This window comes from Chelmon rostratus, chromosome 21 (genome assembly GCF_017976325.1).
Source record: "Chelmon rostratus isolate fCheRos1 chromosome 21, fCheRos1.pri, whole genome shotgun sequence".
Lineage (NCBI taxonomy): Eukaryota > Metazoa > Chordata > Actinopteri > Chaetodontiformes > Chaetodontidae > Chelmon > Chelmon rostratus.
This window is the reverse complement of record NC_055678.1, coordinates 2,769,408-2,891,287: the sequence shown is the minus strand read 5'-3', so window position 1 is coordinate 2,891,287 and position 121,880 is coordinate 2,769,408. Positions and strand designations below refer to the sequence as shown.

Here is a 121,880-nt window from a genome sequence, read left to right as displayed (position 1 = left end):
AAATGACAGTTAATGACACACCTGTTAACTGAAAAGCGGCTTTTTCGCTGTCGGTTTCTTCCGAACAACTTGCGATTGTGTCAAAACCGTAGCTGCTATCAAAAAAACGATTACACTGTGAGATGCGGACAAGTCTGGGCCAGATGTACGTGTGTTTTATGTCCAGATATTCTTTAGAAAAATGACAAAATGGTCGACTTAAAAAGACTCTGCGACTCAGAGAACAGGAGTTTGTATTGTATGCAGTGAGATTTGGGTTTGGCGAACCTCCTGAACTAAATCCTCTGGTGAGAGAACCGTACCTCGTATCAGAGTGTACTATAGATCATCGGACTCCCGAGAACTTCCTGAGTCCGAATATCATCTCGTTTTATTCCTGAGACAACAACTTTTCGTTTTATGGCGATGTAAAGACAGGAGGCATTTATGCTTTTCTCACAAAACAGCTCTGAATTTTTACATTGGAGTCAATGGGAGAGCTAGAGGGAGGTGGCTACACAAAAAGCCTCACTATTTAAATTCAGTAAGTCTCTCGGCTTTTTCGAGGACATCACATGAAAGAGGACAAGTTTGTCTACAAAAGATCCCAAAATTATGTGTCTCCTATTCACCGTTTGTATTTTACGGCAATTTTAGAAACACATTTCAGGCGATTTTTCACCGGCTGTCTCACTCTAACTTATGACATCACCCACTGTAGAGGGAGAGATTCTGAGCATTTTTGTGAGAAACTTGATGGTCTTCAGATGGTCATAGCTCGAAAACCGTAAGAGATATCAAAAAATGTGCCGGTATTAATTTTGAGCTGACAAATTTATCTACGTTTTAAACTTTGAATGAAGTCTCTAGGACAAAGTATGGCCGAGCTGCGGACAATTGAAAAAGGCTGAAATTTGAGGAAATTTCCCCATTCATTTCTTATGGGAAAGTCTTCGCAGTTGTTCGCGTCTTACGTCGGCCTTCGATGGTCATAGTTCGAAAACCGTAAGAGATATCAAAATGTGCCGAGGGTCATTTGGAGCCGACAAAATTATCTACGTTTTAAAGTTCAAATGAAGTCTCTCGGTGAATGTATGCCTGAGCTACAGACGTTTGAAAAACTCCAATTTCCATCTTTTTTTTTTCGCCCGTCCCATTCATTCTTATGGGAAATTTATCGCAGTTTTTCGCGTCTTACGACGCGAAAAACTGCGATAAATTTGAGAAAAGTAATAGCACACCGATCCTGATCAAACCGCACGTTTTGATATATAATTTGCAAGGGTTTTCTCAAAGCTGCGGGGCGAGTTCAGGGACAAAAATTTGGAGGATGATGAAAAATAATAATAATAAGAAGAAACACGCGGGATAGTAATAAGTGACTCGGGGCTACGCCCCGAGTCACTGGCTCCTGCAGCAGAGCTGCAGGAGCCAGTGCCTCGGAGCGTGCCCCGTGTCCCTAATAACTAGAAAATTCCCCCTGGGAAATTTTGAAAGGGACACGGGGTGTGTTCGAGCCGACAAAATTATCTACGTTTTAAAGTTTGAATGAAGTCTCTAGGACAAAGTATGGCCGAGCAGCGGACAATTGAAAAAGGCTGAAATTTGAGGAAATTTCCCCATTCATTTCTTATGGGAAATTTATCGCAGTTGTTCGCGTCTTACGTCGGCCTTCGATGGTCATAGCTCGAAAACCGTAAGAGATATCAAAATGTGCCGAGGGTCATTTGGAGCCGACAAAATTATCTACGTTTTAAAGTTTGAATGAAGTCTCTAGGAGAAACTATGGCGAAGCAGCGGACAATTGAAAAAGGCTGCAATGTGAGAAAACTGCAGATATCAGAGGTAGTCAGTCCCTGATTAATGAACTGGTCCCAGCTGTGTTTCTGTGGATTTCTCCTTGTCTGTCTCTGTTGATCACCTCAGCTGTCTGTGTCTGCTTCTCTCCTCTGCTTCATGTCTCTGTTAACATGAATTAATGAACTGAATCAATAAACATGAATGGAGCTAATGCTAACGGAGCTAACAGAGCTAACACTAACGGAGCTAACAGCGCGAATACAGCTAACAGCTCTAACGCTAACAGAGCTAACTGTGCTAACAGAGCTAATAGAGCTAACGGCGTTAACAAGGGGGCGGGGGGATGGGGTTTTCATTATGCATTTGTCTGTGTGTGTGTGTTTATGTATCTGTCATTGTGTGTGACTGCGTATGTGTGTGTCTTCGTCTGTTTGTGTGTGTGTGTCTGCTTGAACTACACAAGCAGCCCAACCAGCTCCTACATGGAGATGTGTCTGGTATATGTGTGTCTGAATGTGTGTGTGTGTTTGTTTGTGTGCGTGTGTAACTTCTGCCCCACCTGCTGATAATTACCTCTCTACCTCTCCCACTTTTTACCTGTTCCTGTTCAGTTTTGACGTGCTTGTTTTTAATCACTTTTTAGCTGTTGGTTAGCCCTGCTTGTGTGTGCGTTTGTGTGACTACTGTCTCAACCTTTTTGGCAAAGCGCTTGGTGAAGCTGAGTTTAACTGTTTGTTGGACGGAGATTGTTTTCAAACAATGCCCTTGTTTTGACTGAGCTCGTTAAGATAATCATTCTCAGGCTTGTTGTCCTGCAGATGTGTGTGCGTGGGTTATTGACCGGTGTGTGTGTAAATGACAGTTACACCTGTTAACTGAAAAGCGGCTTTTTCGCTGTCGGTTTCTTCCGAACAACTTGCGATTGTGTCAAAACCGTAGCTGCTATCAAAAAACCGATTACACTGTGAGATGCGGACAAGTCTGGGCCAGATGTACGTGTGTTTTATGTCCAGATATTCTTTAGAAAAATGACAAAATGGTCGACTTAAAAAGACTCTGCGACTCAGAGAACAGGAGTTTGTATTGTATGCAGTGAGATTTGGGTTCGGCGAACCTCCTGAACTAAATCCTCTGGTGAGAGAACCGTACCTCGTATCAGAGTGTACTATAGATCATCGGACTCCCGAGAACTTCCTGAGTCCGGCCATCTCCTCGTTTTATTCCTGACACAACAACTTTTCGTTTTATGGCGATCTAAAGACAGGAGGCATTTCTGCTTTGCTCACAAAACAGCTCTGAATTTTAACATGGGACTTAATGGGAGAACAGGAGGGCGCTGGCTGCACAAAACGTCTCACTATTTAAATTCAGTAAGTCTCTCGGCTTTTTCGAGGACATCACACGAAAGAGGACAAGTTTGTCTACAAAATGAGCCCAAAATTATGCGTGTAGAGTGTAATTTGTGGCCGTAGCGACGAGAAAAAGAGAAGATTTTCAGATCGTTTTTAGACTCTGTGCCACTCTAGCACGCACTCTAGCACGAACATTCCGCGCAATACACACCCATTATAATCTCAAAATTTCCCGCCAAACGATCACTGTCATTGAACAGTGACTGATCAAAAACTATAGGACCAATCAAAATGTGGATGAACACACCAATAGACCAGACTTGGGTCTACATTTTAAAGTTGAAATGAAGTCTCTCGGTGAATGTATGCCTGAGCTACAGATGTTTGAAAAACTCCAATTTCAATGTTGTTTTTTTCGCCCGTCCCATTCATTTCTTATGGGAAATTTATCGCAGTTTTTCGCGTCTTACGACGCGAAAAACTGCGATAAATTTGAGAAAAGTAATAGCACACCGATCCCGAACAATACGCACGTTTTGATATATAATTTGCGAGGGTTTTCTCAAAGCTGTGGGACGAGTTTGAGGACGAAAACTTGGAGGAAGATGAAAAATAATAATAAGAAGAAGAAGAAGAAACGCGCGGGATAGTAATAAGTGACTCGGGGCTACGCCCCGAGTCACTGGCTCCTGCAGCTATTTCATAGCTGTAGGAGCCAGTGACTCGGGACGTTGCCCCGTGTCCCTAATAAGAAGAAGAAGAAACGCGCGGGATAGTAATAAGTGACTCGGGGCTACGCCCCGAGTCACTGGCTCCTGCAGCTATGAAATAGCTGTAGGAGCCAGTGACTCGGGACGTTGCCCCGTGTCCCTAATTACAGCATAATCTGAAATTAATGTAAAACATAGATACGTGAATGTTGTTAAGGTTAGCATGATGCGGTGTGGTAACAGGGGGTGCATGACATACATTCTGCTCACCACTACTTTAAATTTCAATAGCCAACAATATAAATATGTACTTAGTTACCTTCCACTCCTGACAAGTAGACAGACTTGTACTTGACAGCATTGAAGGCGGTCCACTGCCTTTGGAGCTCATTAAAATGGGAAGAAATAAACATGAACTAGTTCATTTTAATAATCTGTGAACTGAACTTTGGGTTAGGGTTAGGGTTAGGGCATCAGCATGGATTAGTGAGTAAAGGTAAGCGTGTGTCTCTCTCTGTCTAGGCGGATTTCCATCCCTCCTCTCCTTCCATCCTCCCTTCTCTCCTTGCTTTCTCCTTCTGTCCTCCTCTGAAACAGAAAGTCATAATGAACTAGCACTTATGACAGGAGCAAAGGAGGAAGTCAGGTGACCAAAAGCAGGAAAAGCCACATATGCAGGAAGATGAGATGGATGGATGGTTAAACAAACAGAGGCCGCTGTTCATGCCCGTCTGAAACCAAAAGTTAGTGTTGACTTACTTTAACTTGGAACATTTTTGACCCAAACCCACAATCTTTTCCTAAACCTAACCAAGTAGTTTTGTTAGAATACTGGACTGATGTTCATCAGGTGACACAAACATGACTTCACCATCTGAAACACGATGAGGAGATACGACAATGACCAGCTCCTGTAATTGACCATTTGGTATGATGCCTTTTACCAGATCAGACTGCTCCTGTCCAAACAGGACTTTAGTCTTGTTTCAATCGACTATAAGTCATATACAGTGTTTGATGACAGACAGCAGCACCTCTACTTCATAGCCACCATAATGTCTTACAGTTGTTTTTTTCTCTGTATAGTTTTATTTTATTTTGTTTTTCATATAGTCCTTTGTATAAAATGTATATATATATGTATGTACGTACATACGTATATGTATACGTGTATATATATATATATAAAGCCTTATCTTATCCCATCATAGAGGCAGAGACATGCATTTATTTTTAATTGTTTGTTTATTTGTTTATTTCTGATTGTTCATTCTTTTGATTTTCATTGAGGCCTAATTAATTATTGCTTTTTTTGTTGGGGGAAACCTGAGCACATGTGCTCTGTGGGTTTACTCCACAGGAGGACTGTCTGTGTGCTGTCCTGAAAGGGAAAATGATTGGGGTAATTAATTATTGTTTTTTTTTTTTGTTGGGGGAAACCTGAGCACCAGGAGTAAACCCACAAAGCAGTTATGCGACATCTTCCAAGAAGCCTTCTTCTTCTCCTCTTTCTTGTCTGTTCTGGTGTTCTCCTCCGTTGTCTGTCCAGTCTTGAAGAACCTGAAGAAACCCACAAAAGTCTTGCAGAGCATTTTTCTCATCCTCCATCTGTTTGAGTCTCATCTCCCAGCCTTGTTCTTTTTCAGCCAGCTCTTCTGTGAACTTCTTTTGGAGATTGTTGTATTTGATCTGCCAAGCTTTCTCACTCTCACTCTGGCGTTGCATGGTGACTCCCAGATGGACTTTCTTTTGTTGGTGCTTTGCTTCCAACACCGGAATGGTGGAGGGACAGCGGCGCTGCTGTTGTCTGACCTGAGAAGAACAACCAGCAACCTCCTCCACCCTGCTCTTGGAGTTATGCGACATTTTCCAAGAAGCCTTCTTCTTCTCCTTCTTTTCCTCCTTCTTCTCCTCTTTCTTGTCTCCTTCACTTGTGGTGTTCTCCTCCGTTGCCTGTTCAGCCTTGAAGAACCTCAAGCAACCCTTATTCTTCTCCTTCTTCATAGAGGGACAGCGGCGCTGCTGTTGTCTGACCTGAGACGAACAACCAGCAACCTCCTCCACCCTGCTCTTGGAGTTATGCGACATCTTCCAAGAAGCCTTCTTCTTCTCCTTCTTTTCCTCCCTCTTCTCCTCCTTTTCCTCCCTCTTTCCGCCTTTTCCTTCTTCTTCTCCTCTTTCTTGTCTGTTCTGGTGTTCTCCTCCGTTGTCTGTCCAGTCTTGAAGAGCCTGAAGAAACCCACAAAAGTCTTGCAGAGCATTTTTCTCATCCTCCATCTGTTTGAGTCTCATCTCCCAGCCTTGTTCTTTTCCAGCCAGCTCTTCTGTGAACTTCTTTTGCAGATTGTTGCATTTGATCTGCCAAGCTTTCTCACTCTCACTCTGGCGTTGCATGGTGACTCCCAGATGGACTTTCTTTTGTTGGTGCTTCGCTTCCAACACTGGAATGGTGGAGGGACAGTGGCGCTGCTGTTGTCTGACCTGAGAAGAACAACCAGCAACCTCCTCCACCCTGCTCTTGGAGTTATGTGACATCTTCCAAGAAGCCTTCTTCTCCTCTTCCTTCTTCTTCTCCTCTTTCTTGTCTCCTTCACTTGTGGTGTTCTCCTCCGTTGCCTGTCCAGTCTTGAAGAACCTCAAGCAACCCTTATTCTTCTCCTTCTTCATGGAGGGACAGCAGCGCTGCTGTTGTCTGACCTGAGACGAACAACCAGCAACCTCCTCCACCCTGCTCTTGGAGTTATGCAACATCTTCCAAGAAGTCTTCTTCTTCTCCTCCTTTTCCCCTCTCTTTCCGCCTTTTCCTTCTTCTCCTCTTTCTTGTCTTTTCTGGTGTTCTCCTCTTTTGTCTGTCCAGTCTTGAAGAACCTGAAGAAACCCGCAAAAGTCTTGCAGAGCATTTTTGTCATCCTCTATCTGGTTGAGTCTCATCTCCCAGCCTTGTTCTTTTTCAGCCAGCTTTTCTGTGAACCAAGAAGCCTTCTTCTTCCCCTTTTCCTTCTTCTTCTCAGTGTTCTCCTCCGTTGTCTGTCTAGTCTCGAAGGAGTTGAGGAACCTGAAGCAACCCTTCTTCTTCTCCTTCTTCAGGCAAAGGTCTTGCAGAGCATTCTTCTCATCCTCCATCTGGTTGAGTCTCATCTCCCAGCATTGTTCTTTTTGCTTCGCTTCCATCTCTTTCTCTGTCAGTTGGTTCTTTTCCTCTTCCAGCTCCTTGACTCTCGTCTCCCAGCTCTGTTCTTTCTTGGCCAGCTCCTCTCTGAACTCCTCCTGCAGATCGTTATATTTGGTCTGCCAAGCTTTGTCGTTCTGGAGAAGTTCAGCTCTGTTGCTGGACAGGTTGTCTGTGGCCTCTGCGAGCTTGAGAGAGAGAGAGTCTTTCTCCTTCTTGAGAGCCAGGATTTCCTTATCTTTCTGGTAGAGCTTCTTCTCTACTTGGTTTACTGTCATCTTCAGTTCATCCTGCAGCATGACACTCCTGTGGTTCTCCAGCTTCATCCTGCAGATCTCACTGCTTTGCTTTTTGACCTTCTGTGCCAGCTTTGTCGTTGACTTGAGACTGTTCTTGAGGGAGGAGATCAGAGACTCACACTGTTTGATGGTCTCATAGGTCCACTTGTGGTCATCTTTCCAATCCCTCTCCCTCGTCTCCCAGCTCTGTTCTTTCTTGGCCAGCTCCTCCTGCAGATCGTTATATTTGGTCTGCCAAGCTTTGTCGTTTTGGAGAAGTTCAGCTCTGTTGCTGGACAGGTTGTCTGTGGCCTCTTTGAGCTTGAGATAGAGAGAGTTTTTCTCCTTCTTGAGAGCCAGGATTTTCTTTTCTCTCTGGAAGAGCTTCTTCTCCACTCGGTTTACGGTCATTTTCCGTTTATACTGCAGCATGACACTCCTGTGGTTCCTACTTGTCTGTTGTACACTAGTTGTCTGTTGTGTCTGTTGTCCGATGTGGAACCACAAGCGTGTCGTACTTGTCGGTTGTACACTAGTTGTCTGTTGTGGAGTGCCGTTGTCTGTTGTGGGCGACATTTCTTTTAAGGACATCGTATTTGTCTGTTGTACACTAGCTGTCTGTTGTGGAGTGCCGTTATCTGTTGTGGGCGACATTTCTTTTAAGGACATCGTACTTGTCTGTTGTACACTAGCTGTCTGTTGTGGAGTGCCGTTATCTGTTGTGGGCGACATCTCTTTTAAGGACATCGGACTTGTCTGTTGTACACTAGCTGTCTGTTGTGGAGTGCCTTTATCTGTTGTGGGCGACATTTCTTTTAAGGACATCGTATTTGTCTGTTGTACACTAGCTGTCTGTTGTGGAGTGCCGTTATCTGTTGTGGGCGACATTTCTTTTAAGGACATCGTATTTGTCTGTTGTACACTAGCTGTCTGTCGTGGGGTGCCGTTGTCTGTTGTGGACATCATTTGTCTTGTCTTATGTAGTTGATCCTCTGTAACTGCGATACGATACAATTTTCTTCTGTTGGTCTCTAAAATTAATTGACTGGCTGTGCGGCCACTCGACAGGTACATTCATAGAATCCTACATCAAAGCAGACTGGATCTAAGCCACACCTTATTGGCTTTGATCTTTAAGCCACACCTTGTTGGCTTTGATCTTTAAGCCACACCCTTGTTGGCTTTGATCTTTGGCTTTGATCTTTAAGCCACACCCTTCTTGGCTTTGATCTTTAAGCCACACCTTGTTGGGTTTGATCTTCAAGACAAACGTTTTTAAATTTTTGTTTTTTTTTAAATACATTTCTGAAGACCAAAAGACAAAAACACTGACAGTGAGAGAACAACAGAAGGAAGACAAAAACAACAGTAAGAACATTGAATACACACAGGCCAGTTAACTGAATTTTGCAGCAAAGGTTGTCTTCATCTCCGTTTGCAGTTCAGCACCGGACAGCGCCGAGTCAGCGACTCTCTGCCTCCCTGAGGCACCAACAGCTCTGTGAACGAAAAAATATGGTTTCAGTGTACTGATTAATCCAATAAGCCCGTATCAACATACACATGATAAAGCTGTGATAAATCTGTGCCTAAAACTGCCACTGGTTAAAACGAGGCTATGTGACAGAGTCGAGACACATCTCCGCCATCTATTCCATGCAGTTTTGTGAACTTTCCACCGCTTCACCGTTTTGAGGGTGGACCGACAGCCCTGCACAACTGAGCCACACAGTTCCTCTGCACGTACCAAAAAGCACCGGAGCAACAGTATAATAATCTAGTTATGATTACTGATGAATTTGGGGTGATGTGTTCCTGTAATAATCATCTTACCTTGCGCATTTGTCCGCGCTGAACACGGAGCGCTCGTTAAGAGGAGACAGAGCTCCCGTCTTCACATGTGGCCAATGTCCGCTCTGATCAATACGATGGACGCACTGCTGCTCTTGAACAGAACAAACAGAGACTGGTGCAGATCTGCCACCCTGTGCTTTATTGAAACCACACACCGCATGCTGCGTTACACCTGCCGGCTTTCACCTTCTCCAAGCGGACCGCGCAGCGGAGCTTTCGGGGAACATCAGTGTTGAACAAATCATGCAGCCCTCACTCAGAGACAATGTTCAAAAAGTGTTTATTATCGTTTATTCTGGTCGGTGTTTACATCACACGCAGGCCTGCTTTAGTTCACTTTAAAAAGTGAAGTGATGAATCTGTCTGCAACACTAGTCCAGAAATTACAGGCAACAGATATCTGGAAATTTAACAACAGTCCATTACATTACATTATAAATGACGGATTGTGTAAACAAGTTAGAACCCGATGTCAAGGAGCTCATGTGCTTGATATGTCATGAACATATGGGAATGGTTCAGATTTAAACTTAAACATGTCTTTCAACTGACGCATGGAAATAAATATCACAAGCACATGAACACAAACAAAAACAATTCATTGAGAAAATGAGTATGATATGTGATAAAGTGGAATTGTAGTCAGTGCAAAAAGCTGGGAATTATACCCTTAGAAGTCAATGAGATGATATTTGGAGAGAAAAAGCTAATGGAGTATTTAGTTATCATTGTGGATATTCCACCTTTCTTACAAGTCTGTTCACGTGGATATAGACTCAAAAATGACATTAATTTAGCAAGAAAATGATAATATGAACCAGTCGTTCTTTAGGCTAACAAGGCCTAAATTACTTAATTTTTATATTTGAAAGTGTGACATTTTTTAAGTAGTTTGTTTAGTTTCAGAAGTAGGAGAGTTACATCAACCATAAAGCAACACTTGTTGGAGTTGGAGATACATGGTTTTCAGTGGACATGGCGGGTACGATAAACTGTAATCTGAAAAGTAACTGGAACCAAAGCTGTCAGGCAAATGTAGTGGAGTAGAAGGTACAATATTTGCCTCTGAGATGTTATAGTGTAGAAGTATGAAGTTGCATAAAATGGAAAAACTCAAGCAAATTACAAGCACTTGAAAGTTGTACTTAAGTTTAATTCTTGAGTAAATGTTAGGGATGCACGACAACTGTTTTTTAAAACCTATACCGATAACTGATATCTTTCAGCTCCTAACGGCCGATACTGATAACCGATAACACACACATATACCTGAGATCATGACATCAATACTAAGAACAAAACCAAAAACAGTTTTGACTCTTTAAATGGATATTTATTTTTCCAATGAAAAACTATTCGCAAGCCTCTTAAACATTTTCTTAAAGCAATCAAACAAACCTATTTGATATCTCACTTCAATTTAAATAGGCCTGCACAGTGACAGGCGGTTGCTAGGCAACGTACGTGTTTACTTTCAGAGCCGCTGCGCAGTGAGAGCGGTGACAGAAGCGAGTAGGCTCATTTTAAATCAATAAAATGTGTTTTAATCACTATTTTGTGTCACATTATTGAATGCTTTAGCAGTAAGCCGTGTCCTAAGCGGGATAATGTATAGTGAGCAGTTTCCTATGGAGAAATAAACCCCGACGAAGGAAGATACATTATCCCTTACTTAGACTTGTCTGTGTAAACAAACTGAAAAAGGGCAGTCCATAGTAAGTCAAGCGCCATCATGTCCATTATTAAATCTTAATAACCTGAGCCCGTGGGTCATATTTGGCTAAAACTTTTCGAAAGCCTCGCCGATGTGTGTGCGGGTGGCCTCTTTGCGGCTGCCTTGCTAACGTTAGCGTCTTTAGCAGGCCGCTTTCCAAACTCCGTCAACGCGGTGGTTATGTTTCAGGTGGCTGATCAGGTTTGAAGTATTAAAGCTCGTGCTATTTCTCCCTTCTCGTGGAACTCGCTTGGAACATTTGTTACGAATAACCAGCGAATTGTCTTCTTATGAAACTCTGAAGAAGTCCGAACTCTGTTTTCATAAGCACGCTGTGCCGCATGCTGCATTCAAGGTGTAACGTACATTTCCCCGTTCCCTCGTTCGCGAGTCGTTCTTTCGGGCTATTTAAGTTCATGTTTCTATTTTTATGTGTAGCATGTGGAAAAATACTGCGAATATTAATTCAAGTCAGCAACTAACAAAATTATGACCGAGTTAACGAGTTGTTTTCTGGCATGAGGGGGTAGTCTTGATTTTTCCCAGTGAAGTTTTTCTGATTATGCCAACGTCAGATGAACGCAGCATTCACTGCAGGGCATTCGGGTCTCACAGTGGGAGCGAGGCACTGCCGTGCAGACAAATGTATACACTGCTCAATAAAATAAAGAGAACACTAAAATAACACATTCTAGATCTGCATGAATGAAATATTCTTCTTAAATACTTTGTTCTTCATAGCTCACATTGATGTGCCATCCTGGATGAGCTGCACTACCTGAGCCACTTGGGTGGGTTGTAGACTCCGTCTCATGCTACCACTAGATTAGTAATTTTTAAAGAATCTGAATATCAGCATGTTCCAGCTTCTCTGTGAGAATTTGATGCTTTTGTGTGACCTTAAACATCTTTGGCCTTTGGATTGTTGGTCAGACAAAATAAGAGACATAAAGACATCACCTCAAGCAATGTTCACTATTTTCTGACATCATTTGGACAGAATTCATGAATTAATCAAGAAAATAATTTGGAGATTAAATGATAATAAAAACAATCAATAGTTGCAGCCCTATCTGGACTTATCTCGTAACTGTAATTGAATAAAAAGTATCTGGTTATAAAGATTTCATGAGAGATGTACGACTTCAGTGAAACCATTCTGTAGTACTGTTTCTGTCCACTGCAGAGTGGTGTCATGTTTTTAACTTTAGACTAGCCCACAGTGCCTCGACATCAGGCTGACACCTAGTGGTCAAAACATCACACTGCAGCAGAAGAGCTCTGCCACAGCTTTATACCTCAATCTCTAAATGGTCGAGGTCAAGTGGACTAAATAAGAGCCCCCTTTACAAAATCCCTGAGAAATTCTCTTTATATATTATAATCAAAAAGGGTAAAACTAATGTGTGGTGATTAATTGCTTCCCACACTAACAGGGGTTGTTGTCTTTTCTTGGTTAACTCACTCAATCCACCTCTTTCTGCAGCCGAAGGCAAAAAGCAGAACAAAATATAGCTGTTATTTAATCAAAAATAGCAAATAAATATGTATCTTATTATCTTCAGTGTCTGTTATTAAAGTGTTTCTGATCTGTACCAAATCACCTTCAAATTTAGGCCTCACGAGTGCAGGTCACAGCACAGACGTACGTGTCTGAGAGACATCTCAGCCGGCCGTCCTCTTTCTGCGAAACACACATTTACAGTATGAAAAGTGTGTCGACACATACAGACGTGAGACTCAAACCTTAGAGCCTCCAGAGTCACAACTCCCAGTAGACAGCTGATTTTAATCTACACGGATCCAAAAAGAGGCCACTTGCAGCAGTCTTATCACAGCATAATCTGAAAATAATATAAAACATAGATACGTGAATGACGTTAAGGTTAGCATGATGCTGTGTGGTAACAGGGGGTGCATGACATACATTCTGCTCACCACTACTAGTAAACTAAATTTCAAGAGCCAACAGTAAAAATACAAATCTTCAGACAGAAGACAAATTAGGAAACGCTTTGAGGAAATATTTTAAATCTATCTGCTCGTATCTCATGTGCTATTAATACTGCTGGCAAGCAGTGAGCGGAAAGATTAGTCTTAGTGAGTTATGAAATGCATCAATTTAATGGTACAAACAAGAGAAAAGTATAAATCAAAACAAACACTAATAATGACAATATAATGAACTATGACACAAAGACAAATTCAGCAAATCTCACTCATAACAATAATAATAATGATAGTAACAGCTTGTATGCTATTTTGTAATGCATAAAATTACTTAATTATTACATTGCAATGATACACAGCTTATCAAAAAAGATCTATCAACACAATGTACTTAGTTTCATGGGGCACAACATGTGGACAAAAGTCTAGTTTTGTTTCTTGGTCAGGGTTCAAGTTTGGTTGAAACAAACTCGGGTTAGGGTTCATTTAAAATTCAAATATAGTAACAGAAACAGAAAATAGCCAAAGGACACCGTGTTGAACATCTTTTGTTTATAACCTGACAGCGTAGACACTAGACTCAAACCCCAGAAAAACAAAGCATTATCCAAAAATATACACAGTACATACAGTACATTTGTACATACGAAGCTGTACATGAGTTCAAAGCAGACGACAGAAAGTCAAAACAAAACAAAAAAAAACAGCTATTCTCAGAGCAGATGAAAATCAGTTTATTCATACTCTATCCAAATGTAAAAGTCTCATGAACATGAAGCACTAAGACAACAGTGTGAAAGCACTGTTTACAGGATTTAAGTTCCCTGAAATACAAATGTGGAACTGTTCTTCATGGTTGTGGTTAGGTTACGAAAATCTGGGGCTCTGACCATCTGATTTGTGTCACCTGATCTCTGAAAAACAACTCTGGTCACACTTTATTTATTCAGGCCAAACACTTTCTTTGTGACTTTTTGGTCATAATGCAACATGACAAGTGATGATGACTTCAGCTGGAATCAAACCTCAAGACTCTCTGAGTAACAAATGAAGTGTGTCAACGGCAGCAAGCTCTCCGAACTCATGACAGCTCTGATGATTTTACTGCATCAACCAAAACAATAAAAAATATAAACATACATTTTGATTACAAGACATCACATGAGAACAACACTGCAAAGCCTACAAGCAGTAACCAACAGTTCCAAACAAGTCTGGACTCAAACAAACAGTGTCCCTGAGTCCAGGTATTAATCTCTTTATCCAATCACGAACCACTGAGCCTTTCAATCATGATACTCTCACCTGTTACCAATCAACCTGTTTACCTGTGGAATGATCCAAACAGGTGTTTCTGGAGCGTTCCACATCTTTCCCAGCCTTTAGTTGCTCCTGACCCAACTTGTTTGAAACGTGTTGCTGCATCAGATTCAGAATAAGCAGATATTTACAAAAACCAATGACGCTGATGAGGTCAGACTTTAAATATATTGTCTTTGTGCTGTTTTCAGTTGAGTAGATGTCAAAAGCAAGCATTAGCACGTTATCACATTGTTTTATTTAAGTTATATACAGCATCCCAACTTTTTTGGAATCAGGGTTGTAAAACCAAAATCTGACTTTCTGACACTTATTTTACCATAAAGAAGAAGACACAATAGAATTGACTAATGTCTTTACAGGCAGCCAAAGAAAGACAGCTCTACTTAAAGCTAGCAGATGAGGCAGCCATGCCCAAATTTATTCACTTCCTATGTTAACTATATGTAATTTAAAAATATTTCGACAGCCTGCTATAAATGTTGGTAATTTAGTTTGCTATCCGACATAAATAAGGCAGCAGCTATCCAATCATTAAATGGTGATGAGCTGATCTTGGTAACTTTTAGCTTAGCTTAGTAAAGCAGAAAAAACTGCCATCTCATCCTCTGACTCTGGAAGCATTAATATGATTTGCGGTGGTTAAGCTACCACATTTCTAAAATTCCTTCTTAATGTACCTATTTATCAAAATAACTTCACTAAATGAAGGCCATACATCACATCTGTTACCTGTTGAACAGGCTGCCATAAATCCTTTATGTCCTAACTGTCCCTTTCTGTAGGTTCTGCTCTCGACCTCTGAAGAGCAGTATACCTCCACAGTGAGTCCGAAAAATGTTCAAATGTCTCAATAATCCCACTTTAAGAAGGTAATATAAATGTAAGAGCTATAAAGAAAGTTATAAATGAGTGTGTGGTCATTTAGCCTTCACAATAAATATAATGTTTGAGGCCCTGGCTTAACAAACAAATAATATAAAAAACAAAACAGACATTTTACAGATAATCAATAGGGAAAAGTCTAGAAGCCTTTCTATACATACATATACTATTAACAAGTAAGTAGGCAGGCCTATATTAGTACTGTGTCGACAGTACCATGTGTACCAATAATACAGTGGAAGTACTGTCTGGGATTTTCAAATGAAAACCAGCCCGAGTTTATGCATATCTTTGCAACTCCCTGATATTTTTCAGCTCACTGAATGGAAATGAAACAACGCAAAGCGATCAGTCTGCTCCATAAAATCTTAACGGGTTTGCTGAAACTGACTTTTGGTGGAAGGAACTGCGTCGCTGCTGAAGTAACTGCGTTCGGGGGATGTGGGAGAGCAAGCTGAGAGCACCGTGACAGCGGGTGAAGAGGGGGAGATGGAGCTCACGGTCTTTGGCACCAGCTGGACCCCACAGGCGCAGCTGCAGTCGTGGATGAGCCTCAACACGTCATTGCGGAAGCGCACGCCTACCAGGGCGTACAGGATAGGGTTGAGGCAACAGCGGGTGTACGCCAAAGTGCAGGTGATGTACTCCAGCAGGAGACCGCAGAACTCTCCCGCCATTTTACGCGACAGCACTACGGTGTACGGCAGCTGGAACACCACAAAAACCAGCACCAGAGCCACCATCAGCTTCAAGGTACGCTGCCGATGCCACTGCTTCCCCCGCCGACGTGCTTGCCCTTCCCACAGCACTCGGGCAATCAAAGAGTAGCATGTCACCATAACGAAGAAGGACAGGCAGAAGACAGCAATGATGGCGCCGTTGGTGGCCATTTTGACTCCTCCACTCTTTAGCATGCCGCAGTATGCATCACCGTCAGACACTGACACCCCAGAGAAGAGGATTTCAGGCAAACTGAGGAGCACTGCGACAAGCCACACGCCTACAGCAGCTACTGTCCCCACTATAAATATCCAACTGCGGAGCATGAACATCTTCTGGGCCTGTGCAACCACCAGGTAGCGGTCGACGCTGATGCAGGCCAGCAGCAGAAGCCCACTATATGTGTTGATAGCGTAGCATGCTCGCATGGCCTTGCAGAGGGGAATGGGGAGGATCCAACCCAAGTGAGTGTCGACAGCCTGTAATGGGAGCGTGAGGAGCAGGAGGAGGTCAGCCAGCGCCAGGTGGAACAGGAAGATGTCGGTCATGGAGCGAAGCCGGAGGCTGCCGTAAAGAGCAAAGGTGGCCATCACCAGGCAGTTTCCCACCACGCCCAGCAGGAAGATGAGGCAGAAAACACAAGTCTGGAACATTTTGATGGTGAGCTCCTGCTCGCCAGCCTCACACCAGCCAGAGTACAGGTACAGGTAATCACTGGTGTCTGTGGTGTTACTGATATTCCAAAGCGAGTAGTTTGAAAAGTCAATGCCATCAAGGTAGTCGAGGTCGCGGATATCGCTGTCATGGATGATATCCATCACTGGCGGGGAAAAATAAAAGCTAGTCAGTCATTTATCTGAGAAGGACCTTAAAAGTGTCCCATGACTAAAATCTGAACCCATCTCTGCAGCTTCAGGGTCAGCGTCATCAATGTTGCTGTTTATTATTTTTAAAAAGTGAAGAAAAGTAGTGACAGTAATGGAAATTAGTGATTGGTCACTTAAGTTTAGTGTTTATTAGCACATGTAAGCATGCACACACTCAACTGAGACACCTGCTGAATATCAGCACGTGAGCACTGTCAATGTGAGCGCGTTAACATACTGATGTTAGCAGGACAGCCTCAGGAGCCGCTAGCACGGCTCATTAACATACAGTATATATGCATTATTACATCTATGTACTGTATGTGTTCAAAGATTACATCAACAGAAATGTAGGGATGGGTGTGTGGCAACGCATCAGCATAACAAGAGTGTAACAAAATCTACGAGAGATTTTACTTTTGCCAAAACAAACGAGGTGAGATGAAGTCTGTGAGTTTTGACACCTTTAATCACAGCGGTCTGAACAGGATGAAAGGACGAGCGTCTTCGTACAAAATGAGGATGTGCGACGACGTTAAAAAAGAACCGACAGGTGGAATTTGCTTATTAGTTTTTTGCAGCTGACAAAATGTTTCAATCAGAATTCCAACTAATTGTTCTCTTGTAGTTCGAGCGGCATCTGAACCGTCTCTTTTCAGCTACGAGCGACAGATGTCGGATTAGTCTTTCCACAAAGCATTTAAAATTAATTCATTTACAAATAACAGCTAAGACTGCACAACAAAACCCTCTGTAGCATGTCTGTAATTATTATTATGAGTCATTCTGGACCTTCCACAACTTGCATGAGAACTGATTATTGTTCCAGAACATGCAGACACCAGCCTGGGTTGACTTTGAGCGGAACACCGTACTTCAAGTCACGATATCAGGAAATACCAACTCCTCCACGCAGGTTGAAAGTGAGAGACCTGCAGCTTTGTTCCTCAGTTTGAGTAAGCAGCTGTGATATTTTAGTCATTTTGCACCAGGTTGCGTGCCACTGGCATCAGGTCGTTGGCACTGGGGAAATTGTGGGTAGCGTGACGGTCCACAGATCAGTCAGTGTCGCGTGCTAACAGCCTTCATAGACAGTTTCCACAATCACCATTTATCATTCCATCCTTCACTGTCTGACTGTTACTGCTCAGGCTGCTGCTAATATTAAATTGTGCTCTTTTCTTTCATATCTTTTTTTTAAATAACTTCTTTATTTGATGGTGGAGACAGACATTAAGGAGCTTCCCTTAAAGGTAAGAGGAACAACCGTAGCGAGAAAAATATCTGGTTGACAGTTTTGTGAGCACAGCAGCATCTGACAGGTTGAGATACGACATTTCTATATTTTCTTTAAGTAAATGATTACTTTAAAAGCTAGCTCTCAAAGGTGTGAACCTTAATTTTTGGAAGCATGTCAGGTGTGAGACTGAATGTGATTTAGTGCGATAGTCATTCTCTACTGGATAACGAATGGAGCAGCGATTAACTTTGCAGTTAAACGTAGCCTCGGACAAAACAGATGTTTTCCACGTCATATAAAATTCAAGTTGTGCTTATGCAACTTTACGCACGTTTTCCAAAAGGCTGAAAGGAGGTAAAAAATAATACATTTAACACAAAAAAATATTTGATAGAGGATATCTTCAGCTGAGGGAAAAAGGAAATGAGAGGGTGTTTGTTTTCTGACGAGCTGCAACCCAAACTGCCAAACAGTTCTGATTCATATTCTGATTACAAATTAGCATAGTGACAAGTTTCTTCATGCACTGCAGGAGTTACAACAGGGCGAAAACTTCTAGGCTCACAGTCCACAACACCCGTCTGTAGTCTTGATGTAATGTACTTCATGATACCGTCTTAAAAAAAAAAAACCACTCTCCTTGCAACACTCTCTTTATCAGCCGCTCACATGTTGCATCTGATACCACTAATCAGTAAAACCTCTTCAGCAAACTGCAGTTTCTAAGCTTATATGACGACGGTTCAGCACATGGTGCTGGGTGTTCATTCCACTGTTGACACTTTCACACTCGTCTCCACTCGAGCTGTCAAATCAAGTCTATTATTGACGCTGGTATTAATCATGCTTAAGTTACTCTGTATGACAATATGATTACTGAAGGAACACACCTCTAATGATTTTATAATTTCTTCTTTCATTTAAATGTTATGACACACAAGCTAATGATTACTGGACAACTAAGTACTGCCAGTTTTTCAAGCTTTTAATCAGAGGTTTGAATTGTCTCTATTCATTCTTTTTTTTAACAAATCTATATTTACAAATGTGTGACAACATGACAGGTACAAGTAACTGTAATGTTTTGCGTACACATACTGTATACAATGGCGCTCGCTGTCCACCCTCCCCATGGTTGAATCCCTTTTAAACCCACCAGCCACTCACTCCGTGCGGTCCCCAATGGACGGTTTGACCGTATAAAATTAAGTAACATGTATAGTGTTCCTCTGGTGACTCATGAACCTCATTATTTCTGCTGTTTCATGCGACCACATCAGGGGATAAAGATCGTGAAGCCACTGCCATGTTTGGGCTAAACGTTTGGTGGCTGTCGGACAATTTGTCTTTGTCCAAAGACATTTCTTAAAGCTTTAGGTCAAAGTCTCTCTTCCAAACTGAGCACAGACGGGTTGTGTTGTTTCTTATGCTGGCTGCCTAAAGTCACGCTACATTTAACGGCTGCAGATATTCAATGTGATCAGCTCTTTATTATTTATTTCAATGACATCTGGTCTCTCTGAACAAACGATTACTTTAGAATTGACATCTAAAACATTTGCATCAGTACCGTAAATATGGTTTGTAGTCCTGCAGCTTTCTCCTATAATGCATCATTTATTTAAAACAGTCTACTGCAAATTACATCATGATATATTTTTCGATCGGGTTGAAAGTGAGAACCACACATGCTGTCGTGCAGTCTGAGTGGGCAGCAGTTACACATTTCAGTCATTTTTCAGCACTGTGTGAGACACAGCTGTCGTCAGGTTGTTGGCATGTGGAAACTCGCGAGCAGCGTTAAGATCACCAGCGTCACATGGCAGCACGGTTTCTCCTTTTCTCTTCACTGAGCCAAACAATAACACACACACACATATATATATATAATTTTGTTTTCCTTTACTTTTTTCTTGCCTGCTAAGTGCCAGAAATATTTGCATTTTATGTTCTCGTAGTATTTAAACTGCAAATCCCAGGTTGTAAAATTCATGTACCATTGTAACACTGGAATTAAACTGATCTGACATTTTAACAAACAAACAGACAGTGCAGAGATTGTGCAGCGGAAAGGATTCTCATATTAATACATCACATGAATATGAGTCACATGTGACCACAACCACAATGCAAGATGATATAGTCTCTTGGATTCATCTGTGCTACAACCCTGACACCAAAAAAGCTGGGACACAGTGTAAAACAACCAAGTTAGTTGCTCCTGTCCCAACTTGTTTGTAACGTGTTGCTGCATCAAATTCAGAATAAGCAGATATTTACAAAAAAATAAATGAAGCTGATGAGGTCGAACATTAAGTACACTGTCTTTGTACTGTTTTCAGTTGAGGACAAAAAGGATCAGCGGGTTATCACATTCTGTTTTATTGATGTTTTACACAGCGTCCAAACCTTTTTGAAATCAGGACTGACGAAGAACTAATTTCCTTTTTTAATATCACTGAGCGATAATATAACTGAATTCATGCAAATACATATGACTTTGAAATTGTTACATATAAGCTAAGTCATGTTAATAAATGTATTTAAGTACCTTACATAAATACATATGTATTTATGTACTACATCACACTCTTTATCTGCCAATTTAGAAACACTATCAGTCTTTTTAAAGTCTTATTTTCTATTAAAAAACTGCCCAGATTTTCTTCAGTGATCTTACCTGTGTTGTTTGAAGTGTTAAGCATGTCCCAAGTCCTGCCCCTTGAGTCTGTGGTAGAGATTTGAGAAGCTGGCACGCTTTAAACAAGCCTGTGGGCTAAACCAAAACCATCTCTAGCCAATGAAACCAGCTCTGTGTTTTGCTGACCTTGCCATAGCCCTGAATTTGTTGTTTTTATCACCAGGGTTCACTGAAGGATGTGAGCGTGAAACTTTGCTGAAGCCTTTGTAGTGCTGTCACATGTCTGACACTGACACTGTGGGTTGCTTGTGATCTGTCTTTTCTATTAAATTTGATCCAAAGAAGTTGGGACTGAATCCTGATCTGCAAACATTTGCTACCAGTCAACAGATGTTTATCGACCATCATAACGCATGCATCTGTCACTGTAACTGCACAAACTTTTTTGTAATCATCTCTTTTAAGTACATTAGCTTTTAAATGCATCTCATTTTTGATGTACTGTACATTTTACAATATTTTCCCTGTGACAAATCCAAAATATGTCTTAGTAGGAGGACACAAAACACAGTGAAATGCACAGAATATGCTCACAACATCAAGCTGTGGATTCAACAGGCGGACAAATGTATAAAAACACATCTGGGTATGACTGCTGACTGCCACCAAAACCGGTTCACGACCTCCCCTTGACTTCTTCTGAGGTTATATGATCGTTTGTGGATTCAATCAAGCCACATACGGGCCTGACTGATCAAGTCAAACTGTGGAGCATAACACCTCACGGAGGGGGAGTTTATAGATTAATCAACTCATTGTTTGGTCTATAAAATGTCAGAAAAAGTGTGAACAATGCTCATCACAGCTTTCAGGAGTGCGCTGTGGCGTCTTCAAACCATCAACAACCTGATGACACTCAGTTTATATAAAACAGCGAAACTAAAAATCCTCAAACTGAAGCAGGAACTCTTTTTGCTCAATTAAGCAATGATTAAGCAATTTTAAAAATCTACCTTGTGCAATATTACAATATACAATATTACATTTTAACTTCATTCTTTAAGTACTCAACCTATGCACATATATTTTTATTCTGCTGTGACACACACACGTCGTTGTTATTCCTACGACTACGTCTGCTGCCTGTAACACCCGAATTTCCCCGGGTGGGGATTAACAAAGTTTTATCTCATGTTAAAATAGTTGCTGAGTCATTTTTTGTCAGTCAGCCCTAAATCACACATATAAAACATCACAACAAGATGAGTCAGTAACCACAACCACAGAGAGATACTAATTAAAACATTCACAAGAATAATGAAGATGTCAGCGGTGGAACTTTAAGATCCCTCAGTTTATGTAGCAGTTTCTTTGTTTTCAATTACAGCGCATGATACCGGAAACCAGCCGTTCTCAGTTCAGACTTGATATGAGGAACTTTTAAAGCTAATCTATCATGATATCTGTTGTCATGGTTGCTCACTTTGAACTAAAAGAAACATCTCTAGCATGGCTTTGTAACTGAAAATGCAAGTATGCTGATGCCTCTTAGATGTCAGTGACCTATGACCTTTTCATATAACTGACAGCACTGATGGTACAGTGTCTTAAATAATCGAGTGAAACTGCGATAAACGCACCCAGTGGTTTAAGAGTAGTGGCTGCAGTATGAGCATCTCTAATCCAGTAAAAACAGCACAGTGGATTGAAAGATGGTTTTCAATGTTTTTTTTAAAAAAGCAGAAACAAGCTCTGTTCCAGTATAAGAATCCAATTTGAATTTGTAGTTTTCAAGTGAGATTTTCAAAGTGATAATTCACTGCTATAAACCGAATTTCTGCATACTTTCAATGCTGTCCGCTATCATTGTGATTTGTGTATTTTAAAGGCCCGTCTCCGGACAGGCACTGCAAACCATCTGAAGTTCTAAATGCTGTGCTGTATGGCATTGGTTCATACTGTATGCACGTCTCTACAAAAAAAAAAAAAAAAAATTAATGATAAAATACTACAAGATTGAGTCATCTGCAAAAAAAAATACATCCATACATTGCAATGCTGATTTGGAAAAGAAATATTTACATATAATGTAAATAGCCTAATACAGACCCTTGTGGGACACCTTTATCAACCAACTGAATAAAAATAATGTCGAAAAACATTTTTAAGAATCACATTAAAAAAGTCTGTTGTTAACAAATGATAAAGAAAATTTGAAATAATCGAAAAAAAACCTCATTTTTGCAAAAATGTTTCCTGATGACTGCCATTCTTTTAATTATGTCATCTTTTGACGCACTGTTCTTTTGCAATGGTCTAATAGTTTGGCAACTGGGGAATTGGCACCCCCTGTTGGCTATGTCAATAAACCAACTCCTAATAATAACAGTGGTGGATGTAAACAAGCATTTGCATTTTCTTTTGTCAATTTTCTCGTAACTCTGTTAAAATTAGCATTACATTTGGATGTAACCCCACTAATAGCGCTTGTTACTTGCACAATGGAAACTTGTGTAGAAGGTGAAAAGAATCACACAGTTCATGTTCTTGAAAATTGAATAGCTATAAATTTACCCAACAACATTAATGGCTGATTTAAATTACGGTGTTTTGGGAGATATTTTTTTTTCTCTTTACGGTTTGTGCATGTGTGTGTGTGGGTGGTGAAAGCGTGGGTTTGACGTTGCCCAAGTGCCTGATTAACCCTGCTGCACTAATTCATTCTGCAGACATCTAGTTTGATCACTGCAGAGATGTGAACAGTGATGAGCATAAAACCACAATGTTTGCTTCAGATGTTGGCACAAGCACATGAGAAAAACACCCGATGGTCGATGTGCGTCGGTTCTGTTGATGGGAACTGTTTGGCAGGTTGGCAGCTGGGCTGAGATGTTGACAATCCTTCATCCACTATGTGGTTTTGCTAACCTGTGATTTCTACCCTCCTTGCTTGTTTGTGAATGTGGTTCACGTTCACTGATGTGAAACTGTTGACCTACAACTCAACCTGTGAACACAACATTCAGGTTGAACAGTGACTGGCTCCGTCGTATGATGGCTACTGTTTTCTTAATTAGTTATCCTCCTGCTCACGGCGAGCTTTACATCTTACTTAGATATATTTTTGAAAATCCAACAATTACTCAAAGCTCAGATTTTGCAATTATTAATCACAACAATTAATTGTTGCCCTAAGTTTCAGACAACAACTTTAGGACTTCCAGTGACTTCTTATGGCAATAAAATATAATGAATTACACTTTTGCATTCAATGTTTTTTCACAATTCAACAAATAACTTATTCATGCTTTATAGATGATTATTAAGCATTAATGAGAGCAACTTGATAATACGCCATCAAGTGTCAGTAATTAAAGTGTTCTTGTATTATGCAGTTGTAAATGTTATTAAGCTGTTAAAAGTTGTCCTAGTTGTTGTCATTTATAAAGCATTAAAAATATACTCTCACTTAAGTTTAAGTTTATTTACTTTATTGATCCCAAGACTGGGAAATTATTCTCTGCTTTTAACCTATCACTGGGGAAACACACACACACACGCAACGTGCATCATGCAGTGAAACACACACAGGAGCAGTGGGCTGCAATCAAGTGCCCGGGGAGCATATTGGGGGGGGTTAAGTGCCTTGCTCAAGGGCACATCAGCCGGCTAATGGAGGGGGAGGGAATACTCCATCACACCCACATTTTCTGCCGGACCGGTGGGGGAATCGAACCAGCGATCTTCCGACCACAAGCCACTCTCCAACCTCTAGGCCACAAAGGCCATTAGTTGCAACTAATAAACACATTATAAAAAGGGGCTTTTAATTTAGAGGGATTTAAAAATAATAATAATTTAATACATGACTTCCTTAATAAGGAACATCTGGACAATCTAAATGCAGTTCAATCCAATACTAACATAAAGTCTACGTTTATGGTGCCTGTAAGTTGTAAATAAAATGAACTAAATGAATTGCATATATAATCTGTCACAGGTAGACTGTGGCTTTGACAGACTGGTTGCTCACGGTAGCATCGGGGCTGTGCTGGGCCTGACCTCTGCGCTCTTTGCATTGTGCTGACATTTCTTCTTGAAGTACTTTGATGGTGCGAAAATTTCTTGCTGTAGAAAGTGCACAGAATGGCGCTTTGCATGCTTTTTTGTAATCCTAGCATATATCCTCGCATGTTATTTTGACCCTAGTTATAAAGTGATGAGAAAGCACCAATGACATCAATTCACAAAGACCCATTACGTTAAAAAAATTCGGTCCAGGCCAAAGTGTCCGGATCTGCCTAAATGAACGTTATATGTTACATGTGTGGAAAAAGACATTGAAAACTGACAGCTTTATAGGCATCACCTTGATTTAATTTTATTATTGTGTATTCAGTTTTTCTGTGTTATTTTCTCATTTGACTTTTTGTGCATTTCTCATTTTTTAGCTGCATTTTGCTTTTCATATTACAACTTACATTGATACAACAACTTACTGTGTATGTTTATCTGTAACAAGTTGAGATAGAATATATTACCAGATCACATTATGTAGAATAACAGCACTAAAAACATCTCATGGTGATTATTGTTTGGATTATTATAATTGTATGTATTATGATGACTGTTAGTAGTAGTAAGTGGACAGTCCACATATGACTTTTGTTTTTGGTTATTATGGCTTTTGGTTATTTTGTCGCAACTGCATCCATATTCAAAAGAAAACTGAAAACATTTCTATTTTCTCAGGTTTATTAGCTTGTGTGTGTGTGTGTGTGTGTGTGTGTGTGTAGGTGTGTCAGACGGATACATGGTCTAAAGAGTGTGTTTTTCATGTCTCTTTTTTTAGTATACTGTCTTTCTAATTCTTTTGTTGTTGGTTGCACTTCCTTGTATTTTATTTATTGTATATTCTCTTGTTATTTGCTGCTTTGTGGATTAATAAATTAAACTATACACCCAGTGGCCCCTTCCTTAATAAGGAACATCTGGACAATCTAAATGCAGTTCAATCCAATACTAACATAAAGTCTACGTTTATGGTGCCTGTAAGTTGTAAGACGGCATCATATTCAGAGGTGTTTTGAATATTCTGCCCTGTTTGTTTATGTAAATGGCAGGGACTGCTGACAGTTAAATATGCACGTTAAGTCCTTGGTGTTTAAACACAAACAGTAAATGTGAGGCTCATTCAACAGAAATTTAAAAAAACAATGGAGGTTATTGGAACTGAATATAAAAGTGGACCTTTTCCCGAGCACTGGCAGACTGACGTTTAGAGCTATAAAGGTTACAGATACATTGCTTTAAAATTATTGTTTATTTCTTTTAGACGCAGTTATTCTTCATGACACAGCAAGCATTAAATACGGTAACTAAATGACAGACAGGTAAGGCAGCAAGACTAGCTGTGCAGTGAGTTTAAGCTTCTTACTGTCCGTCTGTGTCATTCTGAAACAGAAAATGCTGAAGGTGTGAGGGGTTGGGGGGCAGCAGGTTTGGGCAGAGATGGTGTGGAAATAAAAAGAGCTTCAGATCAAGTGGAGCAGGCAATATTATATTATATTTATATATTAATATTTACAACAAAATTAAAAATCCTAATGTCCAGCTGCTCATTTTAACCACAGGAGGGCGATTGAGACATGTTTTGCTGATCATTTCAGGACCAGGACAGCACAACCATCATTGCTGTGGGCTGGAGACACTCACTAATAAATATGAATTTACAACTCAAAAAGAGTTGCTGACAGTGGTCTTGGTTTGGAGAAGCACTCTAAGGAAGTATGTTTGTGATAAGATCAGTATTTTGTAATAGTATTTAAACCACACTTTAAGAAATATGAACCCTTCTTTCATTCAATGAAAGAAGCCAAAGTGTTAAATGTTGGTAGAAACACAAGTAACTGTACAAGAACTAAATAAAATGGTATAAACTTGGACATTTATCTAACTTTAGATCAATAAAGAAACAACATTATGAATTTTGACCAGACATTTAAAGGCAACTTTCTGTATTTGACAGTTCACTTCAGTGCTACAGACACATTCACAGCGTCATACTCGGTCCTGGTAACACGCAGTACTCTGTAGTGGTTTATTGGTATGTGGACATGTTACAGGTAGTGTGATGTGTTTTTGTTTCCTCACTCATGTGGTGTGAGTCATTCTGTCTGTGGAAATGTTTTTTTAAAGGTGTTAACTAATAATAAAATCTGAACGTAACAGAAACCTGTGATTACTGGATTCAGTCACATGTCTAACACATTTGAGGATGCATGTTAAAAGATAAGATGAGATAAGATAAAACTTTATTTATCCCCAGTTGGGGAAATGTGGGCATTACAGCAGGATGTAATAGCAGTGGGAAGAAAAATAGCAGCAGAGGTAAAGAACATTAAAAAATAAATCAATAAATAAAAAGTAGACTATATATATATATATGTACATATTACACAAGCACAATGAAATTTGACTATATAAAAGAAAAAATATGTAGAAAATAAAAAAGATGTATTGCCCCAACAGCTGTGGACAAAAAAACAACAATGTATGCTGCCTTCATATTAAAAATAATAATAAATAGTGTTACTACTATTACACAGAATAATGAAATATACAAAACAGTAAATGATATGTAATATTGCACAAAATGTATGGATATGAGCGTCAAACAACATCAACACAGTCTTATGTTAGGTGATGCTGGAGTTGAATAATCTGACAGCTGTTGCTATGAAGGACCTGCGGTAGCGTTCCTTCTTACACACTGGATGCAGCAGTCTGTTACTAAAGGAGCTGCTGAGGGCCCCCACTGTGCCATGCAGGGGGTGGGAGGGGTTGTCCATGATCGATGTCAGCTTGGTTAACATCCTTCTCTCACTTAAAGCCTCAGTGGTGTCCAGAGGACAGTCCAGGACAGAGCCAGCTCTCCTGACCAGTCTGTTCAGTCTCTTTCTGTCCCTCTCAGAGCTTCCGCAGCCCCAGCAGACCACTGCGCAAAAGACTGCAGATGCAACCACAGAGTCATAAAAAGTCCTCAGTAATGTCCTACATACTCCAAAGGACCTCAGTCTTGTCAGAAGATGGAGACGACTTTGACCCTTTCTATAGAGGGCATCAGTGTTTGTGGACCAGTCCAGTTTATTGTTGAGGTGTACACCCAGTCATTTGTACTCCTCCACGATCTCAATGTCAAATCCCTGGATGTACACCAGTGTAGTCTGTGGTGCTTTCCTGCCCAAGTCTATCACCATTTCCTTGGTCTTGCTGGCATTGATGTGCAGGTGGTTTAGTTCACGCCAGTCGACAAAGTTAGTGATGACTTCCCTGTATTCCAAATCGTTCCCCTGTGATACACATCATTGGAGAACTTCTGGAAGTGGCCGCTGGTTGTGTTGTGTCTGGAGTCTTCAGAAGCAAACACACTTACATTTTTTTTTTTATCGCATTCACCAACCCATCAGGAGAGCCAACCCACCTGCCCAAAAAACTAAAAAATATATGTGAATCAACACCTGCACCCAATCCGACCTGCAAATCACAAACTTTATGCATTACAGCAGCACAGAAATCAGCACGACTGTCAGGATCACGGAGCGATCTGCCTCCTGCTCTGCAACAGGCTGATCCTGCTACAGCAGATACTGTCAGAGCACTGCTGTTCCTCCCCCCCCCACACACAACGATAGGGAAGTTTAAATTTAATAAACGCACAAATCATTACAAATTTACTCTTCATTGTCGAACAACAGCAAGACAAGAAATCCTTTTTTTATAGTTTTGTCATAGTTTTTATGGTACATGTAGAATAAGCCTTTAATTTTGTTATAGTTTGCTTGCTACTGTTGTTTTTTCGGTAAAGTCACTGACACCGTGAAAGAGGTGGATGTGCCCATATGAGGATATATATGCATGCCAACTGATCACTGAGCAGCGTTGTTTTGAAGCATTTTCACCACTGCTAGAGGCCCACCTGCTATCGGGTGGGCCCCGCTCATGATACGGGCCCCGATACGGCATGGACCCCAGCACGGTTACACCCTCTGCACTGTCTATAGCTACGCCCCTGACTCGTACAAAGATCTGATCTGCTTTTCTGAATTCCAAAAATGTCCCTAAACATCAACATGCAGCAAAGCTGAATGCCAGAACAGTTTCCTGTCTGTACACACGAGCCATTACTAAAAGCTCTCACATCCTGCACACTGAAAACCACAAAGCACAGGAAGTTGTGGCTTTTAACACTTATTCAATGTTGTGTTAGATACACATGCATACAATGCTATGTAGTACTGCATTTAAACTTGCGTTGGCATCATATATTTTTTTATAATGAATATAAATCAGCACAGGCTTTTGCATAAAACACAGGAAACTTGTTGGCTGCTTCAGAGCGTATTTTGTGTCTGCGTCGTTATTGCTGCCATACGCACCTTTGCAAACATGTGAGAGTTTTCTGTGAGCCAACGGAGATATTGTTTATGTGTTTTAGAAGCTCTGACTATCTTCCATGCTGCACCAGCTTCCTGATTCCAGCCCAGACTCCGTCCAGGCTGCCACCCTCCCTGCCGCTAAATGCAGGAGGAAATCCCTTAAGAGCATTTTCACCAACTATCTGAGGAACAGCAGGAAACCGGGCCGTGTTCCCTCTTTGCCTACATTACCATGAACATCAGGGCAGTCCCACTCCAATTAGCAGATATATCACAGTATTATGTGCTATCATGTGTTTAGGTCAGTAGACCCACAGGAGTAAGTGAGGACACACCAGCACTTCCCCTTATGTACTCTTTGCAGAATGTGGTAACTTGCTAATTCTTTTTAACATCTACTCAACTGAAAACAGTACAAAGACAAAATATTTAATGTTTGACGTCACCAGCTTCATTGATTTTTGTATGGAGGTGTGCTGAATTCTTGGTGGAGGCATGTGAGGAGTCAGATATTCTGTTGGAAAATATGATAAAGCTACGTCCATAGCTTTAGAAACGAGGAGGAGTGTCTGGATGTGAGAGCGCCTCCATCAGATCCACCTCCTCGGTGTGTTCCGGCTGCATATGAAGCCTGCCCTGCAGAAGATCCATTTGATAAGTGATAATGTTGTGCTACATTAAACTCATTGACATTCATTAAATTATGAATATTTTCTCATTGAATTGTTGAAAGTTTATCCATCTCACAGGGCCCTACATAAACCCACGGTACACTTCCTGCACAGCAGACAGACACAGTTAGACACTAGCTGGTGAACACAGAGGAGCATTTAGCAGCTAAAGACGCATATTTTTCTCAAGACTTGGTGGAGACCAAAACAGAGCTGAAAGAACAGTGTATATTAGACTTATTCGCCAGGTGGCAAGAGAAACAACTCCAACTGAATGCTAACGTTGCTCCATGTCTTCTGGTGTGTAAACAGGCAGTTGTTAATGTATAGTTGTCATTATGTTTCTCAATGCTGTGTTTACAGCTTGTGCTGCCCTCAAGTGGCCAAAATGATCTATTAATGCATGTTTAAGTGACAGTATTTCAGAGCTGATAAATAGTATCAGTATGTGAACCATTTCTACTGTACATTTGTGATGATGAAGTGGAAGAAATATTACTTCATACTTTCTTCCAATTAATTATCACATCTTATTGATGGTGTGTAGAATTTTATACAGGCTCCAACATTATTTCACTATGTGTCTGAGTTATAATGAGTTCAGTTCTGTGAAAAGACATTTAATAATAACTGAATCCACTGTGAATAATGAAATTTATTGGTGGGGCTGCAGGAGGACCAGCAGTTTTTGATAAGCCCTGAAAGTTTTACTGCAACAGAGTAGTACAAATTGATTTAAAGGCCTAAAAAATAGGGATAGGGGTACAGGTTCCAGTTCTATCAGATTATGTTATTAGGGCCATGAGAATATATTTATCTCTCTTTTCATCCCGTCGTTTTTCTTTTAACAACACCAACACCTTTAGTTCATCCACTGTTGTTGTTCTTCTATCATTCAGTCTGTTTATCAGGCAGATCTCAGCGTCAACAAACATAAACACACACACACACACACACACGCATGCATGCATGCACATACACAACATACACAGTCAGCAGTGCAAAGACAAAGAGGGTGGGGCTTGTTCCTTAGCCCACTCAGCTCTCAGACCTCGAGCTTCATAAAGGCACCTCGGGTCAGCGCCCGGCCTCGTAGGTTACTGCTGGTCCACTCATCGCTCCCCACCATGATCCCGTACCTGCTCGTCTCCGCTCTTCTTTTCGGTATGCACCCCACATCACACACACACATATTCCATTTGACATGCAGGTTTTAGGTTAATGATGTTTTACTCTCTTAGTATTTCCTGTTTTTTGGGCTTGCTGCATATTTCCATGAGTGACCATTGTTTTCGCTGTGTGTGGGATTGATGAAGAAAAAAGGTGGGGGGCATTTTTAGTGGCAGCAAACAAAAGGCTGGTCTGAGAGTCTCTGATATTGTGCTGGACTTGTTCATGTGATGTTAAATGCTTTTACTGAATCTGTCTTCCACAGGTGCTGTGGAGTCACAAACAGCCAACGTGACGGAGGAAGAGTTGAGGAGAATTGAAGGGAACCAAACCTTCAGCGAGTCCACCACTAACAACAGTAAGACTTCTTCATTTCTTCAGTATGAGCTGCAACTAATGACTATTTTTATTTGTCTGTTAATCATTTGGTCTATAAAATGTCAGATAGTTTAACATATTTCCCTGAGCTCCAAGGCAACATGTTCTGTTCAACCAACAATCCAAAATATTCAGTCTTCATCACTGAAAACTACGAAAAGAAGCAAACTCTCACTTTTCAAGTAAGAACAGAAGCTGGAATCAGTGAATTTTAGGCCTTTTTGCATTCAATAATTACTTAAATTGGCAGCTAATTTTCAGTCATTCAGTCAATTCACTAATCGTAAACCATCAGTTTACTATTAAAAGAAAAACAGAAAATCCTCACATTTCAGAAGCACCAAGAACATTTTGCAGCTTGAACAATGACAAAATAACTGATTCATTTTCTGTCGATCAACTAATTAATCAATCGACAAAGCATTTTAGCTCTGTGCGTGCAAATCACTCTGATTGGTATCGATGTTATTAATAAAGATTTTGACATGGCAGCAGTGTCAATAGGGGGATTCATTCACCAATCATGGAAAATATTGCTCAGATAAAATTAATCAATTTTTGCCTGCAGGTACAATGAAAACCGGAAATGTGACATTCAGTTTGCACGAAGATGACAAGAGTCACATTGAGGATGAACTACAAAACAACCAGACATCTACTGTTATCACAGAGGATGATGGTGAGTTGTTCTACTTATTCGGCATGAGGAAAGGAAACTGCCACTGTAGTCAGCACCTTTAAATTTCCTGTGCTGACTATGAAACTATGTGGGAAGAGATCTGCATTCTAGTTTCACTTTCAGGTAAAAGCCAAGATAAAGAAACGTGCTGCTGGATGTGCTGCTGGAATTGGGGGAAAATTCAAAGAAGCTGTACACTGAATAAAGGAGCCTATCACAAGAAATCTATGAAATATCTAATCCATATCACACTGCAAGACAATCTCAGTAATGTCATTTAATGACATCAACTTGGCTGTTTGATATTTGTGTGTTTGTGTGCTTCAGATGTATTTTTTGTCCTTGCTTTGCAGAGAATTTCCAGGATCAAGATATTCTGTTGCCGGCCGGACACTGTCATCAGGGCCTGCTGGTGCAGCACATTAACATCATTTGTGGTGCAGCTTTTGAAACAGAAATGCTCTCTATCAGCACGGAAAAGTGGTGTGTCCTGAAAGATATCATCAGGTGAGGCACACTGAGTATCTAAACAATAATCATCATCATGTTTATCACATTTTTACACTTACTTTCATTACTAATTAACTACTTTTAATTACTTTATTTACTTACACTATATCTCTACTTTTTATCAATCTGGATTCAACACTCTTTAATTTCCTCGTGTTATTCTTTTAGGAAATTTGTAAATACAATTTTCAAAAAGAGCAACAAAAGTTAAGTTTACACGAAGTTTGCAGTTGTAATACTAGTAGTAGTAGTACTGAAAAATGTAAATTACCTTTGACCAATTTCATGTAATTTCGAAGAAAGCTGAAAATTTCTGGGGTTTTTTGCCTCAGTTTCAATATGTTTCATTACTAGATTCAAATTTGCAGTACGGATGTCTTTCCTGATTTAAGTAAAAAAAAAAAAAAAGGGAAATCTACATTTTAAAATGTAAATAAATAAATTTTGCCTTTGATTTCAAATCTGTTCAAGGTCTTGCAGAGTTGCACATAGTTGCTCATAAAAGGGATGTTGAAATCAGACCAAGCGAAATGCTGTGCTGTCACAGGGACCAATTCATTCATGAATCAAATAATGTGTTAAGTTAATCAAGGAAGTTGTTCAATCAATATGATCAGAGCAGCAGGTCAGCATAATTTGTCAGTTCCTTCTATTAACTTTACAAATAACCGCAGTAAAATGTGCTCAGCTTTTCTGATTTAAGGTTCAGAGGTGAATCTGGGTCATTTGCAGCACAGGGACCAGACTAGGACCAGCTGTTCTTTCAGAAAGGTCAGGGTCCTGAATCTGAGCACTCATTGCAGCTGTGAATTGGTCCAGAAAGGTCATCTAGAATAATGTGGCATTTCACCATATAATATTCAGATAGCACACCTGATGACAGAATGACATTTCTGCTACATTTACATGTTAACATGAGTTTTCCTTAATTAGACAGGGCACCCAGATAGAGACTGCTCATTGATGCTGGGAGTAAATAGGGTCTCGGCAGGTTTTTTTGCAACTGAGGGTGCAACGATCAGTCAATTACTCAGTCAACACAAAATTAATGGGCAACTATATTAATAAGCAATTATTTGTTCGAGCCAAGATTTCCTGGGTTCAGCTTTTCAAATGACAGGATTGTTTGCTTTTGTCAAATATGGTATACTGAAATGAATAAATTCTGACACCACCTACGGCTGTGGGAAATTACAACAGGCATGTATCACAAGTTTCTGACATTTGATAGATGAAGTGATAAGTTGATAAATCGCGACAATAATCAACAGATTCATCAATAATGTAAGTGATTGTTTCTGGTGAAAATAACTAATGCACACATTATGGATACGTGAATCACATATCTCTTATATCTTCTTAGTATACAAGAACACGCACAGTACTAGAAAGCTTATTCTGATGCAGGTACAGATCATTATATAATACTGTAAAGACAGAACACTAAAAAACTAGTAAATTGTAAAGGCTCATGTTCACATCAAAGAGCATTAATGCATGTATCACATACATGATTTACAAAGTTTTAAATACATGCCAAGCATACAAAAAACAGCCTGTGAGGCCTACCTGCAGTGGAAGATGTACTCGACTCACAGAACACTCTGTAATACTTAAGTCATACATTTAAAATTTCACTAAAGTCGCAGAATAATATATATATTGTATTGGATTATTATTGACGCATTCATGTGCTTGCTTTCTGCAATTTCCCAGCTTGGGGTAAATGAAGTATGTATGTATGTATGTATGTATGTATGTATGTATGTATGTATGTATGTATATCTATCTATCTATCTATCTAACATTGCAGAAGGAAAATGTGGGGCTATTTTAATATGTATAACTAGTTTGTTTCTTTATTTGTTTGTTAATTTCCCACTGGACATGAATAAAGTCTGATATCAGAATAATAACAGAATAAAATATTATAATTTATAAGCTCGGTCCAGCAGTGATGCCTGCAGTCATGTAGTTTGCTACTCATTACACGGAACAGCTTAGAAATACCAACAAGCAACCAGCAGCTCATCTGTACAGGCTTATTAACAAATCACACAAACCAGCAGGTGACAAATAAAATAATAAATGCAAAACTAATATGGACAGCAGCAGTAACACAGGAGCTTTAGTGTGCAGCCAAACCAGATACTGTCCATAACAAAACAACAACAACACAGCAAGGCGTTACATGACATCACAGCCAAGGCGGGACATTTAACAATCAGGAAATAAGCTAGCGATAACTTAGCCACCAAACACACAGACACACAAAAGTGGTTTTTGACTCACGCTACTTGACGTCGAAGCTCATTGTCCTTTTCTGCCATAAAGGCGAAGTCACAATATCCAATATCCAACGTTAGTGGACAGAAAACGTCCTCTCTTCGCTCCGTCGGCGCTGAGCTAGCTAGCTATCGTTAGCAACACTGTAAAACTAGCTAGCGTAACTCTCCCACTCATATCATTAAACTTAATGCAGCTAACTTTCTAGTCTTTGTCGAGAGGCCAACGTACAGCTGGCTTCAGTCACTGTTCACTTTAGTGTGTGTTCTTCCAGAAGTCTCTCCGTTCTTAGTTTCACATCCGACTGTTTGATGTCACTTTTAATTAACTTCACCTGGTTTTCTTAGGGTTGACCGACATAACTGTAAGGCTGCAATACCATTTCTGACCACACAGACTGACAATTACCTTCCGCTACAACACAGAGGGGCGCTGTTTCAAATTTAATGGAAAGGTAAAATTAAGGTTGAAACGTTTTCTTCTTCTTCTTCTTCTTCTTCTTCTTCTTCTTATTATTATTATTATTATTATTATTATTATTATTATTATTATCAACGGTAATATTATTAATGTTAGTAGTATTATTATTTGCATCAGAAATAATTTACCTTACCATAACAATATGGCCATATAATAGACAAACTTAAAATAACAAACTGTCTAATAGAACCTAAATCAAAAGCCAGACAAAATAAGTTATGTTTACATAAGATGATATGTGTATGTTTTATGACTTTTCTTAAAGTGTCTGACCTCTTTTTAAGGATTTCCAGGAGGAAGCACTGGGCGTGCCACAGGCAGAGTAGAGGAGTAAGGAAGTTAACTCACACATTGTTAGTCTTTTCATGAGATAAGAAAAACATAGAATAACACCACCAGGCAACAGCACAATGTTAATGGTAATGTCAAAACCTGAGTGTGTGTCCAGATCCATAATGATTGCAAGGGGCACCAGGAAATATCCATCATCAAGACTGGGACTCACAAACAGCTGCACCCTGAGTGTGTGCCTCTCCCACTGCAGCTTAAAAGCTCTGTTCATGTTGAAACAGAAAGGAGTTTGACCACAGCAGTCTCAGTATTAGTTACAGGTAGATGTGCCACACCTTTCAAGCACTTCTTGGTCCAACTGAAGAGTTTCATTTCCAAAGTGACGTATCCAGTTTCATGAAAACACTGTGTCTTTGTTGAAATCTGTTGTTTGCGCTGCAAACATCAGCCATAAATCACAGAACGAGTGCGGGGAAATGGAAGTTCAGACCAAGTGCAAATGTGCAGGTGTAGTGCAAAGACGTCACAGTGCTAACTGCAGTTAAACACATAAATACAACAAAGGATAAAAGAGACATTGTGCTTTGAACCACTGTCCTCAAACAGCGGCCTGAGGGCAATAGTTCACACTCAGGTTTATGTTTCTGAAGCAGGCAGTAAAACAGAAGGTTAAAACAGATTTGCTGTAACTTCTGTAACAAAGAATCACAGTAGAAACATGAAGAGTTGGTTTTCCTCAGGAGACATTTTTCAAAGTAGCATCAATATGAGATTCAAAACCCAATTTCTTACAGAGAACAAAACCCAAATACTAGTCAACTAGTTCAGTATCAGGACCGTATGAACCCAGAGGCGTTGCTATGGACAGTGCAGCCAGTGCAACCACACTGGGGGTCATATCAAAAGCCGGTCCCACCCAATAACAAATGACTCCTAGTAAAGCTGTGGTGAAAATGCAGCATATTCTTCCTGTTTAGGATCTTCCAACCTTACCTTTATAACAATTTGTAATTATGACCGGTTGGTATATTTATCCTCAAATAATCACATCCACCTCTGTCATGGTGTCAGTAGCTTTAGTGAAAAAACATCAATAGCAAGCAAAGCATAACAAAATTATAGGCTTATTCTACAAACACCATAAAACTATGAAGGAGCTCTAAAACAATTGACAAACTGAGAATATTTTCTTATTTTCTCTGGTATTCAGGTCATATACAGATACAGCCTCTATTTGATCACATTGTTTTCGTCTGTCTCTTTCTGTAAAACACACTCACAGACGCTCTGATGCAGCTGTGCACAGACGTCCTGACAGTCGTGCTGATATTTGTGCTGCTGTAATGCATAAAGTTGATGATTTGCAGGTCGGATTGGTTGCAGGTGTAGATTCACATGTAATTTTTTTGGTTGGGCAGGTGGGTTGGCTCTCATGATGGGTCTGGTGAAGGTGGTAAAAAAAAAGTGTGTTTGCTTCTTAAGTGAGGAGCTCAAGGGCCCGTCATAACGAACTTACTGTATGAACCTGCGTGCTACATGGTGACTTCCTGCAGTCAGGGGTTCATTTTGTTTTTGACACATTTAGATCGAGGTAAGACTCATCACAGCACGCCACAAAGTCATCCACCCGCCACCGGCCCGTGGTCCTGTTCCTCCCCTTCAAGAAGCCTCACAATAACCCAATCGTGATCACTTCATCATAAAATATGATATAAACTATCTTGTTTTTGTTAAAGAAGTCCCTTAAAACTCAGCTTTTAATATCTGATTTTTTATATATCCTTTGATTCTCTGAGCAGGTTAATTTATTTTTTGTGCTTTTTAAACTACAAAGCGACGGTTTTTGGCCTGCAGTTAATGACTGTCTTGATATTTGATTGATCTAACAGTTATTTTCTTGAGAAATTAATTAATCTTTTGGTACATTTAAAGTAAAAAAAAAAAAAAACAGTAGTAACCACCACAAATTCCCAGAGTTAAGGCAAAGCTTTCAAATTCCTTGGTTTGTCTTAAAAATTGTTCATTTTGCAACATTATAAAACAGAAAAAACAGCAAATCCTCACATATTATAAGCCAGAACAAACAATACCAGATGCAACCAGAGAGCATTTGTCAACTTTAGTTTGATTTAAACTATGAACTGATTATCAAAGCAGCAGAATAATGGATCAATCGTTTCAACCTTTCTCTGCAGCGTTCATCATTAATACTTTGGTTTCTCTATCGATTACAGACCGTACAACGACATGACCTTATGCTTGGAGAAGCTGTCTAAATTCTTCAGCTGCTATTACCCGAACACCAACATTCAGGACTTCTTCCTCCACATCCACTCTCACTACTTCCACAACTGCTCCAGGAAGGAGCCTCTGCTCGTGGATGCACCTCACGGGCTGGTGATCGCCCTCACGCTCGTCCCTGTGAGCCTCATCCCCGTACTGGTTTATCTGGTGGTTTGGAAAAGTAAAGGGCAAGCCTGAGTTAGACCTCCACCACCTCCACGATAACCCTCAACTCACATCACACGTTATATCTGAGAACGAGCTGCAGAAGCTCCGCTGGTCTGTGAAGGCTCCCGTCAGGCTTTTCTTTTCGGAGCTGCTTTGTGGTGTTGAAACAGCCTTTCATGTCGAAGCATTAAGATTTCCCTTCAGTGGATTTAAAGGATGTGAACACCCTCAAACACTAAAAATCACACCTTTAACAAATCACCTCACAGACACACCTGTAAATGTAAGTGTGTGATAATTATTATTTTAAATATGTGTGTGTGTTGATTTCACAAAATGCAGCATGTGACTCTGAGGCAGGATGTTTATCAGTCTGATACTTTAGGAGAGGAGTTTGTGCTGAAAATGTTTTTTCTGTATTAATTATCTTTAAAAATAACCCTTAAAGGGAAACATTTGGGATTTAATACGTAACCTGACACATCTGAATCCTGTGATACTCCAGATGTTGAGATTCTGCAAATCCAGCCGCCTCTCAAGTAAAATTAAATAATCATTATTATTATTATTATGATTTTAGATGTTCTTGTGTTTTTCCCCTATTTTGGTGAAATCTCTTTATGAGCACTTCCAGGTTTTTTTTAATCTAAACAGAACAATCCTCTTTTTTATCTCTTCATGCATTATGATTTCTGTGTGTTTTATTATTATTTGTGAAAATAAACTAAAATGAAAATGAACTAAACTAGACTGCTCAAACACAAACAAGAGGTAAAGCAACGTGAAACAATGTGAAATTTCTCGGAAAGGATGGCTGCGGTTCCTGCACTGTGAGTGTGTGTGATGAAACATTTTTCAGTCCTCTCACCTTCAAATGGCTGTTCGGGCGTTAAGGCTCGGTGTCAGTGTTAAGGTTAGAGGTCGGAGAGCTCATCATGTCAGAGAGAGTCCTCACAAGTCTGTGAATTCATGCTGATCTGCTGTGATAAAAGCTCTGTGATGTTGTTGGTTCGTGATGGGCTGTAAAGGATGCTGCAGATAAGAAGAATCATTAGCACAGAGTCTCACTGACACCATCTCTGCTCCTCCTCTGTATGCACTGCAATGAGTCGTGAACACACACACACACACACACACACACACACACACACCTCCACCACCCGATGCCACACACTCCATCAGCCCTTCAGTTTCCAGTCAACCAAACATGATCTCGTTGTCCTGAATCTAGCTTGGAAGTTAACGCGCTGATGCACAGCTGATCATCAGTAGATTATAAGTACCAGATAAAGACAAAAAATAAGGAGAACCTACACATAAAAAAATAATATGTCGTTGCCCTCTGACACACTGAGAACAGGCAGTCTGCAGCTCTTATACATTTACCTCGATGTGCTCCACAGACAGCCGCAGGCTGTTAAAACAATGATGTGATCTGCATTTCCTTTCTCACACGTATCGGTGGCAACGTGTTTGTTTGAGCAGATCTCTGCAGCTTCTCAGACAGACCATTGTCTCTCTTATCTTGCAGCCTCTGTCGTCACTGGATATCCTGCTGGCGGCAGCATGTTTGGCCTTTTGCCGCTTCACAAAATCAAATAATCTGATAATGAATAATGATGCTGTGGCTTGGTGTTTTTGAGGCAGCTGAAGAAGTTAAGCATCTTTGATGAAGTTATTTGTATGGTTTTTTTCAGTTGTTTACTTGCAGGACGTCATTTAATAAACATCTAAAGGTTTAGGAACTTGTGTCGGTTTATGTTTTGTCTGCACATATATGTTTTTTAATAAATTAAGTATCATCACAGTTCTCCAGATGATTTATTGTTATATTATTATTAAAAATGTGTCTGGTGAGATTCTTCAGGTATGGCTACACCACATGGACAAAAGAATGCGGACACCCAAACCTCTCTTTCACATTAATCTAATGCCACTCTTCTGATTTCAGGTTTTAAATCATTCAGACACGAGAGTGTTAGTGAGGTCCAACATGGGCACCAAGGACGGACTCATGTTGATGTTCCAGCTCCCCAACGACAAACTGGGAAAACCATTTCTCTATGGAGCTGGTGTCGTGCACGTCATGGTGAAACTCACACACATCTGGAGGCGCAAATTGAGGGAAACACTTTTGAAGAAACCGCTTCACCTCCTCAGGTGTCTAACAGGTCTGATCAACCAAAGGATGATTTTTTTTGTCTTGTTTTTGCTGAATCGTTTTCAGAAATCTAGAACAGTAAAATGATTAATCACCTTGCAAGAAAAAAGGCACAGATTAGAGGAAAGTATGAAAAAAACACCATGATTTTTCCTGCCTTCCTGTCCTGTTAATTGTTGTTTAAGTAAAATATCATTGCACGCTGTTGTATTAAACCATGAAAAACAGACCTAAAAAAACAGCCCCAGGTGCCTCCACAGCCTTTAAACCAGTAACAAAAGGACATATCGCCACCTACTGGTTCACATTAAGTCAAAGTAAATGAATGCTTATGATAGAAATAAATGATGTGTTTTTTAGTTATTGAATAGCTGAGCTCTTAAATTTGTAAAGACTTTTAAAAGAACACCACAAATAAATCATTAATTTCATAAGAAAGTCTGTTTGAAAGCCAAACAATGACACACAGTCAGTGACTATTGTTAAGTGAGAGATAAGGTAGCATCAAACAGAAGAGGCCATTATTAGAGTATCTGAAGCTACTGGAGGTAAAGCAGCAGGGGGTCAGAGGCCTATAAATGAGCTGCAGGTTGACAAAGACTGTTAGTGACTCACGTATGAGACAGTCAGGACAGACGTGTCTTACAGACAGCAGGCTGGGAGGGACATTAACTCAGGTAAGTCATGATGTGTGAGGACGTGTCTTCAAACTGACTTCAGCAGCACGTTTATCACGTAGCAATATGAGACTTACTGCATGCAAACTGACTTCTTTTACACTTAAAGTATTAAAACTGGTTATTTTCAACATAATGTACTGAGAGTATCAAAAGCAGAAGTTTTCATTATGCATGAAGGCTCATTTCAGAGTTTTGTATTCGGTGGTGGAGGAGGTATTAAGATCATCTGCTTTAAGAGCTGCAATAAGACCATAAAAATTCTCCAGTACAAGAAAGATCTATTGACTGGTTTAATAATGTTTCTGAAGTAGAGGTACAGTATCAGCAAAATGTACTAGAAATATCAGGAGTAAAATAACTCGACAGAATAACCCTGATCACTTAATTATTACTACAAATACATTAGAATGCATCAGATTTCATAAATTATGTGTGCAAATATACTGTAAGAACTGTATCATGTTTTTCTGTTGCAGTACATATGAGTAAAAAGTACGTGTGGTGGATAGAAAGTGGAAATACTTGTTCTTGTGTAAATGTACTTTGTTACATTCACTCATTAGATGTATTGCATTATATGCAGTAGGCAATATCACATCACATTAACATGTCAGCTGCATTGTAATGCTGTAGCAGTAGAGTATCTGAAGTAGAACACTTCATATTGAAGCATGGAGAAGCATCAAAGTACAAATACTTCCAAATCCAACTTCAGTTAATGTACTTTCTACCACTGTGTCAGTATGAATCAGAGGGTTTCACCTCAAACTGTGTGTGAATCATCTGTCTGAGTTTAATGCTAACGCACACTGCAGCGCAGACGGTGCTGAAGAGATGCTGAGACACTGTTTGATGAAGCAGAGGAGGAAAACCACACAAACACGTTGTCTGAGGAAGAAGCCTTTAAAGACTTTCTGCCTGTGTTTGATGTCTAGACGCACAACACTCAGTCTGTCTGAACATTTGTGGGCTCATGAGAATAAGTAGAGTATTTTGTTTTGTGTCTGTGACCCAAACGTAACTTTAACACAATGCAGCCTCTCTTTTTTTTTCACACTGCAGGTATCTTGTTCAGCAGCAGTCCAGTTCTTCCCTGACATCCGGAGGCTTTTAAAAGGAGGATTTGAAAGGCAGTCTTCCTCCTGTTGCTCTGATACTGGACAGGTAACATGGTCGGACATCAGTGGCTCCCCTGGATTAATAATCCGACCTCTGGCTCGGCCTCAGTGAGCTCAGCCAAGCAGGAACAGGAAATATGTAAGTACCAGAACCACATCTGAACAGCAACTCTTCACTTATCATAAGTTTTATATAAACCTTTTAGAAATGGTTCATAACAGACTAAAACGTCACTGTAAGCAGATGAAAGAGTTTATTTGTTAACGAATGTGACCCCTGTAAGTGGAGGCTGCTGTATAAACAGAAAATTAATGATAATATAGTAAAATACAGTCGCAGTGGTATAAAATTTGATGAAATATCTGCTTTCAGCTACATTATACTGTGTTCAGAACCACTTATTTAATGTTATTTAACTTTCTATCCTAAATGACTCATCTTAAATAGAACATCCTGATGAATGAAGCTCTCAACATCCTAGATAACATTTGGTCTAAATATATATCTTAAAATGCGCAGTATATAGTAATATTTCAGTTTTGAATGTGCTCAGAATAGAAATGAGTGTCTGTATATTGAAATGGAAGAGAATTTGGCACATTGCTGTGCAAGAAAAATTCAACTTCATTTTAGAAAATACTTAGAAAACAGGTTGATTGCTGAGACTTTACTGCATGTTTTCATTAAAGGAAATACTACTTTAAAAGCTCAAGTACAGCCTCTGACTTGATGAAAACTAGATGTTTGTAATTTATCTGAAAAATGTAAATGCATGTATATGTTAAAACTTTTCAGAAAGAGAATAAGCCTGCACATCCACACCATTAACATTATGAATACTATCAGTACTAATGCTGATAATAATGAATCTGCTGTTTATTTTAGCTTCCGGTTGCCTCAGGACCAGAAGAAACACGAGCTGTCGCCACTCCGGTCCAGTCGTCGCTCTCTCAACACTCTGCTCGCTGCTGCTCGCTGCCTGCGTTGCACTTTCTGTCTTGTGTGAGTTCGAGTTATTGATTGATAGATTGATTGAGAGCTAGCCTGGCTCTGTCCAAAACCAATATATGCACTCAACAGCTATTTTAAAACTGCAATAACTGACTTTTTTACCACTTGGGGGCAGCAGAAACAAGTCATGAGCAAAGGATTGACCCTAACCCTAACCCTAACCCTAACCTTTTAAGTTCAACTTGTTAGCAAACAGTTGCTTATTGACACATCCAGCAGTTACAGAGCAACATTAGTGATAATTTTGAGTTGTGTTTGTGTCACCTGATCCAGTATTCGCTCTCTTTTAGCTCTGTTTTTGGTCTCCTCCAGCTCCTGCAGGAAATATCGGCCTTTTTAGCTGCTAAATGCTCGTCTCTGACTGTGTTTGTCTGCTGTTTGCTGCTCAGCGGGTGGTGATCACTGGTTTTTCACAGCTTTTTCTCTGAAACCAGCTGCCTGCTGCAGTCAAAACAACAACATGAGAGCAGTGAGACGGATCGACAGTGAGCTCAAACTGTCAATAAGGCTCCATAAAGCTGAGGGGAGGGGCTGTAGGTTCACTATGAGTCATGTTGTTTTCACATTGTTATTATAAAACATAGTTTATTCTCACTTTATTGAAGCATTCTATCTCATTTGTTTAAGGAGACTGTTCATATGAACTATTTCTTATTGACTCATTGGACTCTCAGCTGGTTATCTGAAGCCTCAAGGCCAAGACAAGACTAGAGAGACATGAAGGTGGTCAATCTTCTCATCTAAGTCTCACCAAGAAAGAACCTGCATGTGTTATCTTTGGAAAACTCTGGGCTAGCTGTTTCCCCTGATTCTAGTCTTTATGCTAAGATAGGCGACCCACATCCTGACTGCAGCACCGGATATAAACAGTTATCTGTGCTTGATTTACAGTCAGAAACGTGCTGCATTGTCCTTTCTTTCAGCAGAAGTAATGATTCTTTGTCTTTAACCTCAGATAACAACGAGTCAGACCGCAGGCCCACCTGGAAAAACCTCCTCTTTAACTACCAGAACATCAGTGAGAGCTGCCTCGCTCTGACCAAAGCAAACAGCGACCTGAGAGGAGAAAATGAAAGGCTGAGGCAGCGGAGCACCTGGCTGGATGCACAGAACAAACTCCTCAACAGGACTTCAGCCCAACTAATGTCTGTGAATCTCGCGTTGAGTTTAGAAAGCACGGAGCTAACGGAGCAAATTGTGAATCTGACTTCTACGAACTTAGAGCTCGCACAAGAACACCAGAGTCTGGTCCAGCACCGATCAGAGCAGGAGGAGGAGAAGCTGAACATGTCTCAAACTATCAAACATCTGGTCAACACCGGCACCCGGCAGGAGGAGGAGGCACGACGGCTCTCTGAGCTGAACGGCCTCCTGAGGGACGAGCTGTTTCAACTGAGGGAGAAGAATGAAGAACTTCTGGAAAACAACCACAAGTTTGATGGAGAAATTAAAAATCTGAGCGAGCAGGTCCGAGCTTTGTTGATCGATGACTGCGACGAGGCGAAGAAACACAACATGCAGCTGCAGGAGAGAGTCACAAAGCTTCAGGAACGAAGCCAGAACCTGAGCAGCACGTTGACGAAAGAGAGGCAGGAAGCGGCAGAGCGAGAGGAAAGCAGGAGAAACGAGATGGACCGAGTGGTGGCCGACATGCGTTCAGTGAAGGAGGCCTTCCACTCCTTAGACCTGTACTGCCCTGTGCTTCATCACCAGACCAAAGGTACATGTGTAGGGTTTGTCACAACCACACATTAGCTTTGAGTCAATTAATTCACAGTATAGAGGTACATTTAAAAGTGGTGAAGTTCAAATCACATAAAAACAGGCTAAACAATGTCCTATGGAGCAGAGAAAGAACATCTATCAGGCGGCAATACACTTGTTAGGTGCATCACGTTGCTTACGTTCGCTGTTGGTTTTGGTGTTTTCATGGAATTTGTGGATATATATAATGTCCCCAGTCGGAACCTTTAAAAATGCAAATCATTCTTTAAAAGAAAAGCTGCACAGAGATACAAAATAAATATGTTTGAACTGTAATGATTAAATCCTGAATTGTAAAAGTCGTGGGTGCACGTCTCAGACCAACAGGTGCAATACACGAACACAGTCTCACCAGATTTAAGGTGAACTCTCAGGACCTGAATAAGGTGTCTTGGGAAAATCTATTATAATATGTAATCAATGTTTTTCCACAGAACGGGTTTGCAAAAAGTGTCAGAACAGCTGGAGACTGTTTGAGAACAAGTGCTACTACTTCTCCACCCGCATGCTCACCTGGAGCTCCAGCAGAGCCTGGTGCCAGACACAAGGGGGCGACCTGCTCATTGTTGACAGCGAGGCAGAGCAGGTAGAGGACAGAACGAAGACAACGCTCCAGAGGGCAGGTTTTCAAAGCTCAGCTCCAGTCGTATGTAATCTGAACCGTCCGTCTATTTCCAGAGCTTCGTTTTTGAGAGCAGTCGGGCCGTGGAGCAGAGCGGCAGTCGGCTGTGGATCGGTATGACCGACGCTGAGGTGGAGGGCGAGTGGCTGTGGGTGGATGGCAGCTCCGTCGCTTCACGTGCACAGTAAGTCAAAGCACAGAGACACTGGCACAAATGCCTCTCATGCTGATCTGATTTGACTCACTGTTTCCAGCATTGATTAATCAATTACGTCTCAACTATCAAATTAATTGCCAAATCAGTTTGAACAAGATGTGAATATTTTATTCACTCCTCTGTGACAGTAAACTGAGGGTCTTTGGGTTGTGGACGAAACGTGACATTTGAGGTCGTCCTGTTGGGTTTGGGGAAACACAGATGGACATTTTATAGTCTAATCAATTACTTAGGAAAAAAATCAGACAAATTGACAATGAAAATAAAAGTTGAATAAATTATTTAAGTTATTAAACAAATGTCATTAAACTGTTAATCAAATGCTTCATTATTCAGTTATTTTCAATGTACTTAACTTGTGTTGAATTTACTGCCCGAAATATTTAAATAAAGAAAACAAATTAGTTGTCATTAGACATTCAAGAACACATTCCCCATTCACAAGTCCACAGCAGGTTTTACATATTTATATGTAAACCTGCACTTTCATGTGTTGCTTGCATGGGTTTTGCTTCAGCACTACACTGAGGAAGTTACCTCGTAGAATGCGGGCTCGTCCGGGATTTGAACCCGGGACCTCTCGCACCCAAAGCGAGAATCATACCCCTAGACCAACGAGCCACCATGCATTCATGCATGCACACAGGCACAGACACACACAGAGTTAACAGTGTATTAAAACACCTGATAAAAGATCCTGAGTTTCACCTCAAATAAAGTGCATGTGGCAGAGCAAAGTGACACCATGAACACCAGAAGGGGCTTTTCAGAGGTCAAATAGTAGAATGGAATCTCATCCTTTAAGTCTTTAATAATATTAAATGATGGAACGTTCCAGATCAGCTACTAATGGGCATTATGGTGACATACTTTTAGCACAAGAGTACTTTGGCTTTACTGTGTATTCAGGCAAAATACAGTATAATGAATCTGCCACATGCAGTCGTGTGTACTGTTCAGATCCTTCACTTATTGGCTTGTTTGACTGACACTATGAACTAAGACTGGGGATTATTGAACTGTGCCTGTGAATATTCTCATTCATCCAGGTCATTGTAAGCTTTAGGGCATTCAATCGTTCGCAACTGGACCTCGTCAGTTTGTCTTAGAAGACGTTTCGCCTCTCATCCGAGCAGGCTTCATCAGTTCGTACGCAACCAGACTAGATAGGACAGCTCTAGTCCAATGCAATGATGTTAGGTTCAAGTATTTATCCCCTGAGTGAGACCAACCCACAAAAACAAGAATGGTATCACTCTATTGTGAGGCAAACGATCCCCCCATTAAGGCGGGGTGGGGTGCAACCCTTTGGTGTCAACGACAGTCGTTAGCCTCGTTAGTGTCCCATTGTTGTCATTGGGAGGCTCCTTGAGCCATGTGTGAATGGCTTTGTTGTTTGTTTTCAGAGGCTAAATCTTTGAATCTCTTAGGGAGAGATGAAAGGACAGCATTGTATGTGGGAGATAGGTGGTGTCTAAGACCTCCCCCTCTGTTCAGAGATGGTTTTTCAACCTTGACATAGATAGCTTCTCTTACCCCTCTTTCAAACCATCTGTCTTCTCTGTCCAGAATATGCACATTTTTATCCTCAAAGGAGTGTGCTTTCTCCTCGAGATGCAGGTAAACAGCTGAGTCCAGCCCTGAAGAGTTAGCCCTTCTGTGTTGTGCCATGTGTCTGCTCAGTGGCTGTTTGGTTTCCCCAATATACAAGTCTGAACTGCTCCTCCAGGTACTGGCTGAGCAGAGCAGGAACGGGGACTGAGCCTGATGACTGGAAGCTGGACGACCCCCTCGGAGAAGACTGTGGACACATAGACACCAGTGAGAACGCTCTCAAGTCCTGGATGGATGGCTCCTGTACAATACCTTACAGGTGGATTTGTGAAAAGAATGTTTAGATCATCCAAGAACATTTTGTCTCATTTTATATCATAAATGTAGCGGTAACACACTAATTTGAAGTCTGAACTTTCTGTATGTCGGGAATCACATATGTATACACCTGCTGCTACAGTATGTATTACAATATTAGGCATAATATGGTGATGGATGGACATGTTTTCTTTCAAAATAAAACAGCATTTAGCCTTGGGAATCCACCTTTTCATTGCTCTATTGCAGAGAATAAAGACAGAATCCGGCAGGATGTTTGTCTTTTCTTACGTTTTTATTAATTTCGGTATAGATTTGATCAGAACAGATTTAACAATCTGCATTTTCTTTTTTCAAGCCATGATTCACAGTGTAAAGTTGTAGCATTCATTTATGAAATGTTGTCCTTATAAAAACCTAAAACAAGGCAGATAAGAGTGGTTTTCTACAGCATGTTGAATTCAACTTTAACTGAAATTTAGTAGATCTGATGTGTGTGTTTTGGGGGGGCTGCATGAAAATTTCTTGGACATCCATCCAACAATCATTGAGTAATTTCAGCCTGAACCAAAGTGGTGGACTGAACTGTTGAACAACACTGACTGAACTGTTTGCGTGGCCATGAATGGACACTACTGTCAGCTCCCTCCTTAAAGATGACTTCTTCATTCTAAAGAGCACGAATCAGATGTGAGGAGTCAGGAACTACTCCTGCTTTGGCTTTCTTCTCCTGCAGAGTCTACAGCAAAGGAATCGTATTGATCCCACCACAATGGCCATCAGCATCAACAGGACTGCTATCAAAAAGCATATAACATCTATAGAATAGTAGGCATACCAGGGCATCTTATAAGACTCAGTGCGTAAATGTGAAGCTCCTTTGTGCCTCATAACAAACTCAATCCAGTAAAGGGCCGTTTCCAGAGGATGCATTGGTTTATCCCGATGGAGAGCAGAGAGACGCTGCATATTGTTTCTGTAGGACGGATCCTGAAGAACTTCTTGTATTGCTTCAAGAAAGTTCTGGCGGGTGATTCTGGTTGCATCCAGCGCCTTAGCAGCTCCTCGCACCTCCAATCTCAAAATGTTCTCAAACTGGTCAAACAGAAGGGGTATGCCTATTATCGGCACACTGTGGTAGATGGCCTCATAGATCCCGTTTGTACCCCCATGAGCCACAAAGGCTTTAATCTTTGGGTGACCGAGGAGGTCATTCTGGGGCATCCACTTTAGCAGCAGCGTGTTGTTGCCCAGATTGTTGGGGCGCTCACCGGCATGCCTCCATATGACCTTTTGAGGTATTTGGGCAAAGGCAGCAGCAATTTCAGAAGTGATTTCTGTAGGTAGGCCTTTGACCAGTGAACCAAGAGACATCAGGATGAATCCATGCTCTCCCGAACTTTGGACAAACTCCTCCAGCTCTGATGATAAAGGCTCAGAGGGCTTACTCTGAAAACCTCCAATGTAGACGACATTTGGCATGGTGGGTCTGGGGAACTCAAAGACGAAGTCGACTCTCATGAGCCAGATGTCAGCTCCTTGTAGAAGGTGATAGAATTTCACATCTGGACCAAAGTACCTGTCTACCAGTCTATCATAGTGAGGGCATACTACAAACTTGTCAATGCATGTGTTGAGGACATAGTATAAGGTGTTCTTGACCCTTTGCTGAAAGGTCATCTTATCTGACATGGCATTTCCTGAAGTTGGAACATAGGATGTTGGAGATGGAGCTATCACAAAATGCCCTTCTCCACTGGTGATCCATCTCACGTTAAATACTGTTGGCAGCTTAAGTTCATGAGCCACCACAACTCCCACAGGCAATCCTGGATCCACAAGAACCATGTCAAACTGAGTGTCACGAATACTCCGCATTAGAGTCTTGTTCTCAAATATTTCTACCCCCAACAGGCTGGCCTGGTGGTGAATGTTTGACAGCGAAGTGAGCATTTCCCAGTAGAAGTTCACAAAGCCCATGAGAGACCCCCCATCTTTCTTAATCGCCAGCATCTTGACAAGGAAGGTCACAAAGAAGTCCTGCTCCTCGATGCTGATGGCCCCTGGTAAGGTGATGGTCATGGAGCGGTAATGTGGTGCGTTTTCTTTGATGTACCAGCTGGTGGCTGTGCGAACCACGGTGACCTCATGGCCCCGGGCATGGAGGCTCTTGATCATCAGGTCCATGTTGAGCCAGTGGCTGCCATCCACAGGGAACACCAGAATCTTCCCGCCATGGACGCTGGGACAGGTCAGGAGGGACACACTCACCACCAGAAGCAGAAGGGAAACTACTGGGACGGTCCCCATTGATTATCTCTGGGGACAAAAACAAACATACAAGTTTAAGTCTTAGTCACCACCGGGGCACTGAGGTTGTGTTTACTGTATTTGTTGAAGAATTTGTGGGTTTTATATCCTGTTCACACTGTTCTTTGATGGCATATTTGACATGGTTTAAGCATGACCAAAACAAGAACAGATGTTTTCACTGAATGAAAACTAAACAATGTGAACTTCATATTTAGTGCAGTGGCATGACCTGTTGCATTAATGCGTATCATCTTGCATTCAGTAACTGTAATCTAGATTTAGAAATCGAAATTAATTTAGATGGAAAATCAGTAGTTGCATGCTTTTATGATATAGTTAACCCCTTAACGCCGATTGTCGCGAATTCGCATCATACCGTTTTAATCCACATCGCAGCTGAATCGCGCATGCATTCCTCTAACGCCGGTTCGTGCATATTCAACACACACCTAGGAACCTTTGCAAGCACTGGTTTCTCGTCGGACCGGTCAAAGTGAAAACTACATCCGTTATGTTGTTGTTACAATGTAATGGTTGAAAGCCAATTTTGTGGCTGTTTTGATGAAATAAATGAATTTTGAAGACACAAAAAAGATGTTTTTACTGCATTTAAGCATTGAAAAAAGTGGACATATACTGTTTGTTTGAACCCTGTTCTAGTTGGTGAACTACCTAAATTTATATCTATTGTATGTGCTACAGAAAAATTAACAAACTCCTCTTAATTTAGGATCAATTTGAAAGCAAAAACACAAATAATTATTTTTTTAATATAATTCTAAATTAATTCAGGCATCAAGGGGTTAAAAATGAGCTCCAGCTCATCTAACTACAGAAATAAAATGTTGCCTAGAAATTAATGTATGAGTCACATAATAATCTAATAATATCAGATAATAATATAAAAAGGGAGCATCTCAACATTATAATAGTGTAACAGCCACAGGGGACATTTTTCTGCATACTTTTACTTTTGATACTTTGGGTACATTTTCCTGATAATACTTACATATTTCTACTTAAGTGATATTTTCAAGGCTGGACTTGTGATGGAGTATATTTACAGTGTGGTAGTAGTTTTTTTATTTAAGTAAATCGTCTTTATACTTCCTCCACTGTTGTAATGACCGACTGTAAAACATGTATTTTTGTAGTTTCCAGCATTTCTGTGAATTATGTTATCTGCAGATTCTAAAGGTGTGGCAGAGACTTCCAGATGAAACCAGAGGAACTACATGGACACAAGGAGTCCCTTTACTAAAAACTGAGTCGTTAAAATGTTGCACAGATCAAACAGGTCAAAGTCCAATGCATTAACTAACTAATGCCTGGTCTTACTATGGTCTCTAATCCTCTCATCTGCATTCAGCAGGGACTTGCTAACAGGCTAAAAACTCATAACAAAGTTTCCAACATAAGAAACATGCCCTCAAGTGTCCATTTTCTTCTCTGCACGTCTATTGTTTACAATGTTAGAGGAGGAATCTAACAGCACACACTCTGCACAAGTTACTGTCAGCAAAACAGAGTCTGCTCTGCTCTGTAATGCTGTGAAGTCATAAATCTGACTTAGTTCCCGTGTTGTAGAAAAACAGGAAGTGTTCAAACCTACCTTAAATCTCTGAAACTGTGGAGAAAAGTACTGTGGGCCGCCTCTGGACGAGTGAAGCCCAGCGCCTGCATGGACAGGAATCCAAACCCCAAACCAGATCGCTGTGTTGCATAAGGCTGCAGAAAGGGGAAGCGGTGGAGGAGCGGGGGTTAACAAATGGACTTCGGATTTCTGTGTGTGCTTTGAAAGGGGAGGAGAGGAAAACCGTTTTCCCACAGAGTCCGCCCTCTATGTGTGCTGCACACACACACACACACACACACACTGCACAATGCAGAAACATTCCTAAACAGTTTTTCTGTGCAGAACAGTGAGTGAGCTGCACAACGAGCTCATCCTGCAGCATATGTCCAGGACACAAGCTGTAAACACAACAGTGACACATCAGCTCCTTCTAAATCAGGTTTTGAGCTATGATAACGGGTTCACTGCCATGCTTACATGCTATGTGCTGTGAACTAGCTGAATCAGCTAACTAAAGAACAAAATGCTTTTGTTAATCACAGGGTTTCAGAGCTTCAGCAGGTTTAACCGGTCAGACTCAGATTGCAGAAAAGCTCAGTGTCTGTAAAGTGTTTAAAGAATGGTCATAAGCTTTGACTGTGGGCAAAACAGCAATAGAAATAATCTGTTAAACACTAACTCTACAGCAGAACATGCAATGTTATTGTGCGACAATGCATCCTTCGTGTGAGCAGGTTGGTCTCCGTCATTCAAGTGACTTCTTGTTGCATTACAAGAAATAGAATGAACGGCAAGTGCGATTCAGAACACACCTCATATGCATTCACCAGTGTTCAGGGTGGACTTTGGTGTATCAATCATTCACATTCTCAGGCCTGCTTTTAGCTCTAATTTGGTCTCCGACACCAACTCCCGAGGGCAATACCTGGCTCTTTAGAAGAAGGAGATGAGAAGGTGTTGTTTTCACATCTAGCCGAGGTGAAACGTGACATGCAGACCATCGTGGACCGGCGACGGTTTCATGGGAGAAGCGGTACAAGTGTAACATGTTTTGGACATAAATCCGGATGTATTTAGCTGTTCGCTTGCATATTTGTCATAGAAGAAGGACTATTGGCCTCGGTGGAGGTCTGCGTCTTTGAGTGACCTTCTAGTTTCATCAAAATTCAAATTTCCGTTTCTAAAAGAAAGTCTGAGTTTCGCTTGATAGTGAAATTTGCTGAAGTGTACCAAAACAGATACACGAAACTTATGTTGAAACAGCTTCTGCTTTCACTCAGAGGTCATGTGTTAATGAAAAGGGAACAGCTGTCAATGAATTCATGCTTCGCTAACGTCCCACTGAAAGTCTGTGTGGAGGCTTTAAACAGCAGCGAGCACCACCAGCCTTCAGTGGTCGTAATGTCGTGTCACTGCGCTCTGTCTGTGGCCGTCCTGGCCTTCGCTGGACGCTGGTGCCTCGGTGCAGCCGATGTTGGCGATTTCGCTCCGTGCGTGCGGGTCTTCTACAAGTCGTGGCCTCCTAAAGGTCTGGCCGGGACCCCGATCTGCCAGCGTTATCACAACCAGTACCGCTTTGCCACGCTGTACAGTCGACCACGCCGCGCTCCGTGGTTCTCAGCCTATTTGTACTCTGCACCAACAGGAAAGAGACCCCACTCAACCTGGAAGTTTGAGCCACAGGTGAGGATATTCAAATATAGAAACATGTATTTAAATAAAATAAGCTGAAAGGTGGAGTATTTAGCTGTCTTATAATATTATTATCGTGTATTTAAGCTGACAGACGTAGGTTTACAGGCTTTGAGTTAAATTGATGACTGTTATTTATGAAAGTTTTACAGCTTGTTTCACTTTGACCTGTGATGACACAATATGTGAATCTTTGCACCTGCTGATGTTCCAGTTTAGCATCTGTTGCATTATGTAATATGTGTTCAGGAAATATAAAGAAAATGAGGAAATGAGCCCCACTAATGGGGAACTGCCTCATTTATGTGTTCATGGTCCGTCAGCTCTTCAAGGGCAAAGAAAACTGTTATTCTTATTTTTGGTTTTGATAGCCATGAAAAGTCATCTGGTACACTAAATGGCCAAAAGTACTCGGACAGCCAAATAATACATTCATATGGAATTATTAAAAATATCCATCTCCATTTGTTCCGATTAATATCTGTAAGGTTGGTGTTCCACTTCATCCAGCAGTTTAATTCTCCTGGAGAAACACTAAATTGCTTTGTCTTATTAGAATTTAATGAATTCATTTATTTTTTCCATAAAAACAGTCGACATTGAGTGTAAAAAGTACCAGAATCAGATTTAAAAAATCCACCATGTGCAATTTGCATGTAAATGTAGAATACAAAGATTAGAATTCATGGTCTTCAGGGGGTGTAAAACTAATGAGCCTATCAGCCTCAGCTGTACTTGATATTCAGTGCTAATTAGCAAATGTTAGCATGCTAATATGCTAAATGAAGATAGTGAACATGGTTAACCCCTTAACGCCGATTGTCGCAATGCACATTTAGAAATTTTGAAAAAAAAGTATTTTTTATTGCATTTAAGCATTAACGCCTGTTGTTGCTAATTTGCATCATACCTAAATTTATATCTATTGTATGTGCTACAGAGAAATTAACTCCTCTTAATTTAGGATCAATTTGAAAGCAAAAACACAAAGAATTCATTTTTTAATATAATTCTAAATAAATTCAGGCGTGAAGGGGTTAACATTACACCTGCTGAACATTAGCATGTTAACATTGTCACTGTGGGCATGTTAGCATGCTGATTTTAGCATTTTTCTCAAAGCACCGCTGTAGAACAAGAGTACAAGTACAGAGCGCTGCTAGCACGGCTGTGGGGTGTCCACATAATTTTGGCCATATAGTGTAAAAGCAGATTCATTAATTCCTCCTCTGAATTATACAGGTCTGTATATGACATGTAGTCATCTTTAAAACTACATCGCGTTTTCCTTCTACCTGCTGATAAACAGCTAGCCTACCCAGAGGCTGATGGCAACATGGTCCCCTTCCAACCGGGCCCTCTGGACCAGAACGTGGTGGACAGCCAGGCGGTGGAGCCAGACTACATTAATTCCACATATTCTCGGGGCCACTTGAACCCCAGCCTTCACCACCAGAGCCACGAGGATCGCGCTGCCACCTTCACCCTCACGAACGTAGTTCCTCAGAAGGTGGGCTCCAACGACGGGCCCTGGGAAGCTCTGGAGCAGACTGTCAACAAAACCCTGCAGGCCTACTGTCTCGGAGAGGCTTACATAGTGACTGGCATCATCCCTTACCTAAAGGACGAGCGCTGGCTCAAGAATCATCGCGTGGCTGTGCCTGAGTACATGTGGTCCGCCTACTGCTGCCCAAACTACAACAGCAGTCTTCCAGACGAGCTGAAGGATGAGTTCCCCACATATGCCGCCATCGGCCGCAACGACCGCAACAGCACCGAGGAGATTGTGCCAGTTAGCGAGACAGCAAAGAAGCAGTTCAGGGGGTATGATGTGAGACAGATGCCTCTGGACACACTGGAGATGTACCTGAGGGACAGGTTCCAGACTGTTGTCAGCGTTTTTTATGAGCAGTGCTCTGGATCAGACTGATCTGCACACATGCAAACACATGCAGACACAAACACACACAGACTACATTCTGACAATCATCAGGTCTTTGAAGTGCTCATGCTCCTTTAATTTGGTTCAGACTAAACATACAGGGTGTGAGAAGACTGATACCACTTTCAGGGTGATTAGCTTAGCTTAGCATAAAGACTGGATATGGGGGGAAACAGTTAGCCTGGCTCTGTCAGAAGGGTAAAAAACTAAAATCTGCCCATCTTCTCAGTCAAAGCCAATTTATGTAATTATTAGAACATAACCTTCCATAAAGCCTTTTTGTGTTTGTCTCGCACTGCATTTTATACAAATTAAAGAAACAAGATAAAATGCATTCATCAGTGAGCTTCAGAGGTGATTTTGGATGGAGCCAGGCTAGCTGTTTCCTCTTTTTTCCAGTCTTTATGCTAAGCTAAGATAACCAGCTGAAGTCATTTATTCTATCAATCCATCTCTACTATATAGTATGCATAATGGCATTCTCCTTGTCAGAGTACATGTAGACTCTAGTGCTCACGCTGCAGGTTTGCAGCCATACATGCACCAAGTACTTTGAACCACTAGGTGGCGACCGTGTGCAATACTTGTAGATGGTGAAAAGCTGTTTCAGTGCTCCTCTGCTCACTCTCAGTGCAGCTGCAGGGACTTTTCCATGAAGTTTCATCTTCTGTGGCATTTCAAAGAAACACCAGACCTCATTATCTTGGAAATCAACTTGTGTTTTATCTTATAATTTACTAAATAATGTCAATGATTTTTCATTTCACGTTTAAAACAGAAACCAAATTTCAATGTATTTTGCATCACCTGCATTTTCATAAGACTTTCTGAAGATGTGTAATAAGTAGAAATTATATTTGTGTTTTAAATCAACAACTAACACAGGCTGATAAATTACTGAGATGACTCATTTGGACAAACTTGCTCCACAAGTTTGACAGTTCTGAAACTTTGCCAAGACTTTTTTTATCTTAATGATCACTACAACATGTGTTTACGCATATCAGACTCTTTATTGCATGAACAGATGGTAACAAAAGCACAGGTATAAGGGCTAAACATATGCTAACACTACACACTGGTGTGTCAAACTTGATTACTGGGACAAAAAATCATCATGAGCCTTAGAAAGCCTGCTGTGTGATTGGAGTGAAGAGCTTGTCCCACAGCTCCACCTTCATAATGGCCCTGCCCATAGGGGACATGGTGCACAGGATGTCCAGCTGCTCGCCTTCATACATGAGGCAGCTGCCGTGAGCCTCCGCCCGCACAAAGCCCCGCTGCTCCTTGTTGTAATACATCTCTTTGTACAGACTCTCGTCGCACTCTTTGCCCTTGTCGTAGATTCCCACGGCCACCCAGTTCTGGTACAGGTTGTAGTCGTACGGCACAGAGAACATTATAGCGATGGACTCCTTCGCGCCTTTGCTGTTCCTCTCAAACACATCGTAGGTCAGGACGCCCACTGCACCCGAGGCTTTGGCGCTGGTCTTGCTGAAGTTGCACACCTCAGTCTTCAGTGGTCGCACGGTGGGCTGGGGTGGGCTGTGGCAGTTGCCGCTGTTCAGGTAAACCCTTTTGAAAATCAAAAAAACAAAGAAAAGTAGTAGAAGAGGGCAACTAGATAATGAATGAGTGCACTTACTGTGAGAAACTGGCAGATTGTCACTCAAGCTGCGGTTGTATTTTAACCTCAAACGAACGTGCACTCTGCTAAACAAGTTTGTCTTTCCAGTCTCGCACTCACTTGGGGTCAATCAGGCAGAAGTTGTTGGTGACGTTGGTGATCTCGATGGTGACATTTCTCCGGCTTTTGAGGTTAGCTGCCACAGCCTCTGCTGATTCACTCATCCTGCTGCTGAAGGCTGCGACAGAGCACGACAGGTAAACTGCAGATCTGTGTTTCTGTGCATTGGAGCAGCTTCATGTATACATACAGCTGTTAAAGCGCCTATACAAAAAACATGGACGTGCTAAATCCTTCTACTGTACACCACAAATCACTCAATATCTGTCGGTAAACCAGCTTACCTGTCCGGATCACAGGTGTGCTGCTCGCTCAGGTAATACCAGCTCTGAAACAGCGGGTTCACTCCTTAGATGTTTCTTGTTGGGCAATGTGTGACACCTAAATCCCGCCCATAACCGTCTCCACCCACAGCTACGCCCTGTTGCTCACAGTCTCAAACTTTTTGTCCCATCAACACCTGAGGTTTGTGTCCCGGGTGGAGCCATCGGTTACAACAGCACCGTGCTGTTTTCTGTCTCTGTAACGCTGTTATTTTGTCAAACCAGGAGCCGGTTGGTTCAGATTTCATGACCACGTCTTGCACCACACTGTCTGTGAATGCACCACACCTTCTGAGTCCGGGTCCAAGAAGTTTTTACTGTCTGACTGTGAGGACAAACAGTCGGTACCTCCCAAAAACTGAGCTCACTCTAACTGATTCCTGTTATATCCGCTGAAGAGATTCAAATCTTTCACTTGTCATTTTGTCACCTGTTGTTTCTGCATGCAAACGTTTGTGATCATGTGTGATGATTCAAATTAAAGGAAAGACGACACAAGAATCATTCAGGATCCTTTCTGTTGTTTTTTATTCATGGAAAGCACCCGTACATGATGTGATGACAGACAATGTGCACACATGTTTTCAGCAACATCTGCTCTTAACATTTATTCCACGTTTCACCTCACAGCGTTGCAAAGAGACTCATGTCATCCTGTCATACACCTCCAGTTTGATAATAGCCCTGCCCTCATCAGACATGCAGGCCCTCACTTCCACCGCCCTTCCCTTGTACACTATCCCTGAGCCGTTGGCCTCGTGGCGGTTAAAGTTGGTTAAATCCTTTCCGTTGTACATGAGGTCGTACAGCTTCTCATCGCAGGCCCTCGTGTGCTCGAAGATGCCCACCGCCAGCCAGTTCTTGTAGAAGTTGTAGTCGAACGGCACAGAGAACATGACGGCCATCAGCTCGTTGCGGTGACGGTCGCGCATGTCCAGCAGCTCGTAGGTCATGACGCCCACAGCTCCTGACGCCGTGTTGTCGTCCTTGGTGAAAGAGCACACCTCGGTCTTGTTGGTGCGCAGGGTCGGCTGTGGGGGGCTGAAGGCGAAGCCACTATTCATGTACACCCTGGAGGGCAGAAGAGGGTGGATGCAGCCATGAGTGATGGAAGAAGAACTAACAAGGTGAGAATATTCCATTCCAAGTAAAAGCCCTGCATTCAAGAAAAAAAATATCTAAAGCTAAGCTAAATGTGCTTAAAAATAAAAACTACTGAGTTCCCTCTGACTGACAATATGAGATTGTTAACACTGCAGCATCAATGTTAGAGCAGCATTTCACGGTTGGAGCTGCTGCAGGTGGAGCTACTTTCGACTACGTCATGTACAGTTAGCTAGTTTAGTCCAGCGGTTCTCAACTTTCATGAAGAACCGGATCATTTTACCTCTTTGGGACTGAAACGGTTATTTCAGCGAGCCCAGGTGAGACGTTCAGGGACCTCAGCATGACACAAGTTTAATCTTCTACAAGCTGATCTCATGATTTCTACATCAAATCTTAATCCAATCTTCATCTCAGTTTGAAGTAGAACAAATGGAATCAACCAAGTGAAGTACAAATACCTCAAAATTGTACTTGAGTGCAGCACTTAGTGAATGCACTTGATTACTTTCCACTACTGGCAGATACATGCACACACTTGAGAAATGGATTCAAGTGCATTGCAGATGTCTTGCTCATTTTCTTTATTGGTTCATACAGAAGAGGAAGGGCTCGCTGTCTGACAGTTGTTCTTACTTTGGGTTGATGAGACAGTAATAAGCGCTGACATTGGTGATCTCTATGACACAGTTGCGGTTGGTGGTGAGGCTGACAGCGTGGGATTCTGCAGTCTCAGGCATGTTGACGGCCGCTGGAGGACAGAGACACAAAAACGAGCTGTGAAAAACTGGAACTGAATGATTATCAACATCAAAACTGATTTTACAGTTTACTCAGAGACTGTTCATCAGGTAGAGGTGCTCACACATTGCTCCAGTGTGTAATTTACTGACATGTCCTGTGAAGAAGCATGCAAACAATCATTCTATGTACAAACTACGACACGAGGATGAAGCACGATGCATCCAGGACACCAAACGTCACCAGACATTTGGTTTCCAAACAGCTCTAGCTTTTGGTGAAAACAGCACAATTATCTCAGAGTAAATGTACTTACTTCACTTTGTCACAAACACACGGTGGCAGAGAGTCCTCTGAAAATAAGCCTGAGTTTGGTTTGGAGACGAGCACGAAGTCACACCCACGGTCACGCCTCACACAGTCTGAGCTTCCAGTAGGTGGGTCTGTGCCCTGATCTCAGGTCTGCTCCAATGTCACTGATGCATTCTAGTTTCAACTGCTCAGTCCAAAGCTGCAGTCAAGTGGCTCAGTGGCTGACAGTTGAAATACCTGAATGTGAGGTAATATTTCAAGAGGAAAAAACAGCAGCCACACCCATCAATACATTGAATGACAGGGTGCAGCCCAAACCTGAACCCGTTTGTCTGACAGTAGACATTGTGCCAGTTGGTAATAACTTAACATCCTCATTTTATTTATCAGATACGCTGCCAGTCTTCCCACTCCAAAAATAGACCATCACTGTCACCAGTGTTGTGTTTGGGTGCATCTGATTATGTGCCCAACGCTGATGACTGAGCGCAACTTGCTGTAACTTTTCATTGTCTTTACATGTTTTCTGCGTGTGGAACCTGTTCCAGCGTGCACCGCATGTAGGCGGTGGGAAACGTTTGTCACTAATCCCTCTAAGGGAACAGTAAAGATTCAGACAGTCACAGACGCACTGATGGATTACTGAACAGGCCAACAGGTACAGGCTTGGGCCTCAAGGAGTCAGTGGGACGCAAAGAAGTGGAAAATGACCACAAAGAGACACAAAACAGCCATAAAGAGGCAAAAAATGAACATAAAGACGAAAAATGACCACAACGAAGCAAAAATGACCACAAAGAGACAAAAATGACCACAAAGAGGCAAGACAAAAAATGAACATAAAGAGACGAAAAATGACCACAACGAAGCAAAAATGACCACAAAGAAGCAAAACAGCCACAAAGAAGCAACAAATGACCACAAAGAGGCAAAAATGACCACAAAGCGACAAAAAATGACCACAAGGAGGTGCAAAACAACCACAAAGAAGCAAAAAATGACCACAAAAAGACACAAAACAGCCACAAAGAGGCAAGACAAAAAAATGAACATAAAGAGACATAAAAATGACCACAAAGAAGCAAAAATGACCACAAAGAAGCAAAAAATGACCACAAAGAGACATAAAACAACCACAAAGAAGCAGAAAAAGGCCACAAAGAGAGGCAAAACAGCCACAAAGAGGCAAAAATGACCACAAAGAGACAGAAAATGACCACAAAGAGATGAAAAATGACCATAAATGACTACAAAGAGATGCAAAACAGCCACAAAGACAAACAAAATGATGACCAATGTCTACAAAGTGACAGAAAAACCACCACCACACCACTAGAGGCACAAAATGCCCTCATAAGAGGCAACCACAAGTCGATAAACCATGTCGTGTCCTGGTGGCCAAAGGGTTTAAGATGCTGACGATACAATCACAACGTCCACACAGAACAGGAATGTTCACTCGCAGGTTTACAGTCGTCCTGTCGTGTCTTTAAATTTTAGCACCCAAATAAGATAAGATGAGATAAGATAAGATAAGATAAGATAAGATAAGACTTTATTAATCCCCAGCCGGGGAATGCAGCACTCAGACATGGAGACGGGAGAAAATAGACACTGGCACTGGGAAGCAGGAGAGCTGGTGCTTAAACGCTCCTGGACTCAGGTGAGTCTTGACTGGAGGTTTGACCAGGTGAGGTCAGGAGATGAGCAGGTGGAGTGAGTAGGCGGGGCGGATCTGCTACCTGCCACCTGCAGAGCACACTCACACAGACAGATAAGACACAGAGAGAGGAAACAAACCAACACACCAGGGCAGGCCACCGATCGCAACACGTCCGACTGGCTGAACAACACAGAGTCAACGCTGCAACATTCATGTGTCGTTTGGTTTGAAGTATGTAGAAATATTACATATTTCTGCACTAAAAAAGGTGCCACAGAGCTCACACACACTGCTCTGAGTATTTGAAATAAGTTTCCTTTGAGTCGCTCAAAGGACTCAGTCTCACTCAGATGTTAACAAGTGCCAGCTCGAGCATATGAACATGCAGCATGTGCAGGATTTCTTCACTGGGATGTCAAATAACATGACATTCAGCCTAAAGAGCTTCACCAAAGTCACAGTTCAGCTCATTACATGAGTTCAGTCCCAGTTTGACACAATGGAAACACCAACATCACCAAGCTTTGCTGTTTGCTTCCTCTCTGTACAACAAAGCATCCCTTTGGCCTCATTGTCACCACATTTCTCACTATTTTCACAATGTCTCCAAACCAAACGATCAATCAATTCATGGAGAAAATAATCAGCAGATTCACCCAGACTGAAAAGAATTATTATTATTATTACTTGGATACAAAATAGTCGTCCTTTAGTATAAAAAAAATGTCTAAAATTGGCTCCACAGTGACAAACTGCAACAATGCAATACTCTGACATGTGTTCATTAGTGATTAGAATAATACAGTATTCTTTAATAATATAACATTGTGAAATGAGTAAAAGGAAATGAGCACTTATATTATGTTCATGATACTTTTGAATCAAGACTTTTACTTGTAGCAGAGTATTTTTAAGACTACAGTATTCATAGTTTTACTGAAGTAAAAAAAAAATCTGAGTACTTTTCCAATCACTGACACTGATCAGAAAGTGCTTCATTGTCTTTTCACCGATAACTGATTTCACCACAAGATGGTGCTGCAGTGCTAAGAATTAACAGCACAGGTAACAGCAAAGGTAACAGCACAGGTGACAGCACAGGTGACAGCACAGGTGACACACAGGTGTTTGAATAAAGAAGTTAAAACAGTAAGTTTGTCGTCTCCATCGCGCTGATTAAATAAGGGAAGAGCAGCAAAACTTTAACAATTGAAAGTACAGTAGTAAGTAAGTATTATCAGCAGAATGCACTCAAAGTACTTACATTAAAAGTCCTCATGTAGCAGTAAAGTGTTTTTCTATCATCTCTGATGTTTGTGGATTAATATTCCTGCTGCATTAATGCTGCATTTTACTGCTGGAGATGTTTCAGGTTGAGCTCATGTGAACTACTTTATATCCTGTTGGCTGGTTTAATCTACAGCGATGCATCATATTCTGTAAGATCATCATATGTTTGTAGCGCGGCTGTCCTGTGAGAACCTCGTATCTCTGAAAAACAGCCTGTTTTCAGCTTTGTGACGATGCATTTTCCAGCTGATCCGAGAGGCTTTTTAAACAGTTTATTTAGCTGAATGAGGACGAGAATTTTCTCAAGACATAAAAACGAAAACTTCATCCTTCAGTTTATCACAAACATTCAACACATCTGGAGATACAAGCTTTTCATTGGACAGGAAGGAATCCAAAGAGTGACTAGTAACTAAAGCTGTCAGACAAATGTAGAGGAGCAAAAAGTACAATATTTACCTCTGAGATGTGGTGGAGCAGAAGTAACAAAATGCAAATGTTCAAGTGAAGTACAAGTACCTCAAATTTGCACTTTAGTATAATACTTGAGCAAATGCAGCCGAATTACTACAACACTACAACAGGAAACATACAGATTCTGAACACAGCACCGGTCACTGATGCACTTTAAGGACGTTCATAATAGACCCAAAAACTGGGCCGAGCTTTAAATCTGTCTCACAGAAATCCTCACAGAGACGAACAAAAGAGTTTCTGTTCAATAAGTTTAAAGAAAGTGTTTCCTGTTTATTAACCAGAGCTTCTTTTTTATTATTCTTCTAATTAAAACAACATTTAATTAAAACAGTCTGTCACTGTTGTTGTTTTTTTTCTTTTACAACATCATAAAAGCAACAGTTGAGGCTATAAAATAGCATCATGGAGGCTTATAGGCAAACAGGAGCCATTACATGCTGTTAGAGAGAGATAATTAAAGGCAATAAAATCCCTGCTTCAAAAAATCTCACTTTGATTTATATTTACAGGTGTGAAAATGCGTCATCAACAATGCGTCAGTTTTGGATTTATTTCAAGTCTTTAATGCGGCCTTTGGTGTAAAACAACTTATGTAAAGTCTACAAAATATAAAAGATGTGCAAAATTATGCAATATTAACATTAAAAAATCACTGCAACCATTCAGTAGTTCGTAACAGACGTAAAGCCAATCAAAGGTTTGAGGGATATTTACGACAAACTACGATATGTGACAGTTTGGGTCTCATTAGCTCAACCTGATGGAAGCTCAGCACTAAACTGGTCGGCTGCTCTTCTAATAAGTGGTCTCAAGAAAGGCAGAACAATTGTTTATTTTCTTAAAAACATCTACATAAAGCTCTGTGAAGAAAATCTACAAAAATAATGCGAAAAATATACAAAAATAAATCCTGTGTCTTAGAATAATACATCAGTACTCATGAGCAGAGAAACAGCCTGATCCAGCAGAGGAAACACTGTGTGCATCACATGAAATTTCAGTGTAGAAAACAAATAAGAGTGTAAATGAAGGTTTTAGCTGTAAATTATAAAATGATTGCTGACCACTTTCAAACATGCAGTCAGGTAGTTTGAATGTATTCATCCTCCCGTTCGAGGCGGCTACTAGTTTCCATTTCTCTATTGTGAAAATAATGTATTGTGTATGCTTGACTTGATGTGACTCAAAAATAAGGTTCACTGGTAACAGGTGACAGTATCATGGTTGTGAATGAAAGGTTCACCACTTTGAGAACACGTGATTGGATAAAGGATGTTACTACATGGACTCAGGAACACTTTGTAGTGATCTTTCCAACAGTGGTGATATTTCTTTACCAAGTCACAAACCACCCATTGGTTCATACTGAACTCCTTAAAAACATCTGAAAAAAGTCTCAATAATTTCCTAAACAGCTGGTTATTGTAGTTTTATCAAACATTGCTTAAACAGGAGGAAATAGAGCATTTGTTGGGGACTATTTTCAGCGGCGGATGGATCCACAGTTGGTGCTGTAGTGAATGTTTGTGGCAGCAGGACGGTGTGTGTGTGACTGAGTCAGAATAAACTACAGTGTGTGTGTTCATGTTAATGAAGGAACATGTCGGCTACAGCAACATTGTGGCTCACTGATGTGTTTTTAGCCACGCTAGCATGTGACTCGAGAGGTCTGTTCACCACTTTGGTCCAGATTGAAATATCTCAACAACCACAGGATGGACTGGAATTTCCTACATGGTCATTGTAGAAATCACTGTAATTATAAGTCACTGTAAAATTATAGCAAAAACGGGCTAAAAATTTCCCATCATCCTTTGTGTTTAGCACTTATGAACAAATAAGCCAGTGTCAAAGGTGAATACCTGCCAAACATTAGCATCTTAGCATTGTCACTGTGAGCATTTTAGCATGCTGACATTAGCATTTAGCTAGCAGAGCCTCACAGAGCTGCTTGCATGACTGTCTAAGTCTTAGGAATTAGATATATCAGGCTTTGGATGCACAAATAATACTTGAATTCGTCACTGGTTTTGGTCATTTTGTGGGATTTGATAAATTAGATAAATAAAAACATATAAAATATTGCCAGCTTTATCCTCTAAGGCCACAGAGAAAAAGAGCAAAGAGCAGCAGGAACAGTTCGTCAGCCTGACAGTCACTTCTGAGGGAACATGGAGCCAGCAGCGATGGACGACAGCCTCGTCTTCTCTTCGATCCATCGGTTGTAGTTGGTCACTCTGGTGTAAACGCCGGGTTGAAACTCCTTCGCACAGCCGTCGCCCCAGCTGATGACCCCGAACAGGAAGAGCGTGCCGCCGACCTCGCACGCCAGCGGCCCTCCCGAGTCTCCCTGTTGGAAGGAAAACAAGCAGCATTGAAGGGGAATCCGAGCTGATCTGCGGAGGCCTGATCGAGTTTGGGCTTGCTGTGAATACCTCGCAGGCATCCTGGCTCCAGTCAAGACGCCCGGCGCAAAACATGTTGTCAGTGATCATGTTTCCATAATAATCCTCGTGTCGACACACATCGTCGGCGAGAAGGTTCACCTGAGCCTCTCGGAGGTACTGAGACTTATACCACAAACCTGCGGAGATTAAAAGCTGTTAAAACCACACAAACACCGTGCAAAGTATTATGGTCTGCAAAATACACGTAATTAGAGGAGGAGCAGACTAATTTATTTAAGTGCTGCACTTAAGTCCTCCAGGAGCTTTCAGTTGTATCTCATGGTCTTCACATGAGGATGTCAGATGTGATCCATGATCTTTCTTCGGCCAGTGGAGCTGAAGAAGACCATGAGATGCAGCTGAAAGCTCCGAGGGGTCATTAAGTGGATCGTTGATGGTGGATTTATTTGGCACATGAGATGAATGAGTGATGATGAGTGAAACATGGCTGCTGCTGGGTTTGAACTTGACCCCTTGTTCATGTTCAGCTGCCACATGTTTAGGTGTCGACATACAGTCGGACAGGACAGCAGCGTTCAGAGGATCCTCCTCACCGTGTTTCTCTTTTCCATATCCAGCGATCTCACAGGTGACGCCAGGCTCGAGTCTCTGCCGAGGAGGCGGCAGGCAGACGGTCTTTACCGAGCTGCTCTCCACTGCGCACTTCCCCCGAGTGGCCTTCAGCCTCACCAGAGCTGCAAGACAATTATCAGGGATCACTGCTTTCATTTCATCACCTCATCCGTGCCGAAGCATCTGGAGACGTGTTCCTACCGATGTCGTTGTTGAAGTTCCCCTCGCTGTTGTCAAACCCCTCATGGACGAAGATCTCCTCCACCCTGAACGTTTGCTCCACAGTGGGGTCGCTCTCATTCAGGGCATTTTTCCCCAGGACGACGGAGAAGCGGCGAGTTTTGGCGTGGGAGCTGCGAAACACAAATTCACGAGACAAGTCCAATCAACTGGCTGTTCCTCAGCACCTGCTGTGGTTACAGTAAGTGACCTCACTCCCTACCCGTCAGGGAAGCAGTGGGCGGCTGTGAGGACCCAGCAGGCTGAGATCAGACTCCCCCCGCAACGGAAAACCATCTCCTTGGATTTGCTGCGCCAGAATATGGCAGCGACCCACGGGTGGGATTCCACGGTGGCAACTGCTCCACCCACGATCTTCATCAGCTTTCCACTGGTGCGCTGGCCGCATGCGGACCCTGCAGCTGGGGGATGAAACGGAGTTCAGATCAGTTGAAAGAAGCATGAAAACGGGATACGATGAGTTCAGTGAGGCGGTGAAGCTACCTGGCTCCAGATCAGTGGGTGCAGGCGAAGGCGGGGCCGGAACTACAAGATTGGAGAGTTTTCAACGCTGATGAGACATGAAGCACTCTGTTTCAGAAAGACTAACGAGAGAATGCACTTACGCGACCCAGAAGCACAACGTGGAACGCCACAGTACTCCCACACCAGCTGCTGGTTTTTCCAAACATAACACCACGGACGCCGTCTGTAGTGAAGGTTTCTGTGGGAAAAACACATTTAATCCATTTTGTCATTACACAACACGGAGTTACACAATCAAAAGTGCTGTAGGCGGTAATTATTATCACATGTGACTTTCGGTTGGCTCCAGCACATTGGATCTGAAATGAAACAATCAGTAAGAGGCTGTAAGAGATGGATTTCAGCTTTAAAGGCCCTGAAAACGTTGTTTCTAAATCAGCCTCCATGACGAAACATCAAACAATTTCCAAAATTGTGTCACATTGCAGGATATGAAGCTTCATTTTCTGAGCTTTTAAAAGTGTTTCTGGCTGTTCAAACATCCACGCTGTCTTTGGTGAGCTGCAGGGCTGAGGGCTGAAATCCCTGCACAGTTTATCTGGTATGGTTGTAAACACCTTCCAGTCAAAGCTGGGAAGCAGCTTTGGTACAAGACGACGTCGGTGCATGAACAAAGTGAGCTCAGCGTCTCCTGACCCCTCCTGGTGTCTCTCTGCCCTTTTGCTGCTGTTTCCACCATCTTCAGAGGTGTTTGTTGCTCTGGTGCTAGCAGACAGCAAAGCTGAATCTGATCACATTCATTTGGAAGACACGTTTGTGCAAAGCAACAGCGGGAACGAACGGCAGAACTCCTGTGATCACCTGAGATCACCTGTCAGAAACAGTATTTACAGGCTGTTTGTGTTGTATTTGGAGGAATGGCAGCTTACCTGCAGTAGTTGTGCCTCCCTGAATTAACATCTGAAGACAAGTACCGCCTCCTGCTGTCCGGGTCCCACTCCTCACATGTTCGTCCACTCTCTGATTTAGACGCCGTGCCTCTGTAGTACAGGCCCACCCCCCTGTAGCAGTGACCACTTTGCACTAAAGGAGGGATGGTTTGATTAAACATGTGGAAATGATAAACGCTGATCGACGTGTGGATGAGCTTCTTACCCGTTTCGCAGTTATTCCCCTCAAAGCCGTCAGCACACAAACAAAACATGTGTTCACCAGAAGTCAGGGCTGGAACCGAGGTGCCCCCGTTCAGACAGAGCCAGCCTGCAACAGAGGACGCACTGGATGCTCAGAGCAGCCTGATGTTAACGTGCAGCACCAGAGAGCGCTGACAAACATAGAGTTTCTCACCTGAACTCTCAAAGGAGGACGAGAACGATGAAGACGAAGACAAAGAGGACGAGGAGGAGGAGAAGAAGGTGGAGGAGGCCGAAGCAGAGGCAGAGGCAGCCAATACGGAAAGTTTATTCTGTCTTCTCTCTGTTAATAAGTCCTGAAAGTACAAAAAGTCTGATTAAGTCTCCTGAACACAAATGCATCATGTCAGTGGAGGTAAGATAGAAACGTCCTTACTGCCTCAGCTGCTGACAGAGCTGCCAGCGCGCAAATCAGAACAGCAAAGCCTGTCGTCTCCATCACGTTGCCTCTCTGCACAGATCGAAATCCACCCGGCGGGAGCGTGCCTGCAGAGAGCTGAATGGGATCCTCCTCAGGGTTCATCCTGTTTTTCCTGCTGCGCGCAGAGAGGAGGGAGCGTCCTGATTGGCTGAGGGGAGCCCCGCGATGGGCTGGCCCACTCCATTTGGTGTGAAGAAATCGCTGTTTGCGGGGGGAGTGGATGAGTAAGAGTCGTTAATCCACATCAGGAATTCCCAGGAAGAACAACAGCAGCTTTGGCATGTTGGAGGCTGGTGTCAGATTGGACATGCAGCTGTTTATATGGTGAACCTGCGAATCAGATTCTGGATTAAAATGAATCTGGATGAATCATGAAATTATAAACGTGTTTTCGACCGTCTGGACATCACAAACCTGCAGCATGTTGGTTTCCACGCCCTGTGACACCTCTGCAACATCAGTTGGGAAACGGATCTTAATGTACCAATAATGACCACATGAAGAAGAAACCCCTCCAGCGCTCCATGAGTGTGTCTCTGACGTGAAGTCACTGGGTCTCTGTAACCTACTGACCTATTTTTTTATAGACAGATACTAAATTTAGACTTTGGACTTTTGGCAAAAAACAAAACAAAAATCATTCAATTTTAAAATAAAATTGAATACATTATTAAGTGATTGAGAGGAAACGCGCAGTGAGACACTTTGACTAATTTTAGACAAAATGATGCAACTGAATTAAAACAAATCTGAATTTGACATTTGATCGTTTCAGCTTTTTATTCTTTGCTTGTTTGTTTCTGGATTAATTTGAATATGTATCGCATGAATCTGTGTGTGTGTCCATGACATGCTCCTGAGCTTGTTCCTTAACTGTGTCAGTGTGTCAGTGCTGATGTAATGGAGTTAATACTTTGATTCCAGAAGTAAAAGTCTCATTCATTTGCCCATAGACAGCATTACTGACTCACTGCTTCATGAAAGCATGAAGCATGTTGACTCAGCTCGAAACTCTCCCACGTAAATCATCCGGACAAAAGATTAACAGCTTAGAAATCATCTGTTTCTTTGATAGAAAGTGGAAAGTTTTATAAGTCTGTACATGTAAGAACTTTAGTGTGGTAGCTAGCTGTGACTCCAGGGGTCAGGGTTTGGGTTTTTAGGTCACCCTAAACCCAGCAGGACCCTAAATGTTAAGGCTGCTGTTATCTTCGGAGCCTTAACATGATGCTAGCTGTTGCTAGCTAGCAAGTTGTTGGCTATTATTGTCGGACAGAGGTGTGTGTCTTGTTGAATGCTAAGGTAGCTAAAGAGGATTGTTTTGTGGTTTCTTAAGTGCGTCTATCATTTTTCAACCCACTTTATATCCAATCATTAAAAAATCCTTAGCCAGCTAGCATGCTGTTTCCTAACAGTATGTTCAGTGGGTGTCTGGTGTTGAGTCATGGGAAATGTTAACTCTGTGTAGCTTGGGCATTAGAATTTAATGGATTTACTGGTTATCAGACCATTATTAAGAGGAGACTACACTAGCTAGCGTTAGCATGACAGCAACTTAAGGGACGCCATACAAAGTGGGCATGGTTTCATCTAAAGTGGGTTGGAAGCGATTAACCTGCCTGGGGCAGCACAAAAGTTAGCTTAATGGCTGTTCGCATGCTAGCTAGCTTAGCGTGCTAGTTAGCTTAACATGGATTGGTTTATATGCTGGCTCAGGTGACATTCTGGATGGCTTAACATGCTAATAGCATGTTAGTTAGCTTGGAGTGGAAAGATGTCGGTGATAGATAGCAACATGCTAGTCATCTTGACATGCTGGTAGCTGGTGATGTTGTAGACAAAAGTGACAAAGACAAAAACACTCTTGTGTTTAAAATACACAGTATAAATAAATATATACATCATAAAATTATATATAAATTAATATAAATATTCCTGCCAGAACAAAGTGTGCAGAGTAAGATGAGCAGCTGTTAAATATTTTAGTGTAAGAAGTTTAAGACAGTATAAGATAGAAAACAAGAGAAAAACCCTGTGTAGCTAATTCTTATTTTTCTTTACAGTGCAGCATTTCAAAGTCATATTTCCATCAATTAGCAGTTTGCAGTATATTTTAATTTTAGACATAAATATACTGACTTTTCATTGAACAAGCTTGGTTTTTTGGTTTGAAAATTGACTAAATTTAATGTATTTTTACTTAAATTTAAATCAACTAAAATAATGATTAAGGACATAAATCTAAAGTATATTGGAAAACACGTATTGGTGTGGTATCGGTTGTGTCAGAGTATATAATTCTCTATGAATATCAGAGCTTATTTATCCTGATTGTACCTGAAGTATCAAGATGGGTCCATCCACACACCAACAAAACTGCTGCTATGTGGTGATACAGGTGATGATGACGAAGATGGTTTTGAATTTTTTCAGTCGTCATACCTACATCTCAATAATCGTCTTACATATACATGAAGGTAGATTTATTCTATGAATAATGTCAAAGAGAACAAATATGTACTTTAGGATCCCGGAAGTCGTCTAGTTTGGATCCTGCTTGGTTTATGCTCCATTTACTTGCCCTCGGAATTCTGAGAGTTCTTGAGCAGACATAGAAACCTAACAATAACAGACCGTGTAAATACGATATTAACATTATTATCAGTCATTCTTGCAGGACCAGTAACATAATTTAAATCCTCATGTTTAAGAATAGTCATTTATTTATTTTTTGGTTTTGTTTTCCCATTTCGAACGTATTTTTTAAATTATTTTTTGACTTTTTTCCTTGCTTAAATTTTTTTAATGTTATTTAATCTAATTGTCTATACTTAGATTTCCCTAATTATATTTCAGTGTCGTGCTGATTTTAATTTAGCTTTTCCCATGTGTGTAAATTTGTTTTGAAAGTTGCATAAGTAAAGTTTACAATTACTTCTTATTACGTCTCGTTGTGCTCATTATTGTGTGTTTCTGTTTTATTTGTTTAACTTGTGTTAAATGATTAACGATATATAGGCTATTCAATTTTTAATTGAATAGTCATAGTCATCAATTTCATCCCTCAGCTGCTGATATCATATGTTCACATGAATCTCGTCTTTGTTTTGCGGTTCCAGCATAAAATACAAATTGGCTGTGTTTTTAAAATAAAAACAACCATGAAGAGAGAATCAGGCTCACGTCGATTTCGATTATAGAAAAGCACCTGCCGCCACTTTACTCTCTTGAAGCTAGAGTTTCCGAGCCACTATGGAACGCAGCAGGAGCGCAGCGCGGCTGTCAGCGGTGGATGAGGGAGATTATCCTCCTTCACGGCCACTCAGCCTTAACACGGATCCGGGCAGACAGCAGGCGGCCTGTGACACAAAATGGGAAACGCCGACACCAAACTTCACTTCAGGAAAGCGGTGATTCAGCTCACAACCAAAACACAGGTCGGTTTCTCTCCATGAAACGTGCGGGGAGCGCGTCGGTTGTGCGTTTGTGGTTTAAATTCAGGCTGTGGAGATAAAGTTGAAGTGCCAGATGGTGGCCTGAACTGAAGCCCAGGTGACACAAAGTGGAGAGAAAAGAGCAGGAAAACACTGCAGCCGCTTTATTTTCAGGATTTTCAGACAAAGCAGAAATCATTATTTAATATTTGTGCTGTTTAAGAGACTGGAAACACACATTTTGGTCTTTGGATAGTTTGACCCATTTGTTGTTTATTCGGTGAAATAATCCTCAAATAGCTTCAACATGTAACATGTGAAAATGTTTTTGTTAGTTTTCTTCCAGGCAGCAGAAATGTGTTCACCTGGCAGGTGCATTTAAGGTGGAACTGGCTAGATCCAGTCGACTTGACTGTGCATGTGCAGCCTGGTTCAGTGTGTATGTGGGTTAGAGCTGCAACAGCTGGCTGATTGTTTGATCAGTCTATTAACAGACAATTAATGGGCAACTGTGCGGGTTTTCAGTGTCTTACATTTAAGTCAGCGTCATTTATGTGCAGATTTTAATATCAGACTGTCAGATTCTTATATTTAGAGCTGAAACGATTAGCCGATTAATTGATCAGTCCATCAACAGTCTATTACAAGTAAAACTGCTTTATTCAAAATCCCACACAGTGAGTGTACAGAAGCATCATCAGAAAAATTAAAGTATCAGAAGTAAAAGAACTTGTTGTGCAGTTAAATGTGTCCTGTGACTGATGCATGATTCTGTCTGACATTGTTAGATGTTACACTGATGCTTCAGAGTGTTCAGTCCAGTGGTTCTCAATGTCTGGGTCAGGCCCCTCCAAAGGGTCAAGAGATAAATCTGTGAGGCTGTGAGATAATAAGTGGGAGAGGAAAGAAGAAAAAAAACAGCTGTCAGATAGAAGTGGTGAAGTAAATGCCGCATCACTGAGGATAAAACCTTGATGTGCTGGTGTGTGTCCTCTCCTCCAGCCTGTGGAGGCCACCGACGATGTCTTCTGGGATCAGTTCTGGGTCGACTCCTCTGTCACCGTCCAGGACGTTTTCGCTCTGGTTCCGGCGGCAGAGATCCGAGCTGTCAGAGAGGAGTCTCCGTCAAACCTGGCAACCCTCTGCTACAAGGTAAGCTGCGTTAATGAGGAGGCGATGCTGGACGGGATGCCATGTGTCTCGTGTTGGATGTCGTTTGATCAGTGGTGGAAAGTAGAAGAACCACAGTGTAAAAGTGCATCCAAAAACTGTTTACATCAAAATATACTGACAGTACCAAAAGTATAAATCATTATGATGAATGGATTACGATTATTGGTGCATTCATGTGTTCATCACTTTAATGCTGCAGCTGGTGAAGGTGGAGCTAATCTGAGTACTTAATGTTCTTCTGGGTCATTTAATCCACATTAATAATAATAATAATTTATCAGTTAATGTATATTTTGTATTAAGAATCTGAATCTGCAAAGTAACTAAAGCTCTCAGATAAATGAAGTGAAGTCAAAAGTACAGTATTCTCTGAAATATAAGGAAGTAAAATCATAAAGTAGCTCAAAACTGTACTTCAGGACAGTACTTGAGTAAATGTACTTAGTTACTTTCCTCCGGTGGCTTTGCTCCATCCTGGATACAGTCTGAGTCAAAGGAATGCTGCTGTTTGTTGTTCCCACACTGAACGTCACACACATCAGCGCTCGTAAAGGTCAAAGGTTATTTGAGTAAACGTGACGCGTCTGAAAATAAAACTGTTCAACAGACGAGACGAGAAGACGAGAGGTCCTTCATCTCCTCCTGCAGGGAACAGATTTCTCGTTGATAAACAGTCGCAGGCCAAGTCGATGCTATAAAAAGTGTCTGAACGCTGTCGAGTGTCGGAGTCGTCGTCACTCTGCTGTGATCAGATCATTCCTGATTTAGGAGAAACTTTTGTTGAAGCAAATGTTTTATTTCTCTCATCAAACTGATTGTTCAGGAGTTTCACTGAAACTCAAGATTCATTCTGGTTCATGATATTTTATAAAAGTATAAAAAAGTATAAAAAGTCAAACAATATGGCAGAATTTAAAGAAACACTTTGCTGTTTGAGGAAAGAAGAAAATGAACTGAGGAGCTCGACGCTCTGGACGTTCAACATGAAGCTAATGATTAGCTTAGCTTAGCATAAAGACTGGAAATGGAGGGAAACACCTAGCCTAGCTCTGTTCAGTGGTAACCATTTCCTGGCTGGACGCAGTGACCTCCTGGAGTCTTGTTGTCAACATGAGGTTGCCAGGCAACAATCATCAAATCAAGTTTCTGTACAGATTAAACAAATGAGATATAAAGTGTTGATAAGTGACTTTTACAGCAAGAAAGTAATTAAGTTTTATATGTTGTCATATATTATTAAATATTAGAGTCAGAATGAACGTGTGATGCATTAAACACAGTAAAGAAAGACAATGGTTAATTTCACTTTTTTAACCCCTTAACATCTAGTTTTTCAGCTTCTTTCCTTGTTTAGTAGCTTTAAGGTTAAAATCATCTTATTCCACACTGACTTATTCAATATGTCAATAATATTCAAACACGAAAAACTCTAAAGGCTGCATCATCCCATCAAATGGAAATATTCTGAATGACTTCTGCATCATGTTTCCAGCCTGTTATGTTTGCTATCTTTACAAACTTTAAGATCTCCGGTCCTGTCTGAGGCTACGACACAGAATCCTGCAAAATAAATCAGTGGATTATTAATGTGTCATTCATGCAGTCTTAAAGTCTTCTTCGTGTGCTCTTCCTCAGGCAGTGGAGAGGCTGGTCCAGGCTGCAGACACCGGCTGCCCCTCAGAGAAGGAGCAGCAGATAGTCCTGAACTGCACCCGCCTGCTCACCCGCATCCTGCCCTACATCTTCGAGGACGCCGACTGGAGAGGCTTCTTCTGGTCCACGGTGCCCGGAGCCGGCAGAGCGGGGGTACGACCCTGACACACACTCTGTTACAGGAAGTGTTCTGGAGCGAGGCCAGGCGATTCTCCGGAAACGCTCCGAGGTCTGACGTAGCTCCTGCACTGTGTGGCGCGTCATCGCCTGTTTGACACTCAGTCTGCCTCCATCAGTTGTCTGCCAGGCAGCTGCTCTCCGCCCGGAGAACATGATGGTGGATGTTACGTTCATTAACGATTTCACACTGAAGCTGGTGAAAGAGTATCGGAGGCTGGTATCCGCTTTAGTCCTGCGTGTGTGCCGTAATAGGAAAGGAATGCATTGAGGAAGCAATTATTCCCTTTTTCTACAAGTTAAATTACAAACCAGCCACTGTGTGTGTGTGTGTGTGTGTGTGTTTGTGTGTGTGTGTGTTCAGTCGTTCAGTCGTTCAATCTGTTAATTATCTAAATTACTGATTTAATGCTTTAATCGGCAGGAAGTCGTTTACTGACAGTAGCTGGCAGAGCTCGTTTCAGTTTAATGTGAAAACAGTCGCTTATTACATAACAGTGATGCCTGGGGCTAAAAGAAAAAAACGGCACGTTGAAGGACCGGTTCTCAAAAATCATTAAAGTAGAGCTGGAAGTCTTTCCTCCAAAAGGTAGAAAATGGAAACTGTCAGAGGATATTTAACAGAAAAACAAGCTAGCTGCTAACATGCTGCGTTTAGCATTTATAATGTTTACCATGTTCACCATGTTAGTTTAGCACATTAGCATGCTAACATTTGTACAGCTGAAGCTGAAGAAGCGGTCATTAGTTTCGCAGGTATTTGGACATGAACCATAAAAGTTTTGGACAAATGAAACACTTTGACCTCATGGTGGCGCCAGAGAAAAAAATGAGGAGTCAGAACTCGTCCTCTGGGGACCATGAATGTCTGAGCAACATTTGATAGGTGTTGAGTTGTTTTAGTGGTGGAGTGGCTGAACAATCCAAACTCAATGTCCACTTACTGTCTTTTTCTACAGCTTTCAGCCCCGTCTCTGCTCCTCTGACTGTGAGAAGCTGTTAAAAGTTTGTTTGTTTTGTTAGCTTGCTTCGTGATTGGTGCTGACGGGTGAAACACAGTGTAGACTGTTGGTTGTGGTTTAACTCCACAGGGTACCTTTACGGTTTATTTGCTGTGAAGCTCTCAAGTCTTTTGCAGATAAAACTAAAACTTGTGATGTGAGTCACCTGACCTGTCACCTGTGTAAAACCTGCAGTATCATGAGCCGTGCTGGAAGCAGCAGACGGAGGAATCCCACCCGCCTGCAGACAGTTCATAGAGTTTCGTCTGTCTGCGGCCTCTCGGCTCTCCAGACATCAGAGGATTTGAGGCCCTTTGAGCCTCCCGGTTATAACCATCGACACCAGTAAGAAGTGATGGTGCCGTCTGATTCAGGATCAGGGCTGTAATGTGAGACTGTAGCCGCTGCTGTTGATGCTGTCGAGGTCACTGTCCGAAAACAACCCCCTCCCCCCTCCTCCAGCTCCTCCACCTCCAGACGGCAGCTGGTTCTCTGGTTACCTGGTCGGCAGGGGACCCACAGTCCAAACACTGCCCATATTGTGTGTCCCCCTCCTCCTGGCCAGTGGTTGAATTAAGGAGGGATTGAATGTCCCTTAATTAAAGTGGGACTGAGGTGAAGTGCAGAGCTGCAGCAGTTGGAACAGGCTGATTTGTTGTTTGTAGTTCTATGAACTCAGTTTGTGGTTCTGTTATTATTTATCATTCAAATAATAGTACTTTTAGATAATACAAGAAACATTTTGGAAAAAACACTCATTGAATTTCTTGCAGAAAGTTAAATGAGAAGATCGATACTATTCTTATGTCTGCATGGTAAATATGTAGCTGAAGCTAGCAGCCAGTTAGCTTAGCTTAGCATTCAGCCTGGAAACTGAGCTAGTCTGACTCTGTCCAAAGGCGACAAAGTCCCCCTACTTTGGGATTTTATGTGCAGGACTGTTTCTTGGCCATGTGCGGTGACTTCCTGGAGTCTCCACTGGTTGATGGCAACCTAACATAAACAACAACACTCCAGGCTAGCCGTTTTCCCCTGTTTTCTGTCTTTATGCTAAGCTAAGCTAGCTGTCTGCTGGTTGCATGGCTGCTGCTTTGAATTTCATTTCTCCCATTATTTTGGGGTCGTTCACATTATTTCGTCCACCCATTGTGCCTAGCTTGGGTGGGCTTTTTCAGCTTTGGGAGATTTCTACTTTTCCTCCAGTGCGAGTGCTTCATGGCTGGAGTTAATTGTTAAATACAACAATGAATAAATGTACTTGAATCAAAACCACAGACACAACGTCTCTGAACTCGTCTCTTTACCCTCCAGCGTTTGGACGAGGATGACAACGATGACGAAGCACGGCCGCTGGCTGAATCGCTGCTGCTGGCCATCGCCGACCTGCTCTTCTGTCCAGATTTCACTGCTCAGAGCCACAAGAAGAGCAGCCCGGTGAGTCCACCAGCCCTCTGCATTACTCTGACACTCATGTGTGGCAGACGTGTGCAGCTGCACACAAACACCAGATGCCTATTTGCCTTTTTTCTGACAAGATTGATACCGAGTTCCTGTGAAAACATTAAATACAGAGCTGGAGTCTGGAAGTTGCTAACCTAGCTTAGCATAAAGACTGTGCTTTGGATTGAACTAATTAAATTAATCCCAACCTGACTCCAGCTCTGCAGCACACAGACATGAGGGCGATATCAATCTTCTCCGCTAACTCTCACATAAAAATACCTGTAGACGTGGATTCATTTCCTGGATAAGATGACCTGGATGACTCAAGTAAGTAAATGAATAGTTTGTCCACACAGGAAGAAGAACAGAGCTTTCTTCAACTTGGTGTTTACTTTGTTTTTGCCTTTTAGCCAGAGGAGTTCTGTGCTGCTCAGATAAAAGAGCGACTCCCTGTTATTTAGCCCTGCGGCGGCACCATGTTAGCGCCGTTATCTCCTCAGGCAGTAGCTCCAGTTAATGAGTTACTCTGCACGAAACAGAGAGAGGCAGGAGTGGCCGTGTTTGTTAACTGGGCTGAGGAGAACAGGGTGGACACTTCTTACTGGTGCTGAGCAAACATCTCTGGTCCTGGAGAGCGTGGGAGGCGACAGCACGCGGCTGCCCTGCAGGCCCTGACCCCTCCACCACCCCATTGGTCACTCGCAGCCACCCGAGGAAATGTTAGCGAGTGTGAAACAGTGCTGCGGAAGGTGGAAAATGTCCAGCGGCCGTCGTTCGTTTCCACCTGTGAATCATGTGCTCACAGAAACACACCGGTGGAGGGTGAAGCGTCATGAACGCTTCGACCTCCCAGTGAGGATTTAACGGTTCAGTTCACCCAAATTACCAAGAAAACACACAGTCTCACCCTCAGTGGTGCAGCAGAGCCATGCACTCTGTGATATTTAGTTAGAATCGTCTCAAACATAATGCAAACACAATCCAATGCAAAAACATTGTTCCCAATACTGTCAAAACTGTCATCAGGGCTGTTTCTGTGGTAGAAGAGGTCAGTGGAGTCCAGGACTTCATGAAAGACTCACCTGATTATTTAAATATACGTATCAGTGACAGATGTAGCAAGAATGGAGCTCCTTTTATCTCCAGGGTGGAGGCTGTTCAGATGTTGAGGTTACATGTACATTTTGTTTTCACTAAGACTGTGTGGGTGCGATTCAGTCACATCTGATGGACGGCGGCCTGACGGCAAACATCCCCGTAACTGTCGTCACATTTTGGTTCAACTCTGATTGGTTGCGAGAATGTGTGGCATCAGCTTTCTCCAACTGAGCCCCGCCCACTTCAAACTGATAAAAACAACGTGGACAAAACCAAAAAGCAGACATCGCTGAGATGAAATAACCAAACCTGGTGATCCCATCACTCATATTTGCTGAGATTTGAACCACATTTAATGATAAAAAATGGCCACTTTAGTTTCATTTCATCAAGTTTTAATCCAGACCAGTGGTTTCCAGCAGGGTGTCTGGACCCATGACAACACCTGATGTGTGTTTTGTAGGAAGCAGCACAGTTGACTTCGGTGTTGCTCGCGGGTTTGAACCCCAGTGAACGTCATGGCACGGTGCCCTTTGCTGAAGAGCAGTAGCACCTTGTCACATCTATTCATAAAGCTGTAGTCATCTGTGCCGAGGTGTCACACTCAGATACTGTCAGTACTCGGCTTAGTGCACTTGTTGGATCACATGATAGAAGAAGGTGTGAACAGAGTCGCCCTGCTCTGTTTAGACCTGCAGCTTCAGCTGAGAGGAATGAATGAATGTGTCTCTGTTCAATGAGCAGCTTAAGCTGTTAATTCAAGTCTTTAGTCTGAGTGTTAAATAGTTTATAAAGGCAGTTTGTAATTGAAGACTGATAATCCGCAGTCTAACCTGTCGGCTATCAGAAAGGATTTTAAAAAGCCTTTATTCCACACTTTTTAATACGCTAAAGCTCTGTCGATCAGTTCTCATAATTACACATCAGTGCAAGAGGAAAAGGAGGGAAAGGAACACAAACAATAGACTCTGATGCATTTGCCAACGCTCATTTGTCTTCTACATGATGCACTCTGTTGCCCTTGTCCTCGTCTCTGCTGCAGGACACAGCCGAGGACATTCGATCCATAGACAGCTGTGAGTACATCTGGGAGGCCGGGGTGGGCTTCGCTCAGTCGCCTCCTCTAAACTACATCCATGACCTCAACAGGTAAACCTGAAGTTTTTAATGAGTGGTGAAGATGCAGAACACATTTTCAATTTTCGAACATCATTAGATGACACTGAATAAAGTTATTTCATTGTTTTCTTATGACTGGGTGCCAGTTATTTGTAGGTGGTTCCAGTTTGATGTAAGAGGACATGAGCACATATGAAGTCTGATAGTTCTGCAAAGTTTGATGGTATTTCACCAATAGGCTGCACGACAGCAACATGGTGAATTTAAATGGCCATAACTGAGTCTGACTCATCCTTGAGCAGTATGAACTCTAATATTCCTGGAGTTTGAACATAATGACATCAGGAATATCACATTATCTATTGCTACTGGCGTATATGTCGGCTGGTTTGTTTGAGGCAGTTTAGAAACACTGACACTGTTTGTCCACCAGAGGGCGCTGACAAGACAACAGTAAAACATCTCATTTGGCTCTGGTGTCCTGGAACAGTTGAAATGATGCAGCATCAGTCGGGCTGAACTCTCTGTGTGCTCGTTTGCTCAGGACGGAGCTGCTGAAGCTGCTCCTCACCTGTTTCTCTGAAGCCATGTACCTTCCTCCTTCCTCTGAAAGAAAAAACACCAATCCCTGGGTCTCCTTCTTCTGCTCCACAGAGAACAGGTAACACACACACACACACACACCACAACAGCCTAGATCCTTATGAACAGAATTGAACTATCACGCTTGGTTGTAATCTTTGCATGCAGCCCAAGCAACACTTGAGCATCACTGATGGTTGTGTCTCATTCTTCCTCATGGGAAATAAAAGCTGAACACAAAACTAAATTAAACTAAATTCTGCCTGTCTTATTTATTGGTTAGGAGCTTTAAGTAACTGGAGTGAAGTTACTTTGAGTAAGTCTTTGTTGTAGTTGCTGCTGATTAATTTCTGTCATTTATTAGTTATGAGGATGTTTTAAGTTGTTTATAAGATAGACAAACCTAAATTATGTGTGTGTGTGTGTATATATAATCGATTGTACAGCTTGACTTCATCTATTCACATCAAATAAATACTTTGAAAGAAGAGCAATACATCCATGAGAGGAGTAATAACTGGCCTGGAACCGAAAAGGTTAACTGTGAATATGAATATTACCTAAGTAGTCAGTACCTTTTTTCAGCCCTGAGTATTGTCTGCAGGTATTCTTTTCAGGCTGTATCGAGCTCCTAAAACCAATATGATAAGGCAGACTGTATGCAACCTGAGAGGCGACACCCAGGGCAAAAAAAGCAAGGTTATGCTGGAGGCCACACTCAAGCATAACCTCTGGAAAACTCTGCCAGCCTCCATGTGTGACCACTCAGTGCAGACACACAGCAGCCACACACACAGCGCTGACTGACCTCCACCTGTCTTTCACTGCTTCACCCAGACACGCCCTGCCTCTGTTCACCTCCCTGCTCAACGTGGTGTGTGCCTACGACCCCGTCGGGTACGGCATCCCGTACAACCACCTGCTGTTCTCCGACTACCGGGAGCAGCTGGTGGAGCAGGCGGTCCAGATCCTTATCGTCACCCTGGAGCACGAGGCCGGGTCGGCCGCCAGCGCCGCCCTCCAGGCCCTGGACGGCTCCGCCTCCGCCTCAGCTGTGGAGGAGCAGGAGGTAATCAATGACAGAATCGATGAGTCTTTGTAATAAAAACACTGATACTGATTCAGAACTTAAAATCACCTCTTGTCTTTTCTTCAGACGTCCGGACCCGATAACCTCTTCGTGAACTATCTGTCCAGGATTCACAGAGAAGAGGTGAAACACAGCCAATCGTTCAGCACTGAACAGGAAGACACTGTGTGGTGTTAAAGTGTGTCTTCTGTTCTTCCATCAGGACTTAAGCTTCATCCTGAAAGGTCTGGCACGGCTGCTGAACAATCCTCTGGTTCAGACTTACCTGCCGCGCTCCACCAAGAAGATCCAGTTCCACCAGGAGCTGCTGATCCTCTTCTGGAAATTCTGTGACTTCAACAAGGTCGGGGCTCGAGCTGTGAACGCTCCTGAACTCAACAACTGTCAAATTTGGCTCTTACTTTTCTTTTTACTACAGCTCCCAACAAAATGTGCCGGCGCATCAGCGCGGCTTCTTGGTTTCATCCACGTCCAGAATATTCTCAAACATTCTCGTCTAACGTTTCAGCCTTTTTAGCCGCTTCCTTCCCTCGACTCTTTAATTGAGCCGTGAGGTTTCACCTGCTGTGGGCTTATGGGAAATGGGGTTTGTTAAAGGCCACTAAAAGCAGAAATGTTAAATTATAATAATATATATATATATATATATATATATATATATATATATATAACTGTTGTGTCTCAGTCCAGCATCACAGAGCTGCTGACATGTCTGTAGACTCTTGAGTCTGTCTGTAATCTCCCACATTCACAGTCGCACAATCGTTTTCATGTTCCATGATATGCAGAGCATTGCATTGTGGGATTGTTAGCAGGAACATTGCATTGATGCTACTTTCTTGTTCCATAGTGGACATTTCTGAGGACTGTGCACAGTCTTCAGTCTGAATTTGGTGACACAGCTTCATTTCAAGATAAAGTGACTGGAAGTCAGACATCACATAGACTTACAGCATGTTTGAAATCTAAAACTCAAACAAACGCTTATTGAGTTCTTTATCTGAGTCGAATGGAGCAGAAGAGTTCAAACTTTAATCTGTGTGTTTTAGAAATTCCTGTTCTTTGTGCTGAAGAGCAGCGATGTGCTGGACATGCTGGTTCCCATCCTCTTCACCCTGAACGATGCCAGAGCGGATCAGTGTGAGTCATCCTCTCTGCCTTGTTTGTGTGGAAAGGATTAAACATAACACCGCTTGTGCATGCACATTAAGATGAGCGTTAACTTGCATGGATCATTATTAAAACCCTCGATGATCCGTCCTTTTGTCTGTGTGCGCCTGCAGCTCGTGTTGGCCTCGTGCACATCGGCGTGTTTATCCTCCTGCTGTTGAGCGGCGAGAGAAACTTCGGCGTCCGTCTGAACAAGCCGTACACTCTCCGTGTCCCGATGGACATTCCTGTTTTCACAGGAACCCACGCCGACCTGCTCATTGTGGTAAAATAAAATCCAGATCCAGATTTACTTCCCTTCACCCTCAGCTGTACAACCAACTGCTAATGTAGCATTCCAGTGGGAACTTAAGCATGTTACATTAACATGCTAAATGCTAATATACGCATGGCAACATACTGGCATGTCAAATGTAACATGCCAAGTATGACTGTTGACTTGCTAATGTTCAGTTGTTAGCATGCTAACAAGCTAAATTAAACATTAGCATGATAACACTAAATGTTACAATGTAAACTGCAACAAATTAGCATCCAGTAGCTGCCTCCAGTTGTTAGCGTGTCATGACCTTCAGCTCCGGAAAAAGTAAAAGCTCCACCCAAGAAAATGAAAGTTTAGTGTATCCATGCTAACGTGCTAGCATGGTAAACATGACATGGTAAACATTAGCATTTTAACATGCTAACTGTATGACTGTAACGTGCTATTATTAAGATATATGTTATGTACTATACGTTAACATTTTAATCTGTGACTGTGAGTGTGTTACACTATAACTTTAGCACAGTATGCTAAATGCTACATGCTAAACATCAACATATTAGCATCCAATAGTTGTTTTTACCATTTTGCCATGAAAAGGGTTGGGAATACTCCAGAAAACCATTTTTTAACACTTTTTTTTCCATTGAAAGTTTCTGTGGATTTTTTCATTTTGTCATCTGAGGCTGTATTATTAAAACATTCTTGACTCAAAGCTGAGCTGAGTCTAAACTCAGGAGAGGCTGACAAAGTTCAGCTAAGACTGATAAATCTGAAGCAATCTCACAACGTAGACCTGAGCTTGACAAGTGGGTCTGTGTTTTCCTAAAATATTTTATATTCTCTCGCCTTCATTCTGATGCTTCCAGTCAGTTTCTTCCTCTGTTGTATTTTCTGTGAATGAAAACATGACAGCAGACACATCACTTTAAATTTTCACTCCACTTTTTCATGTTTAGATCTTCCACAAAATCATCACCAGTGGTCACCAGCGCCTCCATCCGCTGTTTGACTGCCTGCTCACAATCATAGTGAACAGTGAGTATCACACGTGAAATGTCGCCACCTGGTGGCTAAACGGGATAACTGCAGTGTAATTTAATTCTGTGACTCTTTGTGTCATAACCCTCCACAGTTTCCCCGTATCTGAAGAGCCTGTCCATGGTGGCAGCCAACAAGCTGCTCCACCTCCTGGAGGCCTTCTCCACACCCTGGTTCCTCTTCTCCCTCCCCCAGAACCACCACCTGGTCTTCTTCCTGCTGGAGGTCTTCAACAACATCATCCAGTACCAGTTTGATGGTGAGAGCATGGATATGAACTCAAGTCAAGTCAACAGATCCCAGAGTTGGACACCATCATCGCGCTAACTGCTAACTGTCCCTCACAGGTAACTGCAACCTGGTGTACGCCATCATCCGAAAGCGGAACATCTTCCACCAGCTGGCCAACCTGCCGTCCGACACGGCGTCCATTCAGAAGGCCCTGCAGAAGAAGAAGAAGTCTGGGATTTCCAGGACCAACTCTACAGATGCAGAGTCCATGGAGGGCTCCAGACCTGCTGTACCTGCTGAGCCCGGCACACTGAAAGCCAGCTTAGAGGCCACTCCAGGTACGAAGTTAGATCATTATATTCACACAAAGTTTCACCTCTACGTTTCTCATTTTACTGCAAGCTTTTCATTCAGTAAGTCAATTAAGAATTAAGAAAGGAGGTTTTTCCTGGCGACGTCTTTATTGAAAAAGGTCAAAGTGTTGCCTCATTAGATTCTGTGTTAAAACAGCAGCAGCGCAACAAGCTGTAAAACCAGCACTGACATGTTATCACCGCCATGAGGCTGAAATGGTTCAAGTCTTTGCAGAAAGTTGCTTCCTGACATGTCGAGCAGACCTGACGTCATGTTAGTCCAGTATTCACTCCATTCCTTTTAGCTGCATAGAACAAAAACAAAGAGCTAAATGAGACTTAAACACTCGTAGATCTGAGGGGAACCTCGGAGAGATCAAGATGCAACCCTGCAGAGCCACCTTTGTCCCTTCAGTTAAGAAAAGGATTCTTGTGCTTCCTTTAGGTATTGATAAGATAACAGAGAAGTCTCAGGTGGGCGAGGATGGCACCATGATCGCGGTGCCACATTCAGACCCTCCACAGTCCACTGCTGCCAGCGGTCCTGCAGCCGGAGCCAGCGACACAGAGTCCAACTCAGAGAGAGACCACGAGGTACGCCAGAGTCCACATCATGATGCTCTCGCTCTGTGTCTGCCTGCTGTTGATGTGATTTCTCCACCTTGTCGTCAGGTCGATGGCACAGAGTCAGAAGCAGCGAGGAGTCGCTTGTCCAGCGTGTCGTCATCCGCGGCCTGGAGTGCTAATCCGGACTGGGTCAGTACGAGTCTGCCCGTCTTCACCTGGTGCTTTCTCTGATGAACGGCAGCTCATGTGTCCTCTTCCTACCTGTCTGTCCCAGGTGTTGTCATGGAAGACGAAACTTCCTCTGCAGACCATCATGCGGCTGTTACAAGTACTGGTCCCTCAGGTGGAGAAGATCTGCATCGACAAGTAAGAATTATTCACCCTAAACAAACAACTTAAATGATCTTTTCTTTCTTTGTTAAGTGATGCAGGACATCACAGACATCTTTCTCTTGCATTTTATCTGGACGTCTCTGCTTCGCCTGTAAACCAAGTTTTTATTCTGTTTATATTGAAAGAAAACTGTTTGCAGCTGCTGGGAAAATAAAAGAAATCACTTCCCCTTGTGCTCATGTTCCTTTGGATGGCCTCCTCGGTGTTATATCTCATTATAGATTCATCTTCTGATTATTAAGGAAGAGTTTTTGGACATTTCTGTCATATCCGGACAGAAAAACGTAGTTATTGATTGTTTTGTCTAAAAAATGTCACAAACAGTCATAATATGTTATAATTTCCCACCAGCCATGCTGATGCCTTCATGTCTTGGTCTGCTCAAACTGTGAAAAGCACAAAGATGCTCAGTGCACAGTCACGTGTGATGAAGATGATGCTCTCATCAGTCAGGCTAAACGTTGGTGTCGTCCTCAGGGGTTTGACAGACGAGTCAGAAATCCTGAAGTTCCTTCAGCACGGCACACTCGTCGGCCTCCTGCCCGTCCCTCATCCCATCCTCATCAGGAAGTACCAGGCGAACGCCGGCACGGCCATGTGGTTCCGCACCTACATGTGGGGAGTCATCTACTTACGGTGAACAAACCAAACCTGTTCCATCGTGTGTCTGTTTGTATTTCGGATGCCTAATTAAAACCTAAAAATGTCTGATAGATTAACCTGTAAGAACAAACATTACTTCAAACTGGTCCGGCGGGTGCTGAATGAGCTTTTGGAGTTTTAACAATGACTTGTTTTTCCTCTCGGACTCTCGTCTCCATAGCAACGTGGATCCTCCAGTCTGGTACGACACAGACATCAGGCTCTTTGAGATCCAGAGGATTTAGTGCCGCTGCTGCTCTGCAGACACTCACCTTCCTCACACCGGAGCTGTGATCAGAGGAAGACTTCTGGAAACAAGCAGCGAAACTCTTCGCTGTTCCTGAAAACCTTCAGGCTGCACACAAAAATGAAGAAGAAGAAGACGAAGAAATGTGTCAAGGGACTGTGTATCACATGCAGCCTGCAGGAATGCCAAATGGTCATTAAACCTGACAATAGATGAGACATTTACTGAATATTAGTTTATGCACTTTGCCAAAAATATAACAAGTAGTTTAAGTGACAAAGGGAAGTTTCTGCGTGTGGCTTCGTGACGTCTTGTAGAACAGACCCAGTGCTGTGTGTCAGTCTTTTTAACTCCTCGACATGTGTGAACCTCCAGACACGACAGGCCGTCGGCTCACTGCAGGATTCTGCTGTACTGACGGGACCTGAACGAGGTCTGACAGGAGACTGAAAACTGTACTGCAGATCAGCTGCCTCAATTAAAATCTGATCAGATCGGCCTGAGCTCAGAGGACGTTATTTCCTGCAAAGCATTTTCCTCAAACACACTATATGGCCAAAAGTATGCGGACAGGCTTTTCACCAGCTGGTGAATTCCTGCCTCTTGTCATATTAATACAGCTCATCCGTCAGCTCTCATGTCATTTAACAAAAGCTTTAACAGTTTACGGTTTTATTTTACGTGACATTTAATTTTTATTGATTTAAAGAGACACCCTGAAGGTCATGTGATGCACCAGAGTCAGTTCCAAATGCAGAGAGAACTAGTCAGTGAGTATTGTGTCACACAGGGCAGCAGGTTGGGCTCATCAAGACATTTTTAAGCATTTTTATTGCAGCATAATTCCAGCTTTAGTTATTGGTTGAAGTGCTGCTGCCGGCTGAACGTACTGAAGCTTCTCGTCTGCTTGTAGTTTTCCAGCCCGTCGAGTTCTTCCACACCAAACGGAGAAAAGGCTTCTTAATGGAGCTGCTTTGTGCACGGGGGCGTTGTCATGTTGAAACAGGACAGAGACAAACACAAACTGTTGCCACAGAGTTAGAAGAACACCATTGTCAAATATGACTGAATGAAATAGCATTAAGATTACAGACATGTCCATATATTATATAAACCAAATAATTTATAAAGCGTATCATGATGTTTTATCTGCAACCCTGACCCCAAAACAGCTGATGTAAAACATCAATAAAACAGGATATAAATAATGTTTGACCTCATCAGCTTCATTGATTTCTGTAAATATCTGCTTATTCTGAATCTGATGCAGCAACACGCTTCAAACAAGTTGGGACAGGAGCAACAAAAGGCTGGGAAAGATGTGGAACGCTCCAAAAACACCTGTTTGGATCATTCCACAGGTAAACAGGTCGGTTGGTAACAGGTGATTGGGTATGAAAGGGGCATCCTGGAAAGGCTCAGCTGCATGTCACATGACATGACATGTGAGAGTCACATGAGAGTCCAGACCGCTTTGGTTGGGTGTCGGTGTTGCTCGTCATGCAGAGATGAGCAGCTCCATCAAAGCTCCCACTGAGTGCATCCTGTAGAACACACTGAGCGGCTGACCCAGGTTCACCAGAACAAACCAAGCCGAGAAGCCGAAAAACTGCTTCCCGAGGCCGTTTTCAAACTGAGGGTGGACTCCAAACGCAGGGATGACCCAAAGCTGCAGGAACAGAGAACACAGATGTCTCTACATAAATGCAGAAACGACACAGGAACGTGTTTTTCTTTTTAAATCAGCTGACAAACACACGTGACATTACCATGACATTAGAAAGGATGAGGAAGGCACAGATTTCTCTCATCACTCTTTTGGTCCAGGGCTTTTTCCCATGATGCTTAGGAGCAGCAGCTGATGTGTTTTCCTCCAGTAGCGACAGTCCCGTCCTCTTCTCCTCTTGTGTCGGCTCAGCTGCCTTCTTCTTAGGCTGTGGGACAGTTCATCATTTAAACTACACCTTTTAATGCTCTTGCAAGAAAACACTCATGACGTGCAGGTACAGACGCCGTGTTTACCTTGAAAATGCTGCTCCAACGCTTCTCTCTCTTCTTGCCGAGGAGATTCGGGTGCCTGTGGAGACCCTGGATGATGAAGATGTTCTGGAGGATGAGCTCCAGGAGACTGAGGAGGGAGTAGGAGAGGTCGAGGCCCTCCAGAAGCCCTTGAGTCCCCACGGCCAGAGCCGCCACCAGGGAGAAGTAGGACAGGCCGAGCTGGCCCAGAGCTGCCGCCACCAGGAGGATCACGTCCAGGCTACGGGTGGGGTTGTGCTCCCCTTCGCTCACCCTCCTCTCCAGCCTGTGGACCAGCATCCCAGCCACACAGCAGAGCGACATGACAGGCATGACCGCTAAATGGTAACCGTAGAATAAGAGGAAGGCGGTGACGCGACGCTCCTGCTGGCTCACCCACACCTGGTAGAGAACGAAGAAGGCCACTCCTGCTACGAGGACCAGGGCGCCAAACACGGGGCCGTATATGATCCCGCCCTGGGAGACAATTTGAAGGGTCAGCTTCTGAGCACCGTGGTGGTGACCTGGGCTCATCCTGCGGCCCACGTTCTTCCACATCACGTAGATCATGCAGCCTGCCATCAGGTAGAACTCCATGTTGAAGGGATAAAGGATTTCGAAGCCTTTCCGGAAGGTGAGGCAGGCTGCACTTGTGCCGCACTGACAGAGGGTCGAGTTGGTGACTCCTGCAGGCAGCATGAAGGGACACACTTAAGAACATGGACGCGGTGCAACATGAGCATACTTGCCTCACATCAACTACCTGCTAAATCTGAGACGTCCGCTTCAGTGGAGTTTGTGTTGCTGAAATCAAGCTTGTCGTCTTTTTCTAGCTCGATCTCCTCGTGGATGGTGTCCTCGGTCACGGCGTTCAGCCACAGCAGCAGGTCGGCTGAGAGGATCAGCACCAGCCCGGACCTGCGTCAGGTACAGCAGGCTCACATCAGCATATTCAAATATGAAGGTAAAGAAAGAACACACTCACCTGAAGCTAAAAATAACAAACAGAAATATACAGAAAATGTCTGAAAAGTCACCTGGTGATTATCTTGTGTCTGTGAATGCAGTCTTTGGAGTGAGCCCACAGTAAATATGTCTGCAAAAGAACAATAGGCAGTTATTCAACAGGGAAATAACAGCTGTGAGGACACAACAAGACAAATTCTAATATTATTCAGGTGTTTTTATAAAAATCTATAAAGCAATCTCTAGTGCTGAAAATAAAGTGTGAAAGAGACAAACAATAACTGAGCCACAGGTCAGATTTGTGATCAGAAGTGCTGATCTTATATCTCATGAATCCTTTAAACCTTGAACAGAACCGTCTGCCAGCTCTCACAGTTTGAAGATTTATTCCAGAGGTCGGTGCTTTAATCCTGCACGTTTTGCAAGTTTTTTTTTTTTTTTTTAGAGAAATTTGAGGCAGTGAAATAAACAGTTTGTTAGATTTAGATTTAGAAGAAGTTCCATTCACAGATGAAGACCATAAGCTCTGATTCTTCTCGATCATTTTATCTCAACATATTGACATTTTGCACTTTTTGTTCATTAGTATTATTGATTCTTCGTTTTTTGCTCAACACACAATTAGAGACAAGGTTGAAATACTTAAGAAAGGTAAGAAAACTGGTTAAAAAATGTACAAAGTTACAAAATACTATAAAGATGACATAACTATACAAATGCAATGTGTGCAGAAGTGCATGTGCCAAATGCAAAAATTGTAAATGCATTTTTTTCTTTGTGTTGAGGTTATGCAGCTATTAAAATAAGAAATAACACATTCTCCATGAATGTAAATCTGAATTCATAAGATACAAAATGCACCGTTGCTCAACTCTGTTCACTCACTGCAAAGGTGAGATATAACACCTGTTTCTCCTTCCTGACCTTATTTAAAGGTCATTAACTCCACTCATGGCAGCCTGTTATGTCTGATGAGTAAAAATGTTGAGAAGAAGCTTCATCTGGCTCTTTTTTCTACCACTAAATGTGACAGCTGAACTGTTCCCTCCAGCAGGATATAAATACCTCTACCTGCATTGTGAGGAAAGGAGCCTCGATGAACGGGGAGAGCACCTGAGCAGCAGGCTTGCACTCCCTCATGCTGATCAGATAGCCGATCCTGCAGATGTACAGCAGCAGACTGAAAGCAGCGAACAGCATGAGGACCACTGGAGCAGAGCGGGAGAGAGAAGGAACGTTTCATTAGATGATCCACAGCAAATGTTCTCCTATATTCTGTCGGAGCTCAGGAGCTTACAGGTGACAGCGACTCCCCCCGCGTGGTGGTCTTTATGTGGACAGATGTCGGGCTGTTTCCTGGCCCACAGCAGGTACCACAGCATCCAAACCAAACTGAGCCCCATCAGCAGCAGCATGAACACCTGGTGCTCCTGGTGCTTCAGGCCCTCCGGACTGAGAGCCTCCCCGGCCACCAGGGCGGCTCCAAGCAGCACCACGTTCAGCCCCAGCAGCCCAGAGATCAGGCGCCTCCCGCTGGGAACCCAGAGCTGCTCCGGCTCCTGGATCTGATGTTCTGAGCCATTGACCGGTGCGTTGACCGGTTCATCGCTGGGGGGGTTTCCAGTCCCCTGGAAGGAATCCAGCTCTGTGACTCCACGATCTGAATCCATATTCACCTTTTTAGTCCGACTTGTACAAACACTCTTCAGTCGCTTTCACCCTCCGTCTTCTTTTCCATTCAGCTTTCCCTCGTGCATTCACACCTCAGGTGGAGTCCGGCCACTCAACATGTGAAGGCATGCGAAGGTGCCGGCAATCCTCGTGTCCCGCCTTCCAACACTGGTGCAGGTGTGGTCACGATACAGTGCATTAATAACAACACGCCTTTCATAAGAAAAGCAACAGGTATCATGTTTACTTTTCATGTTCACCCATTGTTTCACCTGTTGTGTCACCTGAGCAAAGTTTGCCTCACGGCCGCTGAGCAGAATCTCTGTCAATCTTCAACCTCGTTCCCCTAAAACTCAGTGACCTGGTTTTATTTTGAAAGGGTTTATCAGCTGGGCTCCATGTCGTCACCAGGAACTAATTCATGAGTGTAACCTCACTCTTATCGCTGCAGTGCTTTAAGTAGCGGCTAATGCTTCAGTCGGGACTGATAACCTGCTGCCTGACTTTCATTCTCACATGCAGGATCATGCAGGTGGTTTGCACATTTCAGCCCAATTAAAAGACATTAATCCTGCTTTACATCACAGCTTTGTCCTTTCTCCTCCCTGCTGTATGAAGGCTCATAAAACTTCCAGCAGCTGGAACAGAAGTCTGAAACTGGTCATCATGAATGTAAAGTGTGTGTGTGATTTGGGGTTAATGAGCTAAAACTAGCGAACACACCCTTTTAGCTGAACTGTGCAGTGTGCTGTCGTTAAAGGCTCACGGTGGCTTTGCATGTCTTGGTTCATTTACCACCAACTTCACCTCCTAATGCAAACCAGGCAGCTGCGTTTTACATTTTTGAATGTATGTTTTACGGCATTTGTCCGCATGGTCTGAAAATCTCTAAGACTGGCTGATTCTATATGAATGATCAAATTATTGGTGAAATGTGCTTTAGAGTTAGATCCATCATGGTTTTGGGTTTTAATTCTGTTTTTAAATTTCCTGTTTTACGTTGAAAGAGTTTCTCCTCATGTGTCATGTTTTGTTACTTCTTGTCTTTGTGTGTTTTCTCACCTGTTTTTGGTATTGCTCGTGTTTCATTAGTTAATTAGCCGCAGGTGAATTTCTCCTGTGATTCTTGGATTTCCTGCCTTTGGGTCTCTAAGGACTGCAAAACATACTCAAGTCTGTAGGGTATGTATGATGCGACAGGAAAGAGGCTGTTAGCTTAGCTTAGCACAAACACTGGAAACATGTGGAAACAGCTAGCCTGGCGCTAATGGAAGGTGCAAAATCTGCCTGTCAGCACCTTTAATGCTCACTAGTTAACACTTTATACGCTTTTTGTTTAATTTGCCTGATGTCTGCAGGGCGTCCAGGAAGTCACTGCACCCGGCTGAGAAATAGTCCAGCACATAACCTGCATAAACCCTGAAACGTATCAGTTTTTGTACATTTTGAACACACCAGCTCAAACTACACATGATGCTGCAGGCAGGAGACGGTTAGCTTAGCACAAAGGCTGGAAACAAGGGGAATCAGCTAGCCTGGCTGTTGCTGAGAGTAATAAAACTTTGGTCTGTCTCAGTGCCTCCATGCAGCCTCTGCTGGTCTCAAAGTGACAACCAGAACCATGTGAGTCTCTCTCTCTCACACACACACACACAGATTTTTACACTTTGTTTGTTGTACAGATTAAACTAACAAGATATGATGTGTTAATTTGATGAGAAGTGGTAGAAGGTGGACTTTGAGCCCATCTAAGAGTTTTCCCCTGCTTCCAGTCTTGATGCTAAGATAACAGTATCCTGGCTGCAGCTTCAGGTTTACCAGACAGACAGGTGTGACATTAATCTTCTCATCTAACACTTACTGTTGAACTAGTCCTTTAAACACCCACTTGACCAATGCTGGATTCTAATAGGGGATAAATCAGAATACACACACACACATGAACACTGACAACATATTTCACAGCATTTAAAACCTGTGATTAATCTGGATTATTTAATCTGGGCAGTCTTTCTGTGCAGACATGTTTAGTTTAGGTGAAGCATCTGATGGAGGGGTGATGCACAGTTGCAGCAGCAGACTGTACATCAGTGTGTTTATTCATGCATGGCTGCAGCTCGTCAGGCTGATCTGGAGTCAGGTGGATTGATGATAAATCCATTTCTGATTGATAACCTGATCAAACACGTTTCTTCCGCACGGCTGGTTCCCTGAGTGTCAGCAGTGTTTGACCCGTTATATGAAAGCTGATGAGTTCACACCTGATTGTTCCTCAGAGGTTTATGTGAGAGTTTTATTTTCGGTAGAAACCACAATGAAAATGGGGTCACACACAAGTTTCAGTTTCTGTTAATTCGCGTTTTTTCCGATCGGTTTTCGACTCGTTTTTTTTCAACCAGGTGATAAAACTAATATCTGAATATAAATCCGAGGAGCTGGAGCCTGAAACATCGACCTCAAAACAATTTTCTGAACGGACAGAAGAAAAATGATAATCAGAAATGGATCAACTCACCTGTGGCAGCTCAGTCAATCATCTGAAGATTCACCCCACACCCGGAAGATAGTCTGTGACGTCAAGCTGATCGATTCTTTCCTATCCCACCTTTCAAGCTCGCGCATTGATCCACAGACCGGGACTCTACTGGACTCTGCTGGACTCCACTGTAGTGTATTGTAGTCCTCTATTCTTCACAACACTAAACTCAGTTTATGATTTCTGTTCACAGTCCACATGAACTCTTCTTCTCTGCCCTGTTCTATACTCTCCTGCCTTCTGCTCTGTTCTGCTGCAATTTATATTAAAATTTAAATTATAAGCACAGTAAAAAAGTAAAAAAAAGTAAATCTCTTATGAACAGAAAACTAAAATGTAGAGGTTCTGGAGGTCATCAGAATAAATGCATGCAGACAAACCAGGATCCCATTTCTCGTTCAGATGTGTGGAAGAAAAAGAAGCATCAGTTAATACAGAACCAGTTCTCCTGTCCCACAACATAAAACTCTAAACACCACATCCTGTCTTGTGAGAGGAGGAAGTCCATCGGTTTTGGTTGAAGTGCACATCAAAGATATGCAGCTTTAATTTTAGTATCACAGAAACTGCAGTCATTATGAACTTTTATTATGCGTATTATGATTTATTATGAAGTTTTCAGTAATTCAGGTATTTATTCTACTGTTTCCTGGGACGTTTTCTGTTCTAGTATATTCTGTTCTGCTCAGTTTATTCAGTCTGTACTGTGTGCATCTACCACCTGTTCTGTTCTTTCTTAACTCTATTCTGTTCTACGTTGTGTTGTTCTGAGCAGCACTTCACTCTATTCCATTCCGTTCTGTTCCGTTCCACTTCTATTGTGTTCTATTCTATTCTGTTCGGTTCTGCTGTTTTCTTTCATTTTATTCTATTGTATTATATCACTTGTGTTCTATTGCACTTAATTCTATATTGTGCTCTTTTCTATTCTTCTCTTTTCCCATCTATTCTATTCTATTCTATTCTATTGTAATTCACGGTCCAGATTACGTAGTGTTAAAGGAGGCGGGTCTAATCGCCGCAGCCCCGCCCCTTCCTGACAACCAGCACGCCTCCCGTTTGTCTCCTAGCAACCAGCCTGTCAGCCTGTCCAGGCCGCCCGCCCGTCCGGACACGCTGCGTCCCGGACTAAAAGTTGCCTAAATAAGGGGGCAAACCCTCCAGATCCTCCATGGAACCGAACTCGGGGTGAGTCGAGGGCGCCGCCATGAACGACCGGTACCACCGGGCGGCCCGGGACGGCTACCTGGACGTGCTGAAGGAGGCCACACGGAAGGAGCTGAACGCACCAGACGAGGATGGGATGACACCGACCTTATGGGCCGCTTACCACGGCAACCTGGAGGCGCTCCGGCTCATCGTGGGCAGAGGGTGAGTCCGGAGGCCAGGGACCGGGTTTTCCTGTAGCATCCATGTCATCAGCAAGTTCTTTCCTCCAGTAACACAACTGATCCAGATCTGAACAGTTTTTAATTATTACTCCATTATTCTGATCTGATTTAGTCTGTTTCCTTCAGTGAGAGTTGACTTGAAGTCAGTGGATTCATTCAGAAACTTCACTTATTTTAAGAAGAAGACTTTGAATGTGAAACTTTAACCACGATAAACAGAACAGAAAGTTGTTGAAACGTAGAATTTCAAAGTATTTATTGAAAATTCTGCTCACATGAGCATGAATATACAAACACACACCCTCCCACCCCTTCACTAATCACATGGTGCAGCTGATGGAGGTCTATACATTTAAACAGCCTGATTACAGAGAAAGGTCACAGCAGCAGGATTTCATAAAACACCCTGACACATGCATCTGAAGCAGGATAACTTTATGTTTAATCTCACAGATGTGGCTCAGGCTAATCCGTTACATAGCAGCACAGAGCCGGTGCAGGAGCAGCTTTAATCTGACTCAGTTACAATAGAGGAGCCGTTTTTATACCGATCAATTACAGACAGGACGCAGCGCAGAAACTGATCACGAGCAGCAGATGTGATCTGTGCTCTGAACGTCTAATTCACCCTCATCGCACAGTGTTTGCTGTGTGTTTGTAAGAGAAAGCTGAGATAAGTATAAAAGGCTTCAGGAGTAAGTCTATATTCTGAGATAAGTTGAAGCTAATGTATCAGACGTCTTTGTTCAGGGTTTAGCAGTCAGACAGAGCAGCCTTTCATGCAGTATGATATTTACTGCAGACTAACAGGAGGGCAGAGCGCAGTATGTCATGCTGCTGCTGCTGGCAGCTTTATCGATGCTGGGGGGGGGGGCTGCAGACTCAGGAAAGGTCACAGTGATGGATAGAGCATCTCCTTCACTTGGGCATCCCTGCAGGATGCAGGTGGATATGAAGCAAAGACAGGCAACTGAAGCTGAGCTGCAGGTCAAAGTTCACAGCAAAAGGTAAAGTTGAGAGAGGAACAGAAGCTTTTAGATGCTTTTCTCACAGAAGACGTTGATATTTATCTCACTTTCTTTTTAAATATTGTTGCTCCAGATATTTTCCTACGAAGCATTTATTTACTGAACAAAAGAAGGCAAAGTATCCAAAGTGGTGGTCATGTCACAAACTGTGCAAATAAAATACAGTGGAAAAAAATCTCTTAATCCAGTAAATACCTGATTATTGAATGAATTAACACAGCAACTTTACGTACTTGTAAAGCTGGATCTGTTCCGGAGCCCCAGGCCCCCAGGGGCCCCACAGGCAACAGATTTATTTGATTGAATTTGTACCACAAGAGAATAATGTCAGCTAAAACAGAGCCTTCATTATTATTATTAGTGTTGTGTCTTGTATGAAAGATGGAGTATTAAAGCCCCTAAAAAACTAAAATCTGAAGCATTTCTGCATATCATAAAATCTTTACAATAAATAAACAACAATCAAAGTTAAAAAAAGAAACATCAGAGTGGCTTTATTTAAGAAGATCTGCTAATCTGCCTCGTCACGTCTCTTCAAACACAAAATCTCTGATGTGGGATAACCAAAACTTTTCTAACTGTGGCAGAAAACATTGTGTGACCTGTGATGCTGATTGAGAGGAAGAAGTTCCAGGACCTTTAACAAGTTAATCCTGAAAAATTTATGCTCAATCAAATGACCTCAACAACACTGAGAGTCTGCGGCCAAACTCCTTGCTGTGTGAGCAGCATGCTAACACCAGCATGCTACATGTTCACAGTGACAGTGTTAGCATGCTGATGGTTTGCAGGTAAAGTGTTCTTAGTTCAGTGTGTTAGCATGCTAGCATTTGCTAAGTAGTACACCTAAGGCTGGTGGGCATGCTGTTAATTTTTAAAGTAAACAGAAATATGCAGGAATGAAATGTTTTTGGTCTGATGATGGAAAAGTCGGGGCACCCCCTCCTCTGGGGACCATTAACTCATCCGTCAGCTGTTGATGGATGAGATGTTTCAGTCTGGATCAAAGTCGAGGGCGGATTGACCAACAGACCTGCATTTCCATTTCTACAGCCACGCTGTTAGCATGGCTAATAGCACTGATAGCACTGGTTGGTTTCTGGGTCTCTGAAGCATCGTGCAGTCTACTGTCTGCTCTGGACTGACTGAGGTAAAAAAAAAATTAACAGAGGACTGTGATGCAGTACTGAAGTTTGATACTCAGCCGTACATGCTGCTGGTAAACAGGTGGTAGTTTGAGGTTTGTGTGTCATCGCTGAGTTGCAGCTGCTGGCAAAGCTGCAGATGTTCAAGTTACTATTTGAGAGAGTTCAGTGTGATTCCTCCTCGGTGTTACTACGGTGACACAGTTCCTGTTTCTGCACCTTTGGAATATGATCCGCTCCACTGCCCTCTCAGCTGACACAGAATGATGGAAAAGCAAAATATGATGCTCTGATCATAAAAATAAACCGCATGCTGTTTGCTCTAATGTCACATGTGACAGCTGGAGGCTTTGCCAGGGAGCAGGCAGGACCTGAAATCAGGGTTCGCGCTGGTGTGCCTGCAGTGTGTGTGGTAGCTGTGTCTCCGGGTGTCTGCGAAAAAAGACGCCTGGTGTGTGGGATGAATAATGCAAAGTCACCTCTGTCATGTTTAACCTGCAGTGCTTCAATTATTGATCGGGGCCGGCCATGTGGGCGGAGAGAATACAGGAAGGGGAGGGGCTTCAGTTCAGTACAAACACAGTTCATGTATATGTAGTGCAGAAGAGTTGACATGCTGCACGTGTTTCACTGAACTGTAATCCATTTGGAACCAAAGTCCAGCATGCGTTCTTGTTGTGTGATCTGTTATTGCTTGCACAGCATTATGGGTAGTGTTTTACTGATATTGCAGTAATATCTCCATGTTATATATCTGATACTGAATACTACACTGGAGTCAAGTCATTATTCTCCAGCAGCAGGCGCTCAGCTAATATTAGTGCAAACACTCTCGATGCATTGTATGTTTTTTGGTTACAAGTATTGACTCTCTTCATTACTGATTAATTGATCTATATTTTTTTCAGGTAAATGATTAATCAGAAACCATAAATGTGGGCCGTAAAAGGTGTATAAAGATATTTGGTTTGAAATAAAACTGAGAAAAGCAGAGAATCAAAGCCGGAACCAGATGTGTTCCAGAGGTGTAGCAGCCAAAAAATACCAAACCAGAGCATGAAGTGAAAATACTCTGTGCACTGCACCTCGTTTTTACTACGATGGATACAAACCATGTCTTTTTGTAAACTCAAGAAATGACTTGCTATACTTCATCAAAGCATCTCTGACTCGACATCGAAGAGTAATTTTCACTGCACAGGAGACGAACTGATGTAATTGCAGGTCATGTGACTCATCTTACTTCCAGGTTAAGTCAGACGTGTTCTAACTACAGTGGTCAAAGAAGAATAAATATAGTTATATGAACATGTTGTCACTGCTGGAGAAGTTTTCTGCCACTTTATAGAAAATTAATATGATCTCAGATTCAGGCTTGATAGTGAGGGAACGAGGCGGCCAACTGTCCTTTTATATTTCAGTCTTATACATGTATCAGTGCAGTGCAGCCATGGCAACACCATCCTGGTTTGCAGCTGTCATAACACAACAACAACTCAAAATACACATATTGTGGCCACTGTGACAGCTGAAACAAGCTGAAAAACCCAACATTGCCGTCATCTTATAAAGATGTGATCCACATGTCAGCTAGCAGCGTTAGCGTTCCTTGGAGGTGTTTTTGGTTCCAGCTGATGAACGTTTTGATCTCCTCCAACTCTTGAGGAAAATATCTGCTTCTATTGTAAGAATAATGATTGCAGATTCACACAAGTTTCAAGTCACTGCAAATTGATTTTCAAAACATGTGTCTTAGGTCAGTTCTCCTGTCAGTACCCTTGAGAAAGGCACTGACTTAGAACTTAGTTGGTCCCCGGTCTAACCCTAACCCTCTGTCTTCCAGAGGTGACCCAGACAAATGTGACATCTGGGGCAACACACCTCTTCACCTGGCAGCTGCCAACGGCCACCACAACTGCCTGTCCTTCCTGGTGGCTTTCGGTGCCAACGTGTGGTGTCTGGACAATGACTACCACACACCGCTGGACATGGCCGCCACCAAGGGACACATGGACTGTGTTCGCTACCTGGACTCCATCGCTGCCAAGCAGATCGCCCTGAACCCAAAGCTGGTCAGCAAACTCAAGGACCGGGCGTTCCGTGCCGCAGAGCGCCGGATGAAAGAGTGCGCAAAGCTCCAGAGGAAGCACCGCGAGCGTATGGAGAGGAAGTTCATGAAGGAGTCTGCGGCTTTAGACAACTTAGACGCGATTAGCTTTTCTAGCTACACCAGCAGCAGCACACTGAGCCGCAAGTTCAACACTGTCACCTCCAACATGCCATACTCGCAGGTGATTGCTCTTTGACTTTGTGTTAAAGTGGAATTTATCATTCAGTGATCAAAATGGATGTTAGAAATCTGTCTTAATTTTCAATGTCTATACTTTCCTGGCAGGCCACTCTGCATTCCACAGCCAAGGGCAAGGCCAAGATTCAGAAGAAGTTGGAGAAGAAGAAGCAGGTTGATGGAACGTTCAAGATCTACGAGGACGGGAGGAAAAGTGTGCGCTCGCTGTCTGGCCTGCAGCTTGGCAATGACGTCATGTTCCTCAAACAAGGCACCTATGCCAACCCGAAGGAGCGGTCACGCCTCAACATCCGCGACATGTTCGCCCGAGACAACGAGGACGACGCCGACACCGTCTCCCGTGCCATGAGCGACCCGGGCCTCCATGAGGCTGCGTATTCGGAGATCAGCGCCGACTCTGGACGCGATTCCCTGTTCACCCGACCCGGACTTGGCACCATGGTGTTCAGGAGGAACTACATGAGTGGAGGCATGTTTGGTATTGGGGCACGGGATGAAGGAAGTGTAGCAGGGAGTGAACCTGTGGGTCGGGCGCCTAATGTTCGCCTACGAGGTCATCTGCCTCGGCGCTCGCCCAGCTTTGATGAGGACAGTATTGGCAGTGCCTTGAGCCTGCAAGAAAGAAACCTTCAGGAGTTACCCTGGGAGGAAACTGATGTTGTGTTGGATCAGGACTTGGAGCTAGAGAACAGTCCTCTAGAGACCTTCCTGGCCTCTCAGAACCTCAGTGAGTTCATGCAGATCTTCAGGAGGGAGAAGATCGACCTGCAGGCTTTGCTGCTTTGTTCAGATAAGGACCTCACCAGCATTCACATCCCTTTGGGCCCCAGGAAGAAACTTCTGGATGCCTGCAAGAGACGCCTGGACACCCTAGATGAACCAGAGGCCATTGAAGACACTGAGCTGTGAAGGTCAGGATGGAGTAATCCACGTTTTGTTTTAAAAAGGAAGCACCACTGTTCTTTCCTACCTGATAAACCTTTGTTGTCGCACAGAAGCGACTATTTTTGCATGCATCATTTGTGTCAGTGACAGAGGTGACTGAGTTGTGAGAACATGAATAGTTGTGGATAGCCTTTGTCAATGTTGATATTGAATAGAGTAATAATATGTTTGTTATTAATTATTACTCTTTGTGTCATGATTTTTAATTCATGACTCTAAGGGTCAAGCAGGAACATGCAGGCCGCAGGAATGAGCATGTGCAGTGAGCCTCACAACACAAAGGCAAACCCAGAAGCAAGAAAACTTTTTGACAAGTGCACTCATTTTTCATTCAGCCGAATGGGCATCTATGTGTGTGTGAGCACACAGCAAATTCTTTTACATCCGAGGCTCCACAATACCAGACAGCTTTTTTATTGGCTAAATAGTACCATCTAGTGGTAGCATGTGATACATGAGATGAGATTATGGAGCTTTGGAGGCCTTTAAGTTATTAATATTGTTATTATTATAGTATTATTATAAGCAGTAGTAGTATTCTAGTATTCTATTAGTCTTGTTACTTAATGTTGAATATTACTTAACAGATATATTCCTAAATGTAGTAGCATAATATGCATAGTTTACATATGTACATTTGCATATTGTTTATGGTTGATTTATATTGTAGTATAGTGTACATATTTTTTACAGATTTTTACACAGTCTCTAAGATGTTCCTTATTTCCTATTTCTATTTTATTTACTTTTTCTTCAATGGGAGCAACTGCAGCTGACCCAAATGCACCTTGAGGATCAGTGAAGTTTTCTGATTCTGATTCTTTCAGCTATTTTATTAGTATGAAGCTTATGTTAATATCTCATTCTACATGTTATCAATCATACAGTTTTTTTTCCTTTTATTTACAGGATTATAACACAGTGAGGATGTTATGCTGCCGGCTCCATGTACAGTTATTGCTCCAGAGTACAGTCAGTGAAGGCAACATGGACTGAAAAGAAGTAGTGAACATCTTATGAGAAAACTTTGCCACATATACAAACACTTGCACACACATTTACTGTGTTTGTATGCTCTGCCACTGTAACACCTGCTGTCTTTGCATACTGTATTAATTCATGTATCAATGAATAATTCATGTATTCTTTGAGTATATTGTTTATTATGACTTCACTGTACAGTTTTCTTACTTTAAACATGTTATTTTGCTCCATGGCACATAAACAACTTTGACTTACCATTTGTGGGGTTATTTATGGGTGAAAATAGCCCCAGACTGACTGTTGCTCTGCAAACACTGTTGTGGTGGTACTGTGGGGTTATGGGAGTGTGATAGATAACACTGTTATCTCAGGTTGCTGCGGGGTGTATGGGGTGTATTTGGTTTCACTTAAGATCTGTCCATCAGTGAACTTGAGAGTGTGACTGTGCATGGATGTTTTTGTATCTGAAGACGTACCTGCAACCATAATGACCTTTTATAAAAATAAAGTGAAAAATCTTATGGTTTTGTGAGTGAATATGTTTTGGAACCCAGCCAGTGTAAATGTGCTTCATCTCTGCAGCCTTCGTGTGTCATTCTCTGCACTAAAAGACTGACGCTGATGGACGATAGTGCTTGAATAAATAAAAACAACAAGCTCAAGGCTGTGGGAGGATGTGAGCAGATCTTACGTCCCCTGCTCTGCAGTATACCTGCTGTCCTGTGGAGTACAAAATGCACACGCTCTATCTTTTAAAGTGGACACTGCAGTTGTGGCCTCAAGCCCAGAACACCGGCATGTCTCCAGAAGAAAAGCAGCACGGACATCAGATATGTGTTATATATACTCTCACCTGCGCTAACGCATAAACACAGCACAGCTATCAGAGCACATTCCTGCACAGCAGCATCCTCTCCTTCATTGTGAACCTTTCCCCCAGTGAAGAAACAACTGAACAGCCAATGCTAATCCCTCAGCCCTCCTCCTCCCTCTCCTTTCCCAGGACATTTGCCAAGGTTACAGAGACGGGAGGGGAGGGGAGGCGAGCTGACACAAAGAAACACGAGGGGGTGAGCCACATGCAGAATGTATGAGACACCAGAGAGGAGAGAGAAGTCGACTCTGGGCCGAGCAGCTGCAGTTTTGTGTGGCGGCCTTTGTGAGGAGTTTTGGATCCGTCACGTCACAGGTCAGCCTTACATCTACGGCCCGTGAGACAATAAATTCCACTGCTGCTGGATTGCATCAGGAGTCAGCTGACGGGGGGGGGGGGGGGGGGGGGGGAGGAAACAGTGCAAGAGATGAGGAGGAGGTAGGAGAGGAGGGTTCAGGAGGCTCTTGAAGCAGCAGGAAGGGGGCTGGGCCTCTCTGACAATGCTTCTCACCAATAAGGACTTTCGCAACGCTAACTTTGACCTGTGGACTTCATGCTCAGCGTGGAGGCAGCGTTCAGCGGCGGCCGCTTGCAGCAGGACACAAAGCGAGGGGTGACTTTGCTCTGAGCCGCTCGTCAGCACAGGAGCTGACATGCAGTGCGGGGATGACAGGGGAGGAGGTGGGAGGATGGGGGAGATGTTAGTCAAGAGGAGAGGAGACTCAGAATGCAGTGAAGAGATGAAGGGAGAGCAGAAGAAGAATGGAGTGACAGGTGGTGAAGACGTGGAGAAGGAGTCCCTGATGATGGAGCTGACGAGGCTGGTGCAGAAGACGGTGAAAGAGAGCAGCTGGTGGGAGAGGAGAGGGATCGACTGCAGCATCCTGGCAGCAGCTTTCCTCTGTCTGCCACCTGGTAAGAAACTTCACGCAGCTGCTGGATCGAGGCCTGGTTTTATAAAGTCTCTACACGCTGTCAGCACAGAGGGGATGATAAGTTATCTCTGAAGCCAGAAACGTCTTTTACAGAACGTGGTTCACTTTAGAGTTATTTTAAGGCATCACTGAACATCAGCATCAGGAACCACAGATAAAAAAAAACGTTTGGCAAAATCTGACACATTTAGATTTTAGTTTAATTAATAATTAGAATTCAAGACTTTCTGTAGTGATGGCACGTCTGGGATGTCCGACTTTGAGCAGCATTTTTTTGTTTTATCACCTTTGAGTTGTAGCTACGATGCTGCAGTAGGAAAATGTAAAATTTCTATTAGAAGATAATTGTATGTAAGACTTTAACTAATGATTGTTTTCTCTATTTAATCTGTCAATTATTACTTTTTTCAAATAAAATGATTATTAAGATTATAAACTGTCAGAAAAAAAGGTGAAAATTAGCCAATAAGAATCTTGAGTGACGACTTAAATTGAAATTTTTTATCTGTCACAAATAAAGATGCAAATAACAAACATTCTTATTCTAATTTAATCTACTGATTCGATTTATTGTGGAATCTATAAAATGCCTACAAATGATGAAAAATTCCATCGCAGAAGGTAATGCCTTCAAATTTCTTGTTTTGACGAATCAAACAGGCCAAAACTCCAAATATTCATATACTGAATTTGCAGTTTTGCCATTTTTGCTTTAACTATTAATCAGTTGTCAACTTTATTAAACTGATTAATCATTTTATGTTTAATACATAATAAAATAAATCAACGTTAGCCTTATTGTCTCATTAATTAATTTATTTCATGTGGAAGGTGACCTCGTTCCATCGAGCATGTTTGCCTGTTTCTGAAATCCAAACACAGCTCTGTCAGTTCAGGGCTGTTGCCATAACTGGTTTACACATTCACAGTATCCCATGGTCCCCCCCTCTATCTGGGTCACTGGTGGTCGGCCACTGACCTCAATTAGGACGAGTGTCTATCGTCACTCATGACACTGGATCATTGGAAGTGACAGCTTTCAGCAGCACCACAGGCCACCTGGTTCAAACTCCACTCGTAATCTAGATTAATAATAGATTACTGCTGCATTCGCTCTCTTATAACTGTTTTTTTGTGAGTTTTCCTGAATCCATGAGTTTGTGCTGTAGTGCACGGGGGAAGACATACTCGCTTGAACTTGAATTCAGTCACACGGCGCGGCCGAGGAGGCATCTGTCATTGTGTATCACAGAGCTTGTGACTTATCACCTCGAAATAGGCTGCTTTGAAATCGGAGGTGCAGTATATTAGCACAGTTTTATTGGGTTAGGAAGGAAACGTGTCACCTAAACCCGGCCGTTCGAGCCAGCCGGCGAAGCCTCACTGGCTGCTTGTGTTACAGGGTTATTACAGTTAAGAAGCCCAGTCTGTTACCGCCACAATGCTGCATTTCATTAATTATTCAACGTGATCACAGTGAGGTCAGTTTATCAAACTGAGTGAGCACAGGAAGTCATTGTAAATGCTCTAATGGCTGCGAACATTGCACTGAGTGATCAGCGCTGAATACCAGACAAAGCAAACAAGAAAATCAGAATTGAAATGTGTATTTTACGTAAACCTCCACAGGAACGTTGCAGTGAGGTAATCATGAAAGGAACGCGACACAAAGCTGCACAGTCACCTCCAGCTAAGGATAAAGTTTCATTCTTCTTCTTCTTTCACCTGATCTTCCTGCCTGTCATGGCTGAAAGTGTCAGCGCTGCAGCAGTGGAGCGACTGGATGGACGCTCACAGTGAACAGATGCTACGCTGCGTGTTTCCAGCCAGTCGGTCTGTTGATTCCTCACTTTGGCCCAGAATCAAATACCTCGACAGCTATGGATTACTGTTCAAACTTCCATTTATGATCCCAGACAATGATCTCAGTGATCCCAGTGACTCTGTGGTCGGACTCTTCATGCAGCAAAAGTCACAACTCATTCATGTTCATTCACGTTAAATGTTAGCAAGACATTAACTTGTGAATGACCTAACACACATAACATTGTACTTAAACCTGCATTCATTGATTGTGTGAACGGTACACAGTCACTGATATAAAGTAGTGAACTTGTTAGCAAACAGTTGCTTATTTATGCACGGAGCAACATTAGCATTCACTTCTAGCCACATTAATGTTCAGCCAATAGTCACTCTCCTTTTAGCTCTGTTTTTGGTCTCCACCAACTCTTGGGAAAACTTTCTGGCTCTTTAGCTGCTGAATGCTCCGCTGTGTTCATCAGATAGTCGCTAATTGTGTCTGCCTGACTGTTCAAAGTGTTTAAACTGTGGGTTAAAAATCACTACGAGCATCAGCTTTCACATTACACAGTCATTTTTTTCGTTCTCATTGTCAAAATATTGATTATAGCATTAGCTTTATTTTGAAAGTTAGCTTAATTTAGCACATGTTAGCATTACACACCAAATGCTAATGCCTCCTAGCGTGATGTATCATGGTCTTGGATGGATTTGAACAAACATGACGGCTGACACACTGAAACATGACTTTTACTCAGATTAATTACAGGTAATTAAAGTCACGAGGAGAGTCTCAGACGTCCTCACATGTCTCCTGTGCTAAGGATAATGGAAACTTCTATCATTTATTTTTTATTTATTATTTTGCCCCACTAGTATTAATGATATAAGAATAAATAAGTTCTCTTTCCATTTTCCATACATCCAGCACCTTAGTTTCCTGGTGTGTAATGATCACTGCAGCCTCATGGGGCGCTAGCGTAGACTTTTAGCGTTGCTGAGCTGTGAGAGGTCAGCAGAGGCAGCCAGCACACATTTAGAAATAAAAGAAATGTGAGCTGTAATGTCTCAACCTAAAAGCTGCGTGGTGGCTCTCTGTCAGTGATAACTGTGGTCTCGTGTGTTCTGTTACAGAGGTCGAAAGATCAGTATCTGGTCTGAGTTCAGATTTCAGTCCAGCTGTGCTCTGTCTTGCAGCCTTCCTGCTGCTGGGCTCCTCTCAGGTCCTCTGCTTTGCGGCGGGCGTGCTGCTGATGGGCGTGGCTCACGCTGTCATCACCGTCAAGGGGACGCACCTGGCGAGCCACGGGGCACTGAGCGAGTCGCAGGCCTGGGCCAAGTTCTGGGCCGTCTTCTTCATCGAGGTGGGGTGTTCAGAAGCAAACTGACGTCTGTCGTTAAACACCTGAGGCAGCAGTGAGTTTAAAAGTAAAAACTGCTGACGTGCCCTTGAGCAAGGCAAACTAAGGCATAGTTTGTTATTTCGGGTAGAATATTTATTTTCTTCCTTGAGTTAGATGAGTTGACACATACCACTCTCACATCTTTGGGGTAAATATAAAGCTTGAGCAAGCAGCCAGTTAGCCTAGCTTAGCATAAAGGCTGGGAACAGGGGGGAGACAGCTTTCCTGGCTCTGTGTGTAACAAAAATTCTCATACCAGCACCTTTAAAGCTCAATAATTAACACGTTAAATCCCGTGCTTAATCTGTACAAACACTGAAGTCATTGTGGTGTTATGGGGGCTTGTGTGCTGGACTACTTCCTGGCCCTGCTGGTCGCCTGATAACTGCACAGGGGTGATAAGACTCCAGGAAGTCACTGCCCCCATCCCACAGTCTGGGTTGAGAAATATGAGTCTCTATTTTCTATATTTGTTGTGTAAATTAAAGAGACATAACGTGTTAACTGGTGAGCTCTGGAGGTGCTTTGGGCAGAGCTGCTAACTGTTTCCCCTTGTTTCCAGTCTTTATGCTAAGCTAACCTGTGTCCCAGCTGTTTGAGTGAAGCTGCTCTGTAATCAGTTGTAAACAGCTGTCCAGCTGTTGCAGCGCAGCTGTGAATGTGAAGCAGAGTGAGGCCTCATGCTCAGCCAGCCGACCCTCCAGTAATATTTACCACAGTGAACGTTCGCCCTTCATGGATGAGTCTAAAGCCGTGAAGCTGTGTTTAATAACCTTGCTGCTAGAACAGTCTCATGAACTTCTGAACCTGTGAATGTGGATCCGGATGTTTAATGAGCGTTCAGTTACTCTTTAAGTAAACAAAATGTCATCGGGATCTTTGCTGTTCTTTGCCCTCAGCTAATTTTTAGCTGCTTATCAAAGCAAGCGAGAAAAGAACATATAATAATAAATATTATAATAAAATATTAAAAATAGGTAAACTAACTACTACGACTTTGCTTAATGGCTTTAATGTGTTTGCATCGTGGTTTTGTTGATTGGATGTTCTCATGTGTCCTTCCGCTCAGATCTGCGGCTCGTTCTCAGCACAAGCCGGCATTCACGGCCACATCAAGATGCATCACGCTCACACCAACGTCATCGGACTGGGCGACTCCAGCGTGTGGAAGGTCCCCTTCCTGCCTCGCACCGTCTACCTGTTCGTAGCTCCCCTGGCCGTGCCCATCATCACTCCACTCGTTGCACTCGGTGAGAGGCGCCACAGGGCCGAAGCTGAGCGGAGGGTTTATGGGTTCACTCAAATATTTCAACATTAAATGTGACTATCAGCATAAAGCCGAGATAGATTTCTAACCTTCTGATCCTGTTCAAGGCCCCGTGTTACCTCGCCTCTCTCACTTAGCCGTGAGTTTATTCTCACACATGTGATGGTTTCTGATTCTGTGCTTTTGCAGCTCATCTCAAAGGACACTCGTTGGCCCATGTCGTTAGGACCATGCTGATGGTAGCACTGGGCCTGTATTCTCAGTACTGGCTGCTGATCCACGTCTCCGGCTTCCTGTCACCTCTGAGCGCTTTGCTCTGCATGCTTGTTTGCAGAGCAATGTTCTCGGTGCCGTATATCCATGTCAACATTTTCCAGGTGAGAAATACCTGCAGCAGGCCTGCTGCACTGTACGTGTTCACTACATGTTCCTGAGTCTACAGCCACGCTAGCAGCTCCGTGAGCCGTGCTAAGTCATAGTGGTGCTTTGCGCTACATGCATGCTAACATGCTGATGTTTCACAGGTTTAATGTTTAAAATGTTAAATGTTTTAGTTTTGTGTGTCAGTATGCTAACATTTGCTAATTAGCACTAAACACAAAGTACATGGGAGTCTCTTTAATTGGGCGTAAATCGAAGTAAGTTCATGTCTTGTAATAAGAACTCCCTAAAAACCTGGTATTTAAGCTGGATCAATGTGGTTTTGCAGGACGTGGTTTTGCAGGAAGCAGCAGTACACGCTTCAGCATGCATGTTAGCGTGTGCGTGCACGTAGTTTTCCTTTAATTTGTATATTTAGTCTCACACCTTTGTACGTGGAAATTGATGGTCTAGTAGTAGAAGCCTGTTTCGGTGGATACGGGAGAAGTATGAAGAAGAACCAGGTCTGTGTAGGGAGCAGGTCCTGATGGATGACTGGGTGAAACTCAGGAGTTCCACCCAGGAGAACCCGAAACCTAAACCTAAAAGCTGCTGTTTGTGTTCTGTGTGTAACCAAAAGTCAATGATGACTTTTTATTTTTACACTTAGTTGATTTATTGTTTTCTGGATTGGATGTGTGTGTGTGTGTGTGTGTGTGTGTGTGTGTATGTACATACTGCAGCCATGCATACATGTTCGCCGCTCACAGACTCGGTAAAGACTCTTGTGTCATCTCACGCCATCTGATTATGAGAGCACCTCTCGTTAGGCGACCTGAGAAACTCGTGCTGAATGCAGCTTTGTGCTGGATCAGACCTTTCAGGACTCTAACGGGATAAAAAGGAGCAGCTCATGCGTGATTTTCCCGGAGAGTCTGAGTCCTGCAGGTCATTGTGCATTGTTCTGATCAAAGTGTGTGTAGCTGGATTAGAAAACACAGGTTCTTGATGTGGAGTCGAGGGTCTAACAGGGAAAATGTTTGTTCTCTCTGGGGGGTCAGTCTGAAAACCAGTTCTGGCTTGTCCCCTGGTGCCGTTTTTGGCTAATGTCCTGTCTTTTTCCCCTGAACTCAACATCCCACGTTCTTCCAGCTGAGGATGACCTTTGGTTTGGGTGACTCCGGTGTCTCATTTGAAAATATTGAGTACTAAAACTCTTCCCATTTCCTTTATGTATGAGAAAACACTTGATGTACACATTGACACTGTTAAAGCGTACTTTATATACTTTTTATACTTTATACTCCTCATTTTGCATTTGTGCAAGCAGTGTTGGCAGTTTTTTGTTGCTTTGGCCCATCGATGCCAAACAAATGTTGAAATTCAAGTGAGTGAAAAGCAGTTTGGTGAACTGGTTCCTGACCCTGTGGTCCAGGTTCACTGTGGGTCAGCTCGTTGGTCAGGGTGTTAAGCTGGAAGTATTCAGTATCGCAGCTGCTGTTTGTGTGGTTCACAACACAGAGCAGCTTCACAGAAACTAAACCAACACTGCGAGAACTCACAGCTCGTTAAACAAAGTTTAACTGAAGACCTCCAGAGTTTTCTGTCCTGGTCTGTGGTCTTCAGAGGGAGGAGCAGGGTGTCACTGCTGGTCCAAATTACAACAAAGCACTTTAATATAATGTTTCTCAGCAACTGTATTACCACAGATAGATGATGTAGATATTGATATAGATAGATGATATACTCAGTGGTGGAATGTAACTAAGTACATTTACTGTGTGTAATCTGCAGCACATCGGCCTCCACATGTTCTCTCCGACCCAGCGACCTAAGAGGATCTACCAGATGACCCACGGAGTCCTGAACCTGCCGCGTAACTTCCTGCTGGACTGGATGTTTGGACACTCGCTCATTAACTGCCACGTGGAGCACCATCTCTTCCCCTTCCTGTCTGATAACATGTGTTTAAAGGTAAAAGTAATCACGGGTCAGACTGTCACGTGGGGTTTTATCTTATGTGCCAAAGGGTTTTCGTTCAGTTTTCTTCTGGTTTAGAAAATAACTAAAGCCATAATATTTTCATAATATTTATTTTATCCATTTTTACTGGCTGATACTGAAATCCATAACGAGTCGGAAGTCAATAGTTCTCCACTTATGCTTCCCGGTGCTCAGGAAAACATGGACGCCTGCATGCACTGATGTTTGTAGCTCAAGTTTCTGCAGTTTTTAAACACGCTAGCAAAGACCTCTATCAGGCACAAATCTACTGGAACCGGAAACGGCGACAAACACATCACAGCATGAAGTAAACGCTGATGAACGGGTGCTTCCTGCTCAGAGTGAACGCTGTTGAGACTCAGGTCAGTGAACTCGGGCTTCACGGGTCTTACCTGAGTGTCCGACCTGGACCACCTGCTCGTCGCAAAGCTTTTGATGTGATAAAACTTCACTTTGATGAGCAGAATAAAACTCATTCATACTTGAGTACATCGGGTCATTCAGAGAAGACGCTGGTCCAGCATGTAAACATCGTTCTCTCAGCTTGATGTCCTCCATCACACAGAATCATCAAGTCTCTTCATTATCAGGGAGTCGGGAACATCAGCAAGGTCGACATCTTATCGTTACCTGCAGACGCCAGAGTCTGCTTGCGGCGTGCCGAGCGTGAAGGACAGCGAGGCCAAATCATGTCAGTGTGTCATGACGCACAAATCAAACGCTCCTTCATATGCATAATAAAAGTTTGGACCAGATAAATCTAAACATACTATATTTAGAATTGACAAAACAAACGCACCTCAAGGTCCATTTAGTAGTTTTATTTTGGAGCTTTTACGCCCCCCTAAAGGGAGTTTTGGTGCCTTTTATGCAGTTTGTCCTCCGTTACCCTCGTCATCGCCCCCTGCTGGTTGTGCACCCTCATCCACAGCCAAGGGCAAACCGTCTCACTGTCACATTATCCCTGCTGGATCAGCGGGTTTATTAGAGGCTTTGGCTTCGTGAGATTACTTCATAAACACAGAGTTAACAGAAGTTAATGCATTGTGTAAACTGAGGTTTTATTGCCAAACATGTCGGAACAAAACTACTGGCAAGAAATGCAAGTTTCTCTTTGTTTTGATGATGAAGTATGCAAAGATAAGGCTGAATCCTAACTACAGATATCATGAAACGTTGATTACTTATATTAAGACAATTATCTTTATATATTACAAGCTTTCTGAAATGTTTTCTGACGGCACATTTAAAGCAAACAGTGTGAACCTCTCTGACATTTCAGCTCCATGCGATTGATTTGTGTGGGAGAATATAAACGCACACAGAGTTGCATCATGGGAAACGTAGGATTAAGTGTTTTTGGCTCATAGTAAGAACGTAGTTAGGTGTGTGTGCAGGCTGTCCTCATTCCCCAGTCGTCAAACACTGACGTTTCATCACGGCCCTCCGCGTCTCACACAGATGCTGAAGGTTTAGCTAAAGGTTTAGCATCTGTGTGAGACGCTGAGGGCCGTGATTAAACGTCAGAGTTTGACGACCGTGTGTGTGTGTGAGATGGCTTTGTAGCCATGATGTCTATTCACTGTCGATGCTGTTCAGAGGTTTCTTGGTTTGTTAGACTGAGTTGTTATTTTGTGTTGTTCACACCTGTGAAAGAGGCCCCGTCTCTCTGCAGGTGAAGCCTGTCGTGTCCAAGTACCTGGCTGAAAAGCAGCTTCCATACCAGGAGGACAGCTACCTCTCCCGCCTTCACCTTTTCTTCCACAAATACCAGGAGCTGATGGTGTTCGCCCCGCCCATCACAGAGCTGGTGGGAGTGCAGTGATGAAGAAAAGCTATTCAGACTCATGACTGCTGCAGCTGAAAAGCCTCGGCGTGTTTCTGCTGACATGTCACAACCTCCACAGTCCAGGTTTGAATAATCTCTATCTGAACCGACAGGTTTCTAATCAATAGCACACTGACACATGATGGTAGGAGCTGAATTAACAAGAAATCTTCATGACTGATATTTATAATCATTAACTGAATCAGTATCTGACATGTCTAGAGGTAGTTTCATAAATAGCACAAAGAAAAGTGCTCAACTAAAAGCTAACTTAGCTTTAGTGGTTGCTGTATTAAAATGCACTGTAGGAGATTAACCACAGGTTCTGAACTGACCTGGGGTCTGTCTCATGAAGCACTGAATTCAACTTAGTGTGGCCCTCTGTCAGTTCCTGCTGGTCTTGGATAACTGATCTCACACAGGCGGTTACAAGCCGCCTCGTATTTAATGTGATATAACTGATCAATTCAGTGACTGCAGTATTAAAAAATAACAGTTCATTAAGGTAAAAGCTACATGAACTAAGCACAACAGTAGGATATAAAAACAGCAATAGAAATATAAACTGATGCAGTAACCAAATTAAATGACTGTTAATTTGCTGTATCTCATAGGCTTTAATACACTTTCTCATATGTATAATTTATTGTCATTTATCAGAATACAATTTTACAGAGCTAGTATAAAATCAATCAAATCTTTCATGATCACTGTGACTAAGAACATGATATTTAACCTTTTAAAGGAGTGTTTCAGATGTTTTTCCAGATTTGTTTCTCCCTGCTTCTGGTTCTGTATGCTAAGCTAGGCTATTCACCTCCTGGCTCCAGCTCTGTACTGTATTTAATGGACAGACAGACAGACAGACACAGAGTGGGGTTGATCTTCTTTAAAAAAAGCAATAAATGTATTTCCCAAAATGTCAGACTCTTCCTGTAGCAGTGTGTGTTGTGGATGCAGAGAAGCGTCCTGCAGACAGTGGAAAAGATGTTTTATTGAGAAACTGAACTGAGAAACACTCAACAAATTGTCCTCTGCTGCTGGTTGACACCACTGATGCTGCTTCGTGAGACAGACTCTGTTTCCATAGCGACAGATGTTGGTGCGAAATGTTTGATTTTCGGTGTCGTCGAAGGCACATCCTGCACTGTAGCTACGACACAAACAATAAGGACAAAGATGTTTCTCAGTGTGTTTTATTTTGTCTGATAATAAATTTTAACATGAATTTTCAAGAACTGAAGTTGCATTGTCGCCTTTTTTTGGACTAATTGTCTTATATTTCAGTATCCAAACATCTGTGCTTATGACATACAACAGTTAAAGCACTGATGATATATATTTTTGCCACTTGGGGGCAGCAGAACAAACTTGTTTACATTCACATTGATTCATTTGGCAGATAGTTGACAGACAAAAGCGATGAAATGAGATATTTACACATTGAGCAGACACATTTATTTGTATTGTGTTTGAGGACATGTGACGAATAGAAGTGCAACATTCAGAGGAAGTGCAGAGTCAGGTGATTATTCTCTGAGGGTTCATCATTATGAATGGCTCCTGTCACCTTCCACATTCAATCTGTTGTTGATATAAAGATATAGATCAGTGCAGCTTTAATTTCAGAGGGCTCATGAGTTCTTTTTATGTGCTTCAGGCCTGTTGAGGTTGTCGATTCAGCACTATTCAACCAAGTCCTATTGGTCTCTGCAGAATAAAATATATAGATGATGAGAAGCTAACCACGCAGTTCTGGTGCCTGAACCAGGTGTGTCACAGTGGGCGTGTAGTTACTGAGTCTGCAGCCACACCTGCTCGTAAAATCACAGAGAAAATGAGAAAACAGCAACAGGACAAATCCATGTCTCTGATTGGCCGAACACACATTTGATTAATCACATGACCACACGAGAGCCGCTCTGAATGTTCCTCTTAACTTCAGGCACACAGTGCGTCTTGTTGTTCGGCAGATAACTCATGCTGGGCTCTGGTCACATGGTGGCAGCATCTGACCTGATCTGAATCTGATTCACTCAGTGTATTTACGTTTTCGCTGGATTTTCCATTTGCACTTTGGAACAATGTGCACACGACAAAGGCCTGCAGCAGAGATTTCCTCAGTTTTATCAAGATAGTTCAATCGTGCTGGAACAGATAGAGAGACAGAGCAGCCGATGAGTCCATCAGTGCGCTGAGAAAAGCCATCTGTAAATAATCAGACTGCAAGTTTTAGCTCACGTTCAAACACAAAGCATGAGGGAGGCTGCAACTCTACACCTCTGTGTTCCTCCAGTGTGGACTCCACCCTGTGGTTTCTCTTTCCCTCAGAGAAGGGGAGGGCAGTGATTGTGCACGGGGGTGTATCACTGTTTGCCAACCCGCCTGCTTACAAGTGAGCGCAGAGGGGGCGGATTTCATTTAGACTGAAACTCTGGGCCTGGACTGACATCCTCTAGGTGTGGCTTTCCAGGCTCGTCAGTGTGATCCAGGAACTACCGGCTCACAAAAAGTGGCTGAGCCAGTTATTTTCAGAGAGAGGAGGAGAAGCCAGCAGACAGAGAGGACAGGCTGAAGACATGGCAGACACAGCGGCTGAAGAGGCAGCTCCCGTCTCCAAACAGCAGCAGTCCGGCGTCTCCTCAGGTGAGCAGGACAAAAGTCCCGAGGGTCTGCAGAGCCCCGACAAGCCCGAGCCTGCTGATGCTCCCAAACACAACGGGACAGAAGCTGATGCTCCTGTCATCGAGAACAAGGAGGAGCAAAGTCAGGACTCCAAGACGGCAGAGGAGGTCAAAATCCAGGAGGATCTGAAGGAGTCTGAGGACCCCAAGAAGCCTGAGGAGGAGAAGAAAGAGGCAGAACAGACAGACAAAGAGGTGAAAAATGGAGAAAAAGAGGAGGTCAAACAAGAGGAGGTGAAGGAGGAACCTTTGGGCCCTGATGATGTGGTGTGTGACTCGTGTATCGAGAGCCCCTGCAGGGCCCTCAAGTCCTGCCTCACCTGCCTGGTGTCTTACTGCGAGGCTCACCTCCGGCCTCACCTGGAGAACCCGAAGTTTCAGAACCACCGGCTGGTGGAGCCGCTCAGGGACATCGAGAGGCGGACCTGCGAGAGCCACAAGTGGCCCCTGGAGCTCTTCTGCAGCGCTGACGCCTGCTGCGTCTGTCAGGACTGTGTGACGGAGGACCACAAGGGCCACAACACCATCCCTGTGGTGGAGGCTCGCAGACAAATAGAGGCAAGTCATACGTTTCTCATCTACTGTGTCAGTTTCCTTTCAGGGGAGCTCCTCAAATCTGCAAATTCATATATCTAAAATTTGAAAGCTAAACCTTTAGTCTAATGTTCAACTCAAACTGACTTGATGCAGTTTTGTTGTTGGACTCACTGGTTTCTAACCTGTTTGGTCTAAATGAGGCAGAATCTATCTGGAGCTCCTCGTCACAGGTTACAGCTAAACTCAGCGTGCTCTTTGAAGGAGACCTAGAGGCCTCAAAGTCTCCAGTATTTCACAAGAAAAAGACATGAAGTCAGAAAAATAAAGTTATTTCTGGGTCCTGAAGTTGGGAACCACACGTCTGAATGATTTATTAAGTAACAGTCACTGGTTCTGGATTGTGAGGACTCGCTGATTTTCTGTTTTATATCAATATGAGTTTAATATCTTTGAGTTGTTTTTTTTTGCTTTTGGTCGGTTGGACAAAACTGGTAATTTAAAAACACATTTCATGGCATTTTTAAACCTAATTATTGATTATTTGATAATTATAATAATCCTTAGTTTGTTGCAGCAGTATTTGAAAATAAGCCTAGAACTTCTTCACGTCACAGCCTCCTGTGTTATCTGACAGCTGTGTGTTTTCATTTCTCTTTTATTTTTCGACCTGTGACAAAGTCCACGACCGTGACGAGACACTGAGGACTGAAATATTCTGACAGAGAAACAAGTCTTTCAAGACCAGAGTTAAATGAATTTCCATTGAAGAGGATGTGTGTATTTATATCTAGTCAAGTCTAACTGAGCAGCACTGATGGATGTAACCTTCAGCATCAGTAACGAGGGGATGAACTGTATCCTCCAAATCCATCGCAGTTGTTCTCACATGTCCCACAATGCAGCTCTTTAAATCGCTTTAAATCCAATCAGGACAGTCATTAGGACTTAATATCCACTGTAAAGCTCATCATATCACGCTCTGCTCTGTGCGATTCGTGAGATTGTTTGGCAGCCTGGAAACCCAACGCTCGGTTCAGTTTAGATCCTCTGACGCAGCGAGAGCTCAGGCTTCAGCTGAAGTGTCATTTGTCTCACTTTTTGACAGTTCTTGACCCTCAGGTTCAAGCATCCTGGTCCAGATTCCTGCAGAGATCTGTAGCTTTTAGCCTCCACCTGTTATTTGCGGAGTGTGTTGTTACAAAACCTCAAAGTGCTTCATTAGAGCAAACACTGTTGGGAGGCTCACAGTGTCAACAGAGCTGTTTGAAAATGTAGGTGGAAACACCACAAAGGCTACTCGTGACCGCAGCTGCATTCACTGACCTGCAGAACTTTAAATCTCTAAATGTGTTTGAATAGTAAACAAGACGGGAAATGATAATACTGACGTTTAAATGAGAATATTTTCTGCCGAAGAGGAAACTGTGGTGTATTCCCACAGGACAGACACCAACAGTAAGAAAAACATGGAAAACAATGGAGTGAAATGACCTGAAATTCCTGTTCAGAGCTCAGGTTCTGCATTGGCACAAGATAATTCCTCCCTTTAGAGAATCTCTTTTTAATCTTTAGAGCCTCTCACGTATTAGCATTAAAGGAGGTAAACATGTGTTCCTCTGAAAGATAAAAACCTGACAACGTTTCCTTTAACAGCACTCAGCTCTGTTCTGAAGTACATACAGTATTTTGTATTTAAATATAAAATAATAGAATATGATAGAATATAATAAGTTTTTACTTGTGGTTCATGTTGTATAAATTTAACGAGGATGTGTTATTTCAGGCTAAAAATCCTTTTTATCGTGCAGCAGACAGAATATTTTTAATGCTGATGGTTAGAAGAGTCTTTGAGGATTCAGGAACACCTTCAGAACAGAAGACCTGGGTTTTTCTGACATTGTTGGATATTTAACTTTTATTATTTCTGTTGCAGCTGGATGTCACAAATTCACTCTCGACACAAGCGCTGAGTAGCTGTATCTTGTATCCTGTGCAGATATTTGTCACAGTGCCAAACAGTGGATTTGGTATACCTGTTTAACACTGTAGAATTTCTGGCTTGTCAGCACAAGCTCTGCTTCTGCTTTGTCACGATAAATCATCCAGCTTGAACCAATGGACGAGTTAAACTGTCAGAGCAGAGCAAATATAGATGTGATTATATAAAGATGAAGATTATGCTCACCACCTAACCTGCTAATCTGGGTTTGTACAGCCAGGTCAGGTACTGTTGAGTATTTAATAGTGGTTTTCCGCTGAATTAATTGAAGTTATCATTCATGTGTTATTTTTTCTATTGTAGCAATAATAGCCCTTATTTGTGCACTTTTCAATATTACAATGTGCTTCACAAAACACAAGCAAACATTTCCAAACATTAATCTAACAAAGATGATTTACACGACACATACATGTACAAGGTAGAAGTGAAATGACACATAAAGAGTTAAGAATAAAGACATGCAAGATTTTAAAGATTAATTTAAGTAAATATTTAAAGGAAGTCGAGTTTCAACAGGAAGAGTTTGGAGGCTCAGGAATACTTTTACGTTTTATTATGAGATCTAACCCACATGTACCTGAGCTTGAGTGCAGGTGAATATGACCTCACAAATATACATTATATACATTTTCTAACCTGAGACATACAGTATTGCAGACTGTAAAGTGAAGACTTTAGTGAAGTAGTTATTGATTTTTGGTTGAAAACAGCTACAGATCATCTGCATATAAATTTAGTCCAGTCACCACTGCAACTGCATTTTGTTGTCTTACAGGTCCGTGTGGGCTACACATTTAAATGTCATGGCACAATAAAAACATAGCTGGCATAGAATAATATCTCTGTAATAAGAGAGATCCCGCCCTCACCAGAAAAACAGTCGTACAGGTCTGATTTGCATGTAAATTATTTCGACCCATATTTACTTTTATTTTTAAGTGGCGACCTCTAGTGGCCAAAGTAACAATGACAGGAGCAAAGGATCAAGTCAGGTGATGAAGTAGAAAGAGCAAAGAAGTTTGCATTTCTTTGTTCCACAAGCAAACACAGGACTTTTCACCCAGGAGGCCGACGTTGGTGTCCAGTGTGAAACTGAAAATGTGAGCGTTGGCCCATTTTAACTTACGTAACGTACTTAAGTTCCGTCATGTGCCAAACAGCAACCTCCTAATTTTAACCAAAGTTCTTCTCCTAACGCTAACCAAGCAGCTTTTGTGCGTAAACGAAAGCAAACTGCGACTGTTTAACCACATGACAATGAAGGTCCAATGACAGCTTGTCACTGGTACCAACCGACGGTCGGTCATATGTCCTTTTAGTAGTAATCGACAATCACCTTATTCAGTGGCGTGTTGTCATCTTTTACCCTTCACCAAATGAAATTCCTCAGTACATTTTAGCTGTAGGGTATTTCTATAATAACTTCACAAATATTGGTTGTTTTTCAGCATAGACTTGATGCCCCGTCACACTGTCTCAAGCAGAGACAGTGTTTCCCTCAGGGCCTCAAATTTAATGGAAAAGAATTTTACTTGAACAGCAGCTTCAGCTCCGGAGTCGCCCGGACCTGCCCGAGGAATTCACGCTTGAGTCTGCAGACAAGCCGATGCTTTGAAATCCACAAACATCAGAGTCACACACATCCTGTGTGACCCCCGACAGAGTCGAGGAAACTAGGAAGCAACGCAGCTTTCCTGAAGAAACAGCCTCAGTGTTTAACAAATAATTTGCTCTCCATCTGTTAGGATCTGGCATATTTTCAGCATGACAGCATGGTTGTGGTTTCCGTGAGGAGACTTGCTGAACTCTGTTCTCTTATGTTCACAGAGGGAACTCAGGGAGAAGCAGACTGAGATGGTGAAGACCGTGACAGCGGCAGAGAACGCAATCAACAAACTTCAGCTCAACACGGTCTCGATTGAGGTAAATACACCACATGACTAACCTGAAATGACCTCACTGTGTGCATGTCACATGGATGTCACAATGAACTATCAGTTGGAGGCGACTATTTTTGGTTTGAGAAACTACCACACTTTAAGCCCTGAGGTGAGGGAGCCACCCAAACCCAACAGGTTTATCTGGGCTATGGGAGGAAACCCATGTTTTTATTTGGTTGAGTGTGGTGGTGAGGCAATGAAGCATTCCCTCACCGAGCTTCCAGTTATGTAAGACCACCATGTGACCGGGTGCATTCCCAACCTGTCGCCTGTTAGAGCCTTTGCGATCCATCACTTCCTGTCTCAGAATGTAAAGGATGCTCGGTTCAAACAATACGATCAGAAACTGAAAACCCTTTTCCACAGCATTCTGTGACGGAGGTGCGAGACGTGATCGAGAGCCAGTTCGAGGAGCTGCAGGCAGTGATGGAGAGGGCGAAGCGGGAGGTGATGGAGATCCTGGAGGGCGAGGAGAAGCAGGCGCTGAGGCAGGCTGAGGGCATCCGGGTTCACCTGGAGCAGAGGTGCACTGAGCTGAAGAAGACACAGGCCCAGATGGAGAAGCTGTCAAAAAACAAAAATGATGTGGATTACTTACAGGTAACAGCACCAGGGTCAAGGTGGTTTCTCAAGGACGAAGTTAAAGGCTGCAGAAGCCCTCATGTTGTAATTCCTGCATGACTCTGTGTTTGTTCTGTAGGAGTATTCAGAGTGGAAGAAAGAAGCCACTGATATTTCTCTGCCCGGGGTCTACATCGGCCTGATGGACCGCCTGAATTCCTTCAGCCGTGTGATCGTTGACTCCACGCAGGAGCTGTGTGCCATGCTTGTGTCCTCATACATAGAGAAAGTTAAAGAGACGTGCAAAAATGGTAAGAAAAAATAGCACGAATGATGCTGCCGGGGAAAATCTCGCTGTAGCACCAAGGTGCAGATGTACAGATAGTCGTCTGTCTGGGCGTGTTCACGCATGTAAAGAATTTTCAGCCTGTGTGTCATAGCCTCAGAGCTCAGGTACGCAGCGGTGGCTTCATGTGCCTGAAAACCACCTGTGTGCTTCATGAGTCACCTGCTTTGTGTGTCAAATGCTGAAAGACAGCACACACTTGTTTTGTGCCAACTAAAGGCAAAGTTCATGCAAATAAATTGAGATTGTGATGCGTTACAGAGCCTGAAACATATTCTCTTTCATTGCAGACAAGATGGGAATAAAGACAACGGTTCATGAAATTGTTGCGGCAAAACAGAACATGTCTATACCGGATCCAGTGACGCATGCCGACTTCCTCAAGTGTAAGTGTTTTGTGGGTGTGAATATGGGTCATTGTGCTGCGATGCTGCAGTCATGCTTATAGTCATGATTTGCCTAAAGTGAAGAGTTTCACTTCCCAGTGTTCCACATCAGCAGAAAAGCGTGGATATCACAGCAGGACATTTATGCATCTTAATCCAGTTTGAGAGCAAAGACGATGCGTTTATGCGACTGTTGTTTCAAGGTCCTATGAAACAGGCTCTGGATCAGATTAATCAGTGTACGAATTCCTGAGTACAGGAAGAAACACGGATGTGGCCTGGAGGGCTGGAGTAAGAAAAAGTATGGAAGTATTTTCAGCTAAAATACTTGAAGTAACACTTTGCTGAAAGAGTCTGCAGAAAAATGTCTCCTGTGACTGATGGATTATCATAAATGACACTATTAGAAGTTAATACTGATGCATTAATGTGTGAGCAGTGTCGAACTGTTGGAGCTACTCGAGGTGGAGCCAGTTTGAACTACTGTGTCGCCTAGTGGTTCCAAACCTAGGGGTCAGGCCCCTCCAAAGGGTCATAAGATACATCTGAGGGGTCCTGAGATGATTGATGGGAGAGGAAAGAAAAAAAAAGTTATGCTACACAAATTCATTCATACTTTGGGCTTTTCTCTATTCTTTTACCTTCTATCTATTTTGAAAAATTGGATCGTTTTTACTTATTTGAACATCATACAGTGTGTAGGGGTTCAGGGGAGCAATTGGTGACATTAGTGAATAATCACCTGAAATCTGCCATGTTTTTACAGAAGCCTGGATCAGGCACAACAAACCAAATTGTTCATATCTTTAGTGGCTACTGTATGATTCCTGACACACCTGGAAAGGGTGGAGAGAGGCAAGGGGTATTTGGTTCGGTTGCAGTGTCAAACCACAACACTATATACCAGTAAATCCTTCACACTGGGCCTTTAAATGAACCGATGTGAGAAGTTTCGAGGAGAAATGTCTCTTTGGTGGAAATGCTAACAACTCATGAACATCTGGAACATGACAAGGAGCCACAACTACACACTGATTTTTTGTGACCTCCTGAAAAGCACAGTTTTAATCTTTAACAAGGCTGTGTTTGATGAGATGATCATGTTTTTTTTAACTGAAATGTAACCACAGCTGTCAGATCCAGGTAGTCCTTTAAAAAGCACAATATTAAAAACATTAAACAACAATATGTTGACCTTTGTGACTGCAGTGGTATTTGCAGTAGTGACTGCTGTCTTATGCAACAGTTACAACACAAGTAAACTAACAAATCCGCAATCCTCTCCCAGATGCCGCCCACGTGAGTTTCGACCCTGATACAGCTCACAAGTTCCTGCGCCTGACAGAAGAAAACAGGAAGGTGACTAATACCACGCCCTGGCAGCACCCTTACCCTGACATACCTGAGCGGTTTGAGAACTGGCGCCAAGTTCTGGCGACGGAGAGTTTCTATCTGGGGCGGCACTACTTTGAGGCAGACATCAGCGGCGAGGGCACGCACATCGGTCTGACCTACAAGAGCATCGACCGCAAAGGCAATGAGAGCAACAGCTGCATCACAGGAAACAACTTCTCCTGGTGTCTTCACTGGAACGGCCGCACCTTCTCCGCCTGGCACAGCGACGTGGAAACCCCTCTGAATGTGGAGAAGTTCACTCGGATCGGGGTTTATGTGGACTACACCAGAGGCCTCCTGGCTTTCTACGGCGTGGATGACAGCATGACGCTCATCCACGAGTACCAGGCAGAGTTCCTGGAGCCTCTTTACCCGGCTTTCTGGTTGTCCAAGAAGGAGAATATCGTTGCCTTGGTGGCACCAGGGGAGCCATTAAGGCTAAAAAGCCCCTCTCCTCCCACATCACCCGCAACCGGAGCTGTGGTTTCAAAAACAGCAGCATAGCAAAGATGCAAGTGATGTCAGTTTGTCAGGGATCGTTTAAGTGACAATTCAGCAATGACTACTGTTCTATGAAATGTTTGTGTCCCAACAACAGACAAATTATCTGTACTTTAGAGAAAAAATATGAGAAGTTTCACCCTGTTGTTTTGTAAAACTCATATGATAAATTGTGAATGTTTCTCTTGTGTATATTTGGGCTCAAGTCATATTTATACTCCTGTGTACGTTTGGGACTGTTGTTACTTCTCATCACACTGTGAATTCTGAGGTGCAAATAAAAATGTGTGTCTTCATTTGCCAACAAAGGCCTGTTTTTCTTCACAGTTCAGTCTTTCCCACAACATCGAATCAACAGGCTCACTGAAATCACTTGTGGGATCATTTGGACCTCTGTGATCAGGGATTTCTTTCGAAATTGTCTTTAGGACAAATGGGAAATCTGCAGCATGGACAACATTAATTGGGTGGATTCACTGGGAAGTAGTTTTTAGGCTTTTGCTCAACACTGAGCGCATCAGAAAGTTGCAGACTGATGGCTGAAACTATCAAATTAAATTGATTATCTTATCACTGAAAAGTAGGCTA

At 42.5% G+C, this 121,880-nt stretch overlaps 13 protein-coding genes and 1 non-coding gene across 15 annotated transcripts; 7 read left to right on the top strand and 7 right to left on the bottom strand.

Annotated features, from left to right (window-relative positions):
* Positions 1-14,221: 14,221 nt before the first annotated feature.
* On the bottom strand, positions 14,222-20,648 carry ccr10 (chemokine (C-C motif) receptor 10). Its single transcript, XM_041962901.1, has 2 exons — positions 20,518-20,648; positions 14,222-16,551 (listed from the first exon to the last, which is right to left on the bottom strand). Exons 1-2 carry the CDS (start codon positions 20,540-20,542, stop codon positions 15,380-15,382), a joined length of 1,197 nt encoding a protein of 398 aa, XP_041818835.1. The 5' UTR covers positions 20,543-20,648; the 3' UTR covers positions 14,222-15,379.
* Positions 20,649-30,639: 9,991 nt separating this feature from the next.
* LOC121624416 (receptor activity-modifying protein 3-like) lies at positions 30,640-39,571 on the top strand. Its single transcript, XM_041962028.1, has 5 exons — positions 30,640-30,751; positions 31,023-31,115; positions 31,704-31,814; positions 32,168-32,321; positions 37,616-39,571. Exons 1-5 carry the CDS (start codon positions 30,715-30,717, stop codon positions 37,860-37,862), a joined length of 642 nt encoding a protein of 213 aa, XP_041817962.1. The 5' UTR covers positions 30,640-30,714; the 3' UTR covers positions 37,863-39,571.
* Positions 39,572-39,632: 61 nt separating this feature from the next.
* On the top strand, positions 39,633-47,809 carry LOC121624414 (CD209 antigen-like protein B). The gene is made up of 7 exons (XM_041962027.1): positions 39,633-40,003; positions 41,736-41,930; positions 42,678-42,794; positions 43,759-44,523; positions 45,002-45,153; positions 45,246-45,373; positions 47,136-47,809. Exons 2-7 carry the CDS (start codon positions 41,843-41,845, stop codon positions 47,302-47,304), a joined length of 1,419 nt encoding a protein of 472 aa, XP_041817961.1. The 5' UTR covers positions 39,633-40,003; positions 41,736-41,842; the 3' UTR covers positions 47,305-47,809.
* On the bottom strand, positions 45,956-46,027 carry trnap-ugg. The gene has a single exon. It is a non-coding gene; the product is annotated as a tRNA-Pro (tRNA).
* LOC121624413 (UDP-glucuronosyltransferase 1A5-like) lies at positions 47,564-51,356 on the bottom strand. The gene is made up of 2 exons (XM_041962026.1): positions 51,204-51,356; positions 47,564-49,597 (listed from the first exon to the last, which is right to left on the bottom strand). The coding sequence occupies exon 2, from the start codon at positions 49,586-49,588 to the stop codon at positions 47,984-47,986; it is 1,605 nt and encodes a 534-aa protein (XP_041817960.1). The 5' UTR covers positions 49,589-49,597; positions 51,204-51,356; the 3' UTR covers positions 47,564-47,983.
* Positions 51,357-52,511: 1,155 nt separating this feature from the next.
* LOC121625123 (endonuclease domain-containing 1 protein-like) lies at positions 52,512-57,367 on the top strand. The gene is made up of 2 exons (XM_041963181.1): positions 52,512-52,850; positions 54,169-57,367. Exons 1-2 carry the CDS (start codon positions 52,569-52,571, stop codon positions 54,787-54,789), a joined length of 903 nt encoding a protein of 300 aa, XP_041819115.1. The 5' UTR covers positions 52,512-52,568; the 3' UTR covers positions 54,790-57,367.
* Positions 55,793-56,969, bottom strand: LOC121625124 (DELTA-stichotoxin-Hcr4a-like). Its single transcript, XM_041963182.1, has 3 exons — positions 56,833-56,969; positions 56,549-56,666; positions 55,793-56,376 (listed from the first exon to the last, which is right to left on the bottom strand). Exons 2-3 carry the CDS (start codon positions 56,650-56,652, stop codon positions 55,926-55,928), a joined length of 555 nt encoding a protein of 184 aa, XP_041819116.1. The 5' UTR covers positions 56,653-56,666; positions 56,833-56,969; the 3' UTR covers positions 55,793-55,925.
* A 15-nt stretch (positions 57,368-57,382) lies between the features above and the next one.
* Positions 57,383-59,224, bottom strand: LOC121625122 (bryoporin-like). Its single transcript, XM_041963180.1, has 3 exons — positions 59,033-59,224; positions 58,612-58,726; positions 57,383-57,942 (listed from the first exon to the last, which is right to left on the bottom strand). Exons 2-3 carry the CDS (start codon positions 58,713-58,715, stop codon positions 57,516-57,518), a joined length of 531 nt encoding a protein of 176 aa, XP_041819114.1. The 5' UTR covers positions 58,716-58,726; positions 59,033-59,224; the 3' UTR covers positions 57,383-57,515.
* Positions 59,225-62,442: 3,218 nt separating this feature from the next.
* On the bottom strand, positions 62,443-67,871 carry plaub (plasminogen activator, urokinase b). The gene is made up of 11 exons (XM_041962766.1): positions 67,753-67,871; positions 67,531-67,672; positions 67,339-67,443; positions 67,113-67,266; positions 66,324-66,421; positions 66,202-66,243; positions 65,921-66,119; positions 65,680-65,831; positions 65,460-65,600; positions 64,894-65,042; positions 62,443-64,808 (listed from the first exon to the last, which is right to left on the bottom strand). The coding sequence occupies exons 1-11, from the start codon at positions 67,813-67,815 to the stop codon at positions 64,614-64,616; spliced, it is 1,440 nt and encodes a 479-aa protein (XP_041818700.1). The 5' UTR covers positions 67,816-67,871; the 3' UTR covers positions 62,443-64,613.
* A 3,241-nt stretch (positions 67,872-71,112) lies between these two features.
* hid1b (HID1 domain containing b) lies at positions 71,113-86,651 on the top strand. The gene is made up of 19 exons (XM_041962641.1): positions 71,113-71,234; positions 72,234-72,383; positions 74,040-74,210; positions 76,547-76,669; positions 78,819-78,925; positions 79,440-79,556; positions 80,315-80,546; positions 80,634-80,690; positions 80,770-80,910; positions 81,617-81,707; positions 81,851-82,002; positions 82,959-83,037; positions 83,135-83,299; positions 83,388-83,609; positions 84,070-84,218; positions 84,297-84,380; positions 84,466-84,557; positions 85,062-85,220; positions 85,408-86,651. The coding sequence occupies exons 1-19, from the start codon at positions 71,169-71,171 to the stop codon at positions 85,469-85,471; spliced, it is 2,421 nt and encodes an 806-aa protein (XP_041818575.1). The 5' UTR covers positions 71,113-71,168; the 3' UTR covers positions 85,472-86,651.
* Positions 86,652-86,837: 186 nt separating this feature from the next.
* On the bottom strand, positions 86,838-90,206 carry LOC121625120 (proton channel OTOP3-like). Its single transcript, XM_041963177.1, has 7 exons — positions 89,756-90,206; positions 89,530-89,666; positions 88,530-88,588; positions 88,256-88,410; positions 87,496-88,178; positions 87,243-87,407; positions 86,838-87,142 (listed from the first exon to the last, which is right to left on the bottom strand). Exons 1-7 carry the CDS (start codon positions 90,126-90,128, stop codon positions 86,972-86,974), a joined length of 1,743 nt encoding a protein of 580 aa, XP_041819111.1. The 5' UTR covers positions 90,129-90,206; the 3' UTR covers positions 86,838-86,971.
* A 3,666-nt stretch (positions 90,207-93,872) lies between these two features.
* Positions 93,873-99,446, top strand: LOC121625163 (Usher syndrome type-1G protein homolog). Of its 2 annotated transcripts, none has more exons than XM_041963230.1 (3): positions 93,873-94,036; positions 98,073-98,520; positions 98,625-99,446. In XM_041963230.1, the coding sequence occupies exons 1-3, from the start codon at positions 93,873-93,875 to the stop codon at positions 99,444-99,446; spliced, it is 1,434 nt and encodes a 477-aa protein (XP_041819164.1). The 2 variants fall into 2 exon arrangements, with proteins under 2 accessions (XP_041819164.1, XP_041819165.1); XM_041963231.1 differs by lacking the exon at positions 93,873-94,036 and adding an exon at positions 94,948-95,063.
* Positions 99,447-101,993: 2,547 nt separating this feature from the next.
* fads6 (fatty acid desaturase 6) lies at positions 101,994-110,937 on the top strand. Its single transcript, XM_041963330.1, has 6 exons — positions 101,994-102,255; positions 105,276-105,442; positions 106,551-106,731; positions 106,938-107,125; positions 108,903-109,082; positions 110,788-110,937. Exons 1-6 carry the CDS (start codon positions 101,994-101,996, stop codon positions 110,935-110,937), a joined length of 1,128 nt encoding a protein of 375 aa, XP_041819264.1.
* Positions 110,938-113,408: 2,471 nt separating this feature from the next.
* On the top strand, positions 113,409-121,590 carry trim16 (tripartite motif containing 16). Its single transcript, XM_041963227.1, has 6 exons — positions 113,409-114,182; positions 117,991-118,086; positions 118,470-118,703; positions 118,804-118,975; positions 119,301-119,396; positions 120,685-121,590. Exons 1-6 carry the CDS (start codon positions 113,520-113,522, stop codon positions 121,293-121,295), a joined length of 1,872 nt encoding a protein of 623 aa, XP_041819161.1. The 5' UTR covers positions 113,409-113,519; the 3' UTR covers positions 121,296-121,590.
* Positions 121,591-121,880: the final 290 nt, after the last annotated feature.

Excerpts from the sequence above, each read along its gene's own strand:
- ccr10 (XM_041962901.1), bottom strand. The coding sequence starts at position 20,542 with ATGCTTAACACTTCAAACAACACAG. Across the intron at positions 16,552-20,517 it reads TAACACTTCAAACAACACAG|TGATGGATATCATCCATGAC; the intron begins GTAAGATCACTG and ends TTTCCCCGCCAG.
- LOC121624416 (XM_041962028.1), top strand. The coding sequence starts at position 30,715 with ATGATCCCGTACCTGCTCGTCTCCGCTCTTCTTTTCG. Across the intron at positions 31,116-31,703 it reads CGAGTCCACCACTAACAACA|GTACAATGAAAACCGGAAAT; the intron begins GTAAGACTTCTT and ends TTTTGCCTGCAG. Across the intron at positions 31,815-32,167 it reads TGTTATCACAGAGGATGATG|AGAATTTCCAGGATCAAGAT; the intron begins GTGAGTTGTTCT and ends CTTGCTTTGCAG.
- LOC121624414 (XM_041962027.1), top strand. The coding sequence starts at position 41,843 with ATGGTCGGACATCAGTGGCTCCCCTGGATTAATAATCCGACCTCTGGC. Across the intron at positions 41,931-42,677 it reads CAAGCAGGAACAGGAAATAT|CTTCCGGTTGCCTCAGGACC; the intron begins GTAAGTACCAGA and ends TGTTTATTTTAG. Across the intron at positions 44,524-45,001 it reads GCTTCATCACCAGACCAAAG|AACGGGTTTGCAAAAAGTGT; the intron begins GTACATGTGTAG and ends GTTTTTCCACAG.
- LOC121624413 (XM_041962026.1), bottom strand. The coding sequence starts at position 49,588 with ATGGGGACCGTCCCAGTAGTTTCCCTTCTGCTTCTGGTGGTGAGTGTG.
- LOC121625123 (XM_041963181.1), top strand. The coding sequence starts at position 52,569 with ATGTCGTGTCACTGCGCTCTGTCTGTGGCCGTCCTGGCCTTCGCTGGA. Across the intron at positions 52,851-54,168 it reads CCTGGAAGTTTGAGCCACAG|CTAGCCTACCCAGAGGCTGA; the intron begins GTGAGGATATTC and ends GCTGATAAACAG.
- LOC121625124 (XM_041963182.1), bottom strand. The coding sequence starts at position 56,652 with ATGAGTGAATCAGCAGAGGCTGTGGCAGCTAACCTCAAAAGCCGGAGA. Across the intron at positions 56,377-56,548 it reads TTCTGCCTGATTGACCCCAA|GGTTTACCTGAACAGCGGCA; the intron begins GTGAGTGCGAGA and ends GATTTTCAAAAG.
- LOC121625122 (XM_041963180.1), bottom strand. The coding sequence starts at position 58,715 with ATGCCTGAGACTGCAGAATCCCACGCTGTCAGCCTCACCACCAACCGC. Across the intron at positions 57,943-58,611 it reads TACTGTCTCATCAACCCAAA|GGTGTACATGAATAGTGGCT; the intron begins GTAAGAACAACT and ends TCTGCCCTCCAG.
- plaub (XM_041962766.1), bottom strand. The coding sequence starts at position 67,815 with ATGGAGACGACAGGCTTTGCTGTTCTGATTTGCGCGCTGGCAGCTCTG. Across the intron at positions 67,444-67,530 it reads GTCCTCCTTTGAGAGTTCAG|GCTGGCTCTGTCTGAACGGG; the intron begins GTGAGAAACTCT and ends CCTCTGTTGCAG. Across the intron at positions 65,832-65,920 it reads GCCCACTGCTTCCCTGACGG|CTCCCACGCCAAAACTCGCC; the intron begins GTAGGGAGTGAG and ends TGTGTTTCGCAG.
- hid1b (XM_041962641.1), top strand. The coding sequence starts at position 71,169 with ATGGGAAACGCCGACACCAAACTTCACTTCAGGAAAGCGGTGATTCAG. Across the intron at positions 72,384-74,039 it reads TGGCAACCCTCTGCTACAAG|GCAGTGGAGAGGCTGGTCCA; the intron begins GTAAGCTGCGTT and ends GCTCTTCCTCAG. Across the intron at positions 83,038-83,134 it reads GCTCACAATCATAGTGAACA|TTTCCCCGTATCTGAAGAGC; the intron begins GTGAGTATCACA and ends AACCCTCCACAG.
- LOC121625120 (XM_041963177.1), bottom strand. The coding sequence starts at position 90,128 with ATGGATTCAGATCGTGGAGTCACAGAGCTGGATTCCTTCCAGGGGACT. Across the intron at positions 88,589-89,529 it reads CTCCTTTCCTCACAATGCAG|ACATATTTACTGTGGGCTCA; the intron begins GTAGAGGTATTT and ends GTTCTTTTGCAG. Across the intron at positions 88,411-88,529 it reads AGACACAAGATAATCACCAG|GTCCGGGCTGGTGCTGATCC; the intron begins GTGACTTTTCAG and ends TACCTGACGCAG.
- LOC121625163 (XM_041963230.1), top strand. The coding sequence starts at position 93,873 with ATGAACGACCGGTACCACCGGGCGGCCCGGGACGGCTACCTGGACGTG. Across the intron at positions 94,037-98,072 it reads CGGCTCATCGTGGGCAGAGG|AGGTGACCCAGACAAATGTG; the intron begins GTGAGTCCGGAG and ends TCTGTCTTCCAG. Across the intron at positions 98,521-98,624 it reads CCAACATGCCATACTCGCAG|GCCACTCTGCATTCCACAGC; the intron begins GTGATTGCTCTT and ends CTTTCCTGGCAG.
- fads6 (XM_041963330.1), top strand. The coding sequence starts at position 101,994 with ATGCAGTGCGGGGATGACAGGGGAGGAGGTGGGAGGATGGGGGAGATG. Across the intron at positions 105,443-106,550 it reads GGGCCGTCTTCTTCATCGAG|ATCTGCGGCTCGTTCTCAGC; the intron begins GTGGGGTGTTCA and ends CCTTCCGCTCAG. Across the intron at positions 109,083-110,787 it reads CTGATAACATGTGTTTAAAG|GTGAAGCCTGTCGTGTCCAA; the intron begins GTAAAAGTAATC and ends GTCTCTCTGCAG.
- trim16 (XM_041963227.1), top strand. The coding sequence starts at position 113,520 with ATGGCAGACACAGCGGCTGAAGAGGCAGCTCCCGTCTCCAAACAGCAG. Across the intron at positions 118,704-118,803 it reads ATGATGTGGATTACTTACAG|GAGTATTCAGAGTGGAAGAA; the intron begins GTAACAGCACCA and ends TTTGTTCTGTAG. Across the intron at positions 119,397-120,684 it reads GCATGCCGACTTCCTCAAGT|ATGCCGCCCACGTGAGTTTC; the intron begins GTAAGTGTTTTG and ends ATCCTCTCCCAG.